This window comes from Pyrgilauda ruficollis, unplaced genomic scaffold (genome assembly GCF_017590135.1).
Source record: "Pyrgilauda ruficollis isolate IOZ18807 unplaced genomic scaffold, ASM1759013v1 scaffold37, whole genome shotgun sequence".
In the NCBI taxonomy this organism is placed as follows: domain Eukaryota; kingdom Metazoa; phylum Chordata; class Aves; order Passeriformes; family Passeridae; genus Pyrgilauda; species Pyrgilauda ruficollis.
In genome coordinates, this window is record NW_024525156.1 from 14,950,427 (window position 1) to 15,069,874 (window position 119,448).

The 119,448-nt window shown below is 39.5% G+C and overlaps 1 protein-coding gene across 2 annotated transcripts; it reads left to right on the forward strand.

Annotated features, from left to right (window-relative positions):
• Positions 1 to 1,690: 1,690 nt before the first annotated feature.
• LOC121358047 (cadherin-6) lies at positions 1,691 to 100,359 on the forward strand. Of its 2 annotated transcripts, XM_041475905.1 has the most exons (12): positions 1,691 to 1,876; positions 53,178 to 53,533; positions 77,068 to 77,362; positions 78,762 to 78,881; positions 80,850 to 81,017; positions 82,553 to 82,740; positions 84,181 to 84,434; positions 90,192 to 90,328; positions 94,771 to 94,892; positions 95,696 to 95,813; positions 95,905 to 96,156; positions 99,859 to 100,359. In XM_041475905.1, exons 2-12 carry the CDS (start codon positions 53,306 to 53,308, stop codon positions 100,347 to 100,349), a joined length of 2,373 nt encoding a protein of 790 aa, XP_041331839.1. In that variant the 5' UTR covers positions 1,691 to 1,876; positions 53,178 to 53,305; the 3' UTR covers positions 100,350 to 100,359. The 2 variants fall into 2 exon arrangements, with proteins under 2 accessions (XP_041331839.1, XP_041331840.1); XM_041475906.1 differs by lacking the exons at positions 1,691 to 1,876; positions 78,762 to 78,881 and having other exon boundaries at positions 53,183 to 53,533; positions 99,859 to 100,349.
• Positions 100,360 to 119,448: the final 19,089 nt, after the last annotated feature.

A 119,448-nucleotide genomic window follows, 5' to 3' on the forward strand; every position in this document is an offset into this window, starting at 1 on the left:
TAGTTTCTTCCTTACCTTGGGACTTCTGCCAGTTGTCCTTGTGGCTCGCAAATTCTGCATTCTTTGTGTCCACTAATGGAACATCCTTCTTCCTAAGCTCTGGTAACCTTCCCCTAGGTCCAAGATCACTGAAGCATGTCCGGTCCTAACCCTTAGCAAGGCAATTCTATCAACAAGTAATTTGTTTTTCTAACACCTGGACACTACTTAGAGCATGCTTGTTAGCTGTGTTTCATGGATTAAATCTCCCTTCTTGTTGACTAGTCTTGAGAGTACACAAAGATCAAACATTAAAGAACATCCTTCCTTAAGAAAAATTTTACATATCCCATATTTTACAACAAGCCCAGCACCAGTTTCAGCTGTGCTGTGAACATGGTGCTGCAGCACTAAGCACAAGCAGCAAGATTGCTACCTGAATTCCTGGTGCTCAGGGTACTTAAATTAAACTAAAAGCCTTGAAATAGTCCAGAAACAGGACACAAAGATGGCTTAGAGCCAGCACAGACTCATCCTTAAGACATATAGCATGTAGAAATTGTGAAAGGTGGATAGGAGCAAGGGAAGAAAAAAGGAAGAGAAAAAGAAAGAAAAACAAGATGACTTTAGATTTACTAGCAGGGGAAAAAATCATAAAGGTCAAACCTAAACAGTGGAGATCTGAGAGGTAAATGGCAGAAAGCTTCACTTCTTGCAACATTTCCTATGAATCTTAAGAAGACACTGTGCAGCTGAATTGGAGTGGACTCTTGTCAGGTAAATAATAAACTGGCTGGCAATTTCCATCTTGTAATTAAAAATATAGATTAAGAAAACGTAAAGCCTTATTTCAGGCTGCATTTAGGCGGTTGGGGGTGTTGGGGGTGGGGGGGAGAGATTGCACAAAATGCATGTGTGCAGAGGGGCTCCATGAGTCCCACAAGCAAAAGCTGAGATTGCAGTCCGTTCTGCATCAAGATTAGTCATAACCTCCTGAATGGGGAGCCCTCTGGGAAGAGAGGGACCAAGCAAAGGCAGGCACCTGGAAAATCCCCATCCGCTGCTTTCCATTCACATAGGAACCGCCACATGCGACCACGAAGTGTCATCTCCATTAATAATTCACCGAAATATCTTGATTCATCAAGTCCAGGAACTTCCTGGGAAGTGTGGGAAAAGACCAGCGGGGCATCTCAGATGTCGAGAGGACTCAAGACCAGCTCAGAGGATGAGAAGCCACACAGCACAAACACACAGTTCACAACAGAGGAGCGTGCCTCTGCCTCCTCTTTATCCCCCCTCCCCCGATTTTATTCCGCTTTAGCTATCGCTACCAAACGATTGGGAAGAAGCTGGCTGCTCTCCACCTCAAGCACGGAGCTGCTCTCTGGGGGGAAGGGGGGCTCGCTGGCACAACCCTCCTCCTCTGCCCTCCCACCGCATTCAGTCGCAAATCCCTGCCCGCCCGGAGGAATCGGCTCCGCGCCCGCTCCGCGCCCCCCCGGCCCCAGTGCGGCAGCTCCGGCAGCCCCGGCAGCCGCAGCGCCGGCGCCAGGGGTGCGGGTGCGCGTATGTGCGGGTGTGTGTGCGCGCCTGCCAGGGAGCCAAGCCGAGAGGGAGGAGTTTGGCTTTATTTTTTTTTTTTTTTTTTCTTCCCCCCCCCCCCCCCTTTTTTTTTTTTTTTTTTTTTATTAATCAGGAGCAGTGAATGGAAACCAATCAGATAGAGAGCCCCCTCGGCTCGGGCTGCCTGCATGCCGGAGTTAAAAAGTGCTGCTGGCCGAGCGGGAGCCCTAGTGCGAGGCGGGGAGGCTGAGCGGCGGGAGAAGGGGCCGGGGAGCTGCGCTGCCGCGCCGCCGACCCGGGCGAGGCTCGGCCGCCTCGTCCCTGCGTGCCGGTAAGGAGATGCGGCTCTGCACCTCTGGAGGGGCAAGTTGTAGCTCTCACCAGCCAGCCGCCTTCTGCTTCCCGCCCTCTCGCCCCCCCTCCTTTTTTTTTCTTATTCTTTCTGCCGTGCTTATTGGGAATGCTAATTAAGGGGGAGGGGGGATGACGGAGGAGGGGGACAGCACTTATTTCGCAAAGTTGGCAGCTGTCTTGCGGAGAGGTCTGCCCCCGCCGCCGTGCCGGGGTGACCCCCCCGGAGCTCCGCGCCCTGCCCGACGCTCAGGGGCGTGCGGGGACCACGTTTGCTGGCGTTGTAAGTCAGGCGAAGGGATGCGGCGTTTTCCTGGGATTGTCATCGCCAGCAAGATACTTCGTGCGAGGAGAGGTGGTGAGAGCGGGAGAAGGGTCGTGTGTGCTTGGAAGGGAATAACAGTAATAATTAGTAATAACAACAGCAAAAGGATGAATAACTAGAACATAATAATTTTTAAAGTCTGTCTCTGTTTCTTGATACTGCCTAGTTGCTTTGAAATGAGTACAGGGCAAAGCCCTTCGCATCATGAGCGAAATCCGAGGCAAAGTGCAGAACTGAATGTAGAGCACAGTTGAAATGAGGCGCTCCCTCAGTGAAAAGAAGGGGGCAGAACGAGCAGATCGGGGGACGTTACAGGAATTGACAAATGTGAAGTCTTTTATTTGATAAAAGAACGGGCTGAGGAGTGCTGGAGGAGGTGGAAGTAAGAGGGTAGGCGTATAGGCATTTTTACAGGAAAGAAGTTTGGTTAATTGCAGAAAGCAAGCACTGAATTTGGTGGTGTAGTAAATGTTTCTAAGGAGCTGGTAACATACTTTCTGTGTCAGCTAGATTGAACTATTTATGTATTCATATGTATTTAACACCTACTTACACGCACGCACCGGGAAAACAGTTTGCATATTACATCTGTGTATTCTTATGCAGAAGGTCGAGTCAAGAGATAAGCAATAGCAGTAGAGGTCAGTGGCTGTGCAAAGGAGTCCTGTCACTGCTGCAATAAAATCCATATTTTACGGAGAGTTAAATGCAGTACTTTTTAAGTGCAAGTGGATGGTCACCTAAGTAACTCCTGATGACATTCAAGGTTGGAGAAGTTTAACGACCGAAATTACTCCCAGCATGATGGCACAGTTACTACTTTTATACAAATTGAGAAGATAGGGCACCTTTTTCCTTTTACTTGTGTGTGTTTTGGGATGTTAAAGTTCTGTTAGCAGTGCATGAGAGATTGAGTAGCACAAATTACTTACAGAGTGTAAGGTCAGTCCTTTCTCCAAATTTACTGTTGTTCTAGCACAGCTGGAATAAAGAGTACAGTTCTTGTCTATTCAAGAATCTCTGAGGATGGAATGTACATCCTACATGTGTATCTCGTGAGCTACATGCATGAACATTTGTGCAAGGAGAACATTACAATCAAGAGCAAGGTTATTTCCATTCCCTTTTGTCACAGGACCGTGTGTAGTAGCATTCTGGAAATGACATAATTTCAAGGGAATAAAATTGCTTGATCGTGCAGACCTCTTTGGTTTTAATCAAAATAGACATAGCTCTCCCAGTCAAGATAAAGGCTTATCTCCTGTATTTGCTGGGCTGAAAATCTCTATTATACAGACAGTTCTTTACAAAAGTACTTGCATGTTACTTAAAACATTCCATAAAATTGATTAACATCTGTTCCTGAGCAATATAATGCTATGGGTAATGGTGCATCCCTGTTCATTTCTTTTTTTTTCTAATTCCTGTTTAAAGGCAATAAGTTTGCATGTCACAGGAGAGTCGGGTAGGGCTCCAAGGCTTGTGATCAAGATTAAGTAGATTCCTTTATCATGGATATATACAGTTTTAAAGGCCTGGCAGCAATGACACAATTGGATAGCTCCTTTAAAGAGCCCAAACATGCTAATAAAGACTGGAAAGCTGAATCTCTTTTTCCTCTCCTCTCAGATGTTATCTGACACAGCACCAGTAAATATATAATCTCATATGCTTCTGGCTTTCAGCTACACTATAATCTTTCTGGATGTATTTCTAGTGGTTTGCAGTTGACTTTTGAGCTGAGGGAGGGAAGAGGAAAGCAGCCAGTCTTTTCAGAATAACATAATCAGAGCAGCAGCAATACCTTTTTTTTTTTTTTTTCCTTTTCTTTTAACCCAGGGAAAATGGCATTGATTCAGTCCTGTTGTAGCTCTCTGCAATTATCCTTTGCAGCCATTTAAGTAACTGGGGTCCCCATAGGGACTTATTAATCCCTCTAGGTATTTTAATTTTCACACCAGTTCACAGCTCTTGCATATCTCCATGCCAGCACTCTAAAGATTATATTTATAGACACGGTCATCATTTTCTAACCAAGTTGTCTGGGTAGAAATGTGCATCTTAACTTCTGACTCTTCTCCCTCCCTTCCTCCCTCCCTTCTTCCCTTGCACAGCTCTTTCATGCAAGCAGTAACCTGCCGCTCAAGGCAGCCTTCCCTTTCATAAAGTTTGCATTTTGCCATCTGCTGTTTCAATAATATTTAGTTGAGAGACTTCCTTCAAAGCAAAACATACACATGTTAAGAAATGTGGGGTTTTTTTCCTGCTCTCTGCAGAAGATCTCAAAACTAATGTGAACTTGATAGAAGTTATGAATGTGCCTGTGCTCTCACCAGCTGAGATTCTTCTCTAAATGAGCAGCCCTCTTCTCAAGAGCATACTGAGTTCCTCTGCACAGGAGCCTCCCTCCAGTCCACTGTCCCCTCAAGTGTGCTACATCATTTTTGCTTTGACTGAAGAAATTTTCAGCATGCTGATATGCTGCTTATTAATAGATTCCTGCAGTATTTTGGGGTTTAGAAGGAACCACTGTTGGGTTTTCTGGTGGTTGCCTGTGTACTGTGTGGTGGTTAAGCAACACTTATCTGTTGTTAAATGAAATGATGGTCGCTATCTCATGCTTAACTGAACTTTTCACTGTGTCACCTGCCCTTTGTTGACTACTTTTAAATTATGTTACCTTTCTAGTGCAATTTTGCAGCATTATGGCTCAAGATGTGCAGGAAATTACTTATGGATCTCCTTGGAAATGGTGGCTAATTACTAAAATGAAAGGTAGCTGAAATCTATAAAAAAGAGTGGGTAGAATGCATTTGAAGCAGCAGGCCCCACTGTGATGGTGCCTCATCTTACATAATGGTTACAATTCCTCTAGTGGCTCTGCTGCAATTATACCAGAATGAAGCAGAATTGGTTTTCAGTATCTTTTGATTATCATAAGCATGTGGGAAAGGCTGTGCCTTGGAAGCTGGGTGTTAGGGAGACTTCTTCATTAACCCCTTGAAGACCTAGTTAGCTGCAGTAACTGCTCCTGTGTCTTAAAAGGCTTTGCATCATTTTCTGTTTCCTATATAATTTCTTGGGTTCAATGCTCTTAGAAACAGGGCTGATAAACTCAGTTGTGGTTATCCTGACTGCCATGGTGGGGTCAAATTCAGGATCTTTTCAATGCATATCTTTAGGTGAGTCCCCCATCCTGAGCACAAAGTGAAGAGTTCTGTGGCACACAGAGCAAATCTCTTCTGCTGACTCGATGCAGGATTCAGTTTGCAGTATAAACACCATTCTCAAGTTTAAATGTGTCCTGGTTGAGATAAAAATCCAGTAGCAGCTGGTTTGCTTATGCTGCATGCTTAGTCATAGCAGACCTTTCCAAGGGGTCTGAAAAATACTATGCTGTGTGAGGAGAAAGGTATGGCATCTTGCCTTGTTTCATTTGGGATGGGGAGAGATGAGATGTAGTGTGAACATTTAGTATTAAATGCAGCTTTTAATTGTCTTCATTGCTTAACAAAAGGTACAGGGCAGATTATTAGTCCTTGTTTTAAAAACACCCTTGAAGAATGCATAATTAATACAAAACATCAGCAGAAAAAATCATCCTCTGGGTTGTGCTGTGAGTGTTGCTGCAGTGGAATTAGGTGGGGAAAGTGCTGGATAAAAGCATTTTTAAAGTTTTAGTGTGAGTTCTTCCTATCCAGTTGTGCTTTCTATGCCATAAATCTCAGCCTAAGTCTCTTTTTGGTTCTTCCCCAATGACTGGCTGATATGTGTTGGGAGTCCATCCAGGTTCAGGTTCCTAAGCTTCTCTAGGGCACTGCTGTGTGTCCTGATCCTGATCACCCATCAACTACTTCCCCGTCCCATTTCAGGCAGGCTTATCCCTCTTTGTACCCGTGACCATCTCCTTAATTCAGGTGGGGCTGGCTGCCACCATAGTCTTCCACTGTATTTTCCTGCTTGTGCATTTGGCACTGAAAGGCCCAAATAAAGACTGTAAATATTTGAGTTTATGCTTTTGTTTGTTTGTAAGCAAGAGCATTCCCAGAAGAAAATAGGATAACTGAATTTCAGGAGCATTGTGAATTAATGTTATTGGCTGGTACATCCAGTCTTGTGGAGCTGCCTGCTCCTTGAGTATTTTTCTCTCTCAAAACAAACCAGAAAGGATAGTTTCCTCTGCAGCTGCAACCCTCTGAGCAGCAGTGAAGATCAATGCTGATGGGGAAGGGTGAGGGGAGCCTGTGAGCCCTGTCAGGATGAAAAGCACTCAACTGGCATGGTGTCCTTCCTGAGTTAGGATGTTGGGTCTCCAAAAAAAATCTTTAAGCAAAGAAGTGATTGCTTAACTGTGATGGTGCCAGAGCACTTGATAGCACCATGCTGAAACATCCAAGATAGAGTGATACTGCATTATCTTTCTTCACACCCAGCCACAAGACACTCTCTCCATACCCTCCTCTTCACCAGGCACATAGACAAAAAGTGCATATACATTTCCATCTGGTCTCATTCAAGAACACTTGCCAGCCTTGCTATGTTTTAAGTAACCTGTTCAATAATGGCTTTATTCTGGCATTGTGGGCAAATATTTTATGGGTTAATTAGCCTGTCTTGTCAGAATATGCATGTATATTTATATATAGTCAGAAAATGCTTTATTCTAGCCAGAGTGTGACTATTACATTTCATTTGCAACATAAATACCCATCATAACCCCTCAGCTCTTCCCTGGTGACACACCACAATGCACAGAAGAGAGCACTTTATGAATGAGATCTGTGCTGTACCAACTGGGTACCGTAATTCCTCTCAGCTAAACTAATTTCATTATCATGCTGTAATGTTTACAGCAGCCTCTGAGATAATAGTGGTGTATCTTTCCAGCATTCCCACTTCTGCATCTAATCGCAGAGTCAGAGCAGGAGGACCTAGGAGAAGGGTCAGCAGGAATTGAAAATTAGCACAAAAATTAAACACTAGTCAAGTTTCCCCAGGTACTGCAGGTTCGTGCCTGTCTGGTGGAAAGCAGAGCTGCCTGTTCCCTCATTACAATTGTCAGCTAATAGCTTCTATAAGCACAAAGGCTGCTTAATCAACACGATCATTACCATGTAGCTCTGCTTTGTTGTGAGGGTAACACCAAACTCAAAGAGAATACTTACCTCTGATGGTAACTCCACTTAGCATTGAAGGTCATGGTGATCCAGACTTGCATGAGAGACCGTGGAATGGTGGGAGAACCACTTGTGCCCGTGGGCCCCAGCTGGGGTGCTGACACTGCGGCACTGGGGCCAGCCTTTGTACTGAGTCTCACTCCAGGGAAAACCCTCTCTCAGAAAGATGTCTCCTCCTCCCTCATCCTCTTAGATCCAATACCATAGCAAAAATAATTAAAAGCACAGTTGCTTTTAGTTTTGCCCTGAGGACTCAGGTGAAATCTGTTTCCTCACTGAATTGATTCTCTTTGAGTGCCTGGTGGTTTGTAACTTTAGGGTGTCATTAGTCTGGCAATCATTATTTGACACAAGTATCTTTGTGGACAAAAAGAAAATTGTATAACTTATCGTAGTCTGCAAACCCCCCCCCCCCCCCACTCCCCTCCAAGAACCCACAGGTAATCTGTGCACATTTGGGAGTCTCACTTCAAGTAAGGAACAAGGTGTAGTTCATTGACGTGAGGCCTTCACTCAAAAGCTGTTCAAGTATTCCAGAATTCCACATCTTCACCACATGGCCCCACTGTGAGGCTGGCCTGTATAATTGGCCATGTTTTACAGCAGGGGAAGCGAATCACCATGAAGGTGGGTGACTTGCCCAAGGTCACAGGAGGAGATCATAACACAGCAGGGATGCTGAACCAGGCTCTTATAGCAAGTACAGCTTACTACAGTCAACCTGCCTGCCTCTCTCCTGCTCTCTTCAGTTGTTGCAGCTGATCAAAGAATGGATGGGGGGGAAAAGTCAGATTTGGGTCTCTTTTTTTCATCCAAAAGAAAGCCAATTATTTTTCTCAAGGACTCCTTGCATCTGCTTTGACACTGTCTCCCCAAAGGATTTTCTGGATGTTTTTTGATTGTTTGTTCAGCCATATTTTCTATGGTGGGGAAGCGGGGGAAGCTGGGTAGCTCCAGAGCTGTCTGAGACAAGACTGAGTATCTTATTCCCAGGAGAAAGTAATCTGAGCTGTCCCCAAGCAAGGTGGCAATGACCTTACTCTCTGCATTGGCCGAGTTGGACTGGCCACAGAGTTTCTTTACCATTCCCTGCCTCATACATTCCCACCTACTTATGCCTGTGGGAGAGAGAGGGATGAAAAAGAAATCTCATAAAAGGCTGCCTATTCTGCATGCCGCTCCCTGTGGTTTGGGGCAGCCAGAGGTCATACCACACTATCTCTTGTTCATGTCCATGCCTGCATGAATTCATTTCAAAGCACCCTTGCTTTGTAAATATCTAAGGCGTAGTATTCCTAGCACATAGATATGAAGGTGAGTCAAAGGGAAGTTACTTGAATAAGGACATGGTGTACACCAATACCCCTGACACAGGTATTGATCTTAGTGTAAATAAAATAGAGGGAGAAGTAGAAAAAGACACATAAAAAAGACGCATTAAATTTAAAAGTTATGCGGCCAGTTTAGATCAAAGCAGTACCGGGTCCTGAGCTCTATGCCACCTACAATGACCTAATGCTTTTGGAGCTGGCCTGACAAACTGATCAAGCTCTACAAGAATTCAAGAGAACCTATTTCCTCACTTTCATAGTGTGAAGAGTGCCCTGGCAGATCACAGAACAGGAATATATAGAGGTAGAATCTCTTTCAGGGAGCAAATTTCTTTTGTGAAATTGGTGCTCAATTTAGCTGTCAGGGCTGAAAGGGAAAAAGATGCAGAAGCAACACTTAAGTCCACCAGCTACATCCCTTTAAGCAATTCATGCTGTGCCAACCAGTTTTATAAAACCCTGTATTTCATCTAAACTCCATTTAAGTCTAAATAATATGAATGCTCTGCTACGGTATTTCCCTTTTCACTGCTGATAATTACCAAGTTATTTCTGCCATAAACAAAGCATGTTCTTCTCTCTGACTTATCATACCTGGTCCCAGAACAGTTTGCTTTTAAAAGTACCAATAAACTACACTGAAGTCTACAAGGTTGTTTGAATACTTGAGTGTTGTTCTGGATCAAGATGTCAGGGTTTGTAATGAAGTGTTTACGACTTGCAATTATTTTCATGGTGACCACAACATGACTGCCAAATGTTTGTATGATTTGTATCCCTAAATAATAGACTACACCAAATGGGGATGGAAAGAAAACCTGTGTAAGGAATAACCATCATTTCCCACTGATGCCAGCAGATGATCCCTGGATCATCTGTACAGCATGGAGAAGGATTCTCTGCAGTCTCTGTCAGCTCCCATCAGCAGTTGCAGAGGGGATAGAGAGGACTGGACTGAGATTTGCATTTCCTGGCTGTTTCTGCTGGCACGTAATGGGAAGATTCTTCCTTTGTGCAAGTGTCACTGTGTGTTGCATCTCTAAAACCAATTCTTAGCTCAGATTCTTCCTCCTGGTGCCTATGTCTTCAGGTCATCTGCACTTAAGAGGAAGCAGAGCATAAGCATCTGAAAAAAAAGCTGGCCTAGTGTATCATATGCATTAATATTTACGGCCATCAGCACAATTCTGCAGACAATCTAATCTCAAGCAGCTTTCAAATTCTGTGCTTTTCAGAGTGGTGTTTCCCATCAGAAACAGAAGTGTACACTCTGATTTATAGGAAGAATTTCTGTTCCTCTTGGAAAAAAAACCAAACACAACAAAACAACACAAGAAGAGGTTCCCACTTTTCTCAGCACATAATTTATATTGCTATTAAATGAAATGCATTACCATATTTTAACATGTAAGGGTCTCTTTTGTAGGATTACTGAAGCAGCTTCTCATTAATCCACCGTAATTCATTTGTCAGATATCTCAAAGCTACTTGATATTGGAGTTACTTTAATGTATGACAGAGTTTTCCTTGGCAGCAGGTTGTAATTTCAACCAGGCTGGTAAATGTGAGGTCAGAGGCTGGTTACTGCAAATCTAGAAGGTTAAAATATGCTGCACATCCTTCTTCCCTGTTGCAATAACATCCTGAGTCCTGGATGAGCAAAAGTAAATACTGGAATTATTCAGGAAAAACAGGATTCATCCTCTTGGAATGGTCACGTAATATCGTGTGTTTTGTGTCTATTGCAGAAGTACTTATATTTGTCAAGCTGGCATTAAAAACAGCCTTCATGAGATGCAGACACCTCAGGCTCAGATTTAGTTTCGAGCCCTGACCCGAGCAAGTATCTGTTACATCTCAGAGGCTGTGGGTCTCTACGGAGGGAGCTGCTGGAGCCATGGTGGTGCCTGGGGGGTTGCAGTGTTAACAACAGGCTTCCTGGCATGGACAGGCAGGTATCCCAGCATTAGCAGCAGCCAGAAAATTTACTTCTAAAGGCTGAACTGAGCAAGGCAAATGGAAAGATGAGCAGGTATGAGCAACTGCAGCTTCAGTAAGTGTTTGACTGGGGCCAGCTTGGTGCAATCCAAAATACCAGAGGTCTTTTGTTAAGTCCCACAGTTAGAGTGCTTTGCTGCTGGTGGTAGAAAGGACCAGATTATGGCAGCAGCAGCAGTTTCCAGCTCTGGGAATGGTGGGGTCAGCATAAGCAGGAGATATTCAACCAGATGGTGTTCAAGTCCTATATTTCACTTCCTTCAAAGATTACATGGTGGAATGTTTGATACTTTTTTATATACACTACTGATGGTAGTGCAGGACTAATGCTTATTGCAGCTTTATTTCCAGGCTATGTTTCTTAAAGGTTAATGAGGACATGCTTTCAGATACCACCCAACTTCCCATATTCTCCTTCCCTTACAGATTTCTCTTCTTCCATGGGAATGTTATATACTCATCTGTTGTTTTATGAGATAATTGTTCTTTGCTCAGCCCTGTGCATGTTCTAATCATGGAATGTTTTAGGTTAGAAAAGACCACTAAGATCATCAAGTCCAAGAGTTAACCCAGCACCGTCAAGTCTGTCACTAAAACGTGTCTCTAAGTGCCATGTTTCCTCAGGAAGGACAAGGCACACCAGGAAGCCAAAAGTTCAAAAGACTTCAGTGTGTTGGAAGTAGGTGTTTGTCATCACATAGTGGGTTCATCACGAGCCTGGATGAGCTCGCTCTTGGGATTGCTGTTTTACCATTGACTCAAAGCTGCCCAAAACAAAGCAGAAACCAAGCAGAATTCATCTGCAAACTGGGATAGGGTGAATTACCACAGAATATTCTGAGCTGGAAGGGATCCACAAGGATCTTGAAGTCCAGCTCTTAAGTGAATGGCCCATACAGGGATTGAACCCACAACCTTGGCATTATTAACACCATGCTCCAACCAAATAATTGAACTGAGCCATTAGAAATAAGTTGCTAATGTAAGCAAGATTAACTTGATATGCTGCCTGAAATGAGATGTTAGAGATGATAGGGAGGAGAGAAAACTGTTCATTTAGAGGGAAACCGGACTGATTAATTAAGCAGTAACGAACAGGGAACCTTGCCTTGAATTGATATGAGGCTTGCAGTGCTAATTTAACACAGAATACAGCTTCCAATTTGTTATTAAATTAAAATGGCTTTTAAAATTGTTTACTTTTTTTTTTCCCTTTTCTGCTTCTGTGTGGCAAAATGATTATTCTGGCTAGTTAGAGAAACCAATCAGAGCAGCAGAAAGTGTAGGTTGAAAGGAAAGATTGTTCTGTTGTGTAATTAAGAAATATACACTAATATCCATGACATCATGAATAAGCACTTCAAAGTAGTAAGTATGCTCTGTGTTGCATATTAAATGAAACAATTAGTATGCTAACAAGCTGCTCTGGACATACACTAAAAAGACATCACATTTCAGGAAATGACTGTTTCTTATTTTTTACTCTAAAGATCTGCTCACCTGACTGACAAATAGTACTAAGAAATAATGAGGAAGAAACATTCTTCCTTTTTGTCCTTTCCCCTTTTCTTGCAATTTTCAAAGCAGTTTTAATTTTGGAGACTTTGTGGTGACTCCACACAAAGGAGCATTTTCTACCCCAATCAAATTATATGGTGGAAGTGTGAGAGATTGTATGTGATAGACAAATCCTATGGAACAAGAGGGAAAACAACCTTGTAGCGACATTGCTTTTTTTAGTCTCAAACAAAATACACTCTTGACAGGAATGATTCCTTGTAATTTATTGTAGGATAGCTGAACAGTAGCAATTTGTCATGCGTAGTTATGTAATTTGATGGGTTCATTTCTTAAATGAATTATGGATTATGGATTACCTCTGTATATCAACAACAGAGCTGTATCTTTTATGTAAATATTCCCTCAACTTTTTCTTCCTCTTCCAATCCATTTTCCGTCATACAGAGATGACTTTTTTCCATCTAATCTTTCAACTAATAAGGTGTTTAATAATTTAGCAACCTAAAAAATGAGCATATTTCAAAGGAGTTAGTATCAATGGTAGTGTAAGAGCCTCAGGCTACGAAAAAGTGGATGAGGTTACCGAAGTTTTAGAGTCAGGATCCCAACTGTCTTTCTGCTTCAGGCAGCTATTTTATTAAAGTTGGTATTAAACAACACTGCCTAAGGTCTGATTAACAATTTATGACTTCCTAAGAAGGATTAACAGAAGCCTATCATTTTTATATTTAAATCTTGATTTGCATCTAAGAGAAACCATACCCAGGTTTATATTTTCATTATTTATTATTTTTATTATTATTATTACTGCCTCTGAAATGTTGCTTTTGTGAATATTCCAGGTGCCAATTTGTTGTACTGATCTGTTGGTACCTCATCCCCATACATGTGTCAGAGGGACAACTTGCTTCTTGCATCCTGTGATGGGCTTGATCCTGCAAAGTGTTGGTTTTTGTCTCATGCTGGGCTCAGCTGCGCTTCACTGAAGTCCATTGTGACAGAGGGTGATCTGCAGTTGGCAGTCAGGCTGAGATCTGCAAGACCAGGAGCTGAATGTTGTCCAGCTAACATTACTTTGGGGAGTAAAATCCAGATGTACAGGATCAAGGCTCGCCTGACATACCTTCCCAGAGGGGAATTTTCCTGTTTGACATTCACTTTGTGCAACCAGTAGCAACTCCTTCCCAGTGTCTCAGTTTTTTATAAGCCTCCCAGTCCTGCTTACGTGGCTGCTTCTGGTCCACCTCTGCTAGGAGAGGAGCAGAGGATGTTTCTGCTGCTATGTTCTGGGGTGCAACAGAGCAGGAGCTCTGTTGTTGCTCTTTGCTCTTAGGGAGGCAGCCCAGAAAGAAGCATGCTACCAGGTGGGAATGGGTTAAGGAGTAGATACCTAAATCTGCTAGCCAAACTTTGTTCACTCTCCTGTACAAGAAAGCAGGCCAAAGACATGCAGCTTAGTGGAGCAGAGTGGAATTTATTCTACTTCTGGCAAAGATTTTTTATTATTATTTTTGTTTTCATGTTCAAATAGAAAATAGTAACAATGTCCTGTTCTGTTAGCTCTTTTCAAACTGCCCTAATTCCCCCACTGACTGTCTTTTCTAAGTTCAGCTGCTTTAGAAAATTGTGTGGTTTTTTTTTTTTTTTTTTTCCTTGTGTATTTCCATTTCTGATACTCTTCAGTGAATTTAACACTCATTTCACCAAGGGCTGGATGTGGTGGTCATAGCGTGTAGAGCTAAGGGAAAAGATTGTCAGCTAGGGGCTATGAGCTCCACTGGCTCACAGCAAGGGAGATATTATTTTGATTATCCTGAGCTTCTCTAGTCAGTAAGACAAAAAAAGGTTCTGAAGAAATGTTGATATTTAAGGCTCTTCATTACATTACTTGAACTCTCAGCATGTCCATGGTTTCCCTTATAACCAGTAGCATGGTTTTTGTTTTGGTCTTAAGGGCTCTTAAGTTTTAAAATACTAGGGCCATAATCTGAAAACTGCTGGTTCTTCAGAGCAGAAACAAGCATTACTACATTCAGAGAAAGATTTCTCATTTTCCTGGCTTTTCAGGATATGCTAAACTGAATTTAAGTTTTAGAGCTGTATTCACATTTCAATAATCTGCTGTTAGAAAGACTCCAAGAAGTATAGTCTGAATATTTTCTTGTGACGCTTGCCTTCGGCCTGTGCTTGTAGGTCATTATTGACAGAGGGATTTAAACAAATGCTCAAAAGATTGGGCTGAATCAGGGAGCAGTACCTGAGAGGAATAAGCCCCTTAGATGCTGGATTAATGACACTCAAGGTTTCTAGCTTATTCTTCAGTTCTGACTAAAATTTTATCTAGTCATATTCTCAGTCAAAAGAGGACAAACTAATATTATTCCATTGACTTCCGAGGAGCTGTAATGATAAATATGAGCTGAAAAACCAGACCAAGGAAGCAGAAGAAAATGCATGAATAAATTATCAACAGTGGACATGCCCAGGAACTTAGAGCAGTCAGGTCTCCCCACTTTCTCTTCTCTCTCTCCTATTAAAAAATCCTCAGCCATGTATCCAGAGAGCAGGAGCAATATCATGGGACTTCTGTGGCCAGAGACACAGAAATCAACAGTGTGAGTGGATAGTCCATACTTAATCTGTGCGGTGAAGTAGTTATCAAATATATTCTACAGCAACACCTATTTATTTGTATGACATTAATGTCCACAGGTCCTAATTGTGGGAAGCAGTGCTCTAACCTAATAGAGTCCCAGATGGCAAATATATTCAGAGAAATCAGTCTTAGCTGCAGGATTATTTGACCAAAATATGGCTAACTTCACAGGAAATCATATTAGAAGAGAGTGGTTATGTGAGTTCTACCTTATAATAGATGTGTGATTTAAACATGTCAGCTACACTTTTGTCCAATTAAAGCATACTTATTTAAAAAGATAGCTGAATACCTGCAGTATTGTGATTCATTCTGTAGCCACTGGAATGGTTTTAAAGTCTTCTGCGCACAGAATTTGCAGGTGAGGTCTGTGATTTTTCACTCACAAAAATGGCTTCATGGTTCCCTTAAATGAATCAGAAATAGAAAAAAATAAAATAACAATGGGTCTGACCATAAGACAGACACAAGAATGTCTTATGTGTAGGAACAGCATGGTATCAGGCATAATACAGAATATCACAGTTCTTTAAAGAAAATAACAGAAAGAAGCAAGAAATAAAAAGTGAGGTCAAAATATTTGCTGGGAGTCACAGAAGACCATACTATGTGACTTCAGTTGTCTTCAGGATAAATTTTGCTCTGAGAATGACACATATTTCCTCTGTATTTGTGGGTAGGATTGTTGCCAGGAAAATGACCTCTTCTCTGCGCTTTGATTTTAATTTTATTCCTATTCTGTAACTACACTCTCGGAACTACATAAGCTGTTCAGCCTAGGTCAATAGCTATTTTGTGGTTATCCCAGGTTACTTTCTGTAGCAAGGTTAACACAGTTTGGAGGGAAAGGTTGTCTCTGTCATCACAGTTTGCAGATACTGATATGGTATATCTGTCAAAAACCAGTCTGTCAGCACCTGGTTTGTAAACACCTCTCAACATCTGCTTTTGGATGCTCCTTACTAGTTGATTTCCACTGCACAACAGTGCTCTAAAATGTTCTCATGTGGACATCATCTCATGTGGATGTCAGCTAGCCGGAATCCAAAGATAAAGCCAAGTACCTTCCTATTTTGAAAGTTTCGCAAATGGTTGCATCTTGACATGACTGAATGAGGGAAATATATAAAGTTGTGATCTCTTAACATCTGCTCCTGCCTTATTTTCTGAATCTCTTCAGAACGAGCAGACACCCAACCCTGCATTCACACACCCGGCTTTAAATGGGTTACTGGTATTCTACACTTTGCTGCTTGAGTCTTCCTGCAGCTTCAACCCAGCTCTGAAATGTGTCCCTCCAGGTTAGCTTGCATAAACATAAAGCCCCAAATTAGCATTGCAAGCAACCATTGCCCTCAAAAACCAGTAGTTTTTCTGTGCTCAGTGCATATTTGCCATCTGCTAATGCATTAAAAAAAGAAAAAAAATCTCGGCCAAGTCCTTAATTTGGAGTAAATCCATGTCTAACGCTAATAACTTTAAGGAACTGTCATTGCCTTTACCAGCTAGAGAACAGGCCTCTGTGACTGCAGAGTAGAGGATGCTTTGGAGCATTTGTGCTGTGCATTGTTTCTGCCTGCCTGAAAGGATGCCAAAAAGACAGAATACGTTTTCACAGAGGCAGCCTTCTGGTTGTTGTCCACTGTGCAGAACGGGGTGCCTACCTATACAGTGCAAGTCTTCTGTACTGCTTGGCTCTAGGCACAGCTCACATACCTATGTGATATAAATACTCAGCTTTGCTTTCTCAGCTCTAACCCTTCCCATGCAAAGTCAGAAGCGTGGACACTGTGCCAAAAATAGGATGCTGAATCCTAGCTCCTTGCAGAAATGAACTCTTTAAAAGCCACAAGCAAAGAGGGAAAATGATCTGGAACCATCTCACACCATAAAGGATATTTTGGTTGTCTAGCAGATTTTTTTCTTCTATCATGGCAAAAGAGGCCCAAACACAATTAAAATAGTAAAGTTATAAGACCAGTGGACACAGGAATCTAGACAAAGGAATGAGCATTTCTTGTTTCTTGTGTTCTTACAGATACAGGAATGAACATTTTACCCAGAGTCGTGCTCAGGACAAGTACTGTGTGACTGTCTGGCTTGTCCTACACCATTACTATTCAGGCCACTGGCACTGGAAAAAAATACACAATGTGAACACAAGAAATATAGAAGGATAAGAATTTGTAGAGGAAATGCCTGTATTTTACATCTAAAATTTTGTCTATTTTCGAAAAGAAAAGGAGGGACTTCTAGAATTTATATTTTTTCCTGCAGTATGATGGATTGATAAATCACTCTGGGGGAGTGATATTTTTGGGCAGAATAAAATACTCTCCAAAAGTTTTTAAAACATGCTGCCTGGACAAGGTAGTTCAGTAAGAGTGTTTTAAAAGGCCTCACAAGAAATTCTGCATCTTTATTTCACAGCTCGCCCTCACTTGCCTGTCTCTTTCAATAAAGTGTTACTCTGCCATTGAGGGTACCTGGCTTGCTGGCTGATGTGACACATGTTTCAGTACGTTGATACCAATGTAGTTGTTATTCCTCAGGGGATTGGCAAGCAAACGAATGTTTGAAAGCCCTCTACCTTCAAGGCCCCTGCTTGAGAACCCCATTTAGAGCAGATGCCAGCAGTCAAAAGCACCATTAGTACCACCTAATGGCTCTTCACAGGACTGTGTAAGCAAAACAAGTATTTTATTCCCTTTCATACAGAAAAGAAAAAAAAAAAAGATAAATAGTATTGGGTTGTACTAATAGCATCATCTGTTGAGAACTTCAGTGGTGTTCACCCATGAACCAGAAGGGGAAGTGGCATGGAGGATGGCACTGCCAAGTGGTCTCTAGGCTCCTTGGTGAGGTGGGCTGAATAAACTCTCATTGCTGCTGTTTATCCATTATCTGTTCTGTGGACAAATAAACCTTCAGCCTCTGAAGCTGACAGTGTTTATACTGCAAGAGCATTGCACCAATAAAAAAATTTAAAAGGGTAAAAGAAAAAGCACATTCTGAGGTAGCTGATTTATCATGGGAAAATGTCCTGTACTTTTGGGCCCCTGAGTTGCTCAAAGAACATGTGGCCTGTGTTTTCTTATATCTGCAGAGAACTACAGGGAAGTCTCTAATCTCAGGATGGAATTCACTTGTCTCACATTCTAGTCATACAGTGAAACAGCTGCAGTATATAAATATGTACCTGATGCATTTAGGCTACATTTTTAAATTTGAGTGTAGAACTTTGAGTTGTGATATCTCCTGTGATGGAGGAGGAATAGGAAAGGAGCACAAAAGATACAGTTTTGCAACCACCCATTAGAAACCCCTTTTTAAAGAAGGAATTGGATAACTCGGGGTTTGAGTGCCAGTGCCCTTCCTTTCATGAGTGATCTCATGCTGAGTTCAATTTTTTTTTTTCCTAAAGTGCATTTTATCACTGCCTTTTAAGGTCTTTCTACCCCAGAACAGATCACTTGCAAGTTTACAATGGAAAATTATTTCATTAAGCTGGTGAATGACTCACTGGAATAGGTATTTGCAGACCTGGACACTGGGGTTTGAAGATTGTCAGAGTGCACAGGCTTTTTAGATATGCCCCCCACCAGAAGCACAGGCATGTAAAAAAAAAGACTATATGGCATGTAATTGTAAGTAGAACTGATTTTTGCCGTTAAACAAATAGATGTATATGCACCTAGAATGCATGTATCTGTTCATCCCACACAGACATCTTTTTCTTCCACTTCAATCTAAGTCACATCTATAACTCAGCCTTAAGTTTCAGTTAATCAGACAAGAACGTCAGTATTCTTCCAAGGAAAAAGAAAAGCCAAATCCAATGAAATTTATAAAAGGACATGATCATGTTTTCTGTCATTTAGATTGTCTGGCCAAATGACAAGACCTACAATCACTGTTAGTTAAATTGAATTATTGGTCCTCCCTCTCCACTGGAGATCCTGGTGAGATTTTCAGTGGACTTCTATGGTTTTGCAAGGTTGAGATTTTAACTCATAGATTTTACGGAAATTGTCAGCTTATGTGACTAGAATTAATGAATATTTAGTATTTTAGGCTTTTGGTGGTGTTTGTTTCTTCTGAAAATTTATTGTGTATGTCACTCCTTGTTGTCCACTCTTAGCCATGATTTTCTTAAAGCTCTGACTTGTTAAGGTAAGGATGCTATTATACATGGATTTTACTAAAAAAGTTAAATCCTTAGCTCTTTCAAGTGAAGAAGGCCCTGAAAACATGAAGTCTACCGAAGGAAAAAAATATAAAAGAACAATATCGAGGTTTTTTTTAAGTCAGTCCAGCTTACAATTAATTTGGAGACTTGGGGTTGGCAATACAGTAAATTTAATTGCAAGCATTTATAATTTCTTGCTAACTAGTTGCTTATTACATTACCAGCATTATTATTATCCAAGTGCTTCATAAGCAGGAACTAATTACAATACATTCATTAATAATGGTACGTTCAAAGAGATGTTAAACTGTGCTCTTCTTGAAATAAACTGCTGTGCTGCGAAAGGAAATCACTAGTTTACAAGATAGAAGGCATCATCTCTAGGATAATCCCTCTGTAGCCTCATGCACCCAGGTCCCTCCCATGATATGGCACACATTCACATTTCCCCACTAACACCTACTCGTGAGAGGTTTGTATCTTGCCCGTGTTGCCTTTGCTTCAGCTTTTTTGGTGCAAAGGGGCTGCAGGGCTACAGGAACTTCTGCCTTTGTCTGTTTGTGATAGGACACAGAAAAAGGGTTGGGAAAACATTTCTTAATGGCCATGGCTTTAAAGAAAGCTGACTAACCCTTAAAGCATTTTCAGTTACATATTGCAGAGCAAGACAAAAAAAAAAATCTCCTTGCTGCTCTGCTGTGCTGCTGTAGCAGAGTCATCCTGTGTTTTCTCCTTGAAGTATGGATGATGTCACCAAAAATTGATTACTTGGGCAAGAAGAAATAGGATTGCAGGGAAAAAACAGATTTGTTATATTAACTTGATTATAGCTTCAGGTAATAGATAACCTTATGCTTTATTTTGTGAGAAAAAAGATAGCTTTTTTAAATACTTAAAAAATTACACATTTTTGAGAAGGTATTTAGAAACAAAGTAAAATGCATCATCTTTTTTTGTTTGTTTGTTTGTTTGTTTTTTGTTTTGTTTTGTTTAGTTTTTTGTTATTTGGGGTTTTTGTTTGTTTGTTTTGCATTTGCTTACTTGTAAAAAGGGACAATTCACATTCCAATATAATCTTTTTTTAACTTTAGCCAATAAGCCTTTCCAGGAATTAAGTCCACTACATGGGAGAGGTGGTGGCAGATACTTTCTAAGAGGTAACTAAATTGTGCATGTCGTGCTTTCTCAGTACTGAACTCCAGGCTCTGTACAGCTGCCCTGGAGCTGCTCCTTGGGAGTGCTAGGACACAGTGATGCAATTGCTGTGGCCCCTCAGAGAACTAAGGCATTTTGGATAAGAGGGAACCTACAAAGTGTTAGGCATTAAATGAACTTTGGAAATGAACAGGAGTTTCTGTTGTCTTGGCCATGCCCCCAGATAATATGTTCATGGCATTCCTGAGCTTGCCCAGCACATGTCACTGCAGGCAATTTTGCCTTTCCTTGTAAGGGATGGTGTGGAGATGAGCTTTGCTATCCATGGATGCTTCAGGCATGGACGTTTTTAAAAAAATATACAGCCGCTAAACAGCAGTGGTGGATATCTTAGTTACTGGAAATGTTCAGGGCTATGGAAGAACACCCACCCCCAACTTCAGTTTCTTGACATTAAAAATTGATCTTGAAATACCAGCCCTGTAAAATCCATTGATCACTCCTTCTAATGCAAGAGATAAGGGATTCCTGAACCTCTTCAGTGTTTATAATATAGATTTAATGAAGGTGGATGTTGCAAGTTTCATGGGTGATAACAGCTTGGGTTGTATTCTTTCTGCTTCTCGTTCTTAAAGCAGCATTGGATGGCAGTTTCCCTGGGCTAAGATGCTGAATGTCTTTTTCTCCTCTCAGCTTTCTAAAAATTAAGTGTAATTCAACTCCTGTGAACGATACCCTGCAGATAATGACCTAGCCAAAATTCTAACTGGAGCTCATTTAAAGAGGTCATTATTCCTTTTAATTAAATAAAAAATAGGAAGTTGGTCCTTTCTTATTGGCAAGGAGTATGAATTCTTTTCACATTGATCTATGTTCAGTAAATCCTGTAACTTAGGTGAATTCTAAAAGCCATTTTTGAAGGTATTACAGCACAATTTTTTCACAAATAACATACATGCTGAAACCTTATCCTTTTTTTTAAATTTTTTCCCCCAAAACCTTCCTAAACCAGCACCTATTTGACCTAAGCTTTCACGGCTATCAAAACACTACAAACATGGAAGTTCTTAGATTATTGGCAGAGCTAGCATAGCTCATGATCTATTTAACTAGAAGAAGTTAATTTTCTAAAATGCTGATTTAAGAAAACAATAGCAAACAGAAGGTGTTTACACTCAGATGAGGGTAACACATTAAAAAGAAAAAAAAAAACCAACAAAACAGGGTCAAAATCAAACGAACAAAAAAATCCCCAGCTACCCAAATAGACTGTGGAAAATGGAAATGATTAAAAAAAAAGTCTCTGATCAAAAAAAAACATCTGCATGCTAATCCTGGTGTTTTCAAGTGGAACAACAGAGTAAGAGGAAAAAACCCACACATTTAAAAAGAAATGTGAGAAGCAAACAAAAATATAATGATGAATGGAAAAATTAGACCAAGTCAGAAAAATTCAGAGAAAGAAACAGATTGGATCTGCGTGTTCTTTCACAATAGAGCTTCTGCTGGTGTGACTGCATATTCAGCAGTGTGAATATTATAATTAAAGAATGTCAGCTCAAGCAAAATGTTTTAAAACCTTCCTATTAATAAGCAGATAAACTGCTTAAAAATACTGATTACATTAGGAAAAAAGGGAAGTGTTTGGGTTTTATGTTTCCATTCCTTTCATCTGCTAGAATACATTTAAATAGCAGATGTCTTTCCCAGGCAGTGTTTGACAGCGGTAGTGTTGATTTTGATGCCGAGGTGATAAGACCATCTTTGTGGAGGGGCTCAGTGCTGTGCTGCAGGTCCCGGCGCTGGCTGGTACCTGTGCAAGCGCCAAGTCCGGCGCCAGGCAGAGATCCCTCAGCAGCAGCAGCAGCAGCCCATCAGCAGGATGGATGAGGTGCTGCTCCGGCAGGTCTGCTGGCAGCGCCGGGGAGAGCTGGAGGCTCTCCTTGGCTGCGCAGCCCTGCGGAGCTGCAGACAAAGAGCACAGCTCCTCGGGATGGCAGGCAGCGAGGGCTGCGCACAGCCTGGTCCCGGGCTGGCTGCGGAGCAGGAATGCGTGACAGCGAGCTCCCTGGAGCCGGGAGGTGTGGATGCCAGGTCAAAGCAAATCTCTCTCATCTCAGGAGTTTGGAATTTTTCTCCAACTGCGTTGCAGTTCAAGTCGCTGCTTCTTTTTGTACTGGCAAGGCAAAGCTATGAAGGTACCAGACAAGTGCAAAAAAAATTTAATTTAAGCTAGATGAGAATTAACTCTGGTGCCCACAAGTTAGCCTAGACAAGCCCAATCTTGCAAATAGTTATGCACATAGATAATTTTAGAGACACAGTCTGAAGCCCTTACATGTATAGCCAGTTGCTTATCATTCAGAAATTGAGGGAAAATCTAATCATTACATGCAATGATCTCAAGGAAGATCATCATGACAGTGTAGCTTAAACCCACACCTTTCATGTCTCTTTAAGATATTGTTCCAACACAAATAATTCAAAGTTGGCTGAACTGTGAAAAAATAGCAGTTGAAAAATAGCTGCTGATGTATATATGCATCCTAGGCTCAAAGGAAAACATTTGTCATTTGGAAAGCCACTTTGAGGTTGCTTTTTTAGCACCCAAAAGTATCAGAGTATCTTAAGATTTTGTCAGGTTCTACATGTGAGGCTGCAGTGCACTTTTTTCCCCATTGTGGCCAAGCTCTGTGTTGTGAGCAAGACAGTTTACCTGGGTGTCATTACAAAGCGTGAGAAAATTGTCATCATAAATCATCAATGTGAAAATAGAGACAGTCTCTGGGGTTGCAGGATTTCTTCCAAATTTTTCTCCTAGCTGTGAAGAGAACTGTAAGCTAGCACTAGGCTTCAGTCTTTTTTCGTTGCTAAAGTGCTGTTCCGCATTTCCAGGTTTCCAGAGAGTCACCATGGCAGTTACACTGTTAACCCAGCCTTGAAGAGCAAACAACAGCACCAGCAACGCCTGGTTATGAGTGTGTAAACATTACCTCATCCATTTCAGAGAAATTTTAACTCCCCACTCCAGACAGTGACATACAAACTGCCCACTCCATTGCCAACTGTTAAGAGAACAAAAACTTTAAATGTTACAAAAACCAATTTAAAAAAAATCCAGAGTAATAAAAATGCACATAATCACAGTCTGGTGACACTGATTAGGCACTTTTTGAGTAAAAGACAAAACTAAATAAATGTTTCTTACCATATATTGTATTTAACTTTCTTTTGTGTGGAAATCTCAACAAAAATGATGGAAGTTTTAAGTTTGGCAGATGAGTAGACAGGAATTCATTCCACTACACATTTGTGTAGCAGAGCTATGTGATGCAATATGATGTACATCTAGATGAACAAAATCTTCACATTTAACAGGTAGAATTTGGAGAGAACAGCATTTAGTAATGTCAGTTCTAAGCGTAATTTTCCCTTCTCATTCTTTCATCCAGTTGTTGCCTTTCCATGCTGTAATAGTTTCATGAGTTTATATCGGAAATTTATTTACCTCTTGTTCACGGCTGGTCTCTCTTCCTTCCACAGTTTGGTCGTCACTGTTTGGGCACTATTTCTTGCTGTGTGCTATTCTGTTTTAGGCTGCTTAATTAGAAATGGTTAATTGGCCCTGGTGTCTTATGTCAGGGAAAATAACAATATTTTAAAAGTATTAAGCTCCCACAAATATTTCAGTTCATGCTAATTTCCCTGCTTCCAGATGAGCTGTTTAAAAAGTTTAAAAAAATAAACCCACACCCTTTTTTGTCACAGTTAAATAGTTTAGTAGGAAATAGTGTAAGGATTAGCTGTTTGTAGTTTAAAATGTGTATCAGTGAAGGAGATAGGGGGGTGTTTGTTTGTTTTGGGTTTGGGATTTTTTTAACACTGGCGACCCTTTCCCTTTTGCTCTTAAATTATTTGCCGATATCCCATCAAAGTACCTATTTAATCCTTTTTTTTTCCAAAGTCTCGGCGGGCCGAGGCTGAGGCCGAGCGGAGTCCCGGGCCGCTGCAAGGCCTGCAGCTCCCCCGCGTGGCGGCCGCGGCCGGAGCGGGGCCGGGAGCGGGGCCGGGAGCGGGGCCGGGCCCCGCACCTCCCGCCTGGGAATGCTGCACGAGTCCGCGGAATTTCAGCCCTGCCATCCAATGCGAACATGCGTAGTTAAAGGTGCACCGAAGCACCGCTTTCAAATTTTTATTTTTTTTTTAATTCGAAAAAACTTCTCTTTTCATCGTTTCTGCTGTGCCTCGTTTTGCAAGGTTTTCTCCCCAGAGCAGTGAGGAAGGAGGGCTAATCCAGAGCCTAGTGCAGCCACTCTTGGGAGGCCTGAGCACCCCCTTGGGCCGTGCCTCCTCTCCAGCCCCGGAGGGCCCGGGTACCACAGCCCGTAGGTGTGATCCAGGGCATGTCAAGTGCCATGGCAATTGTAAGGTCACATCCCCTGACAGAAGAGGAACCTCCATGGAGGGAGAGCTGGTGGGGCAAACACAGCACAGGCAGGTAGTGGGGGCTGAAAATACCCCATCGTCCAAGGCACTCAGCCATGGGACAGCAGAGCACCGTGGAAATGGCTTGAAAGGTTTTTGACACCAGCTGAATGTCGTCATGCTGCTACCAGAAATTGCAATTGAAAGAGCACAATATTAAGTTCGGTGCCTGGACAATCTCAAAGTATTCTCTGCTGACATGTAAATGAAGTGTGCTTTGTGGTCCTGTGCGGACCTGTCTGTGTTCGAGTGTGTGGCCAGCCAAATACTTTTCCATCTGAAGTCCTATACCTGACCTGGTCTGAGCCCTGCAGCAGAGATGCCTCCACCATCTGACTACAGCCCTTGCCTGAGCGAGCTCCTGAGCCTATGTGTTGGGTCAGCCTGTGAGGGTGGGTTGTTTTTTTTTTGTTTGTTTTTTTTTTGTCAGGCACAAACAATAAGCAAGTTAACAAACACAAGTAGTCACAAGAGCTGATACCATCAAAGCCTTCATCAAGTTTTTCAGTGTTGTTTTTTCAATACATTTAACAAGGCAGCATACTTTTTTTACCTGGATGCACTGCTGCTTCTCACATCTTCAATTTACCGCTGCCTAGTGTCATTTCAAAATCCTGGCTTTTGAATCACACATAAAGCTCAGAGCTTAGAGATTTTCCCTCAAACATCCCGCCTTTCTTTACTTTTTACTACCCATAGTGAGACTATGTATTGAAGGAGCACTATATCATGCTCAGTACATTATGTCCATGTTTAGAGTAAAAGTGCAGTAATATGGACACAATTTTGCCTATCCATTTCTATATGATGGTTTCTTTTAACAGCTTGTTAAAGCACTGGTGCAATTGAGTTGCATTAACAGGGACTGTAAATGGGTTAACAGTTTAATGAATAAAAAATTAAATACCAAAAAAAGCCCAGCCTCCAGCCAGCTAAGTCTGAAATATCAATCCTTGGCTTTAAATGATTCTTCTATTGTTATTCTCTTTCCACATTTAGACCCTGTTTGCATTACTGTAGATTTGCACTATTCATCTAGTATAAATCTGCCCTCACTCAGCCCTGGAAAGCTTATTCCAAAATAGGTGAATTCTCAGACTGAGCAGAGCATTCCTAGCAATTTTTGTATTACCTCTCTGCAGAGAGTGTAAGTCAGGACTTCATCTAAAATGTCCTTTATCACCCTGTTGAATCCCTGCTGTGTTTAGCAGCTGGCACAACTTAAAATAGCCTTCAGACTATGCTAAATATTGCTGAATTTCTAGTGTACTTCCTAGTGCTATGTTCTATATTCCCTTAGTTTTAGAAGAAATCATTTGGGACACAGAGTCCAGCTCTTCCATAAGAACAAGTCTCCACGCAATACACATCTAGTTTGTGGGAGAGCACAGTTCACCCTTCACCTCATCCTGTAACCACCTGAGACCTGAAGTATAAGATGCAGAAGCAGTTTGAAAATGGCAGAAACATTGCAGTAAAGGAAAGGAAGTGATCAAGGCTATAATCTGGCAGAAACTGACAGAGAACTAGTCATATATAAGGATGTCATAAAGCCACCTTTAACCTTACCTTTGCTCCCCAAGCTGCTCTCAAGCCACAATTTAGCATGAGTCAGGCTCCCCTATGCTGCTTTTGTGCAGTGTCAACTTTGTAATCCTTTCTAGAAGTCTGAGGCATCTGTGGGACTCATTTTAAAGCCGGAGTGCTTTGCAACCATGTAGGAGTTTGTACACTGTGGTTTCTGCTGAATCATGTAATGTCGTACTGGTGAGCTGAAAAATGCATGATAAAATAGGTTGGCTTGATACTGGCCAAAAGCAAGATCTTCCTCACCATGGTGATGTATGTCCAAGTCTTACATCCCTGTCAAGATACCGCCTTCTGAAATACAGGAAATGCATTGTTCTAAAATCTTTGGCATGACAATAATGACTTATGAATGCATTCCCTCAAACTGTACGTGTACTTTTCCTACTTCCTTGCTACACTTCCACTAAAAAAAAACACCACAGGCATAGTTAATATCTGATTAATTTTTAGGGCCCACTGAGAAGGATTGTGATCCTTTCAGTCATTCTGGTTTCTTTTAATGAATAATTAAATATATGAATGTGAAATGGATTCAGAAATTATTTTCAGGAGCTTGAATTTTACTTGCCAACTTTTCTGCTGCTTATTAGTTCGATTGACAATGACATGTTATTGCTCACCCAATAAACTTCTATGCAATACTGACACAGTGGCAGTGTTTTTTTATTTTTCATTTTTCCCAAGAAAGGAGCAGTGCAGAAGCAATAACAATTTATCTTCTTCAGAAGTCTAGTTGTTTGCAAAAGTCTGGAAAAGTTTATGTCCTCATTTAGCGGTATTCCTACAGCTTTGTGTTGCAGTGGAGCCAAAAGAGGCAAATAGAAAGACATGTTTAAGAGCACTAATAGGAATATGCCCAAAAAATAGTCTCATCAGGGCACACATAGCTGTTAGAATCAGTGATAACAAGGGAAGGATCTTGAAATTTTCTTCTATATGAAATACAGCAACCAGAAGGTCTTGAGGAAGGACTAAAAAAAAAAAAACCTGTTAGCAGTATCTGTAACATGCAGGAATCCTGCCCCCGCTTCCATTTCCTTCTCTCCCTCATGTGCTTGCAATATGTTGTAAGGGTGCAAGTGTGAAAACGAACACATACAGAGTTACTTGTAGGCAGTGCAGAGACACTTGTAGCTTTTCTTGGTGTGTGTATTTATTTTTGATGGCCAAACATCATAATTTGGCCATTTTCATGGAGTTAATTGGGCAATAGTGTTTGCATCTGACATTTTTTTCTTCCCTGAAATCTTGCAAAGGTTTTAGAGTTATGGTCTCATTTGAGGTGGATCACTGGGACCTAATTTTTCCTGTAATCTGAATATACTTTACGCTGAAAGTCCTCCTTATACGCGTACTAATATACTCATATGCTGTCACCATTCACTCGAATAAAACCTTGTAAAAATCAGTTCTATATAAGAATATGGATAATTTCCATATAGATATGGGTTTGTTGACTTTTGTAATAAAGGAAAAGGTCTTTTACTGCTTTGTTTGCTGGACAGAGAGTGAGTAGTACGGTAGGGTTTTGTTTGGAGTGTTCTGACAAGTGCATATTGTTTCACATGTTGTATGGGCTCGGCTTGTCTTGCATGTTTGTGCAACTCTGTGGGATCAGCAGAGACAAGCATTGTTTGTCAGGTATCTGTGTTTCATTGGTTCTCATTCACATTGCTGTTGTAATTCCTGCTGTTTTCTACTCTTACAGCTGCTTTGCAGAACTTTCCACTGCTCTAAGCTTTATGGCCCCATCCCTAACTGTATAAATTCAGAGTATAGGAAATGTGGGTTTTCTCGTCTAACAGGAATATGTACTGCAGGAACTACTGCTACACATAATCCCGCTAAACCCAATTTTGCTAGTGTCCAAAGAGGTGTGTGTGGACAAACAGTAAACTGGGAATGAGAATTCCTCAGGGTCGCCAAAACTGCTTTCAGGAAGTCCGTAATACCTCCGATTTTCGAGCTGAAAGAAGTCTGTAACTCTACCAGATGAGGCTCCCCATGTGGAAAGCAGATTATCCCCATAACAGCCTATTGCTTGGATATTTGACCATTCCTCTAAATGCAGGTCATCCACCAGATCCTGGCCACCTTCTGAGAAGAGGCACCAGAGTCCATCTGCCGTGTACTCATTCTCACACTGCTCCACAGCTCTAGTCCTGTGTTTCATATAGTTTTTTTCAATGCTTCAGGAGTTCAAATTCTAACTCAGGTTGACCTCTGCTACAATAAAATAGCCATGGCCTGCAAGTGTTATGATAATCAATCTTTTAACAAACCAGGTAGAAGAGACAGAAGAGCACAGACGTAGCAAATGCCACTGCACAGTGTGCTCTCCCGTTACCTAGAGGCGTTAGGCTGTGCAGAAGCATAATGTCAGCAAGCACTTGGCTAATTCAGCTCCTCCTCATCCTCAGTACTACCTTGTAAGAGGTATAATAAAGTTCTTATTTCTGTTCTTTTCAGATTTTGTTGCTATGTGTTTTTGTAAAGTCAAACGAATAGGACAACTAATAATAGCATGTGAATATACCACAGAAGAATGCTACTTAGGGACTGCTGTGCCCTTGTTTCTAATTAACCTTAGTGTTCATCATAGATTGCAGCCAGCTGCATCTATCACAGTTACTTGGGTTGGGGGAAAACATACATCATTATTACAGCCACACAGAGATATATATGTTATTTTCCTAAAGCATCATAATCCTCCACTTAACCAAAGAGGGCTGGGATAGCTGGGAGGAAATGAAACTCAATTTTCCCTCACATCTGCTTCAGCCTTTGGTATAATCAGCACCACATGCACTAGGCAAGGTCACAAACTTTGGCAATGTTCATCACAACATGCAATTTCTCCATTCTAGTGCCATTAACTGCTCAGCAACCTCTCTTTCTCCATCCCACTGTTTTTAATCTGCTAGAGCACTTCAGAGCAGGAATAGGAGAGCTTGTCTTGCAGACCTGTTTCCAAGATCACTGCCACACACCACACTTTGAGAAAGAGTCAGCAGTGAACCAGTACCCCACTTGTTTCAGTGGAATAAGGAAAAGAACATCACAGTGGGATGCAATTTTAAGTTTGCTGGCCAGCACCTGAATCTGGAAAGAGATTCTGATGGCACCAGCATTACAGGCATTGTAGTGTCTCCACTAAATAACATCCTGATAGTTTGCAGGGACCTGTAGCTGACACGTAGAGACAATGGGAACAAAAGCATGGGGTTTTTTTCCTTTTATTTTTAAAAGGGTTGACAGTCATTGTTTTTATTGCCCTCTGTTACAAAGCTGGTTATTTGCAGGATGGTGTGGTCAATGATGTACTATTTCTGAAAGCCTCTTTGCTTAACCTGCATTGTTTTAGTTGCATCTTTGTTCAAAGCCTGTAGTTTGTTTGAAGCAGAAATGAAAGCAAAGCATGCATCACTTGAGACAAGGGTAGGAGGTTCTTGTGAATCTTGCCTTACACTATTTCATATGGTGCTTTTTGTGCTGCAATTGCTTCCTTCAAAAAAGCAAACCTTTCCCCAGCTACCTCCCTGTAAAAACAGTGGGTTAAATGCACTCCCATTGGCTTTGCTGACTGCCTCTCTCCCAGACATTGATAGTACTCTCCTTCTATGGGGGGGCCTTTCCTTCCCCACTGCACAGGGCAGCACCTCCACACCACACTGCCTCACTGTCTCTGGGTAAAGGCTTGCTGTGCCCAAGGGTCAGAGCACCCAGACACCAGCCACTTGTTTTGAAGTTGCCCTTGGCTCAAATAGGGGGATGCAACAGTGAGTAGAAGCATTATGAAACAGGCAAGATAGGCCACAGGTGCACAGAAGTAAAAAGATAACCAAGTCCCTGTCTTCCAAGCAGCAACATCAACTCTAAATAGCTCTCTCTGTATGTATCCAGCTGATGAGCTGACAGATACTTCACAGCCCTCTGGCTGAGGATTTGGTTCTTATGCAAACCTATGACTTCAGATTGCATTCATGCAAGAGGATCTGGGATTTTTATAGAACCAGATGCATCTTTTGGCAGGAGGTGTATAAGCGTGTGTGTGGAGGGGGGCACATTCAAATTCAAATTCCCCTCTCCCTTCTCTTTCTCTGTAGGGGAAATTGTTAACCAGGGAAGACATTTATGTTCCCGGAACATTGTTTGCTTTTCCTAGTTTCAGAATGCTACTGTACTTAGCAAATGGTGTGCTGGTCTCCAGCACAGAGGAAAAACAGACATCCTACTCCTGGTTTGCCAACATGTAGAACAAAATGTGTTACTGGAGAAAAACTAAGGCTGCTCTGAACTTGCAGGACAATCAGAAGAGTTCATTCACCTTTGTTCCTACCTGACTCAGAAACAAAATGCCTGTTTGGAAAGAATAAGTTTAAAAAACTTGCTGGAAACATAAAACCATTTGTTTCAATGAGTGAGAGATAAGATGCAGAAATCCATTCCTCACCTGTAATCCCTACTGTTTTTATGTGCACTGAAAAAGTACTTTTATCAGCATGATGCCAGCCCATCATTTCTTAGATAATGATCAACATTTTCTCTGTTATGCTCTCCTTTTTAGGCCCCGATTCAGCAAAGCGTTCAGGTACATCTTTATCTTTAGGTCCTCCAGCAGCCTTCAGTAAAAGCATACAGTTTGAAAGTAAAGTGCTCTGCTAAATTGGGTCTTTCACAGAACTAAAGAGAAAGCTCACACAAGAGCAAAGCAGCTTTGCTTTCCTTCCAGTCACACTTGGTTTATTCACTTGCTCTTGCTGTGTACAGCTGTGGATTGCTGGCAGTGTGCTTGGATGGAATTTGCAGGATTCACAGCTTCAAAAATGAGATGTGCCAGCCTTTAGAACAAGCTTGTATAAACACAGGCAACCAAAGCCTCCATGTAAACAAAGAGAGGTAATACATATATTCACACCTGAGCAAACAGATACACTCGTACATGCAGCAGCAATGCTCCAGCAGGTTCTACAGCATTCACTGTATCAGCAGACACAGCTCTCATTTCTGCTATTGCTTTTCTCTTGGCTTCATGATTAGAGAAGCACTGGGGCCAAGCCTGCTAGTTTTGCAGCACACTATAAAATGTATGAAGAGGTCTCAAAAGCTCTGACAGGGTCTCATCTATACTGAGCTAGCTTTATAGTTGTGCTCAGGGAGTGCAGTATGCTACATTGAATTCCTACCTTATTTTTTGTTGTCCATGTACTTTTTGTGTTTTCTGTAATTTTTTGCCTGTGGGTGTGGATTTGCCAGCTGTCTTGCTGAGATCTTGGAGGGAAGGAGATCTTGCTTTATTTTTGAGGAGACAGTGAAATTCTAAAATATATCCTGTAATTTGAAAGACATGGTTTAGAGACTAAACCACTAAGTGATGTATAACCATAGAGACCAGAAGAAGAAAAAAACTTAGCATCACAAAGATTGAACGTTTTTGAACTTAGGCACAAAAAAGCTCCCAGGTATCTCAAGCTTTCAGAGGAAGCATGTTGCTTTATTGTAGTTTCACTGATTCAGTGCCTTCCCTGCCCTGTCACTACCTACACCAAGAAGCAGCACTACCTTCGTTGCTGGTGTAAGATGAGCTAGATTGTACTTCCTGCTCCATTACAGAGTGGCATGTGCAAGTCACCCCAGAGGTGACTTAGTCTTTTACAGGCTACCCAGGGCCACCCTTAGTACCATGTAAATATTGATCCTGAATGCACAGTAAGAACATGTCTGAGCACACTTGGCCAGCTAGTGTGGCAGGCTTCTGGATTACCCAGGCTGACTGTCATCGCCTTAGAGCTGGATAGTCTGACCTCTTGTACAGCCTCAAGTCCCATTTACTGCAGTGAGAGGTAGAAACATTTCAACTGTAATCACAGTTGGCTCAGACTTGACATACTCTTCTGTATGAGATTTGCAAAGATTTAATGTTACTTCAAGAGACTTGAAAAAGTCCCTGAGGGAGTTCATCCACAGGAATTAGATTCCTTCATGGGATACATTGAAGTCAGATGGGTTTCTTCCCCATTAAGTTGCACAAGTATTTTTATAAGTCCCTCTCGGCACTATTCCCTCTTGGCTTCCCTTCCCTCTTCTCCTTCCCCCTTCAATCTTTTAAATAAAGATATCATAAAGACGTGTTGCAAGGCTCTTCTCAGTGCCTACAAAGTGCTTTTAAACTCTGGCAGAAGTGCCTAAATGTACAGTGTTCAGTGAAACTGAAAACAGTGGGGATTTTTATGGAGGTGATGTGCAAGTTCTGTTCTATCTGATACATTCACCTCAAATTTCCCAGGTGCCAACATCAGAAGGCTGAAAGATGGTGCTGATTCCCCAGGGCTGTCCCTGCCTTTTGGCACTGCAATTAAATCCCCTAAGTCTGATTCCCATTTCATCCATTTCTGCAAAACTGAAGCAGGAGATGTGGTTTTAGCAACAACATAACAGGAGATATTTTAGCTAAAGCTATGTAGCTAAGTCTTGGTTATACTTTGTTGTCTTCAAAGAAAAGACAGATAATATACAACCACCTGCATTACAAACAAAAAACACAGGCAGAAAGTAGGGAAGGGTGGAAGCAGACAATTGACCAGTAATTTGTTAACAGGGAGATGAAATGCAACAACAGATTTATTTATCAGACCATTCTGTTAACCTCTAATGCAACATTTCATCATTTATAATTAAGCTTTCCATTTTGTTATTAGACCTTCTTAATAGCTAAATTGGCATCTTGCAGACTAGGCCAGGAAATACAAGCAAGCACAGGAGTTCAGGCACAATTCAGTCCCTTCATCAGTTCTCCTCAGAAGCTGCATTAGCCCCCATTTTTTGATTTTGCTGAAGTCTTGTTCCTATATCATCTTCTGGCTATGCTGTGCTGGTGAAGGAGACCTCCTCACTCCTCCACCTACAGGCCACCTTCCCAGAACTGTTCACATGGACCCCATCCTGTGACCCCTCCCTGGGACCCCTCCCCACCTCCTCTGTGTCACCTGTTTGCTTTGAGATTTACAAGCTACAATGAGTTTATTTCAACTGAGATTGGTTAAGGCATTGTGCAGCTTAACAGCCTCCTTTCCTGGCAGGGTGTACAGATGAGCATTTGGTGACAAAAACTAAGCCAACGCAGCTGCAGCTGAGAGAGAACATGTGGACAAGACTTTGCTCCTCCATCTGAGCCCATTCAGTTGTGTAAGGTAGAGCTGCAGCACTCTTTATGCTCCATCCATTTAGGCAGGAGCAGGAAAAAGGAAAATAAACAGGAGACAGAACTTGAGCCAAAACTTTCCCTTTGCTACCACGCCAAAGAAGGGCTGGAGAAGGGTCTCAGATGTGGTGGTTATGCAGTCAGATGGGCAGCCTGGGTGCTATAAATATTAGAGTGTGGTACTCAGCTTTAGCACAACCCAGTTGGAAAGGATTTTCCTCTGAGAGCCCCACCAGATCACAGTGGCTGGAGGTGGGAAATGGACTTGCATGCCATTCCAATTTGGTAGACACAGTTTGATGTCCCAGCTGAGGCTCCTGAGGGGAAATAGGAAAATGAGGGTCTAGCTTGTGAATCATGCCAAGTGTTAGCTGCCTGCCACATTGCCTGCCTGCATCAGATTTGCATAATTTTGCCCTTTCTCAATAGCAGAAGTGCACGCACCTGGAGGGCTTTGATGACAGAAGTACAAGTGCCTGGGGAATTCTGGCACTACCAGGGTCAGCTGGCAGCTGAGAAGAGGTTCAAAGGCTCTAAATACTGAGCCTCAGGGTCCAAATTCTCTGTCCAGGAACACTGATCATATTGGCTGTTTCATTTCAATGATTGGACAAGTATTACTTCCATAAACTGAAAGTTGCTTTTGCACTTTGAGGAACCCTCTTTTTTTTTTTTTTTTGAGGAACCCTTGAATGTCACAATCCATTAAAAATCCCACATAATAGCCACTCTTACTCAATTCCTTTATCCCATTCTTCCTGATGGTGTTCATCCTTTTAAAAGTGGAGAAATTATTAAAGCTTGTTCTTAAAACTCTGCCAATTACATAAGTGGCTACTATTGTCAGCCATATTTGGGAGAAAAAAGGCATCAAATTACCTAATGCCAGGGCAGATACTATGTAAAATCAGTGTGTTCCAGCCAATGATTCTATCCAACAAACTAGGTCACTTCATGATCGTCATCCATGGGATTGTGACAGGTTTCATGAGGTAGGGAAGAAAGAAAGTACAATTTGCTAATCGGAAATGGATTCTATCCTACTCCTCTTGAAGTCCATGTAAGAAATCCTATGAATTTAAGTAGGCATAAGAAAAAGGCAAAATCCAATGAGCAATAAAAAAAATTATTTTCTGGCCAGTAAGATGTTTTTATTAAAATATTACTGAGTAGTAAAAAACAAACATGAAAGCCACAGAACTGCACTTGACATGAATGTCTTTTTAAAAATAAACAGACATGTTTGATTATTTGTAATCCAGTATAATCCACTGTGTAATATTAAATATTTTAAGAGAATTTTTCTTCCATTTGTTCTCAGCATGGTTGGCCTGAAGCCAAAATCTTGTTATTTTTAAAGGCAACACACCACTAAGGGTTTTGAATTTCTTTCATGTTGGCTCTTTTTATGGCATTTTGAAATTGATTGTGCATAACAAATTCATAAGAGGGGAAAAAAAATGAAACCCACAAACAAATTATGGCAGCATATTTCTCTCATGTAGGTAAACTCCTAGTCTTATTTCCCAGGTTTCTGCAGCAGGAGAGACTCTACAAAATAGTTGCTAGGAGAAATAAACCTGCAAGTATAAAAGAATGGTAAAAATCCTGCTTCCACAAAGCCAAAATATAACAGTTCCTCCCTGTGCCACTACCAAAGAAGGAGAAGCAGGTGGGTTTCTTAGAACCCTTCAGAGCTGAGAGTGCCAGTGGTGAAAGAACTTGCCTGTGCCTCAGCCAGATACAGAGGTCTGGGGAGAATACTGCTTGGCTATGGACTGAAACCAGGGCCTGGTTCATTTCACACAGTTTTGAATGCACTGTTTAATGGCATTTTGGTGCCAAAAGATCAAGTAAATCCGTCTCTGCAAGCAACTGGATTCTGCAGTAGAAGGCGACACAGCAATTTTTCTCTGATAGCATTTCACTCCCTGGCAGAAAGAGTGCTTTTGCTCTGTCCTGGATGTATACCTAGCAGATCCAGTTTCCTTCAACTGCTCTGCTCCTCCTGGTCACAACAGGTATTTTGCACCCCTACCACATCCTCCTTCCCATGACAGCCTCTTCAATCTGCCGTTCTCAATCTCAGCACGATTCAGGTCTTGAATTTAAACATCCAGAATTAACCATGCCCCGTTTGAAAGTCTGGGGCCCAGCCCCAATGTGTATTAGTTTGGCTTTCCACTCAAGAGGTGTTTTGTCTCAAACAATGAAAACACATTGTACATTCAGATTAGCTTTCATTGCATTTGAGCCCAGCTAGCAGGCTAGGACACAGGTTATATTTCCAAATATTGTTTGGCAAACATCAGACTAGAAACATGCTTTCCTAAAAGAAAATGGAATTTCTCCAACATTAACCCGTCTCCAAGAGCTGGGACTTTAATTAAAATAACAATTACTGCAAGAGTTGTAATGAAATTGCTAGTCTGATCATCTCGCATTCCTGCCCTACTCAGGCTTCTGAGGTGACATCCCTTTCTTCCTAAAACTTTCTGCAATGTAAAAAATGACCTGTATGAGCAGCCCAATTCTCTTGTAAGATATTTGTGTAGGCCTATAACCTCTTTCGGGGATTTCTTCTTAATTTGTATTCATTCGCAACCAGCAGAGAGAATGAAAAGTGTGGCAGGGAGAAACTCATTCCAGCCGTTCTGCAGCACCCTGCAGCTTAGCAAAGGTAATTTGTGTAGTTACAGCTCTGCTTTTATTGAACACATCTGCAGCAGTCATTGGATTGGGATGTTTCCTTTATGCCTCCTTGAGAGCTAGTACATGTCCTGGGTGGAAGGCTGAATTTGAGAAATGTTCATATAGCCTGTGACCAGCTATGAGAATACAAAAGTCAGATTACTTTCATCCTATTAAACCACAGAGGTAGTATAACACACATACATACACACACAGAAAAAGAGAAACAATAGAAAGGACTCATGGGTAAACAGCTATTTATTTGTTATGATCTCACCCTAAAGATTTTCACGTTAAGGCTTAATGTGATTTGGAACAGAGGTGAGCTGGGGCATGGGGTTGGAGATCAAGCCTGTAAATAACAGTAAGTACAAAAAACAGTTCAAAATTTTGTTCAGATCTTTTTCCTTGTCTAAAATAGAATTTATGGATTTTTCCCTTCTATTATTAGGATGAAAAAAAAGTGGGATAAAACAGCCTTAAAATGCAATTAGAAGCAATTCAGGATAAAAAGCTAATCATGACTAGACAAGTGCAGCTGCAGGCAAAAGCGAAAGAGGACTGACCCACAGCCACAAGGTTGATTTTATCCAGCCAAGCGGATTAGGAATAGGGTTAGATACCTGGAGTGTTTGTGGGGTAATGGCCCCTCAGAGTGGGTTAAAGAGATGCAATGGAAGCACACACTCCCTTTCAAACCCAGAAGGAAATTCTGTTTGACCAAAACCAAAGTTGTCTGCCATTCCTTTCCCATCCCTCCCAGGCTCTGAAATGTTCAGAAGCAAAATAGTGACCCGTTCTACTTCTGATTGTCTTCCTGCAGTTTTGAATTTTAGTATAATTCTTGCTACACCTAGCACTACAAGTATTATGTTCACATATATCTGGGGAAAGAAAAAGACATTTAAAAAGTGTAGATTCCACACTACGCTACATAGAAGTCTGTCAAAATTTTTCACAATAGACCAGCTGACAATTAATCTTCCTTTCACCCCCAGCCACAAGCTGTGCTTACATCCCTCCACGTCAGAAAAAGCACATTCATCCATTATCTGTCTCTTTCCCGTCTCACTCACCAAACAGCTGTAATAAAAAATCCCACCTTATAAATTACTTCAGAACACAAAGGGAAATCTCTCCATTTTGTAACAGCTTGGCTAATTTAAAATGGAATGAGGATTCTTTTTCCCTCATGTTTTATGCTAGCAAATACTTTCTAGGACATCATATCTTGTTATCAATTTACAGCAAGTATTCATCCAGATTACTACAGGGTCCTCCAGCAAATGCAGAAACAAATTGACATTAAGAAGCCACACATTTTCTGTAGGAAGTCACCTTCTGCAAACCTTGCCTGCCCATAAGTATGCATAAAAATGTGGCTTCTGGGAAAAAAAAAAGATTGAATTCTTATCTTGGGGGAATGGAGGAGGGAAGTTGTACTATTAATAAATCCAAATGTTAGGCTTAAAAGATTATGCAGAGTTTAAGAAGGAATGATATATTGTACTCCTCCATTTGAGAAGGAATGGCAAGGCAGGCCAGACATTGCCATTTTTTCCTTGAAGACAACAATTCTTTCATATGCTTATTCAGGACTCAAGACTTGAGTGTCTTTTAAGTGGGATTCCCCACAGGAACTGCATCCTGGCCCTTTCCCCACCATGTCAGTTCAATGGGTATGCAACTCCACTGAAGTGAAAGGCTCTCTTTCCCTGTTTAGCTTTCAAGAGCAGTGAGGCATGTTATTTTTTTCTCTTTTTATGACTGAGGAAACCAACTTGTCTGTCACACCTTTTGCTGCAACTGGATATTAATAGGGACCCAGACATCACTCCCAGATTCCCTGTATTTACAAGAGGGTCTGTTTAAGGAGCTAATAAAGGAACTTTAGAAGCCCCAGACACCATCAGGAAGGACACGTTCCCTCAGACTTCACTGCACAGGAACTGAATTTCTGCAGCTCTGGTTACATACTTTATCAGCCATGGGTGCATGTCCAAAGATGGTCTTGAATTTGGAGAAGTGGAGGTTAAATTGCAAAGCCCAGGCTGGTGTGGTGACTACAGAACTCCTCAGGACTGCCTAAGCTTTGTCAGAGGCCACTTCAGGCCTCAGAGCATGGCAGAAAGCAAGGCTGCCTAAAGTCACCCTCATCCACATTTCCCTGAGGCATCCATATGGGCTGCACCTCTGAGATGTGGCTCTGAATTTCAGTCAGCCTTGACTAATGAATTGACGCTGCCTGTTTTGGCATGGAGCTTGTCCCTGCAGTGCAAAACTGCTGAGAATAGGGGCTGCTTCAAGAGCAAAAATTATCTTGTGACCAAGAGAGCAATCACAGCCCTCGTGACACACACAGTGCCCTTCCTTCAATGCTGCTCCGAGAGGATGGCACAGAGGAGGGACACCCACTCAAATCACTTGCTGGGCTGGAACCCAACCCTTGTATTGATGGTTGGCATGTCAAAGTGCTGCTGGCATGAGATTAATATAAATGCATGAAAAGGTACATCTGAGGGGTGTGCCCTGAATCTTCCTTGTCTGGCTGCATCCCAGGATCACAGCTGGATAACCAGCTGTGTCCCAGCTCTGAAGCGCTGCCAAGCTAAAAGCCTCTTCGCTACCACTCCTCTTTCTCCTTGCTGCTACTTATTATTTTCTCTTTTCCCACACTTCTGCTGCATAAAATTTGCCCATCTGACAAAGAATATTACAGTCAAAATCTCGTTATGGGCACAGGAGGACACACCTCTTATGAGGAGCCGACAATTAGAGTTTATTGTTAGTCTAATTATTATTTCAACAGTAAAATCAAAATTAATTAAACAGTTATTCCAAGTCCAGCTACAGTGAGGGTAATATTTATAGTTCATATTATCTAATTTTTGCTAATTCCTATTAACAGTACAACCCAATTTGCTACTCATCAACTTCCTGGTATTTACCTCCTTCTGTTATATCACACTCACCTTTCTTATGAGTAGAAAGAGCAAATAATTAGCATGTTAAAATCTTCACTGAGAGGAATATCTTTAGTCATGCGGCTGCTTGAGTTTTTTATGCAGTCTGTTAATACCACTTTTTTAATTGGTGCCCAGCTTTAGTTACCAGTTACTCACTTAAGAGGTGTTGGAGCAACGTGCGTGCTGTAATTTCTTTAGGGTAAAACCATTATTTTTTACAGAGTGAAGATAACACCAAAAATAAGTTGGATATTAGTCATCTGTTGGGCAATTGCTCATTCAGCCAAAACAAGCTAATGTAAGCTCAGGACCAGGCAAAGACTGAAGTGGCCTGTGTTAAGGTAAAACAAAATCTGCAGTTTTTTAGTAGCAGTGGTAACATCTTGTTTCCTAAGGTGCAGGGCTATAAAAGCTGTGCTCACACTGGTACTGCTGATGCAGTCTTGTACATGCCAATTACATCAATGCTTGTGTCAGTAAAACTCTTCTTACCTGTTCTTTTTCCAGCTACAGCCAAATAAACTTCAGTCAAAGTTCCATGTTATTTCCCCAAACACCTGAGGTTTTCATTCAAGCTGTTCACATGTGATAGAGTCACACTTCCATTTTGAGGAACAGTGGTTTGTCGTTTTAAGCCTCCATCCTGTTCTGGATACTAACATCAAGGAATCACTTGAGCTATTCAGCACTGAAATTAAAGTTCATTTCCTACTGAAAATAGTAGGATTACAATAGCCATTATCAGTTTAGGTAGTAGTGTATAGCACACAGGAACAGGTTTAAGTATATATATATATGTATATATGTAAATACATGCACATGTAAACTCAACACTTGGAATATGGTACTAAGTGACAAGATATCACATTTCTGACAAACTTCAGGCATAGATAAACAGAAAGGAACGAACATCTAAAACCATAGATCTTAGACTGAAGTAGATTGAATCTTGTTTTTCCATAGACAGGCTGAATATTGGGTAATCCCTACTGCTTTACAAGTGCCCATACATGGAAAATAGTCATATTGCCACCTACAAGCTAAAACAGCTTGCAGTAAATCAGAAGAAAGGGGTATTGCTAAGTGATTATGAGAAGGGAGAAAAGGCACATAATTCTGGGAAGAATTCCCCTCACATTACCTGTGTGTACCCAACACCTGTGTGGTGGCTAAGTTGGAAGAGTTTTAAATAAGAGAAAGAATCTAATGTCTTTCAAACAGAAAAATAATGGATTTTTTATGTAACTGAAGAAACAACATTTTGTCACAAGACAATTCCATAGATAATGTGTAGATAGAGATAATAAACTGCTGGTGTAACCTCAATTTTGTTTTTAAACTTGTCTTCAATTCAGCAGGCAAGAAACATCATAAAACTGTAAATGTCTTACAGCTTCTTTAAGAAGAAGTCATTAAAAGTAAAGTTGTCAAGACTTGTGTAGACAAACATTAAATCTTACAGAGTAATTAAAAAGAAACATGTATGTATTTATGAGTTTATCCACATTCAATTTATAATAATTTCTCAGATTTTTTTTGTGCCCGTATTGTCTTCTGTTTCTGAATTAGGTCTAAAATGTCAGGGTATAAGAGGCTTAAATGCCATTGACTTGATTTCAGTATGAGTTAGGTTTTTAAATGCCTTTGAAGCTCTGGTCTTTACCTTCACTTCCTATGTTCAGAAATGGTAGCTTTACAATTCTTACAGAACTACACTGAGAATAAATGCAGCGAAGATTACTAAGTGATCAAACTCCTTTAATAGAGACTCTGTGGGTACCTTAGGTGAATAAACAGTCATGGTTTGCAGGACAATTTGACAATTTTCAGCTTACCTCAGTTTGCCCATAACTAGAGGTGAGCAGGAAACAGGAAAGCAGAAACTGGGAGGACCTTGGGATCAAAGCTAAGTGACCTTGACAGGAAAAAGGCTTTTATCTGTCCAGAAGGAAGCAGCCCAAGATGATGACAGTCAAAATACACTAAAAGTGCATGTAATATTTAAGATACCAAAATGGAACATGTTACAAGTGCAAATAAGTCCAATTTTTAGAAATGTTTGAGATTTAATTAATTGCATTCTTTATTGCAAAAGCATGGATTTCTCTGGATATAGTCAACAAACATTTGGTCATTTCAAATCATATTTAAGTTCCAGTCATTTAAGCTCCTGTCTTAAAAATCAGGCTAACAGAAATTTTGCCATTAAGAGTAACAAAAATTGAAAGAAACAATAGTAGAACTAAGAAACATTTTAAAAAAAAACAGAGTGACTTGCTGGCTCTACTGACACAAAATTCTTAACAGTTTCAACAAGACTGAGGCTGATTGTTCCTGTTCTGCTTTCTGTACTGCTTTCTATACTGCAAGTGTCAGAGAAGTTTAGGTTTGGCTCAAGAAAATACTTGAGACACATGGAGTCTTTCTATTAATGGAAGAATAGATGATTTACCCCTGTCTGATGTGAAGGGAAACATCAGAGATTATACTGGCACCTCAGGTGGTTGCGTTTCTTTTCTTACTGGAAATAATTTTCTTGAGCATTAAGTGCTCAGGGGAATGCCTGATGAAAAGGATTTTCTGAAACAAAAGTCTCTCTTGTACAGATTAGTATCTCCTTGGTTTTTTGTTTGGTTGTTGTTTTTTTTTTTTTTTTTAAACAGGTACATCTGTTTATAGGCATAAAAGGTAAAATTATACAGAAATAATTTCTTTTAATTCTGCTCCGCCCAGACTACTTCTCCAGTGGTTTTGATCTTGGCTATCAATCCTGGCAACTCCATGGAATTAATTCAGAGTCAAAACCAAAAACTCCAGTGAGCAAAGGCCAGTTTTGCTGTCTTCATTGGCTTGCACAGAGCAATGTTCTACTGAATCCTGGACTGAGAACAACCACTTGAATCATATGTTCTGTATTTTTAGGATTAGCTCCTTCAGTTGTCTAAAACATAAAAGCAGAGCTGTCCCAGAAGCTTCTAATCCCCAATTTGCTGCATATGATGATCACATAGTTATTGAGCATTAACAATATAGTTAAGAGTTGGAGGATGGCTCCAGTTCTCTTGCATGGAAAACAATAGAAAAGAGTCTGTCTGGAACAGATTTTAAAAATAAAGCACCATATTCAAGTCTCCATTACACAAGGGGAAGATTTCAGTAATTCCATTATAGACTCCACTTGCAAAAAACCAAGCTCTCTATATCCCAAAGAGATTCCACATATAATTGCAAAGAATTTAGCGATATCAGAAACACCAATTGTTCTTAGTCAGATTGCAGTCTTTCCTGACTTTTGCTGATGTTCTTTTCTCTTTTTTTTCTATGACTAAGAAGAAACATTTTTACAGGGATTTGATCACATACATTTTATTGGTCTCAATGCCCAGAGAAAGCTCCTCACCAGAGAAGTATGCTTTAACAAAACAAGCAAAGGTGTTAGCCACCTGTGTAGTATTTGATTTTCACAATGTATGTATATAAAGGTGTATGAACCAAAAGAAAAAAAATAAAATTGTGCCATTCAAATTTCCTCATTATTTCTAATTAAGCAACTCATTCAGTTTTTTCAAAGAAATATTGATGTAAGTGGCATTATTAAATACTTCAGAAACTATTCAGTCACAAGTAACATTATTCTTCTATACATTTTCATATTCTGAGAAACATAAAATTATTAGCAAAAATATGTTAAAAGGCCCTTCTCAAAGAAGAAATCCACCTCTCAGATTAGTGATTTGAAAAGCAACTATACATGTTTTGTATTCAAGAAACTTAAAGAGTTTCAGAAACATCACTCACTGTTCACAAAACCTCACTTAAATAATGAGTCATCATGGCTGGAAATATACACTGAAGTGGTAAAGTTTATTGCCTCACCTGAAGTCACAGGTTGAGTGTAGCTGCTTCTGCCGTGCACTTGAACAATGAATAAATATCATCCTTCTGGAAATAGAATGTGCTACTTGTCAAATTGCTAGAACATCCCTGCCAGCATAGCATGGTATTTATTCACCCTGAATGAACCACAAGCATGCCTTATTCCCATTTTAATACTCATTATTCAGTCCTGATAACTCTGAAGTCACTCAGAAATGGTCAGTCCCTCTCACTGCTGCAGCTGCTTCCTCCTGCTAGTCCTCCTGGGCTATCGTGGCTGTCTCCACCCTCTGCCATCCAGTCTAGCCCTGCTTGATCAGATCTCCTAGATCCTTAACGAAATCACAAGTAGGATCAAAAGATCTAAGAAGGGAGACCAGTCCATCTTCATTAGCTCTCCTCTCTTTTGCTACAGCTTCTTAAGCTGTGTAATGAATAAGGGTAACATTAGGAAGCTTTTATAGATTCTATAGTGTTTTAGTGTAGCCAGTTACTATCATGATCAAAGAAATAACAGACCTTTTCATCAAAAACTAGGCATGACCTCCTAATCTACAGTTCTTTTAATAGCACATTCATAATGAAATCAGTCTTAATGGGCATCTCTGCATTTTCTGGTTGACTTCTCCCACTGGAGTATATTTGCACAGATGGAGTTTGCTTGCCCACAAAGCTGAGCTGAGCATTGCAGGCATTTCTGATTTGGTAGCACTCTGCACCCATTTCACATTGGTAAATGGCCATGAAAGCGTATGAGAGAGAAGAAAGCTCCTGACAATCAAATGCAAAGTCAAAGTTTAGCTATTTCTATCATGCCCAGGTTCCAGTACCTTATGTCCCACCTCGTTTGTTTTCACCTAACTTCAGAGTGAGAAATTAGCATATGTTTCTGTCAAGAAGTCAGAAAAAATGAACTGAGTACTGAGCCTCTAGCAGAGAGGAAGGTGCAAGCAGCAGCTGGTGAATAGAAAACTGCTTAAGAAAGACAACTGCTTTGCTCTATCACAGATGAAATGGGGCTCACTGGGAGCAGGGTTAGTGAGGAGAGTCCCTGTAGCAAGGAACTGTGAAACACAGGCAGAAAAGATTAGGGTCACTAAAAGAAAAGAAAAAACAAAAAAAGAAAAGGAAAAAAAAAAAAGAGACAGAAACCATCCTATTTGGCATTGTGGCTTTCCTAGAAACGTGAATACAGACAGTTGCAAATTAAAAATATAAAAGAATAATCTCCTTTGTACATAGGAAAAGTGCGTAAGTTCTGAAATGCCTAAATTAGAATTGTGGGAACTCTGCTTACCTGTTTGCCTTCACTTCCTAAAATGGTTCTGTTGTTAGAGTATCGGGGTTTCTTCAGAAGGGAATAAATCAGGATTTTAGCAGTTAATATCATATTTCACAACAATATACACTCTGCCCAAAACACCTTTGTCAAAGAATTTTCTTTTACTTGTGTCTGTTATTGAACTGCCTAATTGCTACTGTACAAAATAGTCAGTCTTTGATGAGATTATATGCCTGTGCCTATTGAAAAAGACTCCTTACCTCCTCCTTTCTTTTATTCCTGGCTATGTATGTGGCAGTATAGCCTCTGCCTTCATTGTCACACTACAATACTTCTGGGAGAACAGCAATGCCACTAAAGCATCTGCAAGCCCAGATTTTTCTCCTGTGTTTGGAGAGTATTGCTGACACTTTGGCTTTGAGTAATTGCTGATCAGCACAGAAAGGATCTGTTGCCTGTGGTTGTGTCTTATTTATGGAAGTTAGTGGATAATTTTCCTCAGATGGCATGAGAGTAGATACGTACTAAATTGTAGGCTGAGTGTGTGTGGAATAAAGCAAAACAGGGTATCTCCTCTAGAGTGAGAGAAACAGCTTTAATGGAGAAGCTGACTATTTTTTCTTTAATGTGTCCAAAGATTTTTAATAGTTTTCTTACCAGATATTTTTGAGTGGTGGCATCCCATACTTTTCCCAGACCAGTGTCTTGTGTAAAATAGCTCTTTTTTTTTTAAATGAAAAACCTAAAATGTCACTGATCACTTCTAAGAGTATGTCTGGGAGATTTCCAAATTCCAGTGTCTAAACAGAAATACAACAACAGATATTCAGATCATGTAGCTTTTTCAGTGGGAGACAAAGAACTTTAAATTACCTACTTGATGGTCACCTAAGAATCTTTCTATTATCTGGATAGGAAGGCTAGGCTCCTTTTCAGACGTCAAATTTCCATGCATAGTATAGACTGAATTACTTTTTGACAACACACCTGTTTTGAAGAGCCTGCTAGTTCTCTGTTCTAACATACCTAAATAAAAAAAAAATAAAAATGGTTAGGGAAAACCACAACCTTATAATTTGATGGTAGCTTACTGCATGTCTGAGAAAAACAGTAACTTGCACAACGAGATGACAACACTACAGACTTACATCAAGAACTGCAACAAGAAATAAGATTTTCCTGAAGCATTTTCATGACTTCAGGGTTACTTTGAGTACTGCTGGAAGCTCTGGCTGTAGTTTCATGCACATCTGCTACTCTCCACCATTAAGGTACTCATCAGGAATTAAAAACATGCATATCAAATATGCATAGCAGTAGGGGCACTACTGATTTGTTCTTCTACTAAACATAGTTGATTGCTTGGCTGTTTTAGTCTTCTATCAAGGAACAACTTAATGTAATTTATAGTATTAGTCTGTACTATCTGCTAGTCACATACCTGTCCCTGGTTTAGATTAGAACTCAGCATTAGCAGGGTGCTTCCTGACGCAGGGGGACATTGAAATGCTGTGGAGGCCTGTCCCCACATCACCTGCAAAAGGCAGAAGAAGCTGGAAGTCTTTTGCAAGACCAGCTCCTGCTCCGTGTTAGTGCCACCCAGAGGCAGCTCATAAAGTGGACAGGATCAGCTAGGGCTGTGTCTGTCCTTCCTCTCCCATATCACTCCTTGCAGAGGTGACCAACCTGTGATACCTACATCAGATTGCTGTTCTTGTTTTCACACCCAGGGAATGCCAGATCCTTTTCCAGGTGCTCCAGGTGCTCCAGCTACAGTGTCCATACACCCTCCAGCTCATATCAATGTCCAGCATTGTGCATCAAAGCTGCTCATGGTGTTTAAAGCACAGATAGGATGACTTGGACTTCCATCAGAAAGGAAGAATAATGTCCTGGTGATTACAATACTGCTGTAAGCCTCAAGAATCTACGTCCAGGTTCCAGCCCTTCCATAGATATTCTTGAATGACCACAGAAATGTCACTTAATGCAGCCATACAATGAAAACTAGATTTCTTTTTTCTGTGTCATTCTTCTGTCTTGTGTGTTGAGACTGTTTCTGCACAGTGGATGAAAGATACATTCCCAGTGCGGCAAACTACAGAGACTGATAGTGGGCATCTCTGGAACAAGAGGACACTAAGGATCTTTCCAAATGCCTGGTGAAAAACAAATCAAAAGCTCTGAGAACAGACAAATACCATCATCAGTTCACACAACAGCTATTGAATAAACTCATACAGTAATCTTTTGCCATGGCCATTCATGAACTTAAGAAGGAGATAGACTTCTCACTTCCTCTCTTTTGTCAGTGTGTGCTTTTGTGAGGCCTGGTGCTCTCACTCGGTCCACTAGGATTAAATCAGTTGTATTGTACAAAACCACCATGTTAATAGTTCCCGGCGCAGGATGGAGGTAGTAGTTATCTTAGCATTTCTACTGCATTTAGTTATTTTTATAGTTCTGCACCTTTTTTCCTGCTGAGAGGACTGAATAAAAAAATGACTTTGAAAGACATTATAATCAACGGCTGCTGGCTGCAATTACATTGTGTACTTGATGTCTTCATAAAGTACCTCTAGTTTAAACCCACAAATCTTTCAGTTTGAATTCTCTCTTGGCTCTGTTCTGCTATTTCAGTGGTGTATTTACAAGAATGATTGCTAGAGTATATGGGTTTATATAACAAAGATATAAAAAAAAGTTATCAGAAGATTAAAATTTCATCAGCTATCTTTACACTGGAAAAGTGACATTTTGTTCCATTTATGACTGATATTTACAAAGGCAAGCCTTGTATTGTGGACAATAAAGAAAAAAAGCATTTGGGTTTCAGTGCTGTAAAAGCTTATTCACACTTGAGAAAATTATTAGATTAAGACTTCCAGATTTAAATGGTCATAAGAGAGACATAATTGTAAAGTAAGCTCAAACTTAACAACGGCTTTTTAAGTCCAAGTCAATTATAGACAAGTCTGCAGTGTTACAGCTTCTGAGCACATGAAACTTAGCTATTACTGAAAATATTACTGAAATTCTTTGCTATATATGAAAATGTATTAATATGATTTATTAAAATACATGGCTATGATACTGAAAAGAAGTGAATATGATAAATTTGGAAGCTTCTGTTTTTTAAAGTTAGCTGGAATACTTTTTTTCTCTGAACAACTAATGTCGCTTTAACCTTTCCCCCTCCATGGTAAGAAAGTAATATTTTTTGCAGATTTTTCTTAAAAAGACTTAATAATTTCCTTGCAGTCTGCCTCCAGACTAGCAGAATCACATTCTTCACATTAGATAGGATGACCCCAAGGACACCCTAGGGTCCTGGCTTCTCTGACTCATTAAATTCTCCTAGGGACGTGGAAATTGCTCCTTTGGCTTTGCAATAAGGTAAAATCCAAGCAACAGATCACCAGATCCTTACCTAGAATGCCTCATTCCATACCCCACACTCCACATTTGACACAGTAAATGCAGAAGTCACTATTTAACAATTTTTCTCCTCCCACATTTCCTCACCTTTGGTTCCTCAGGCTTTGACAATGAGTTGTTGATGTCTTCCCCTGTCGCAGACCTGACAGATTTAGCACTTGCATGTGGTGTTTGAGTCAGGGGAGAGTCCTTCCAGCAAGACTATGTGAGTACAGAGAGTTCCTCTCACTGCAGGGTCTCGCTGGGGGACTAGGAAGTGACTCTCCTGCATAGGGAAGCTGTGAATCCAGAGCCTGCGGTCCAGGTACGGTCACTGCCAGTTGGCTCTGGAGAATTGTCTGGGATTTAAGCAGGCTCAGTTAGCCTGACATACTTAATTGGTGCTGATTGGGTAAGCATCTGGAAAATGATGTCAGAATATTTTTAATGTGTTCTCATGTCATCTACAAAATTAAGTATAAATTAGAACTTTCGGGGTAGGACCCTTCTTTTCTTCCGAAGATACTGCTGGTAAACACTTCATATGATGATGAAGCCAGGGAGTAGTTTGTATCTTTCTAGCAACAACTCTAAATTAGACCTGATTTGGGGGCAGTAAATGTACATATACTTGTGCATTCATAGTGTAATCTGCTAGATTGAGAGACTAGAGTCTATTCTCTGTCTTTGTGCATTTTCTCTAAGAAATTAAGCAAACTCCATAAGGATAGAGGCAATTTGTTTTCTCACATAAATAAATAAATAAATAAATTAACATGCCTCAAGCCCTAAAACATGTCCCATGCTCAGTTTCCTATATGCAATGCCAAAGTGCATATTAACTTTCACCTGCTCATTCGGTTTCTCTGTGAGAATAGCAGTACATTATCAGTTCTTCAAAACAGAGTTGATGTTCTTTCCAATGTACTAATGGACCTTAATCCAAACCTGTGAAGCTTTGTATGTGGCCCTCAAACAGTGAAACTGTACCTTGATGAGCAGGGAATAAAGGCTCTATTAAACTGGCACTTCTGTTTGAATAAAGGTTGTATCAGAAACTTTAGAGACGCCGATGGTAGCTAGCCTATTTAGAAGCTTAAAATCTAATTATCAGCAGCCCATAACATCCAGGCTGTATAAATTCATACAGAAGCATCATTGAATGCATGGGTTCAGAAAATAAATTATCCTAAAGTCCAGACTCTAGTATGCTTTATAAAGAATATTCCTTTGAGGATTTTCTGATGGAGTGACTACTATGGGGTTGAACAGAAAGGAATGAGGAAAAGCTGTTTTCCCTCTCCTTGCTGATGCCTCTCATGGGAAGGCTCTTTGCCAGTCTGGTTTATTTAACAACCAGCTGGGAAGACCATTACAACCCACAGAGCTGAGCAGGAGCAGAGGTGGAAACTCTTTGGGGCTCCTCATATCAGGAATCTGTAACTGATGCCTGTCACTATACCAGAAAGGCACCTCCAGGGCAGGGCTGCCTGATTCATAGGAGTAACTCCAATGGATGCATTTCCTTTTTGATATATAGTTGAAATATTTGGATATTGCTCTGCAAGGATGTAAATTTGCACTGAGTTCTCACATTAAGACATTACATTAATGAAGTGTTCGAGAGGGTGAATAGAAAGGCTGACTATGACTACTATCACCTGGGGGAAATAATTTTGAAATTGATACTTGTAGTGATTAAGCAATTGTCTGAGGTTTAAATTTTTCAAGAAGACATGATCATAAACTTCAGATTTGCAATTTGTCACACTGAAGAAGGTCCTGTGGCTGCAAGTGACATTGCTTTTATCTTAACTATTACCATAGCTAAAGTTAAACTGGGATATTTTTTAAGCTTGGATGTGCACATTCCTTCTTTTCTGGTAAAAAAGCCCAGATTTGCTATACATTAGAGCTGGCAGAGCTAAGCCAGTTGTCTGAGGCTGTTGCACACTAAAATTGTTTTTCACTCTTGACAGTTGATTACACAGCAAGTTTCCCAGCCACCTGACCAACTGATGTTGAGAGAAATGCCATGTTTAAAGTGCCTCTTTTTACCTGACTTTGTACAATGTGAAGAAAAAATTTTAGCCCCCATCCCCAGGTCCCATCAGTTATATTTGCACATCTACACTTAAAGAAAATAAAATCTCCCTGGTGAATGACTTGTTTTCAAAATGAAGAGAGATTGCACAAGAAAAATTATTCCATTGCAGAGACCTCTCTGGAGCTGAGACACTGACTGGGACTGGAGCACAAAATGGCATTTAAGAGCCACGAGAGCTCACTCTACTGAAGGCTCGGCTCAGAGTGTAGTGCTCTGTCCTTTTTATTCACTCTACTAAATTTACCTCTATGACCCATAAAAGAGTAATTGGCACCCATAGCGGAGAGACACCCTGGATTCAGTTGGTACTTACCCCAGTTGCACGCTTAAGCCAGGATCTGTAAAGGTGTGTCTCCTCTCTTGCCACTCACAGGGAAGCTGATGGGGCTTAGTTGCTTTGCTGCATCATGAGGGCTGTGCAGTCAAGAAGGACATTACAGGATCGTGCCCTTATTTCAGCATTTTGGACACATCTCTGCAGGGAAGAGTAAAGGGCTGTATTTCACAGCTATGATATCATTCTTGTAAGCTATAATTCAGCATGAGCCACTATAAAACCTTTCCCATGACATCAGAGCTGTGAAATATAACTGACTTCAAGTGCAGAAAATTCTCCCACAGGAATAATTGTTTCCTGGCAATTGGTGTTTGAAGGACTGATCCTTTAAAAGGCTGGCACAAATCCCATCTAGGTAATGCTGGTCCAGGTAGCACTTCTCTGGAAACGTTATGTGCAGGAGCAGAAGTCTGGAGCCCTACCACAGGATCCGGCCATAGAGGAGCCAGATGATGATTTTCATAGAGGAGAGGTGATGATTTTCACTTTCTCATGCCTCAAAAATCCATGCAGACCTCCCTAATAGCAAAGCAGTAGGTTTGTTCATGTACTGCACTCCCTACATCTTTCGAAACACATCTCTCCAAACACAGATCATCCTGATATGTCCATCCTGATACATGGCAGCTCACCAGGTCTGCCCCTGCTTGGGACAGTACTTAACTCACCTGGGCAGGTCCCAATGTCCCCCCAGAGCAACCTGGCAAGAAAATGGAACTCAAAAATGTTGTGTGAGATGCAATTTCCTCTTCCATACCACATGAAGGAAGATGTCCACTTGAATACAATCCAGTGAGAGCCAGGGTAATAACTGATGTTGGTGGAGTCATAAAGGACAAGTCCTTACATGGGTCAGAAGGGTGCAGAAGGAGGAGAAGAGAGACTATAGACATGGAGAGGGTTAAAGCTGCCTCAGCTCTTCCTATCCTGGTGCCTGAATCTGCCAAATCTGCTGCCTGTGTCCTGCTCTAGCAACCTGCACACTAGCTTGCCACTGCTCCACCAGTTGCACTGAAAGCAATTGTTGAACACATTGTGAAGCTTAGTTATGCCAGCTTTCCCTGTTCATCCTCTGGGAAGGTCTTGTGGTGAATGCAGCTCTGTTCTTGCTGTTCTCTCTGTGTCTGTGGTTACATGTATGTGTGAATAAACCCAGGGGTCTGTGTCTCTCTCACAAACTCTCAAGCTCCCATGACCTGCAGGACAGTTGTCTTTCCTTGGCTAATAAGAAAGCTGACTACAACCCTTCCCTCTTCTCCAGAAGAAATTACACTGTTTCAGAATTAATTGTACTATTTACATTCTTCCTCTTAATGCTAAAAATCTTACGCTTTCTCACACAGAAGTTACCTCTTAACAGTATTTTACCTTTTGAAAAGTAAAATGATAGTGTTTGAACAGTCCTGTTCCATTACTTACTATTCATATAAAATCTAAGTGGTATTTCTTTATATAAAATTATTTACTAACAGGAACTCTGAGAGACTTGAGGTTATTTCATACAATTTATTACCAAGAACAATGACAGCCAGAAGAGTAGCTAACCCGAGGCATTGCAGGTGCTGTAACTCCTTCAGCATAGCTCAAAGGCTAAATTCTGTCTAGTGTACACCTTTAAATAGACAAAAACATACTATAGGTGAAAAAATTGTCTTTGATGTAGAACATGATCCAAGTAGTGTTTCACAAAGCACAATGAAACAAACAAAAATTTTTCCTTCAATTTCGTATAGTCAGATTGTCATTCCACAGTCTTTATTTACAAATACTGAGAGATGCTGTACTGAATCTTGAGCTGGTTCAGAATGATTTATTGGGTTTTGATCAGAATGGTGAAAAAATACCCTAACTTTTTTTTCAAAGAGCATCAGTGAGAAAGAAAATTAAAATTAATCAAATTATCCTTCTCTGAGGTTGTAGATCTGTTTGAACTAAAAATTCAATGAGGTGTTTACAACAAAAATATATGTTGTGGAATGTTTCTGTCAACTAATTCTGATTTCTTCACATTCTAAAATGTACCAAAGCTGTTCATTAGGCATTTTGTATGACTGGTTACCTGAGACACAGTATATTTTCTTCTTTTTGAACAGAAGCTTTCAGCTTTTCCAAAAACAGAAGAGGCGTCCACAGTACTCTGGGTACTCGCAGTATCTGTAGCTTTTTGCATGTTGAAAATTATGTGGTATTCAGAGATAGAGATAATTTTCATAATTATTTTGTAGGTGCACTGATATTTAGTATTGTAAGAGTAGGAAGCAGTAGCTAGTAAAAACCCACAGGTAGCAATGAACTAGCTGTGGTTTGTTTTCGATTTTTAGAAGTTATTAGTGAAAGCAGTTACATACATAACTATGTATTTAAAGATTCAAAACTCTGGCAGTAGATAATGAGAAAACCAAAGTGTCCACTTAATTTCCTATGCAATAACAAGCAGGTCTAATATGTGTGAGATATTGATAAATGCACACATTTATTTCACTAACTTCTTAAGCTGGGTTGACTCCTTTCTAAATGGAGTCAAAGGCAAAACTCCCTAAATGTGAGGGAAAAATCCTGAAGTCCAGTCTCTTCAGTCCATAACTGTAGCAACAGAATGTCTCCTGCGAAGACAGTGTGCAGGTTTGCTAGCACTTCTTTAATGTAATATGGTAACCTCATCAAGATCTCCAGTCAGAAAGTAATCAGTTACATCCCGAAGTTCAGGCAGTAAAAAGAGAAATATCTGGCTTGCCTTTATTGATGAAGGGAAGCAAATGGGGTTAAAGGGGACCCACACACACCCTGAATCCAAACATCATGACTCCTTCCCCATACTCGATATGGATCCACTCAGATAATTTGCAACATTTTGAATCAGAAACAGCCCAGGTTTTCATCAATCATTATTACTCGTCTGCTTTGCGGAATTATTGCTGCAGTGATGACAGTTAAGTACCTTTGGAAATGCTAAAAGAGTTGTTATTTTTCTTTTCAGAGATCCTTTGAGACTGCAGAGACTATTTAAAGAAGGAAGACGGCATGAGATTGGATTTAGTGCAGTAAAGTAGGTTAATTTGAGGACAAGACAAAAAATCATTATTTAGACCTACTTGTGTTGCCGTGATGAGAACTTACCACTGCTTCTGGCTGCTGTTTTGGGCTGGTCAGCCCCACCAAAGTTTCTTAACTCCGTTATCCAAAAGGACTAGTGGCTTTCCAGACAAGGAAAAGGTTTTGGTGTTGTCTGGAAACAGCAGGCAAGACCTCCATCGTTCCAAAAGGAGCTGGATGTGGAATCAGTTCTTTTTATTGGAGGAATACACAGGAACTGACTACCAATATGTTGGCAAGGTAAGTTTCTTTCGTATGCATCTATGTTTTGATTTTAGAAGCACTGGAAAGCCAGCAGTAGCAAGTAGGGAAGAACAATGCCTGCTACAACTTTTAGTTCGTGATCCTGTGTGCCCAGCTTCTGCTGAGGAGTAATTCACTGGAAAGGTTAGTGCACTTCAGCTTCAGAATGTAATCAACAAGTCTTCATTTAACCAGGAAGTCCCATGGCAAATCACTGGCAATTCTATTAAAGATTTTGCATTTTATTCTGTGTCTGGAAATAATGCAGCTTAATTATAGGCTAGATTTTTAGCTTTAAACTGGGATATGTGTTTTCCCTTGTGCTCTCTAATTTTGCTGCAGTCAAACTATATAAACCAGGAGAGGTTTTAGAGCTAAGTTAGCTTTCACAGTACCTACATTTTTGGTGAGGAATCTCTCTACCCAGAGAAAGGTAATTATTTCCCTTTTTATTACCCACTGCACACAACAATGCTACAGCCACTTTCTGATGAGGTTTCGTGGTGCCACTGAGGACTGTGTGATATGATCTTCACACCACCAGCAATGCTACTACTAAGCATGGTTGAAGCACATTGTGCATATACACTAAGAAGCACAGGCAGCTGAAAATTCCTAGAATTGACAGCATGATGTCAGTTGGGAAAGGGTAAAAAAAAAAAATCAAAACAAAAAGTCACAGCTTAACTCTGAGAACATCTGCCTCCCTGAGCAGCAGACCCCCCTGTAGGTAACAGATTTTATGTGAGCTGTAGAGCTAATGCACCTGTGTTAAGAGCCTAAAGAGAGTCTATACTGCCCAAGGTGCCATAGTCTATAGGAATATGTCTTGCAGAATGTAGAAATTGTGCTACTGATGATGACATTCAAAGCAGAAACAATACAGCTTGGTTTTCCAAACAAAAATGGGGTTGTATCTGATCTAGTTTGATCTCTCAAGCCTCTTAGCAAAGGCTGCATATCACGGTGGTTTGACATTTTATCTCCCTCTGCAAGCTTCTGATCATTCCCATGAGAGATGGTGGCTGCTTTTCTTGCCTGCCAGTCAGCTGTCAGTCAAAGTTGGATGCAACATTCCTTTCCTGCTAAATGGCTGCAAGGCATGATTCAAATGAAGAGCTACTCAGCTGGTGTAATACTCATAGAACTCCAGCCAATATAATCAGCATGCATGAAAGGTACCAATGAGCCCAATCTACAGGAAAAGGCCAAAGGCAGAGGGTCCTCAGAGACGAGAAGTAGAGAAGGAAGATAAGAGGGTAAGGAAAGATACCAAAACAGAAGAGAGTAAGAGAAAGAACTAGAAAGACAGAGATAGAAGGAACGGAAACTTACAAAGAGGAATCAAGATGGAAAGGAGGGGGAAATGACATTAAATGGAAGTAGAGGATAAGAATTGGGAGAAAATTTACCTAAAGAGAGCAAAAGCAAAAACAGAAGATGAGACAGTGAAGGGGAAAAAAACCCCAAAAAACAAACAGGTATGAAACATGGAGTCAAGGATGAAAAAAAGACAACAAATTGAAAGACAGCAGTCCTCCACACACTGTCCTCTTTCACAGTCTGCTGGGGGTGGTCAGGGTAATGGGGATCTTTTTGTTCAAAGATAAAGCATATGATCCTGAGGTGATCCTACAGTCTCTCGTTGTCACTGTGAATTTTGACATTAAACTTCATAAGCCCCCCATTTTTTCTACTGCAGAGTTAGAGTACCAGCTGTTGACTTCAGAGGGACTGATGGGGAAATTAATATTCCTGTAGGACAAGTTTGCTGAGAGACAGTTAAAAAATGGTCTAGTTGGACCAGAAATGGTCTAGTTGGACAGTTCCAACAGGAGTCAGAAAGATAAAAAATGTACATTATTTTTTAAAGTTGTTCTTCCACCTATTTGTCCTTTATTACACTTTCTGTTGTAAAGCATAGAAACAACACATAATGTATAAATGTCATTGATTTTGCGTTCCTAAGCCATTCACAAGTGGCCTTTCACACATCTTTCAAATGCCAGAACTGCTCACACTCTTTTAACTGAACAATTAGCCAAGAGGCATGAAAGAGCAGCCTTTTATTATTAAAGTTGAGGATTGGTGTGAGGGGAAATGATAGAAACGTCTAAATGTCTCTAAATTGAGGTAACTAGGCAATTTAACTGAGCAATTAAACTTGATTGATGTGGGCAAATGAGGATTATGAACACTTTTATGAAGCATATTTTTTTTTCCTCAGAGGACTAAATGTTAACCTTAAATATGGACTTAAAAATGGTAGGAATATAAAGAGGAAATGTGAACAGCAAAATCTTTTAAAACAATAGCAATATATGTATATAAAGGGGAATTGTGCTTATGCCTTACTGTATAAACAGGCAGACATGAATCTTTTGGGGTTTTTGTGTTTAGTGGTTAAAGCTAGGTGGGCGTTAACATCATAACCATAAAAAAGAAAAGATTCTACATGAGCTCCCAAAAAAAATATATTTTAGTCATGCTGGTTTCACTTTTGCCTCTTCATTTTTTAAACATCTGTTTAATCCAAACATCTACATTTGAGATGTAAGTCTGTTGTGAAAGATTCTAAAAAACATCATTATTTGTATGAGATGCCCAAATTACAGTTGTAAAATCCTGTAACTGTTTAAATTACAAAAAACAGATTTGCATCATAGTAGTTTTAGAGTGTAGGGAAAAAAAAGTGAAAGGGGACGCATTCAGGTTTGGGATAATAAAAGAGAAAAGTAGCATCTCTGAAGACAGAGCTCAAGGCAGTACTGAAGACAATGCTGTAACATCATCTGAGTCACAGACCAGAGCACTGTTGTTGTCTATACCCTGCATACTCTTTATTCATTGAACCCAGAGCTTTCCATCTTTTAGGAGTTAATTGTCCAAGCATATACGAAACCTTTTTTTTTGGTAGCTGTGGGTATTGTCAGCTATTAAAATTTTGTATGCCTCACACTTCATTGTCAGCCCAAACCTGTAGCTGTATCTCACTGGACAAGGTGTGCAGCTGCCAACGAGACGCTCACAGTGTTAGAAACACAAGTTGATGTTTGCTGTGGTGCTGACACCAGATCGATTGCTTTATTGCCCATCCTTGTATTCCTGAATTTCATTACTGTATATTTGTGAAATAAAGTCTTTTTAAAAGGAGATGAAATTCATGCCCCCAGTCACTCTAGTCTCAGACCTCAAGGAACTTGAAGGAAAGTTCTAGACTGGATTTATTCATTTCACTGCTGAATAACTTGTGAACTATGGCTATGCATTGAAGTGTGACTGATGGGCACAGTGACATTTTAACCTGAAGATATCTTTTCTTCTGGTTCAGAAATTGTAGCACTTGGCAGGGACTCAATCAAAAAATGAAATAAAAGAATTACATGAGCATCAAAGTAGAGACGTGTCTAGAAGTACTACCTAACCAAAATTTGCAACATCTGAGTTGGGTTTTAAAAGAGATATAGTTGTACACATGGCTGCTTAGTATAATTTGAAAGGGCTGAGGTGAATGCAGCTTTAAATTTTATATCACAGATAAACAATGAAGTGGTAGTGCAACTATATATAAAAATATATGCTGTGTTTCCTAGAGATCTTCAGATACTCCAGGGGTAAAAAAAAAAAAAAAAAAAAAAGAAAAAAAAAAAAGAAAAAGAAAATATCTGCCCTGTTCCAAGATCATACTCATAGGTATAGTTACTCTTTGTATGCACTTGACAGCTTTGACATGGCAGTCCCACTGGCTACATAAAATCCATGTACTGGCATCCATCACTGAGTTTGGAGCACAAACCTAGAATCATTGTTACATAAAGGGATAGGATTGCACTTTCTTTAAGACTAAAGAAAGATCTGAACAAGTCTTAAATCTTACTCGTTAACCCAAGAGCAGCTTTTGGCAGTCTGCAACGGAAAGGACCAACCTGCTTTCCTGGTAACAAGAGGCACAGCTGTGGAATGGTTTTGTAACACTGGCTGGCTGGCACTAAAAGGAAACTTCCAGACATACTTTTCATTTTTGCTGTGTCTTATTGATGTTCATATAGTTCAAGCAGTATGCTCGCCTGGAAGCTATCTGATGTTACTACCTGTACAACCCATCATAAACAATCAACCTCTGCTGACAACTCCATTTTTCAAGGAAGATAAAGTCAAACTCCTGCTGGTATGTGGCTTGGCAAAGCAAAAAGGATACTGTCTTACTGTAGGCAGACCCAGAATCTTTTTCTTTGGTGTTGAAAGAACCTCTTGGAAAGATGAATTCCCCTCTGTCAAGGAATGATTTAAGGTACTTTTGACCCTGCTTTTGAGGAGGGGATGAACTAAATTTTATCACAGTACAGTTTCATCAGTGGTTTTTTTGGGGTTTTTTTGGGTTTGTTTTTTTTGGTTTTTTTTGTTTTTTTTGGTTTTTTTTGTCTCATTTTACTTCTGGCTACAACTATTCTGAAGGCAAGCACAGCAGTGTATTTCAGCACAAGGCAATGAAACAAAAGGCAGAATCTCTTCCAAGCCATTGCAAGTAGAGGGACTAAGCAACATACTGAGGCAAAATTATCTGGCTGTGAGCACACACAAGGGGCTATTTAAACAAAGAAAATTACTGTCATGTAATACAGTCCATGCCTTTTCAGCATGTTAGGAAGGAATGAGTAACATTACTCCAATGGTTAAAAGGTATCATATCTTAATTGAATGGCATGATAACTAGCAAGAGAAATCTTCACTTTCTCTCAGATTTTAGTGCACTAGTGTTCTGTACTTACCTATAAAATTTTTTGTACTGCAGAAAAGCAAGATGTGAAAAGTCAAACTAAAATGACCCCTCCATCTGCACTTTTAACATCCTTTATGCAGCTTTATTGGCAGACACTTGTTCAGTGTCTTGCCTTGTAACTTACACTATGATATATATTTGATGCCTTCAGTTTCCTGTTACAAGCACAGTGATTATTTGTTATTTTTACAATGCCTAAAGTTAAAAGTTACCTTTGTAACTTCTGTTTATTCAGAGAGTATCACAAATGAATTTTCCATTCATTTTTGATTATTAGAATAGGCTCTCTCAGGGTCTAGATTTTGCATTCTGCATCCAGAGGAACTGTTAGCATTAAGACCAGCCTTTTGCGTGTGACAAAACTGATGTACAGGGAGGTTAAGTGGCCTTCTGCACAGATGAAAGTCAGAAATTTCACAGCAGAGATTGGAAAACAAAAAAAAATCAAAGTTCTTAGCTCCTTCCCCCCCCCGCCACCCCCCCGCCCCCCCCCAGTTTCTATGATTGGGTCACCTGCCTCCCTCTTCAGTAGGCCTAGTACTTGTCATTCTCTTAAAACACAGAACAAATGCTGTGGCACATCTGCGCTTCCATTATTCCTCATCCATCAGTCATATTTTATGTTCCAGCACTTGACTTTCCCAAGTGCCCTTCATTTCTGTATTGCATTGCACACACATACACACACTTGTCTTGTATTCCTCTTTGAAAGATTTACGGGCGCTGGTAGAAGTTCTCTGTGCTGTCGGTCCCTGCGGAACAGAGATAACTCCGTAATGAGGGACAGTGGAGAGGTTAGAGGCCCACGACGACAATGCAGAAACAGCTTGCAGGTTTTAAACCATCACACGGGGGCTAAGAAAGGAGACAATGAGCAGTGGGTGGGATGGGCAAGGATATTATTCAGAAAATGAAAAGGCAGGAAATACAGCATGGTTAATGTTTACGATCATCATAATTGTGAATCTACTTGGCATCATCCTTGTATCTAAATATATTACACAATATAAGAGCCTTACAACCATCTGTTTCAAACAAACCGCATTTCCTACATTATGGCACATGATGGTACTTACAGTGTAACAATACAGAACCTCCTCCCCTTCTTCCCATTCTGCCTACAGAAAAGAGCGAATCCTGGGACCCTCAACGCAATATTTCTGTTAATTCTTGTTTTTCATTTTTGTGTCCCAAACAAAACAATTTTGTTTTCCACATGCTAATCAGTGCTTACATTTTGGATCACGTCTTTTCACAGATTATCCTGTTCTACTCTTGTTAGCAGTCTGTACATAGTCCTGAACTGTGTGTCCCTAGACTTCCAGCTATAGAAAAACAGCTGAACATATTAATCTCCCTCTCTAGGGAGAGACTACATGTGAAGTTCATGCTTGATTATGGATTATTTAGATTGCTGTTATTTGGAGCTGCATTACTACTTTCTTATTTGTTTGTATAGCACAATAGCATTCCTACTATGAAGCTGCAACATCATGAATATAAATTTTGAAGGCTTGGGACAGCTGAAAAATAAAGTCCCGCTTTCAGGTCTAAGACAACTATTGTTACTCCTGCATTTGTTATTTACAGTTGGATTACCAAATATAGTAAACCATAAAGCTTAGAGAAATCTCTTTATTAAATTAAATATATTGTCTGTGCCTCCCTTTCCTTTGCTGCCATTTCCCTCGTTGGTGAACATCAGTTCACAGTAGGGCAGCAGCAGGTTGAGAGCTGTGGCCAGTCAGTGTAACATTTCAAAACACAAACTGAAAATGTGTTGTGATGTGAATGCCTACTGTTGATCTGTATGCACTAATGCAGACTGTGGCTTGCTTTCACCATTAATGGGGTGAAAGAAAACTCAGCATGCACTTGCAAGTACTTCAGGATGCAGTGAAGCTTGTGGTTGTCATGAAAGTCTGAGGTGGCAGATGAAGGAAAGGAAAGAATCACCCTCTGGAAGGAAAATAGAAGGAAAAAATATCAGTCCTTTCTCTCCTGTCTTCAAATTTTATAAAAAAAAACCCACCTCAAAATAGAAAAACAAAGGTTGTAAAGAAATAAAATACTGAGTGAGCTGGAAGTTAAAAATTTTACATTAAAGGACAAGGGGCAGACATTAGCAAAGTTTTGTGTTAGAATTCTAATTTCCACTGTTTTCTCAACAGAGTTGTTTATTTTGGAGTCGTATCTGATGAAGATTACAATCCTTCTATCCCCAGCTTGCTTAGCCATGTGGTACAGGGCAGGGCTACTGGAGAGATCAGCTGAAATGGCCTCTATAGGAATATCATCCCTCTGACTTTATTTCATACTTTGTGTCTTTGTGAAGCATTAAGTGATATTTCACATTAGATGTCTGCTGGAACAAAGCAGGTTTTAATGCATTGTACAGGCTTACATAATGATCATTTAGTCATCTTTAGCATATTGGTCATCTCCGCCCATTCTGTATCTTCTTGTTGGAAGGCAATATCAACTTCAGTCAAGTAATTTGTATAATTTTTGTGTTTAGCATCATTTTGTCATTACTTGAAGGTTCTCCCCAAAAGACAGAACCAAACAACATATGTGTGTGTATCTCTGGTCCTTTGACATACTTCCTTGTGCCTAACAGCCCTTGCAATCAAGCTGATCAGGGCACTTGCAGAGGATTTAAAGGACATGCAAACTGAGGTGTCAGAGCATTCCTTCATTGTTCCTTTCCACTTAGTGTAGTTTTACACATTTCAGGTCAGTTGCTTAAAACACAGTTAATGCTGCTTACAACGGCTAAAATTGCTCACAGAACAGGAATAACATAATTCCCGCATCTTGGGAATGACAGCTGCCAAGGGGGTTGCAGGCAAAGGGTTAATGCCTGTGGAAGAACACTCTTGTATGTATATTTGTGGTATTTGTAAACTCAGGTGAGCTTGACCCTCATGCTACTTGCAGGTAGATCCTGTCAGGATCTGCCTGTACACCATTCACCTTATAAATATCTGTTATTTTACCTACAGAAATATTTTATGAACAATTTCCTTTGGAATTTTTAGACTGATAGTATCACAGCAATTATATGTGCTTCAGAGAGAATTCTTTTCTTTCATGAATACTAGATATTATATAATTAGGAGAGCACAGACACAAGTATTCTCACCAAAGGAATTCCAGGTTCGCTGGTTAAAATTAATATGTGTTCCTAGATAGGCTATCCTGGATCTTGAATTGGTGTGACTTTCCCTATTTTCAGAACTTAAGAGCCTTCCCCAAAGACTATGGCTTTTCAGACATTATAGAAACATTTCATCACTGTCACTGTCCTTAGATCCATCCAATTTTTTATTATTTTTTTTTTTAATGGAACTGTGTCCAATTTACTTAAAAGGCTCCTGATTTATTGGTTTTTCTCTGCTGTGGATAATGCTTCACTCTACCAGAATTTTCTGCCTGACTCAAGGCTCTTTGGGGCCTGTGGGCAAAGTGCCGTTCCATATCCCTGAGCAGTTCTCCTTTATTCATGACGAATGGGGCCAGCATAACACACCCTCTGGTCAACTCATTAATCACCTGGGTGAAGAAGTTGTCTTAGGACATTCTGCAGAAACCTGAGTTGCTTGCACAGAGACATATTGCCCTTCCAGCAAACATAAGAATGATTAAAGTCCCCCAAGAGTACAGGGTTTCCTCCATCTGTCTGAAGAAGGCTGCATCTGCTTCATCTCTTTGAGCAGATAGTCTGGGGCAGATACCTAATGTGATGTCTTGTGTTGGCTTGTCCTCTTATCTTCAAGATCTCGACTGATTTGTCATCTGTTTCAAAGCAAAGCTCCACCTACATGTGCTGATTATTTGCTAATCCACCTCCTTGCCTTCCTGACCTGGCCTCTGTAAGGATCCACATTCTGCTGCAGCATTCAGGTCACTTGAGCTGTCCCTTCACAGCCTCACTAATGGCACTTTGAGGAATACTTATTTGAAAGAAGAATCTACTCAATGCCAGATTTGCCTAACATTTCCCGTAAACATTTTTCTAGGTTGAGGACTCTTCCTCAAAAGGGTCCTGTTGAGAGATAAATGTGTGGCCCTTTGTGTTGCATCTGCTGTCTCACAAACCCTTTATTATCTGGTTATGTAACACCAACTTCTGTTTAGAAACAAAGTTGGAGAACACAACAGAATGGAAATATTTCTCATTTTCCCAGCTTCTGACCTATAGAACTAAATGACAGAAGCATGAAAACAGATTAAAGACTCAATTAAACTTGTGGATATGAGTTAGTATCCTTTTTGTTCATTCTTCATTTAAATTAGAATGTCGGTTCTCATTTGTTTTAGTGTTTGTCTGTATCCTCCCTTCTCCATGCCGCTTCTTCCTCCCTGACACACACACTTTTATACAGCATATAAAATTCATACACACATTTCAGGGTTTGATTGTCAGCATCAAGCACTCAGAATATCAAAGGGTCACCCTTGTCAGTAAGCAAAGGATGAGCATTTGCTTTCAAGCGCATCCATCAGGGAGTAGTCAGAAGCTGTTACTTGCTGAAGAAGCCTGATGTTTTATTCAACTGTATCCCAGTAAAAACATTTCTGGATATTAGGCAAAGGTTTTGTTTTGTTTTTTTTTATTTTTTTTATTTTGTTTTGCTGTTCATCTTTCAGATAGATTCTCCCGTACCGCCACAGGAGAATAGAGGTTTTCACAGAATGAGAAATGTGTGTGCTCGTATACCTTAATTAAAGTGCTATATTTGCTTGCAGTTTAATTATGAGGAATCTTTGAAAGTTCATGATTCCAAAGAAAATATTTTGTCAGTGATTAAACAGATAATTCTGACCACTGATAAAGAATAATCAACTGTCCCTGGGTAAATCCCAGAGAAATCAAAAAGAAATAAATCTGGACACATAATACAGACCTGTTTCACTAACTATACACATCACATAATTTAAAGGCTAAAGCACGTACACTAAAATTATTATTGAAGTGCACGTTTGCTGAATGTACTCTTTTAAAAAATATTTTCTACTAATCTCAACAGAATACCTGCTGCCATCTTCTACTACATGAATTCCCTTTTCTAATTGACTAATGCAGTACAGGACAGAAGTCCCATTATAGTCAGTGGAAGGATATCAGAATATTGGACTTAATTTCCTCTGACTTGGAAAAAAAGCTGTAAAGAAATTTGGTGCTCTTGAATTGTAGGCACAGTTCTCATTGAAGAATGGGGTTTAGGCATGCATCCTTTATGAACTCTTTGTATTGCCATTGAATGTTATTACAAGTCAGGCACTTAATTTTCTTTAACTTCCCATATGACAGCACACATATTCATTTTCAAGGAATTTTTAAGATACCTTAAACTGCTACTTTAGCTAATATAGTCCACCTTGTAATTCAGAAACCCTCCTACCTACCCATCCAAACCTGTGGTGATGGTGACCTGGGGATAATAACAAAAACCTGAGAACAATTAGATTTTCTACCATTGCAGCTGCATTAAGGAGAGGCCATCTGCCCCACCCTCTAATACAGTAAGCTGTGGCAAAGCCACAATATTGCTATTCTTGATTTCAGTTAAATGATACCCAGTCTTTCCATAAACACAGAACAAATTATACCCAAGGTTCTCAAATTATTACATACGTAACTGGACATTGTTAACATTTTACTGCAGGGAGAATGTAGAAGGATCAAATAGCAATCTAAGATCAGACAGGAAGACTGTGACAAAAGCCATATTAAAACTTGAAGCCAATGTCTAACTATTCAGTTAGTGTGGTAGATTTGCAATGCTAGCAACGTCTGTCTCCTAAAATGACTCATACATTCCTGATCAATGATTTGAATACACTAGATAAAATATTTTTTTAATATATTCTGCTCAGCTCTTCAAGAGAGTTTTCCTACTACCTGAGCTAGTTGTGAGAAGTCTGGAGTTGGGTAAGCCATTTATACTTTTTAGTAAGTTAGTGCTGATGTCTCAACTAAAGCAAATCCTCATGTTTACCCGGTCCTTTTGCTACCCCACAGTTTGAAAACACTGGCAAGAAGAAATAATTCTTGCTTTGAAAAAGAAATCCAGATGTCTAAATAGATGGACCAAAAGCATAAAATAGGGATTTTAAACTGCCTTGGCCTGCCTTGAGAGAAGAACAAGATCTTCACGCTTTTGTGAGGGTAATTGCAGAAGTCTGTATAATGCTCTATTGTTACCATCACTACTGTTTAGCTGAAGAAAACTCTTTGATCTTTGAAAGGCATAATGAAACCCAACTGCTCTAAGTAAAACTGCAAAAATTCAGTATATAACCATGGATTTTTTTTTTTAAGTAAGAGGTCAGTTATTACTCAGAGTCAGAATTGTTTTGAGTTCCTTATAGTCTGAAAGGAAGACTGCTTCTTTCTAGTGTTATACAGTAGTTCAAAGAAGTTTGATAAAAGGACATGAAACTCAAGAGCCCATACATATAGAAATGAGACTTGACACTATAGTCTCTTGTTCCTTACAAATTAAAGACCTATTTGTCTTTTTAAGGGCAAACTTTGTAAATTCCTGCTATAATTTGACTTAGAGATAATAGGAAGAGGAGCAAATAAAGTGCATTACCACAGAAGTGCTTAGCAGCACGCATCTCAAGAGAACAGGAAGATACCTTTACCTAGTTTGCAGCTTTGCCAGATATTCATTAAGATCTGATAATCAGTTGCCCCTAGAGACAAGGGCTGTCAGAATAAGGTACCTTGCTAGTTTGGTGTACTGCAGCGCAGGACAAAAGCTCTTGTGCCACTGTCCCTGTTTAATCACAGCAAAGAGCAAAAGCAGCTGGAGAACCCAAGAGGGAGAAGCCTCGAGAGGTCCCAGGCAATGTTGAAAGGATTGACATATTCCAGTTGATTTTTTGCAAAGCTGATTAGCTGTGGCTGCATGTTTGCACTTCAGGTTAGAAAACCCATTTGTGATTTTGAAGGGTGTGTAATAAAGGTGTGAGTCACCAGAGCATGGATGTTTAATCTTAGCTCCATACATTTAAAACAGAACAGGTTCCCAATTATACTTTGGGCAGCCTATTCCTTAAACCAAGGATCCCAACATCAGCCAAACTGTAGTCCCTGTCTGTCTCAGGCCGTGGGCCTCCCATATGGCCTTCGCAGAAGGAGACTTCCAGCCTGCCTGGACCTTCCAGCCTGCCTGAAGGGTGTGAGCCTGAGGTTCCAAAGTGAGAGAACACCTTACATCTTGTCTCTGATCTAATGACAAATTCTTATTCCTCTGCCCTTTATATTTCTTATTATTTTTATTTTTTTCACTCCAGCACCCTCTATTCTTATCATAGTGACTTTTCTGTGTTGTATTTGTTTTGAAATCAAATGCCACCATCTTTTATACTCAGTTTGCCTTTTGAATACCTGGTTGCTTCTGAATCTTAAAATATGCTTAGTGCTTTTTGATCTGTTCCTTTTCTGACTTTGTTCATCTCTATGAAACTGGTTTTAGGCTTTCTTGGTGTCATTCATTTACAGGGAACAAATTGTCACTGCTACTTTTGCGAATGAATGAGAAAGTTCACTGACATTTTGCTACTCTCAAGAAGCAGAAAGACAGCATCACCGTGTTATTTTTTTTAAATTCTCCTGAAATTCTTAATATCAGGACAATATGTTTTGCAGATGATAGTGCTGTTACAGAATGCTTGTAGCTTTTTTTGCTGTTTGCAGTGGGTGCAATTTTAGCTTTCTTGTTGTTGTTCTTGAATCTCATAGCTGGGGTTTTTTTTGTTTTGTTTTCTTTTAAAAAGCCAGTACTGAAGTTAAAGGTTACCCTTAGAGGATATTTTTGTTTTACTCTTTGCATATTCTGTACCAAGGTTGTTATCTTAATAAAGCATCTGACTTTTGTTTAATAGTTCAAATATTGAATCCTTATGTCCTTTAACATTTTTTCTTATTATTATTTCAATATCAATTTTTCTGCTAATTTGTCTCTTTGAATGCAAACCAATATACTTTTTATAAACAAGGTATTTTGCAGATGTGTTCTTTCTATAAAAACAGAGCCTGCTATGTATTATTATATTAATAGGATTCCACAGCTGAATGAGACAGATTTTCAGGTATTCTTAGATTTGCTATATTAACTCTTATGGGTCAAAAATGTAAGCACAATCAAATAGGCATAGTATATTTTTCAATAACTCCAAAGAAAACAACACACTAAAATGCAGAAACCTCCTATACCCTCAGTAATTCTTCAGTGCTCTATTTCATTAATTTTTTATAGATTTAATGTTTTCAATCAGGATTTGGACTACTTGATGATCCTGTTAAATCCCTTCCAACTCAACATATTCAGTAATTCGATGATTCTTGATTTCATCTTACCCTTTATTATGAGAATATACTACAGTAGAAAAAGAGACCTATTAAAAATGGAAGGAAGAGAAACAGGAAAAATGCAATGTTCATGAAATACAAGTCATTAAGAAAAATAATCCAATAGACAATGTATGGTCATAAAATGGAAGGAGAAAGAACAGAAGAAGGGGAAAAAAACCTGAGTGTTTTAGTCTAGAAGTTTGATATAGCAATGAAAACAGCAAATCTTTGTACTCATTTCTAATGCAGGTAGGAAAATATTAACATTCCAAAATCTATGTCCATTTGTACAGAAGAAAGGCCAATTGAAATGCAGCAATTACAGAAAACCAGCTAGGAACATCAGCCCTCCATATCTGGCCTTTTCTTCACTGGCTCTTTTTGGAATCCACTTGACTTGAAAACAAGATACTGAGGTTGTAAACAGGTTTTCAGCTGAGGACTCAGAAGTGCCTATTTTGCAAGCAAAAGCTGTGTATAGGCTGGGAGTCTAGCAAAAGAAAAAAAAAAAAACCACCAAAACAAAACAAAAGCAACAAAACAAACCAAAAAACCAAAAACATATGGAGTTATTATCTGTAAATGCAGGATGAGGAAGAATGTATGTCTCTGGGAGGAAGCTCTTAAAAACAGAAACATAATGCTGGCACAAGAACAACACATCTAGTTTGGGAAACAAGATCTTTTCTACTCTTCAGAGCAGCTATTTCTTTGAACAGGAACTGTGAACGTCTTACTGCTTTTTCTTTGCTAGATACAGTGAGAGCCAGGTGAGATAAAACTACATTAATAAATTCAAACACTCAGGAATCAGTCACACTGAACCATTTTCAGGTTTACTGTATTGACTATGGTATAGGAAATGTGCTTACCGTACTAAACCAATCACTTACTGTAGTTAACCCATTCAGTGGTTATTCCATAAACTGTGGCATCTGTATGGGCAAGAAAGTCATTAAAAATTAAGACTACTGATGGCTTAGGACAGCAGATCTCAGGTTAGTGAGGAGACACAAAAGGGTGTGAAACTACTTTAAGTACCTGTGGTAACAGTTTAAACACAGCCCCTGTGTGAAAGCATTGTTCCTGACAGCTGTACATGAGGCGTCATGGTGCTGTGATTGGCTAGCACAGGTCTATTTGCCTTTTTTTCCAATCTTGTCAATTTTTTTTTTTTTATTGCTTTATTTTCTTTGAAAATGGCAGTGTTTGAACCTTACTTCAAAGTCTGTCTCTTGATTTTTGATGCTATAGAATACAAATCTTATTATAATCTTCAAATTGCTTTATATAAGAATGGAAAGGAACCATCTCTTCTAGTTTCTGTAAGCACCAAGAAGATTTGGAATCGCTGTAGCATCTTTCTCCCATTGTCTTCAAAATTATTTTTAAGCATCTAGCCATCTAATAATCAGTTTCAGCAGTCTAGCCTCTATCTCTGCTCATTGGCCTCCTCTAAATACCTTTTTGTCCATTAACTTATTGGGATTTCATTTTGTAGAGGAATAAAGGTGCCAAAATCATTAATTTCATGAACGTTTTGAAGAACAGTAGCTACATCAGGCAAACAAACCCACTTTCAGCCTTGACTGGCTGGTCAGCTGGCTTTTCCATAGATATACAAATAAACCACCAACCACTGTGAACCATGGTGGTTCTTCTGCAGAAAGTCTGTAAGGAACATGAGAAGTAACACCATTTTGCAGTTTCTAGAGGACTTAAGGATGAGGGCCAGAGCAGGAAGTATCCAGAAACATGCAGTGATGTGAGTGATATGAGGAAAACAGGAGGCTTTGGCTTAGGGATGAGTTAGATAGGTTATGTGGTATATGGAAGGATCCAGAGCTTAGCATGATTGAGACAAAAAAAATGTGGCACACACATCCATGGGAAATCTGGCATTTCTGGCAATGCTGGATCTCTTCATGGACCTTCTGAAATATCTTCTGGAAGAAAGCATCTCTTATGTCTCGAAATAAATTACTTGTGTAGGTGTTTGCCCTGATGATATGTGATATATTTTGTGTATATGGAGATATAAGGAACCCATATGTAGTGTTTTGGGGTTATTTTTTGTGAGTTAAAAAGAAATGTGTGCTTAAACTTCACCAAAATACATATAAATACTTATTACCTAATGTGCAGAGCCAGTGACATTTTCCTTTTAACACAGAGTCACTAAGTAGAGTGAAAAGTTTGGTGCTGATTATTTGATGATACTAAAGGAGTTTGTTATAATAGGTGCTGTAGGGGTAAAGAGCATCAGGAGAGTCCAGGAAGAGTACAAGGTTGTTATTGCTTTTACTGTTACAGCATTAGCAGTTTCTTCTTGCATGCTTTGTTTTTTCTAAAACAGTATTGCACTGTGTAACCTCAAGCAATACATTTAGTTGAATTTGTTGATTTCTATACTGTATTTTGGTGTTTGGATATAGTAAATTTGGAGCAAAATCATGTGCTATGAATATTTCCAGGAGTAAAACTGTGATTCCCTTCATTAGCTACCTACCAACTGCTTGCTTACTATTTTAATAGTTGATCTCTATTTCATTAATGTGTTAGGAGACAAAAATGGGACCACACCAACCCCAGAATATCAAGTCACTCTTAAAAACACAAACAAATAATAAGATGCAACAGGCAGCTTATTTGTGCATAATTGTAGGTTGATAGTTCAGTGTATACATCCCAAGGTCAATTGACTTTGATCTTTGCAGAGATTCAGTAACTGCTCTGAAATTCAGCAACAGGCATGTAATATTCACAAAAGGGAAAGGAACTTGGTCTGCAGGGTGAATAGATAACCATTTTACCTACGGAATTGCCAGGTATCCTAACCAGCAATATGACATTAGTGGGAGCTAAGCTGCAATTTACAGCTGTCTTTCATAACCTAAAGCCACTTCACAAATGAGATTAACTATGCTGTTTAAATCAGTGTTACAGAATGAGGTAGAGGAGGGGTGTTATTTAACTCTGGAGAATAGTCACGGCCTGCAATTTCAATTTTTTGAAATTTAATTACTACAGCTGTAAAAGTACATTTTCAGTACAACCTTGTTACAAATATCCATGCTAGAAAGCTGCCTCTCTCTGGTGTATTCCATTTCAACACAAAAAATAAGTTAGTGGTTAGTCTTAACCTGTTAAAACATATGGGATTTCACATTGATTATTCAGTTTGGTTCTGATGTTTCATAAAGTTTCATATCAAGGTGAATTTAGCATGTTGAGAAAGGGGCCCTAAGTTCACTGCCCAGGCCTGATTGTCCCTGTCCTCCTGCCCAGAGCCCAGGTCAGCCACAGGGCCCTGCCCCAGAAACACCACAGCAGGGCCAGTCTCCAGCTCCCGACAGCCCTGCCCAGCCATCACCATTCCCAGGAGGTTCCCAGTACCCAGCAGCAGGGCTGTCCTGTGGCTGCCCTGCTCCTGCCTGGCAGGCTGGGACAGGCCATGGCTACCAGGCCCTGCCATTGCCCACCTGGGGAGATGCTATTCCCTGCACCACAGCCGTTTATAGTCCTACTGCAAAAGCACTTGGAAGATGCCTTTAAATTCTTCCCATATGCTTTGCTAAAGGAATTCCTGAGTGTGTAGAATGGATCCAGCTTAATTCTTAAAATCCTGGTAAAATTTTCCTGGAGTATTACTTCAAAATGAAGCAATGCTATCTGTTGATATGATGTGAGGTGAACACAAATGCTGTCAATATATTCAGTCTATAAATAAATGAAAAATAAAATGCTTGAGTAAAAATACTTTGAGCAGAGATTTCACTTCCCTTTTCTTTGATGTTATGTCAAAGACAGTGCATTGTGGATAGATAGAATGTAAGAGAATAGAGATAGTGGTGAAGGTAATCTCACCCCTAAGGAGTTACAGCTGGCGCTAATTATCAAGAATTAGGAACAGGCCTGCCCTTAATAGGCCACAGCTGGATCCAATTAGGAGGGGTATTGTAAAAGAGTAGGTTGGCTGGTCCAGAAGGTTGGATGGAGTTTGTTGGCTGTGCTGAGAAGAAGGAGTCAGTGCTGTGAGGAGCTGCCCATGAGAAATCACCAAGAAGGTACAAAACCTTTGCAACAAGATAACAACAATTGGTGATCCCAACGTGATCGAGGACTCAGGATGGGGCTGGATTCCTCCTGAATGGCAGTGTGTGCAGCAGGACACAAGATGTGTGACAGAAGTGGCAAATGGTCTGGCCACAGCAGCAGCTGGTGCCTTAGCAATAGTGTGGCTCCCAAGGAGTACGGGGGGAAGTTTGCTAAGTTGCTGCTATGTGAGCACTGGAACAAAAGCAACGTGGAGCTCGGAGAGGCAGAGTCAGAGCTGCACAGACAACATGTAAGAGAAGCCCTCTAAAATTGTATAGTGGCCATCTCCACAGTAACCCGACGTGATTGGGAGTGGGTTGTAGGGTGAGGTGCAGCTGGAGATGGAGCCCAGCGTAGCATTGAGAGCAGCAGGGGAAGCTGCCTGGTCCGGACCTGACAGATTTTGACACATGAGGTACAGGTGAGCCGCTGGGGACACAATGGGAAATAACATATTGGGTGCAGATTGTTTTATATACATGGAAAGAAGTTAAAAAAAGACTGTGAAATATAGTATCAAAAAGGGGGCAAGGCAGCTGCAGATTTGGCTGCCACCTGGAAATCACTCTATAAGACTTGAAAAGAATGGCAAGTAGAGCAAGACAAGAGAGCCTTGCAGTGATCAACTAATACAACAAAAACTGTAGAAAGAAGAAGAGAATTATTATAACAGCAGTGGGGGCTGGGGAAAGAGTAACTCTAGTATGGTGTATTTGTTTGCTGGTGAAAAGTGCATTTTGTTTGTGAATTGCAACTATGAATCTTTGATTAGGCATAAGTGTAGAAGTTTATATTCCATGAGCATAAGTACACTTGACAGATGCTGGATCAATGTTGTTCAAAGTTCTATAGCTGTTGAGGAACTTACGTGGCTGTTGATTTGTTGCTGTTTTAATATATAGCCTTTAAGTTATTCTTGTGAGTTACCTTATAAAGTTGTACAGCTGTTGATATTGTCAATATTATAGAGATATAAATATAAAGGTTTCTGATTAGATGTAATGTAAGTTTGGATAAATATTTTAGAAGTATAAGTGTAAAGGTTTCTGATGATATGTAATGTAAGTCTGGGTAATGAATCAGTATAAGAGTTTCTGATGATATGTAATGTAAGTTTGGGTAACGAATCAAAGTCGGCACAAACGCATTCAAAGTTAAATAGAAATTACACAAAAGATGATTATACTGGGTTTACTATCTTTTGCAAAGGGCCCTGCAAAAGATAGTAAACACAACTTTAGTTTAACTCATTCTTGTGAGTTAATCTTTGATTAGGTAATTAGGCACGGATCTAAAGATTTTAATGATAAGTACTCTGTGAATTTAGAGAATGAATCAAGTCTATACTGTGAAAAAGCAAAACTGAATTAGAATTTAGAAACATATACTTTCACTGTGATATAGAAGTCTAAGTACAAGAGTTTTTAGTGATGAGCCTTAGGTTGATGTTCTAAATTGTGAAAAGCAAAACTAAATCAGAACTTAGAAACACATGCTCTTACTGTGATATGTTACCTGAACATTCATATAACTGTTAGTCCTAAGTAATATATCTGAATATGTTATAATTTCAATTTACTTGAACATAACTTTCTAGAGATACTGCAACTTTATAATTAAAAGAAAAGGGGGAATTGTGGATAGATAGAATGTAAGAGAATAGAGATGGTGAAGGTAATCTCACCCCTAAGGAGTTACCGCTGGTGCTAATTATCAAGAATTAGGAACAGGCCTGCCCTTAATAGGCCACAGCTGGATCCAATTAGAATGGATATTGTAAAAGAGTAGGTTGGCTAGTCAAGAAGGATGGATGGAGTTTGTTAGCTGTGCTGAGAAGGAGGAGTCAGTGCTGTGAGGAGCTGCCCATGAGAAATCACCAAGAAGGTATAAAGCCTTTGCAACAAGATGACAACAGTGCATTGCTACTACCCTTGGAGATTTTGGAGGGCTCTGCCAGAGATACTGTGGAGAACAAAGCTACTTAGATTGTGGCTAATTTTAAGGGAAAAAGAACCAGAAAACAAACAGCTCTCACTTTAAAATTATGCAGATGATAACAAGCAGAATGTCGAATCCAGGGAGCTGTTGCTCCAGCCCTGAGTGCACTTTAAACACCTCTTCCTTCAGGAGGAATGCAGCCTTCCCCATGTCCAGGCAAATGTATTTGAATGGTTCAGGCCAGGACATTTTGGAGGAACAGAAGGTAGAGGCTGGAGAGTTTTTATCTGGCTGTAAGTCGTTAAAACCAAACCGGATGGTTTGCTTTACAGTGGTATTAAAGTAAAATGAGTAAAAGTATACTTAGGGCATAGTAAAATCTTTAATTTGTCATTCATCCTGAGCCTTAGCTAGTGATTGATGGACAATGTCAGAAGAGTGTCCAGATTAGATTCTGAGTGAATCAATTTATTATAATATTAATACAGTGCAATTGCTGATGCATTTATTTTTTATTGCATAGACTTAGCTCTTGACCATTTTGCTTATCTTTGGGGTATTGCTCAGTTCAGCCACCAACTGAAATGAATGCCAGTGAGTAATGCTGAGATCCAACAGAAGTAAAAAAATCTGTCCTAAAGTGGAGTACTTAAAAAATTGGCTGCACTAACTTTGTCTTGAGGAATAGTTATATGGTACAGCCCAGATTACATGAGGGCTGTATCAAACATTTTATTCTATCCCATGGCTATCTGCCATGGCCCTTTTATTTGACTAATTTTATGCAGAGGATAATGGACACCTTTTTGCAATACAAATGAGTAAAGAGACTGAAGCTATAATAACTTGTATTGGCTAGTGACAGTCCTGCTAAAAGCATCTGCGTTATAATTTATGCACATATTTCATTACAGAAAACTTTCTTCACAATGAGATGTCCGGGTAGTGAAAAATAGCTTCAACTTAAAAAGAAAATGGGGTTGTTATTACCATTCATTTCACCCTCATAACCTCAAAATGGCGTTAAGTTTTATACACAAAACCCATCAACTGTATTTTTAAGTACGTCTCACCTCCAGGCCTTTCTTCAGGACTCAATTTGCACCTTTTTTTTGTTGTTGTTGTTTAATGTTATTTGCAAATTTATTTTTTTAACCTGGTAGTAGTAGCAATTTCTCTCTTCATATATGTCACACAAACAAAATATTACTTCCAAGATAAACTGACACTTAAAAAAATAAAAAAGAATATTGTCTTTGCCTGGTTAGATTTTTTCTACCAAACAAACTGTCAAGGACAGATAAAGTAATCTAAAATAATTAATTTTTTTTTATAATGTTTTTTTTTTTTTCTCACAAGGGAATGTTGCAAATTTTTCATCTGTGAGAAACTTCTAGAGATTTGCTTGGCTTTTTAATTTTTTTAATATAAATAACCATTTTTGGTTTGTTTTTTTTCTAGAAGGGAACAAAATCCAAACTATTTTGATAATATAGTTATCGTCCCAGCAATTAACCAGTTGGTGTGATACAGGTCTATCCCACAAAAACCTTATAGTGAGACCTATCCTCCTTTACTGAAATCAAATAGATTTCAGTCATACTTTGAGACCCTTTGTGAACCAGGTTGATGAGGCCAGACGTGATGATATGCTCTACATTCATTGTTGAAGAGCAAGTATTCAGCCAGCCTCAGCTTTCTGTAATACACATGTAGGACACGACCTCCCGCACGTCAGACTCTCACAGAAAATAATCCACACACATCCTGGCTAGCTGAGCTCTTAGTTTGTTCTGTTGTGTCTTAGGAAAGTTGTAAAACTCATTTGAAAGGATTTTATCTGAGGGAGATTTTTTTTTTTAAAAATATAATGATTTAGACTGAGTTCTAAAGATTGAACCATGGATGAGGACCACTTCATTCTCACTGTTGATGGCACCAAGATGTACTTTGTCTTGTTATCCAGAGTCACAGTGGGTCTTATGCAAGTGGGTTAATTTTGGAGGAGAAGTGGAAATTTAATAAACAATTGATAGGAAAAAAACATGCAAGTTTCCATTTTCAGTTCTTTAAGTAGTCTGGGCTAGTTAAAGAATATTACGGAAAACTATCCCCAGTTGTTCCAACACCTTTTCTATCTTGACTTTTTTTTGCTACTTTGTTCGTTGAAACCAAGTTTAATTAAAATGATGATAAAAATGAGCTTGAGATTTCAGCCTTTACCAAGTCTCAAAACAGCACTATTCCATGACTCATACGAATTAATGATAGTCTGTTACTGAGGGCTGTTTTTGTCCCATTCTGATACAAAGTTAAACAGGCTTTCAAACAGAAGCTGAATTTTTGATGTGAAACAATCATAAAAATACACAATTTTAAAATTATTTTCATGCCTTTTCTGTTGCAGGTTGCCTTTGAGGAAAGTTCTATTCAAATAACCAATTGAAATTACTTCCTGCAGTAGACTTCTGGTCTGACTTTTTAACAAGCTGGTCTGATAGATGTTTTTTAGAGTCTGAACTTATGTCTAGTAAATAATGTAATTCCTCTAGGCTCCCTGGCCAAGGAAATTGGCCAACTGAATGGGACTCAAGAGACCTCAATTCTATTCCAAATTTCTAAACTAGCCTTCTGGGAAACTTTGTTATCCAAAAAACAAAGCAAATGGTATTGACTGGTTTCGTGAAGGGATGTGAAAACTGTTTAGGAAAAATTCTGCACAGAACCTACTTATTGCTATTCTTATTATCAAGAGAAAGGGCTCCGTGCAAAATTATACAGAATGGCCATTTTCTCCCTGAAGGAGAAAATTAAGAAGAGTGCTTCAGCATGTGTGCTAATGATTAACCGTGCCACAGTTATGATATTTTGTATTATTGGACAGTCTTGGAATGTGTGGTTTTCAGACATTTCAGACAGAGTTTTTCCCTTAAAGGCAGACTTTTTGCATGGAACATGCTTTCTCTAGGGATCATTGGCATAAGCACACACAGTGGAGCACTGTGCCACCAAGTGTGTTGTCTGGGGATTTCGGATTTCAGCAGAAACTTGGAGGAAGCCCAAAACATTGACCATATGGTCATGCTGTAGGCTGCCCTTCCAGCATGGTAGGGGCATAGCCAGGAACAGCTGGAGTCTATGCCAAGATTCTTTAAATCTACAAATTTTACTGTTCTCTGCACGCTATCCAGCAATGCTAAGCACACTGCAAAACACTCGGCCAGGGTTTTTTCCCCTAAATCTTACTCAGGAGAAGATAAGCAAAGAGATGATTGAGAAAATCCAGCTCTCCTGAGTCATAAGAAGATTTTCTCTATGAAAGAAACAATTTCCAGGAATCTGCTACCTAAAAGATTTTTTCGCCATTGTCTTCATTACCTATGCTCTCACATTGGAAGCCGTTTTAATGTTTCATTTTATTTCATTTTTATTTTTGCTAATGTAACAATAAAATAAGTTGTAGTTGAGTAGCCTGGATTTTAAGGCCAGGGGAATAAATAAGGCTTTTTTAAGGAATACCCATAAGGATATTATTTAATCAGTTACACCTTTTGAGTCACTCAACCGAATTCCAAGAGATGTGGAAATAATCTGGGGAAATAAGAGATGATGGTTCAGGTAGCACATGTTTTGTGTGCTAATTACCATCATTCTTTTCTTTCCCTTTCCACCACCATGTTTCAGCTTCATCTATGCTCCTTTGATTAAGGCAACTAATCTCTTCACTTCCAGTGCTGTAATGGTCTGGTACACCTGCCTGGCTCTGGCCTTAGTTTGCCAGATCTGTGAATGCATGTATTTATCTGCTGTTTGTGTATGTATTTGGTAGTTATTTTATTGTGCATTATATGATATATTACATAATGTCTATGGGGCATAAGAGCAAAGCACCCAGAATTTCAACTTTAGAAGTGGCTTGACTGGCCATTGCTTACTGCAATTCCTAAATTGCTTACTGCAATTCCCAAACACTCTGTTTTTTCACTGTAGGGTATCATTGCCCTATATGTTCTTAGGATTCCACCTAAGTCACCAGAATTTGGATTTGATTGATGTATATTTAGCTTGGGAAAGTGGTCTGTAGCTGCAGTTTATGGTTATCCTCAGGCAACTTCTTATAATATTGCCGACCATTTCAATTCTGACATTGAGACACAACTCAATCTATTCACTGCTTCTACTGTAGTATCAACTCATTTCCCAAAAGCAGTGTGCAGCCTTCTGGCTGAGTATTACTGATAGGAAAGCATGTATCATGGTATAGGTTAGAGTATCTAGAATTGTGTTCCAATTATTTATTTATTTTCCTTTCTTTTTATTTTTTTATTCCCATTTCACCACCAGCTGCATTCAGACCAGGATAAAGGAGATGGATCACTTAAATACATCCTTTCTGGAGATGGAGCAGGAGACCTCTTCATTATCAATGAAAACACTGGTGACATCCAGGCCACAAAGAGACTAGACAGGGAAGAAAAGCCTGTATACATACTCCGTGCTCAGGCTATAAACAGAAGGACTGGAAGACCAGTGGAACCAGAATCTGAGTTCATCATTAAGATCCATGACATCAATGACAATGAGCCAATGTTTACAAAGGATGTTTACAACGCCAGCATTCCCGAAATGTCAGATGTTGGTAGGTGCTAACTAATAACTGGTTTCAGTGTCTGGTCTGGCTTCTTTCCATGGAGTTATTGAAGGGCCCAGACTTTACAGGTGTTGAATAAAGACATCTGCTGTTTGAGTCTGGACTAAAAGTACCTGAGACATTAAAAAAAAATTAAAATCCAGGAAAATAGTGGCAACAGTTTGCTGGAATCAGAGGTGTCAGCTGGGTGAAACATGCTCCCTCTGTTGTACCACAAAAAAATGCAAGTTAATACCATCTGGTTTAACGTCAATGAAATTAAGTTGAGCTCTTTTACATGAATACCTGAGTTTAATATATGTTAGTAATACGATATTTCATGATTGTCTGTGTCAATACCACTCTTAGATCTGTTCAGCAACCTTATTTAGTTCAGGAAGTAAACAAAATGGAAAAGGGGGTACAGAAGGGGTTGTACACATTTCTGTCACCCATTCGTTCTGAGACATGCCATTAACTTCCTATGACCTTTGTTCTTTCCATGCAAAAGAAAAGAATGCCAAAGTCCCTTGAAGTCCACTGAAATCTTTCTATTGATTTAAAATATGTTGAGCTGTAAAAATCAATCAAGACAAGAAAAAATAAAAACTCCTTTGGAAAATTATTTTAAGATGAGATCTTTTCCTGAGAAGTTTACAGGATTTGATTCTTTGATTCTTAGGGAGGTCATTTTGATTTCTTTGTCAGAGAGCAATGGATGGTTGAATTCCAAGAAGCACATTTCTAATTTGAGATAATGTCCAGGGAGAGAAGCATTAATTAATCATGATCAAGAGTGAGATTAAAATAAAGCTCAAGCAATATGAAAATAAAGACTTTGGGGCATACGCTCTCCCCTCATTCATGAGACTTGTCACATGGATGAAAACTCATCTGATGAAGTAAGAACCTAATAGTCACATTTTAATATGTGAACACTTTATTCACAAATGGTTTTTAATGCCAAAATCTAAGCTAGTTTTTTATGTTTCTTAACACATTGCCTAAGATTCAACACAATTTTTTTCTCTAGAAAACACGTGAAGAACCATATTTACATTCTTATGTCAAATACTTTAAGAGTATGAGTAGATTTGCAAAAGTATAATCATGACCTAGATTCAAGTTCTGAATGCTTACAATATCTGGAGAGGGGTGCATTACTGTTTCCTTCAGGACAGAAGGATCCACATACCTAATCAATAACCGTGTTTGAATGAGTTGAGAATAACACTGGTATCATTTTGAGTTTGTCCTTCATGAGCAGAAAAAATTCTACAAAATAAGAACATTTCTAACATCCTGCCACAAGTCTGACCTGAACATGAATTATTTTTTTCTCTACATCATAAACTGTTTGGCCGTGAAAAAAACCTATTATTTTTTTTTCTTTAATTTTTCATTGCAGGTACCTTTGTTGTGCAAGTCACTGCAACTGATGCTGATGATCCTACATATGGGAACAGTGCTAAAGTTGTCTACAGCATTCTCCAGGGACAACCATATTTCTCCGTCGAATCTGAGACAGGTCAGGGGACCTTATCTGTCATTCTGTGACAATGTCTGTAATTCAAAATGACACGCTAAGCCGAGCTAGGATAGATTACTAAAAAAACTTTGAAGAGATTACATCTTACTCAGTGCAAAATCTGACAAATTTAATAGAGCAATACATCTGTAAACATGACACCTACATTATTTTAATCTTACCAGCAAAGTCTAATAAATACAATTAGTACTAGTTGTGAACAAGTTTTCAATCATTTTTAACAAGCAGTGGGTACAGAAACTGCAGTGGATGCTTAAATTAAACCAAATAGGTTGGCTTTTAGATGAAAGAGAGAAACAGGTGGGTGTGGAAAAAAGTGCTTCATCCTCATAGATCTTCATAATAGCTAAATTAAGACTGAGGGTTTGTTCAGGTGAGTTTTCTTTCTCCGTCTGCTTCTTCAAAACTTGTTTAAAGTAATTATAATTTCTTGCATCTGCAGCATATCACTTTAATGCTAATTTTATGAAAGAAATCTTAATTAAGAGTAATGATAGAAGTGGTAAAATTGACTGTTGCGCTAAAGTAGAAGATCACAAATAGAATCCCAAAGTTCTGAGTTCTGTTTTTGGAAGATGTTTAAATTATACACAGTGACTGGAATTTTTGATGGTCTAACTAACAAACAGCTTTGGAACCTGTGCATATATATTTTGTCTGGCTGAATCTGACTGAATTGACTACCAGACGACATAGAGTCTCTTCCCAAGCTTTTTGACTAAGTTTTCCAAGAAGAAACAAACCATCTCAAGAAACTCCTTGGAGTGTAAAAACTGCAGTGGAAACATCCACTGTGTTATGTTGCTGGAAGCTAGGGAAATCGGTTCTCCTCAGGATCCTTACAGGAAAGAAATAGATTATCCCAGACAATTAATCAGGTTCAGGATTATTTCTTAGATAAATCTTAGAGACTCATGAAGGGAAAAAGGAGAGACTATATGTCTCAAAGTGAAACCTGAGTTGAAAGTGTGCACACAATTCTGAGAAGAGGGAGAGCCAAGATCAAAGGGAGCTTCCCTTCAAGGATAAGGTATTAGATAACAGAAGCCAGGATTTTTGCACTGATGCACTCTTTCTGACATGGACAGTACAGTGTGTACTCCTCTAGAGTTATAATAAGGATAAAGTAGCTGGGAGTTCACCAGTAATAAACTTCTTTCAACAGGTTTTGTGTGGGGGACGGGAAGCTAAGTAAACCACAGTCTTGATCTTCCAGCCATGGAAATCAATTGCAGAACTCTTAGAGTGAAACATGTCTCTTTCAAAGCGCTTTGAATTTTGTCATGGGTTTCAGTACTTGAATTTCACCCCATTTGCCTACAAAGGAGTCAGTTCTTACCTTGAGAGACCCAGTGAGAATGCAAACACTTTGCTTCATGGTAAATCTGAATGATTGAATTTCAGTAGTAGTTGGCCTTATAACTAGTATTTGTGCCTTTGAAGAAGGAAGTAACTGGCAAATCGTTTCAATCAATGTATAAATAGAAGTATATATACTTGGGCATGTTTGAATGCTCATAATTTTCTTAATTAATTTCTTTTCTTTCATTTAATGTTGCTGCACTCTTCAAGGATGTCTTGCTGAAGTTAGCTTTTCTCTTTTTTTTACCACATCTGTCAAAATAATGAACAAACATCCTTTTTCCAGTTCAGTGAGAGATTTTAGCATGGAACTGAAAGAGGGTAAATAGTTATGTAAAATAACATGGCTCACAAATAAGTAGAACATTTTTCTGTGGGCACCACTTATACTTGTGTCTGTCATACAGGCAGGAGCCTAAGATGTGACATGACAAGTCTGTAATTTAATGAACCATCTCATAACAGTAAATATTTGTACTGGGCAAAGTTTACTTACTGCACAGAGATTTTTTTGTTTCTTTAATAAGAATTTCCATCAAAGTCACTACCTGTGAACTCCCCACTCTTTAATTTTCATGTTTACAGGCATTATTAAAACTGCTTTACTGAACATGGATCGTGAAAACAGGGAGCAATACCAAGTGGTCATCCAGGCTAAAGACATGGGAGGCCAGATGGGAGGACTATCGGGGACCACCACCGTGAACATCACACTGACTGATGTCAACGACAATCCACCTCGCTTCCCCCAGAGTATGGAATATTTGTATTCTGTGTTCTAACACTAAAATGGGCAAAAATGGTTCTTGTTTTGTTTTTCGCTCACCTTAGATATTGTTTCTTCTATTGTGAATTTACTGAGTATCAAACTTCCTTTAGGAAAGAAAAAGAGACCATATAACTAAGCAATATCATGCCAAGATTAATTGCAATAACTGGGATATGAATGTATAATATTTTTACTCCAGTTACAATTGACAGTCTGAGAGGTGAATTAATGTGCAGAAACAACTTCTATTTTTCCTACTTTTTAAATAACTGATCAATGTAATCTGTATTTCTTGTTCACTACTATTTCTTTCAGACTTCGTGATTGATTGCATTTTAAAGTATCTGTTGCAATCTAATATATTGAAGTTTTGGAATAAATTTATTTAAGTTTGTAAAAATATACCAAGAACAATTCTATAGAAAGGAGTATTTATAACAAGAAAGCATTTGCTACAATGAACTTTCCTATATTCTTTGCATACAGAACCAAAAGCATGTACATAAATATACCAGGTGTTTCTGCCTATTCACTTCCCCTCTCTCAAATAATTCAGTAGGTATCTATGTGATGCTTATGGGAATCAATTGCACAAGCTCTCTTAGAAAGTAATTCCTATTAATGACCATTCATTGCCGTAAGGGATTCAAAGTGATTCAGCTTTCATCCTCTTCCCTGTCCCTCTCTCTTTACTTCCTTCTTTCTCTATTTTTTTTTCCTTTTTTACTTTGTCTAACCACTGCTGTCTGTATGATGTGTGTGTATCGCAGTGTCAGTGTGTGTCAAAGTCAAGAGCAGCTGTTACAGAAAATAATTGCAGATACTATCAGACAAATCAGTGAGCTTTGGCAGTTAAGTCACTGGGAAAGTTATTGGAAGCAACTTGTCATTTAGGTTCAAAGTCTGTTCTTAGCTGTGGGCAAAGAGTTTCCATTTAAATTAGGGCAACTTAAGAAGAAATATAACACTATCAACCCAATGAGTTAATTATACATCTCTGGACATAAGTGTCTTCAATGTAAAAAGCAAAGATACAGCTTCATAATGTCAACACTCCAAAAGCAGAGGGTTTTTTTTTTTTTCTGACAAAAATTCGATGTAGTACATTTTTAACAGGTATTTCAGCTGAATTCAGTTTTAGTGTTACTAAGCTGCACTAGCTTCTGACAATTCTTAATATTTGCCCTTTGGCCTCAAGACATTTTTCATACACACTTCTGATACAGCCATCAGAGACCATGAGAGTATCCAGAAAGGGACATCTGTTGCTAAAGTTGCATGTTGTTAGCAAAGCAAAATGCCCATTCTCTGTACGAGAAGACAGGTAGAAAAAAACAGGTAGGAAAATAAGTAACTTTTACCCACATGAAAGTATGGCAGAAGCTGAAGGCTTTTGGCCCAGGAAGACCCAGCGACTTCCTAACTCACCTGCACACGCCCAGCGTGGAGAGTGGACTGGGAATGGTGTCCAAAGCACCTTGAGACTGACTAAGCAGATTTCCCTCTCTGTCTGCTGCAGGCACATACCAGTTCAGAGCTCCTGAGTCGACGCCGCTCGACTCCCCAGTCGGCAGGATAAAAGCTAATGATGCTGACGTGGATGAAAATGCAGAGATTGAATACAGCATCACTGAGGGGGATGGATATGACATGTTTGGAATTACCACGGACAAGGACACGCAGGAAGGAATTATAACTGTGAAAAAGGTACACATCTTAACACAATCCCAGCCTCTGAAACACCAGTCAGACCTTTGTCTAGCACATATTTGTTTTTCCTTTTAGTGCAACATGTATGTTTTGTTAATTTGAATTCTATCTTTTGGGAATCTCTACATTTAGTAAAGTTTATTTTATGCAAGCAATTGGTATCCTTCCTCTTATACCTTCTTTACTAAACCAATGCACAAACTTTGGAGGACCTGAGAGAGTAAATTACCTAAAGCGTGGGGTGCAACTGAGAAAAAATTCTGCAGCCTGAATATACTCACAGAAAAACTAAAGGAAGCTTCACCATCCAACTGTGATTTTCCCTCTATGATGCTTACAGGTTTTGCTCACTTAGTAGAAGATACTGTGTTAAGACAACAGAAATAATTAGCATCACATTGCCTATTTTTCCTTATAAAAGGCTGTTGATTCTGCAGCTGTAATATATTAAAGTACATAGATAAATTTCTTTTGACTCACATTTTGTAAAAATGTAATATATCTATCAGCATGCTTTTGCTTTAAAAAAAAATCAGTGCCTTGCGAGATCACAGTGGACATCATCTACTAGGTTGCACATTGGTTGTCAGAAAAGGTTTGAGAAATATTGTTCACAGTGGGTTATCAGGCAAACTTGATAAGGTTACAGATATCATCCTTCATCAACTCAAGTTCAGTCATCACTAGATAGACATTGTGTAGATTTTCCAAACATGCACTTGCTTGTTGATATCAGTACGACACCTGTCATTACTTGTTTTTTTAGGAGATGCCTTCCAGGGTCTGATTATGATATCAGTCTAACTCTGTTTGTATTTCTGTCTGTTGCTGACAGAAGCTGTGAATTTTCTACAATGTAATGGAAAAATGGGGTGACTACTCTGTCCCCACATTTCTCCAATTAGTAACAAAGAGTCTCTAAAAGCTGTTTCTTTGTAGTTTTAAGGGTGTGTGCTGTAGTCTTAGCCTATCATAAAATCATGTTTGGCTTTGTGAGTGGTCCTGGAGATCCAGACACTAGGTGCCACTGTGTTTCATTTCTGTGATGGAATGCCAGCATCTAAACAAGCAACACCTAGGAAATCTTCCCTCCTTTAGTATGTGATACCTAAGGACAGGAAATAGATAATAAATCATCAAAATGCCAAAAAACGACAGAATAACCAGCATGAAGAGTTAAAGCTGTATGAGAAAACTGCTTGGTGTTTAGGAGTTCCAGGCATAGAATTCCTTGAAAAAAATGGTTTTCTTCCTAATGTATTATCTGGGCCCATAGCCCTTTCTCCTTTCTGTTGGCATTTCAATTCCAGTTCAGGCTCCCATTATCTAGCACAGGCCTCTCCATGACTTCCCACCATTCATCCTGCTAATCTGGCTGAGAACCTGAGAACTCCAGCAATCTCCACAGACTTCCTAAACTTTTTTTTTTTTCCCCAGGCACTGGATTTTGAAAGCAAAAACTTGTATATTCTCAAAGTGGAAGCTACCAACACTCATGTGGACCCTCGTTTCCTGTACTTGGGGCCATTCAAGGACTCAGCTACAGTCAGAATTCAGGTGGAGGATGTAGATGAACCCCCCATGTTCAGCAGACCAGCATACATAATGGAAGTCAAAGAAGATGTTCCGTTAAACAGTGTAATAGGAACAGTAACTGCTCAGGATCCAGATGCTGCCAAGAATCCTGTCAAGTAAGCATATACTACTTCAGCTTGCCTGTAAATTTTTTACAGCCTTGATTTTGCTTTTATCATGTCAGCACATACAAAAAAATCCTCACTTGTAACAATGTGAATTGTAGGGCATGCTTGAATATGGAGTATTGTACATGGTAAATGATCTCTCACACTTGAACATATTTAGGTATGTGTGAATGTGTTTGCATGGCCTTTGCATCTTGAATTATATCCTAATCTCTTTAGTAACTAATGTATGTGGTTATTTCTACTGTGAAAAAATTGACGGCAAAAAGGCCACTGAGAAAATCTTAGTGTTTTCCTTCCACATCCCTTTAACATCCTTTCCTTCCACATCCTTTAACATTTTCCAGTGCAGCACAGTGCATCCTCTTGGCTATATGACAGAGGGATGATTCACCAGCCTTTTCTTCTTCTGTCCAGACCTGCCTAACAGAGGCCACATTCATCTTTTCTAAATCACAAGTAGAAATGCCTCAAAATCAGCTCATGTGCACACCCAGGCTCTGATCTCACCTGTATCAGTGCAAGGTTTGTAAGACAAGTAAGCTCGGTCTCATGAGCTTCATAAATTAAACTTGCCAAGAATCAATAAACTGTTCTTAGAGGAAGTGGAGAAAATGTTAAGGTTGGAGTAGCTATAACTGTCTTCTTTTTTTGTGAATTGTGTATTGTTTCAGTGAATACTGGAGTACTTAAGTCATACTGGATAGAGTATTAAAGAACTTTTAAATATTTGTGTTCTTTAATTAAAGTTCATTTCTACTGACAAGGCAGCAAGAGGAGGAATCGAAAAGTGCAGCAATATTAAATCCAGGTCAATTTTCAGCAGGTTTCTGAGTTGGGCACCTTGGAAATTCAATAGTAGCCTTTGATCAAAACAGAACAGTGCAGGTTTAATAAAAATCTAGCCCATCAATACTTTACACTTGTGCAAACAATTATCTTTCATCAAGATTTCTTACAGTAATGAGTAAGTTTTAAGCTCTTAGCTTATCTTGTGAGAGCAGTAAATATTTTAATGTTAATTTCCTAGATGAACAAGCTAAATCTAAAATGTTTCTGGCAGAAACTATCTTCAGTTTGTGTAGCATGCCCTCTACATGAATTCTTCTTCAAGACTAAGCCTTCTAACTTTACTTAAAGTTTTCTTAAATTTCTATCATGACATGCAGCCATTCTCTGGCATTCTGGGCCAGCAGAGCATAGTCACTTAAAGAGCAGCATAATGTTTTGCTGACTTTGGTGAAGCCCCAGGACAGAATGAACATCTTCTGTAGGACTTTTTCATGGGCATGGGCATGCTAGCATGAAGATGAAAAATTGGTTGGGGTGACACCCAGACCCCTTGCAGTCTTCACAGGAACCTGCTTTTTTATATCTAATGGCACTGGAGAGTAAGGGGAGTGCTTCCCTCCTTCCCTGTGGTGATAACTACAGCCATTTGCATTTCACACCAGCACCAGCTCCTAATTATAAGTGATTTACAGTGGATAGGGACTATGCTGTTCATTGTTGAGCACTGCCTACCGGCTCTTTGCTGTTAATTGAATGTGTGTGCTAAAACTTACCTAACTTTCAAAGGGCACTTCTTTAATACCGTAGAAGTACTTTGCATATTTTAGTATCAGATAGTTATTGAGCAAAATTTAGCAGAAGTGTCAAAACTGATGCAGTGCAGCAGAAAGCTTGTCTACTTTTTACCTTAATAACATGCAACAGCCAAGTGCAAGGAGAAGAAAACTAAAAATCAGAAAGAGTAATTAATCATATTAGAGTAATAGAAATAAACATAGCAAGAAAAACATGAAAATCAGTAAGAGAGAAAGGAAATCAGCAGAGAGCAGTAGCCTGAGAGATGTTAACTTGCAATAAATGTAATTTTGTGGTGCTAATATCTTGGGTATCTGCTAGAATTTAGGGGCATGGGTTGAGTCTGCATCTTTTTGACAGGGTAATTTTTTTTTTTTTCTATCATGCAATAGAGATGCTACATCTGATTTTCACTCTGAGCTTTGGGGAAGATGCAATTAGACAGTATATATATGACTTGTCACTTGCTTGTCAATTTTTCTTGACAGTTAAAAATAAAATCTTTAGACACTTGATATTACAATGAAAACCTTCCATTTTCTCCTCTACTCGAGTGAAGATTTCTCTTCTTAAACAAACTGAGCCCTAACTCTGTTAGATGAAAGCCCCTTTGATCTTCCATTAAAGGAAACCTTCACAATATCATTATGAAAATGCATTATGAAAAATTCACACACACATTCCTTCCTGACCCACAAATCTTCCTGACTTGTGGTTGCATTAGACAGCAAGCTGCTGAGCATCAGAAGACAATGAAGAAATAGCAAAATATGAAGCGGATATCTGCCCTTGTTGTAAGGCTGCAGAACCATTTGTGACCTGTGTATAGGCAGAGCTAAATTGCATCAGTCTAAGTCTTCTAAGTTTTCCCTGATATGACATTGAGAAAATACAAAAATACACCAGTACATGTTTGGCTGTATTTGAATATGTGTCCCAGTGTAGTAACATTAAGATACTCCCAAGTAGCATCTACAGTCCAGAGGTGTTATAAAAAAATTTTGCATTCTACTTGTGTTTGATCTACACATAAATAATATGAACCTCTGCATACTGATAAAAAAACAATGCTGAAACTGGCACTGCTGTATTGTGCATCAGATCTTTTTAAATTGCTAGCTGAGTTTTTTTGCTATAGTAACTCCTCAGAGGCATAATGAAGTTCATCAGTCACTGGAACTGTCTTCCTGCTGTGATTTGATTTACTAAAGTACCCCAGATGAGAATGATCTGCAAACAAATGTAAGGCTAAATTTTGTTTGTGTATTTTACTGACAACATATTTGCATGTGTTGGATTCTCTCTTTTACCCTTCCCTTCTTCCTGTTACTTACAAGGAGCGACTGGAGTCTACATGGATACTTTTTAACTTCCTAGCTTGTCAATTCCTCAGAGCTTGAAAGAGATGAAGTCCTGAAGTCTGACAAATACGCACCCGTAATTTCATTAAATAAATGTAAAAATTAGTTTGATGTTGTCTACTTAATTCTTACTAGGTTGTGATCCAGAAGTCAGAATCAGCACCAATTCAACATAATTAAAAATCCTTGATCAAAAGAGACTGGATTATGCAAACTGAGAAACAGAAGTGACGGTCTAGCTTATTAAAATCATCCTTCTAGAGGAGATTTAATGGTATAATTGGAATATACTTTAAATGCACTGACCTTGTATGTATTTTCTTTGGGATATGAAGAAATAAAATTCACATTCCATTAAGAAACTGTCTCTGCTGGGTTTTTTTATGAGTTTGAGTTTCAACTTTACAAATGACCGAATATACATATGGCTTTACAAATACTTGTACTTTAAAATCCTAAATATCTTGAAGAAGGAGAAGCCCTCAGTGTTACAGCCCTGATAATCTTAGAAAAAGTCCAGAACTGGTTTTTTTTCTTCCAGATACTGTACCACAGATTGAATTTGGGAAGTCTTTCAAAGATAATGATTGCAATATACTGAGGCATTAAAATGTGCTAAGACAGTAAGATATTTCAAGTGCATTCAAAATAGGAAGATGGAGTGAAAGTAAAATTGAAGCAAAAACCCCCAATGAACAGACAGCTCATGCCTAAAGCTAGTTGCTTATTTAAATGTCTTGCTGAATAAGAGTTTGAAACATAGTATTACAGTTAGCTGGAACAGCTAAACTGTGGAAAATCTTGATATTTCATTTCAAAGAAGAATACAGAATCTAGATTAAACTGCAAAATGGAAATACCAAAGTATTTCAGCTGAAAGGTGTGGAAATGAGCTACAGAATATCTGAAAATAATTGAATTCACAAGATACCAACATAATATCATATAAAAGCCAGAATGAATGAAAGTTAAAATGAAATGTTTACCATATCAAATACTTAGTCAAAATATAAAAGAGTCAGACCAGTTTGTATAAACTTATTCCCATTGAACATTTCAGCCAAGTCAACAATTTCACATGTGCTGTTTAGATTTAGACAAAGCAGCATTTTTCAAGCTGATGGTACTGTCACAATGCTACATAAAGGAACTAAGTTAGTGACACCACAGCTGACTTCCTGCAGCCAAAATTGCAGTACTGTCAGTGAAGTGACAGCAATGAATGAGAACTAAATCTGAACTCCTAAAGAATTAGCAAAGTTTGCCCATGGAAGTCCTACCAAAATTGTTAGCTTTTTGTGCTAGTACCTGAATGTCATTTGGGTGCTTCCCTAGGAATTACCACTGAAAAAGAAAAACAGTTTAGTGCAAATAATTAATTCTTGCCATTGTTTTGTTTAGAAAGGTAGGCTTCACTTAAATTCTTATTTTGGAATAAGACCTAATAAGTCTAATTTGCTATAGGCATTATATCCCACATTTTATTTGCAAAGAAAAAAGTTACAAGATAATTAACCAGTTAGTTCATTTTAAAATTTTGGCAGGACCACTTTTCAACTAGTTTCTTCTATTCCTTCCTTCTTTCATGTAAGGTGTTTCTCAGAATTTAAGAGACACTGCACAAGCACTAGGAAATCTGTGCAGAATGAAGGACGTGTCTGGCAGCTGCTTCTAGGGCAGAGGAGGGGAGAGAAATTTTTCTTCAGCCTCTGCATTCCCCTGAATTCTGTGGTGGCAGTGAACTCTGCCAGCCATTCTCCTGGCCCAGTTTTCGTCTGACTGCTTACCAGCTCAGCTGTTGTCTTTACCCTTGTGTGGACACAAGGGACAGCAGTGGCTGCCTTGTCTCCGTCAACGTGGTGTGCAAGGAGACCAAGGGAGCACACTGGGCTTCCGAAGGATCTGTCCTGCGTTGTACATGAGCACACAGTTGGACTGGAAACAAGAGCAGAATAATGCAATTGCATTCTTGCTTTGGCAACATCAGAGACATATTTCTGTCAAAAACCTCCATATTTTATGCAAGAATTTTCCCTTCAGGAGAGATGAAACCAAGTCACAGCATTTGGATCAAGGTGGTAGCGCTCTCTCCCGGGAATTGGAGAGTTCTGCTTTTAAACTTGGATTTAGTTCAGCTGAAAAAGCAAAAGATCAGATTGAAAATTTGAATCTGTATTTAGACTCTGAGCTCATCCAGAGCTTGTTAGCATTCCTTTTCACATATAGATACCACCAAGCAGGGCTGAGAATGTTAGTTTTAATGAGTTACAACAAACCTTTTTGTGATATGTGGAACAATGAATCTTTGTTCTGTACTGACTTGGTTTGGGAGGGCAACCTTTTTAAATGCTGAGAAGAGAAAAGTACAAATGCACCCCAGCTGTCACATTTTGTATCAGAAATTATTCAGAACAGTTGAGATATCAATCCATAAAAAGAGGGTTTTATAAAGGAAAATCCAACTCAGCCTTAAAATAAACTTCGTATCTTTCAGGACACAGACTTCACATTTTTCACTAAAAGCAAAGCTTTGATGATTCTCAGAGGTATGTAAATTCTGCAGCAATTCATTTATTCAGTGACAATACTCCACCTTCTAAATCAAACCTCCAATGTGTCATTATCCAGTAGCTCAGAACTAGCTCTTTGTGTGACTACATAAAGACTCTGAAGCCTGTGCTGAAAACAAAAGGAAACCCCATTTACTAGCTGTTTGATGTCTAGTCTTAGAAAATTGTTTTAGAACACAGACATTAAAAAGAAAGCATTCCTCTAACCCCTGTCTCTGTATTTGCAGGTACTCTGTAGATCGCCACACTGATATGGATAGAGTATTCAACATCAATTCAGGAAATGGTTCGATATTCACTTCAAAACCCCTTGACCGGGAAACACTGCTGTGGCACAACATTACAGTAATAGCAGCAGAGATCAGTAAGTTAAACCTAAATATGACTCCTGTCCCTGATGTAATGAATTTAGCCTTCTAGCTGAGTGTGTGGAAAAGCGCAGCTGGGCACATGTCAGGTTTATGGATAGCCCACTCAATACTAATGAAGAAGCAGTAACTCTGCAAGAGGTCGTCTGCAGTTTTGTGTTTATTAGGGACACAGTTCATGAGGAGGTAACGTAGCGGGGAGAACAGGTGGCAGTTCTGTGTTCTCTGATCAGTTATAGCCACTTTAAATTTTTGAACGTGGTCATTGAATTCTGAAACTGGTATACAGCAAAACAGGTGATTTAAAGCCAAACTGCATTCCTTGCCTGAATTCAGGCTCATTCAGACTGGATGTTTTCAAATAAGGCTAAAATGGCTGGGCTGAGCTGGGTGCCCAGATCTTAGTCAGTTTTATGCATCTTCGTTTTTCCTTTGTATGCATCTTTTGAAATTACAAGCCGCAGCTACAAATCAGTCTGTCACTTAGTTTAGGATTGTTAAAAGCAGTAATCTTGTGATAACACTAGACATGCTGATTTTAGAGGTCGAAATGCCAGGGGTCTAAGATAAGGACATATGTTCGAGATGGCCTTAATAAACAATCCATTTTGTTTTAATACATTATCTATAAGTACATCACATGCTCGAATATCAGGGAATGCAATTCTATTTGCTTTTGCAGAGTCACAGTGCCTATGTTTATGATGGAATAAGTGGATAAGTTTAATATAAACACCAGTTCTGTGACTGTCACCATGTCTCTCTGCAACTCAGAGGGCAAAAAGCTTTTGATTTTTCTGAGACAATGTAAGCTCTACTTTCATTTTTTGTATGTGTATATGGCTTGATTACCTGCTTAACAGTGAGAAGAGTGTAAAAAGCTCAAAATTACTTGACTCAACTTTCTTCATTGTGTAAGGCTTGTTTAAAACTGACAACCAATGTAAAACAATGTTACTGAGGCAAGCAGATGGGGTTTTATGAAGGAGGAGTTGGTATGAGCCTATAGGAATGACAAGACGTTAATAATTTTCTCCCTCTCCTGAAAGTTTGCACCTTTTAATGCTAGGTATGGGATTTCAGCACACCAAACACTAAATGTTAGTCATGTGGCTGTGTTTCTGTTAAGGTCTTGAAGGTGGGTTCTAGGGTCAAAAATTGTACACTATAGGCAGCTCCTGGGTAGAGCAGAAGGCAAAAATAAATGCCTGAAAAGGAAAGAATAGCAAGAACATTTAACATTGACAATAGCAAGAACACTTGCATTGACCCCAGCTGGGCTGAAATAACATGCAGTTATTTCAAAAACCAGCTTAGCATCTATAGGAAGTACTCATTTGGCTTCTTGCTTACTCTCTTAAGAGTAAGAAGAGTACTCACAGACCTTCTACTGCCCAAACCTTCTCAGCTTAACCTCGTGTCTGACACAGGCTTCTGTCTTAATTACCATTCCTCTTCAGTCTGAATTCTTTCAGGCTGCAACAAACCTGCTTCCCAGGGTGTGCTTTACTAAGCCTAGACAAAATTTGGAATAACTAGGGTATATGTCTTCCAAAGGCAATTTTTTTTTTTTTTTTGGTTGAAATGTGCTTTTCTGATCCAGGACACATCACTAATTTTAGTCTCAAGAGACTAGACTGGAAAGTACCACTGGTTATTGTTCCTGGCAAACCCAGAAATTTCTAGCAAGGCTACTTAAAGTCCCATTCCACTAAATTCCACAGAATCACTTATTACTCGCAGTGACATTATCTCATCAAGCTCCAAGTATATTTCACTGAAGTAATCTAAAAAAATATCTAGTCGGGTTACAGGCACGATATGCTTTCAAATGGGTGGGTTCTCCCTTTGATATAGGAAAAAAATAATTAGAAAGTCATAAAGAGAAACACCTTTCAGTGATGACTGCTCTTGATTTGATTTTACAGTTAAAAAAAAATACAGAAGTTGTTTTGCCTTTGTCTAGAATTGTCAGTAAGTGTAGATTGCTCCAGTTCTAAATGTTCTTCTTTTTCACCGGTATGAGCTGCAATTGCTCAGCAGCCCAGAGAATCAATCACGCTGTGACTGCTGCACATAAATAGTTGGTGAAACCCTGGGTCAGTACATCTGCCACAGCCAGACAGCAAACTGGCATTGAAACAGGGGACACAGGGCTAGTGAGTCACAGCTGCAGAATTACAGCTGATTTACCAAAGACAGCTCCCAGAGTGTTTTTAAATATTTCCTACTTAACACTTATGGGTAAGTCAAACATTGGCAGGACTATCAGGCTGTATTCTGGAAATAAAACACCTCTGTAAGAGTTTTATTGCTGGCTCAGCAGAAAACATATCCTTATACAAAGAAATAGATTTAAGCAGTTTGTTGAGTCTATGGAGATAGAGCCCAGCAGTAATTAAGGAATAATGCTAACAAATGAACCTACGTGAATTAATTTGCACAAATAATTTGACAGATGATGACACAAAATATCAAAAAAAAAAAGACTTGAAGATGTATATTGATTTCCATTAAATCAGAGAAGAGGCCTATGTTCACAGAGCCTAGAGTTTATATCAAGCTTCTGTTTATTATAGTAAGATTTTAAATTGTGAGAACCTTAAGCACCTAGAAGTAAAATGAAAATATGTAGGTTTAGGTTTAAAAAGCAGGAAAGAAAACAATTCTTCTTCTTTAGAGAAGAAGAAACATGTTTGTCAATATATTTGAATGTATTTGCTTGAAAAGTATGCCCTACAACATAGTCTTGCCAATAGTCCTGTGACTTCAAATGAATGTCTTTGATTTCTGCCTGTTATAAAAATTCAACTCTTTTATTGATGTATTTTAGCAAAGAATTCAGCTCACTCCATGTTATACATAAACTGTTATTTTATACATCGAATGAATTTAGCCCAATGGCTGATATTAGAAAGAGGTTTATGCCTAATGGAATCATATCAACTTCAATGGGACTGTGGAGCCTTAAAGCACAATATTTTGTCCAAATGACTGAGCTCCGTAATACAAATAAGCAATGCCAATTTCACATTTGTGAAAGGATGATAAACACATTAATAGGACTTTTATTAAAGTCAACAAGCTACTATAATGAATAAATAGAAGCTGCTATAATGAATAAATATAATAACAAAACCAGCAAGCTACTATAATGAATGCTTGTAGAAGAATATAGAGTCTTAGATCTGCTATATTTTATTGCACTCTTTTTTCACTTGAATGATAGGTTAAAATGCATTGATAAACCATATGAACGTGGGTAGGAGATTAACATAGGAAGCTCAGTGTGAACCCTTATGTAGGAGATGGCAAGGTATTTATTTTAAAAGAAATTATCTCAATCACACTCTTTTTCTCATATTTCTCTCTCTCACATTTCCATACCCACATAATCCTGGGTGGATATTTTGTGATATGCAGCACAAAGGAGACAGATCAATGGCAAATCTTGAATTTGTTTCAATTAGTGCTGACAAATTTCTTTGGGACCAGATCTTGTCCATTTTAGGAGTCAGTGGTTGTTAGGGTGTGACTTTTTGCCTCAGAATTTTGCTTATTTCACCATGCATGGCTCTGGGCAAGGTCACTGCCACTGCTTTTCTTCCTTATTCTCTGTATCATTTTGACTAAAGCCGTCTCCTCCCAGCAGGAAAAGGAATGGTCTGTACAGTATGGTATGCTTCCAGATGTTTTTATTTTTATCCAGAAAGATGACAGTATTTTCACTAATATTCTGTGCTCAGGAATATCTTTGTCAATTTCAGTCTCTTGGTACTATGCAGTCCTTATAGGTTAAAAAAAGTTTATTTACATAGGGGGATCTGCATGTTCTATATAGAGTTTATGTTTTGCAGCTGATACGCTTCAATATTTACTCTAGAACATCAGACAAAACAATTCACAACAGGTTAGAAAGCATCTGTGATCACAGCCTGCTGTTACTATTTTTACAAAATAATGATAATCATGGTAGCTTAAGGAACTGTGCCACAAGATTTGTAGGGCACAGAGTATTGTATTTAACAAGTGGAGGAGAAAAAACTACTAAATCTCATCCTCATGACTCTTCCTGTTAGAGAGCTAAGGAAGAGAATATGTTCTAGATACTTCCCTGCCACTAGACAGTATCAGTCAGGCTAATAGATTTAATTTAGTTCCAGTATTATATTTATCACACATACATTCATAATCACACTTGGAATGATCAAAGGAATTTATAAATCCTGGACTCCTACTCCATCATAATTCTGTAGTTTACACAGAATTAGAGTAATGCTACTACATTCATCCCATAACACACCCACCAGAAATCAACAGAATGTAAGTGAAGTGCTCTGAGTGAGAGGAATTGAGCCACCAAGTCTTCCTTTTCTTCCACTGCACTGAGTCAGCAACTGGGCTAAATAAAATCTCCATTCTGGTTTTGTCATTTCAGACAACCCAAAACAAAGCAGCCGTGTCCCCGTGTTCATTAAGGTCTTGGATGTAAATGACAACGCTCCAGAGTTTGCCATGTTTTACGAGACCTTCGTCTGTGAAAACGCAAAGGCAGAACAGGTGTGTTGCCTGCTCGTACTAAGAAAATATTCCAAATTAAATGAGTTTTGCTGCTACTCTTGCATTACCTCATCAAGCAATGTACTTTGCATTGCATCAAACTTAATTGCAAAATTAAACAGTGGCTGCACAGTATCTGATTTCACTCAGTATTCTTCCAGCTGACATGATGGTATGCTTTTGAATGTTATTTTCTGTACTGCACCTTGTTACCCCTGACTTATTTTCATTCTTTCATCCTTTGCTTTATTCAGGCACCTCCACTGTCTCCTTCAAAAACAATTTCTTGTCTGTAAATGTTACAGGTCCTGTCTGTGATACAACTATATCCTGCTAGATAGCTCTCAGTCTACCACTCCTATTGTGAAGTAGTTCGAAGTTGTAGGTGATTTGGAAGATTCAGCCAAACAATTTCTGTGACATGAGATTTGGGTAGATAAATATAAATTCAGCTTGGACTGTCTCACCTTTCATCTCTATGCCTTGTCACATGCAAAGGTTTCCTACCCATCTGCAGTGGCATTAACCCAGGCCTTCTGGTGAAATCAACATGATTTTCCTGCCAGCTTTGAAATTCATTATGTCACTCCCTTATGGTATAGGATATAATAATATGGTGACCCCAAACAGCGTCAGCAGCATGTGGATGACTTTTCTTGAGCTCACCATAGCAATATCATCTGCCTTGAAGCAGAAGAAAAAAAAATTAATACAAAAGATTGCTTTTACAGTTTTATTTTAGAGCACGTAAATAAATATAAAGTTCACTGACTTAGGGGATAATTTTGTTCTTATTGTTTCAGCTGATACAAACATTAAGTGCTGTTGATAAAGATGACTCTTACAATGGACATCAGTTTTCATTCTCCTTAGCTCCTGAGGCAGCCAGCAGCTCAAACTTTACACTACAGGACAACAGAGGTGAATTTCTAGGAAGACTTTTCTTTATTATCTTATCCTTGCTTGCTCTCAGTCTTCAGATGAAGATTTAATGCATGCTTTGTGTTTCCAGACAACACAGCAGGGATTTTCACACGAAAAACCAGATATAACCGGCACGAAACAAGTACCTACTTCTTGCCAGTGGTAATATCAGACAATGATTACCCCATCCAGAGCAGCACTGAAACGGTGACTATCCGAGTGTGTGCTTGTGACCATCGAGGAAAGATGCTGTCCTGTAATGCAGAAGCCTTGATTCATCCTACTGGTCTTAGCACTGGGGCTCTTATTGCCATTCTTCTCTGCATCATTATATTACTTGGTAAGTAACTCAGGTACATTTTGCTCCTTTCACGGTCATTTTGCATTGCTGTAATGATTATTCCAAGACTAGGACAAAGGAAGAGTAAAGTCTTATGCTGTACATATATTATTGTATTTCTTCTTCTAAGGGCTGCTACAGATGGGGTGTATAGGGCACAACCAATCTAACCTTAGTTATCTAAAAGTTAGCAATATATGAGGGAGAGGAGACAGCTGGGCCCCCCACTCTGTTCAATGGAAAGAGATAACTGTAGAGAGAGACATTCATCCCATCCCATCCCATCCCATCCCATCCCATCCTTTTTTGATATCTGAGGAGGACCAGACACATTACTCATAACCCTCTGCACATGTCCATCCCTTTCTGTTGCCCCTACAAAGAGGGCAGATGACTTAGTTTTGAAGAATTAACTTTCCTTTTCTAAACTGAGGAGAAAAAAATCTCAGAGCTTTTTTTCTGTTGGAAAAGGATGTTGAATGATACTGAGGGACTCTCTTAAAGGCTGCAGGGTCCTCCATTTCAGCCACCATTAGAAAAAGAATTGGATCCTAAGTGTGGAGAATGTGCAGAGGGCTCTGGCTATGGCACTTAAGGTGGTCAATGTTATATATATATATATAAGGACAGTTTGCAACACCTCTCACATACCTGTCAGGTTCCTCCCGTCTTGTACTGCAAACAGAGATAGTTGGTCACTCAGCCAGTATCTGTATACCTGTACCTGTTCATCTGGAGATAACTGTACAATACAACATAGGCTGTTCACTGGGAGATGACATTAGGATCTTAGGAGAAAAGGAGGGAGTCAGCTTAATTTTTTATAGCAGTAGGGTCAGGCAGGGGACAAAATGTTTCCTTCATGATTCTACTTCTTTTTACCATACTCCTATCTTCCTTGGACATGCTTCTCACCACTGCAGAGTCGTCATGATCTTTTCTTTTAACAAAATTTCCCTCTCCAGTAATGAGTCAAAGATGAGGTTGTGGTTCTCAGGCTCTAACAATATAGTCATGGCTTGCTCAAATAAGCTGTATCCCATTTTCAGAAAAGATTCCCACAATAGCAATCTGATCTTTAATTCACCATTAAATTCATTTTTCAAAACATGGTATCATTGCCCCTAAGGGCTGAGCTCACTTTGTATTAAGTCCTTACCAGAAAAAGTAATGTAATGCTGCAGGTAGTCTTGCACTCGTTAGTACAACTGTGCTCATTAATATCAATCTGACATTAAACGATTTCCTGTTTTATGTCAATCGAAAATAATTGATTCCGTGTGCTAAGCAGCACTTTATGTCAATTACTGCTCATGCCACCATGCACCATAAGCAGATTTTCAATTAACTCAGCTATATAATTTTCTATTTTCAGGTTGGTTGCAGGGTTTGAATGTGCAACCACTACTGAGTGAAAAACAATACTCTGGGCAGACCTGAACTGCAACTCAAAGTTTAGCTGCAACAAAAAGTGCCTGTAAATTGCTAGGTTTATATGCAGTTTGAGTAAGTTTAGCATCTTATCAGGAGGTTTCAGATACTGCTGAATGCAGACATGCAAATAAAGGTGATGTACTTCAACATGTAGCTTATGATGGGGTCTTTTTCCCTCAAGTTCAGCACAAAGCAGTAAAATCCATGTATCAGATATGTGATGTATTTATCAAAGCCTCATCCTTGCATGTTCTGTGTAACACTGTTTTTGTAATGAGATACTTCAGCAACTCTTTGATATAAAATTTATCATTCCTATGTTTTCTCAGACCATTCTACCAGTCACTGTTCCAAAAGCCCATTCCAAACTGACATTGTGTTTTTCAAGTTCTCCAAAATGTTCTCCAGATATCTCTCTTCTTTCATACACACCTTTTACCAGTCCTTCCGCACAGTGCCACAGCTTTTTGCTCCTTAGGATTACAGTTGTCCCTCACTGCATTTTTGCACAGCAGCACAAAGAAGCATCACTCAAACCAGGACCCTTCTGTGATGCCATAAGTAAATCCTCATCATTAGGCTGCAGTCCTAATGCAATCTGAACCACCTCTCCTAGTCCTTCAACTTCACCATCCGTTTCCTTTCAACTCATATTGACAGATGTTCCTCCTTATTCACAGTATTACTGTGGTAAAACACAGCATTTTCCTACTTTATCCTGTCTTTATGGTGACCTTCCATAATCAACTTACAAGATGCTCGGGCACACCTACAGACAGTATTTTGCTCTAAGCAATCCTGCAGGGGAACTCATTATTAAAATAAACAAGCAACCAAATCAAACAAAAAAAAAACCAAAACCAAACCCAAAACAAACAAACAAAAAAAAACCCACCAAAAATCCAGCCAAAACAAACAAAAACAAAAAAAAACAACCATCACCCCTGATCAAAAGAAAAAACCCACCAGAACTTGTCTGTCAAAGGAAACTAAGAATTATAAGGTTCAATGGAATAAAGTTTTGGGCTGGGGACACCCTTAGTCCTTGATGTTTGCCTTAAAAGGTAACAACTGAGGAAAGGACTGAAAAAAAATTCTTTAACAGTTACTGTGCTTTACTCACACGCCATTTTAGAAGCAAAGCTGACATGAAAGATCATTGTGATCCACCTTATCATCTCACATCAATGAGTTTAGGCATTTCTGCTTTGCTTTGCTATGGAAAAAACTGTAAAGGCAGCAAGATGTGTCCTTCCTTGGAGTTTGCACAGCAGAGCTGAAATGCTGGGCACTGCAGACCTCAGACTACCAAAGCAACACTGGCAGCAGAAATACATCCCTGCTCCTTGCTACTGTTAATTTGTCAATATTCAGCCATTTACATCTTAATGTAGGATACAGCTTAGAAATTTGAAACTAGCTTCTACAGGAAAGTGTTGGCCATATCCTTTTCCACGCTTTGTGTCCACTTCTCCATCACTACTGAAAATTATTATTGAGTAAAAATATTAAAATTTGCATCAGGATCATGGAAAGAATTCATTCCCTCCAAATAAATGAAAAATATGTGTATGCAAACACACACTTTAAAATGAAGGACATAAAATATCTTCTAGAAATCTGCCTTTGTCACATTAAAAAATACTTTTATTGTATCTCATCAGTCCATTATTTAATTTGTGTACTTTTCAAGGTGATGTACATTGTAAAAACATTCCAGGGAATTTAATAAAACTCAGACTTTGTGCTGGCTTAAAATCTGCTCCATATTCCAAGCTTTTTTCCCAGAGGAGCATAGATTTACTTATCTTGAAATTCTGCTTTGCTAAGATCAGTACATACCATCCTTGTCCATAGCAGAAGTTGCATATTGTCCAAGGGGTTCAACATAAATAACTTCTGATGTTACTTATTCTGGAGAAAGTGTTTCTTCCTTCCTAGCTATCATGAAACTAGTTCTGTTCTCAACGTGACAAAATTAGGATATGGCTCTGGGTAACAAAGTGCCTACCAGCAAAAAGACACTCTGCTTGGCTTCCTACAAGCTTGACATCTCCTTTCTTCTGTGCATCCATGCCATTTCATCTCCCAAGGAACTCACAGGCAGAGCAAGTGCAGCTTGAAAATCTGATGTGCGCATTTTCAGTTTTTCAAAACATCGTCTCAAACTTCAAGCTCAAGCAGAGGCGCAGCATTTCTTCTGGGCTTTAGTGGAGTTGGGGATTAACCTTCTTTCCCTTTCTCTTTCACTGTTGTTTTTGTTTGCAGTTACTGTGGTGCTGTTTGCAGCACTGAGACGGCAGCGGAAAAAAGAGCCTTTGATAATTTCCAAAGAAGACATCAGAGACAACATTGTCAGTTATAATGATGAAGGTGGTGGAGAGGAAGACACCCAGGCGTTTGATATTGGCACGCTGAGAAATCCCGAAGCCATAGATGATAATAAATTACGCAGAGACATTGTGCCAGAAACGCTTTTTCTGCCGCGGCGGACTGCAACAGCGCGAGATAACACGGATGTCAGAGATTTCATTAACCAAAGGTTAAAGGAAAATGATACAGATCCAACAGCACCCCCGTATGACTCATTAGCAACCTACGCGTACGAAGGTAATGGTTCTGTGGCCGAGTCCCTCAGCTCCTTGGAGTCGGTGACTACGGACGGAGATCAGGACTACGATTACCTCAGTGACTGGGGACCTCGGTTTAAAAAGCTGGCAGATATGTATGGCTCAATGGACAGTGACAAAGACTCTTAATATGTTGTCTTTTTTTTTTTCTCTCTCTTTTTTTTTTTTCTGTTCCTTATTCCCAGAAACAGCATTGGGATATGTGAAGTGGCTATTTCTTTCTGTTTCTCCACAGCTGTTTGAAAGGGTTCTCTATTCTACCCATTTGAATTGTCTAATGACTGCAGTCTGTGTGGATTAGCCATCAGAAAACTTTCTCTATTATCATTTTATGAGCTTCCAAGAGGCAAAATCCTTATTTTTTGAGTGCATCCAGTTTACCAAGCCAATCTGACAGGCACAGCAGTAGTGGAGGGAAAAAAAGGATCAGATGGGGAGCAATATTTTTACTTGTTCTGCTTATATTGTAAATTGGAGTATATTACTGTTTAAGCTCACTTGCTTTTTACTTGTATTCAGACTATTCAGCTCAGACAACTGCTCTGTCGATTGTGTATTGCACATCCCAATGTAATGAGGTACCCTAGTTTACCCTATGTATTATAGTCAAAAGTAGTGGTGATGGAATGAAGGTTTATTATACAAGTAGAGTAAGCTGAGAAAAGAACATCGAACATGCATTTTACTCATGAGCAGGGTAGAGAGGCTTAATGGTCATTTAAACCTGAGTGTTTCTCTAGAACTCATCATTTCCCCATTGCACTGAATCATACTAACACACACATATATATAGTTCATTGACTGCTCTGTATATATTCTTTGGACCTAGCATTGCTGGAGAGATGTGTGTGTGTGCACGTGTGTGTGGTCAGTAGCCCCAGTATATAATTCTTAGATGGTTTCCTCATTCTAACCCAGGCTTGCTTTGTGATACAGGGAAAGTCATCAAATCCAGCTCCAGATTAGGTCATGACTTGGAGGAAGGAACAGATCATAACTGGGCTTTTGCTTGCACTTCCTCAGTCGGCCTCCACTTGCACATCAGTTCAGTGGTGCCCACTGTCCTGGAGATGTTGTAGTCAGGGTGTTCATATCCACCTACTCCTGCCTGTTCTCATGTGCAGGTGGGGAGGAGTGACCTCAAGGTGACTGCAACCCTCTGGGGCAAAAGGAGCAACTGCAGAGGAGAAGAGTGCTTTTTTTTTGTCCTGACCTTCTCTGCCTAGATGTCGGGGGTGGATTCCTGACTGACTCTCTGCCCAGTTTTGCTATCTGTAATATGGGGAAATAATGCCTACCTCATCAGGATGTTGCAAGAACTATGTAAGACATTTGGAAAATGCTTTAGAAATGGAAAAGACCGGCATTCTGCCAGAGGAAGTAACTTTTCATGCTTTTGGGTAGTTGTTTCCTTTTTTTTCTTCCAGACTCAAGCCCTGAACAAACAAACGGTGGTCATTCCAGTGGCCTGAAAGGAGCTATAATTATAACTCATTTTTTAAAATAAACTACTCAGTCAGGGTTGTTAAAGACTTTAATGAAAGGTAAAATTTTAACCACAAGTTTCTCTGTGTTTATCCGCTTTGCCAAGCTGAGTAATTTTTGTCCAGGTGTGGAGTGGGAAAGTTGCCATAATCTTGGGCCAAAACAGTTTTCTTTATAGCTTGCACACCACTCAGTATTTCAGTTGGTTTTTCAAGCATGTAGTGGCTGCTCTTCAAACCCAGACATCTAGGAGAGGTTCTCTGGAGAAAACCCTAAGGGTCTTCCATGAGGCATAACCAATTCCGAAGTTAAATGCCACCCTGTGTCCCAAAGTAGGGAACCAGCCCATGGCACTGTGCCAAGGAAAGAAGGAATTACTATTTTTTAAATACCTCATGTGTAACTATTCTAATTTATTTCATGAAACAGTATTTAATACCAGAATTACAGGATATATTTCCTCCTCCCCCAGATTTTAAGTGAATCATTTTGAAAATTGAACAGCTCCAATTTACTCCAGAAATAAAGAGAGGTGAGAAAAAAAAGTTAATAAACAGAAAACTAAGAGCAGTTCAAAATGAATCCCTGGAATTCATTACTCCTTGTGAGTTAACGAGAGCAGTAAGAGTCCCAAGTATTAGACTTCTTTTACAACCACACTAACAGAATTTTAGATTTTGTGGACCAGCTCAGAGCAAAGAGGATGAGCCAGCCATGCTGTGGCCCTGGCTGGGCAGGAAAGGCCTTGTTGAGCATGCACACCTGTAGGGCACAGCAGCTAAAGGCTTGCAGATGCCCAGCACTATAGATTGGATGCTTTCAGAGCAGAGGGGGCCAGAGTTTCCAAGGGTCCAGAGCCCTAGGCCTCCCTGGTGGAAACCTCTCAGAGTGTTTAAGTCCAACACAATGGGGTTCCCAATTCCATCACTTGGTGGGTGCTGAGCTGTTGCAGCCATCATAATGGCAATGGCATGGCTAGAGCCTTATTATGTCCTCTTCAGGGCCCTTAAGTAATTTAAGATGCTACAAGCCTAGCTCTTCATGGCTTCCTTGAAATTCGAACTTCTAGGAAGCAATCTGTCCAAAAGCTCGCTCTGGCAGATAGGAGAGACCATCTGAATTTCAGATATGTGGAGCAGCAGCAGATGCTCAGCAACACCTGCCATAGGTCCTCACTTTGGGCTGCTCCCCTCACACCGTGTTAGTGGGGCCAGCACATCCCCTCCAGGGGCTCTCCCCCGTGGCTTCCTAACACATCCCTCTCTCACCTTCACTCTGGGGTTGCATCCAGTAAATGGTTCCAAGCTCAGAATCCAGCTGGATGCCCAAAGTGAGCCAGTGAACTGTCCCTTCCCTTCCTTAAGCCTCAAGGAAACAGACTGGTGTGTGGAGGGGATGGCAGAGCTGGATGTGATGCTGTTCAGCCCTGCGAGCCAGCTCCAGCTCACTGGGAAGAGGGAGTCGGTGGCGCTTGGCTGAAGACAGCCCCGGTGCCCTGAAGGGGCTGGGCCACTCTGCAAGTCAGCAGCCTGCATTAGTCACTTCTTGGGTGGGATAATGAGACAGCAGATCAGTGAACTCCTTGTAACTATTTTCCTATGTTTGTACAGTGATTTACTGATTGTTAGTAGCAGTCCAAGTGCAAGTTTTACCTTGGTTTGGGGTTTTTTTCCTTTTAATTCAAAGCTGGTTTTATCTTGTCCATTGAGTGACACAGTAAATAATAGAGAGTGGCTACTGGTGCCTGTTATGTAAATATATTATATATATAAAATTATGTTATGTCACCACAAATATGGTGCCTGAATAGCAAATGCATTCTTCTAAGAAAATTTGAGGCAAACTTGCATCCAAGTTATTATTTATGCATCTAGGTTTTAAGGTCTATTTTTTTCCTGCAAATTAAACTGATTTAGCATCTCTCACACAGCAAGGAGAGTTCAATTCTTTCTTTTCTTCTTGCTTGGCAGTACCACAAAGTGCAATTTATAAAATCAGTACTGCATTCTAAATATTGAAAGTGCCATATTGCAGTGAATACAAACCTTTGCAGTAGTATTTCTTTGCACTTTGTTGCATGGTGGCGTGCTAGATGATAGAAATGAGTATTTAACAATGCTTTCACACAGTGCTACAATTGTCATTTGTAGATAACCAGTTGTTGGACTATGGGTTATGAAGTAGCTTTCAAGGCTGCTTTAAGCCTGCTCTTCTTACAACTACACCTACTTCAGAAGAAGAAATATTATTAGGCAGTTTTGCTAAGCCAGGTAGAGAGATTAAAAATGCAGTTGGCTTTTAATTTGGGAAAGCATCTGACCTAACAACAGGAAACATTTAAAAGACACCAAGGAATTCAGTGGAGTCAACATGAAACAGGGACCTGGTAGGCTATGCCAGCTATGCTACTGCAGAACAATAACATCTCTACACTTGAAATGGAATAAGGTTTCTACAGTAACTATTTCATCTCAGCTCCCAAGAAACTCACTTTACCCCAGAAAACTGGTGGGGAGTTGTTTTTGTCTTGGGTTGGCTGGGGTGTTTTTTACGCAGGAGAACTACTTCAGGTTAAACCCAATTCTATCCCACAGCAGCACCAGTGTAGGGAGACGCAGCAGCCCGCGCCTCCAGTGCAGCTGTTTCAGGACATCTCTCTGTGCAGAAAGTGCTTGGAAGAGAGCTGAGGCAAAGACTTGCAGAGAGCTCTGCACAAGGCTCTACCAGCAGTATCACAGGACTGAGATGTGTTCCCAAACCTGACAGAGATGGAGTTGTGTCTAACCATGAGAAAACCAAATTGTCTGTATTTTTCAGTTATATCTGTTAAAAATCTGCTGGAAAAGATGGGTAGTAGAAGAAAATGTCACCTGTACCAATAGAAATGTTTTCTAAATTTTTCCTAAAAACATATTTGTCTGGTCTTGCTTCAGGTGTTTCTTCACTGTTAAATGTGAATGGAAGAGGCAACCTTCAAATAATCCACTTTAGGAAGTAGCAGTCTACATTACAAGTTACAGCTTCTCCATTTCTCTGTTATGAAAACAAAAGAAAAAAAATCCCACAAAACCAAGAGAATGAACATCTGCAGTACTATAAAACCCAGAGCAGTCATAGAGAAGTATAGCAGAGAGAAATTGCTTTAGAAAGGTATGTCTACATAGGTACAGTTTGAAAACCAGAATTATCCATGTTGAGCAGAACCAGCAGTGGACTTCCAACACTTTCAGAGTTCCTGACACACCAGAGGGAGATCTGTGTGGATAGGGAGAAAGACATCTCTTTTACACCAAGCAACTTAATCTTGCAATCTCTTTTACACCAGGCTGTTTCCATGTAGATCTCTCAGAAAGAAAGGCACGTGCTAAATTTCTGCAGCAGAACTATCTTGGTGGTCTTATGCAGGGTGATTCCTGACAATGGTTTTGAGCAGGTAACTCTCTGCAAGCACCACTGGGTTAGTTCGACCTATCTGTTAGAAAGGTCTCTCCATGTTTCCTTTGGCTATGAGAAGCATTGAAGTGTTTCAGAAGACCACTGTCCCAAATGAATGCTGCTGTCCGTCCCCTGCCCATTTGCATTTCAATTAACTCTGCAGTCTGAGCTGCCTCATCAAATGAGAGCTGACAAAGAGTCATTATGCTGCTTCCAGTGAGTATGAAATGTCATAAGCTGTGAAAGGCAGGATTTTTCCAACCCATCTACACCTCTGAAACAGCAGCCTCATCCAATAAACGTCAAAGCCACAATATTTTTTGCTTTCAGTTCAGTCTTTAAAAAGAGTTCTTTTCTCAGAGATGTTTCTGTACTTAAAGAAGAACGAAAGCATATTTAATGTCTACAGACTCATGCGTTGCTCCAGAAAGGGAGAAAAACAGAACTCCAACACAATGCTTTAATACCAGTCTCTGCCCTCAGCAGTTTTATTTAAGCCAGCTGAAACAATCTTGATCCTGCCCATCATTTTGCAATATTACACTTTTGAGCCCAGACTTGTGTTTGTCATACACTAAAACACTTTCCTGAACAGTTCATAAAATTCAGCAGTAGGTATCCAAGAGCTGTGGCTGGGGTTGTAGGAAGTACAAGTGTCAGAGAACTGAACAATTCAGGAAGAAGAGCAGGAGGTGAATTGCATGGGGGGTGAGGGGAGATAGTCAGTCATATGCAAGAAGGCCCATGGCACTTAAAAGCCACAAAGCTATAATCTTGTGCATAGAGTTATTGGATTTCAAAGGAGTTTTTACAGAACCTGCCCTTATCCTTTTATCTTCATGTATCTTTGGCTTTCTTTAAAAATAAATTTTAAAAGAAAAGAAAAAAAAAGAAAAAAATAAAAAGGAGCTGCTATGTTTAAATTTCTCCTACCACAAAGTCGATTTGACAAATAAGGCATAAGTCCAGCATATAGAGAAATCCTTTCCATTCCCATGGGCTTTTGACTTTTCCTATGAGACTGCACTATTTATGTAAATATACTTGGAGACACTTTCTATAAGCTTTTAGTTTTCTATGAATCTATTACTTTAGTGTTTATTAAAGATACAAACTTATAGAACTATTAAGCATTCAGGTGAACACAACAAAGAAAGAACACTGCAAACACAAAATCATTCTGGATTTTGACACATAAAAAACTCTTCAGAATCACTGTACTGTTTTAATTCTGTGATTATTTTCATTGCTTTGAAAAAATTAAACTTTAAAGAAAGGCCTTATAATAAATGCTATGTGCATCTTAACTGTGTTACTGAGCGAAATCAATCTGGCAAACTCCTATTGCAATTTGTGATTTTTTTTTTAAACCCTTTAAAATAAATGCTTTTTAGTATTGATTTTTTTTTTAATTAAAAATACTTCCAAGCATAAATTGAAAATGATGCCTCCACCTGGGAAGATTCACTTGCTGGCATGCTCCAGCCACACAGTCTCTCATGATGTCATCCCCTGGTTGTGCCAAGGGAGCCTCAGCATTGGATGGATCTGTCACTGCTCAGCAGAGAGCAATGAGACATTTGTGGGTGACAGTTTTGTCACCCAAGAAGTTTACACCTAGAACTTCCCTGTGTTGCAGAGGGACCCATGGCTGGAATGATTATCTCTTCTGCAGCGTGGATGGGTAATTTGTTTTTGTCAGATGGAAAGTGTGCACTCTCTCCCTTATATTTCCTGTTCACTGTACTGGCTTCTTTTTTTGGGGTTGGGGGGGCAGGGGGAAATGAAATTTAAGGATTTGATGAGAAACCAATTTGAACAACAATTTCTCACAGACAGAGTGAATTTGCCTTTTCGCAAATTGATTTTTGTAACAAGTTATTTATATGATATTACTTAATAAATTGTTTTTTCTAACTTGTTTTTTTTTCTAATTCTCTCAATCTATGTTATGTATTTACAACACTATCATAAAGATAAACCTTTGAAAAGATTCTCCAATCGCTTTAAGACAAAGGGCGAAATTGACTCAGTCTTTGAAATTCCATTCTAAAGTGTCTGGTGTGCACCATACTATAAAAGCAGTAGGATCACTATTCTGTGATCATTGAGGCCTCCCCAGGGTGGTAATTCCAGAAGAAATCATTCACCAGGAGGATATTAGTCTGTGATCACAAGCCTAATTTAGGCTAGCCAAGGTTTCCCAGGAGGGGAGCAGAAGCTTTGTCAAGGTAAAGCATGCAAAATGCCTTTATTTAAGCATATAAAGATCACATAATTTATAATAGCACTGTTCAGTTATTATTTGTCTTTCATCATGTGAGGTTAAAAAAAAAATTTAGTCTCATTGCAGTTATGGAGAGTCCAAATGTCATTTACAGTATCTTTTTACACAAGAAGAACAACCTCCAGAGAAAATTCTTCATTTTAATACTCCCTTAGTAAAAGAGCTGTCTATATCTTCAGAAATTCCATCATATTTAAAGGACAAGGACAAAGAAAGAGTGGGAAAGGTCACAGCAGCAAAGTAATATTTCATTAAAAGCATTAGAGTGAACCACAAAATCAAACAGTTTAGCACTGAAACCCATATAGGGTTTATGAAAAGACTAAGTTCTGTAACTGATGAGAAATTAGCCCAAATATCCACCTGCAATCTTTGTTGAAGCTCCAGAAGAAAACGTCTGTATGAATAGCCAAAAAACCCCCAACTCTTAAAAGCAATAGGAGACAGGATATAAATGCAAAAGCCTACTCAGTTTTTATTTGCCTCACTATGTGAACACCAAGCCAAGGAAACTGAGCACGGCCCTGTACAGGAGGATGCATCTACTGCCCACCCACTCCCTTCAGCAGGGGCACACACACACTTGCAGGTGCAAGCACAGAGAGGCTGCAGCGACCCCATCTCTCGTCTCTGTGACTTTGTGCATCAGAGCAGCCCTACAGGATTCACAAAACATCAGACTGAGCTTTTCATCTTCTAAATAATGGCAGTAACAGCTGAAGAGATTCTGGTAGTCCACCTGCTGAAAGGTGGTCCAGAGTCTGCAACCCTCCACATGTGCTGAAAGCAGAACCACTTTTATTTACATGACAGAGGAATCTATCATATTTCTTGTATTCTTATTTGATTTACTATATCAAAGACCACTTCAGTCATAAAGAAAATTCAACTAAAGGGTAGCATTTCAGCCAGAAAAAATGTATTTGGTTTTCCAGCATTAATTTACCAGGTTTATCTATGTAAAATTACTCGCCCCCAACAAGCAGCACACCATCCACAACCCCCTGCAAATATTCATCTTTCATTAATACTACCAAAGTCATCACAGAGATAAGTCAGCTAGACAAGCCATTAAAGCCAACAGCCTTTTACTTTTTTAAAGTTCTTGTTGACTGTGTCTCCTCCTCCTCTGCCTCTCTGCTCCAGTCTTGTGAGACCCCATCTGGAGTGCTGCATCCACCTCTGGGATCGCCAGCACAGGAAGGACATTGACCTGTTGGAGTGAGTTCAGAGAAGGGACACCAAGATGACCAGAGGGATGAACTTCCTCTCCTGGGAGGAAAGGCTGAGAGAATTGGGATTGTTCAGCCTGGAGCAGAGAAGACGTGACCTAATTGCTGCCTTCCAGTACCTGAAGGGAGCTGGAAGGACAGGAAAGATGAAAACTGATTTTTACAAGAGCAGGTGGTGACAGGGCAAGGGGGAATGGCTTCAAACTGAAAGTAGGTTTAGGTTAGATGTTAGGAAGAATTTCTTTACTGTGAGGATGGTGAGGGACTGGCACTGGTGTCCCAGAGAAGTTGTGATGCCCCTTCCGTGGAAGTGTTCAAGGCCAGGTTGGATGGAGCTCTGAGAACCTGGTCTCATGCAAGGTGTCCCTCCTGCCCATGGCAAGGGGGTTGGAACTAGATAGTCTTTAAGGACCTTCCAATCCAAGCTATTCTGTGATTCTATGAATTTCAAGGACAGCTTGAACAAGAGAACCAATAAAAAGAGTAAACATTTAAGATGCTTTAATTCTTGCATAAAAATTGCAGGAATCATCACTTAAATGAACAGCCAAGTGAATTCAATTCAGTGCTGGTTCTTCCAATCTTACTGTCACATAACATTCCTTTTGATGCTGTAAAGGAAATTTGAGTTTGTTGGACAAAGTACAAATTAAAAAAAAAAAAAAACATATTCTTATCCAAAATCTTAGAAGCTTTTCTTCTTTCTTGCCAACACTAGTACATCTTTCCCTGATTGCAGTACAGTTAGTAGCAAATACCACTCTCTGTGCTTTTCTCCAAACTGACTGCTACAACTAACAGTTTTTCAGCAGCTCTCTCTCCACATCAAATCCTCAAGCACCTCTGTCCCTCCAATCAGAAAAGCTGATTCTACTTTCTTTATTCTCCACATAGAAGCAAACATGAGCAGCGTCAGAATCATGACACATTTTTTGACCTTGGGAAACCACAGAGTGCACAAAACATTAGCTGTGGAGACACTCATGGCCTGATAGGAACTTATCATCATATCCTACTTTATTTAAGCAAAAGAGAAACAAACTTACCATGGTCAAGAGAACAGTCAGGAAGACTGTATGCGAGGGGACATCCTAATCTGAAAATTCCAAAAATCTTTGCAGCTGCTCCTCTACAGAAGGGAAAAAAAAAACCCCAAACAAACAACCCCCCCCCCCCCCAAAAAAAAAAAAAAAAAGCAAAGCCCCAAAACAAACCCAAGCCAACACTATTTCCACCCCCAAACAAACAAACAAACAAAAAACCTAAAACTCCAAGAATCTCCTAAATACAGCTTTCCCTGTACCCCTTCTTGGAATTTTGCCTTTCTTAACTCAGAACTTCGGCTGGCTGGCTGCTCATGCATGCATCTTAATTAATAACCAAATGTATAAATCCCCTCCTGATTGCTTTTACATGTTTTTCTAAACATCTGCTTCTACCTTCATTGTTAGCAAAGCTGCTCTCTTCTACAGCTCAGCTCAGCTGGGGAACTTATTTCTCTCTCTCTCAGAGTGCAATTGGGTATTTCATGTCAATTATCTTAATTGGAAGCAAGCTTAACCCATTTCCCAATTACAGCTCCAGCTTATTAGAACAAACAAACTCTCAAACCTCCTCTAATAAAATAAACCCAAAAATGCCCCCAAAGAACAAACTTAAACTTTGGTAACAAAACATTGAAGAGAAGACTGAATAAAAGAGCTCTGATAAGCAAAAAGTGAGTAAGCTGGTACAGGAGTGTAAGGAGACTGTGTGTCTGACTGGCTTGGTCTCTGACACAGCATTTCCCTAAGTCTGTTCTCTGCAAGCTCACAGAGGGAGCACCCCTCAGCCTGGCACTGCTTCAGGTACTTTTATCCCCACATACCAAGGTGGAGCTTTCAGAACAAAAAGTAGAGGCAGTTGCATCTTTGTTTTGCCACTGCTGGGCATTGTGATGGCCTAGCTTTTTTGAGCTGTTCGAGTACAGAGCCAGGTTCTCTCTGCCTCCTCCTTCTCACACTGCTCCCAGACTTTATCACTCGTGTTCAAACAGACATCGACTTAATGACTGGTGCCAAAGACAAGCAGCCTAAAGACAAAAGTCATCCAGAGATGAGAGGGCCAAGCCACCTGCTCCTGCTATGAGTTATGGCTTGGTTAGCCATGGCTCTTCATACGGCCTTCACTCTCTTACTTGCCCATTTTTTTGTTCCAGTGTCAAATGCGCACCAGACATATCCTTTATTACACATCTGTGAAGACCACAGATTAAAACCATTCTATTTGGCTTCCCAGGGATGTCATTTTTGAGTGGCACCCACCTTTTATGCACACACTGGATACTAAGAAGTAATACACACTAGAAGTCATGTGTAGAAACTATTCTACATGTTATACTATTTATTTGCACAGGATAAATGAGCCAAACATTTAGACCATGAAGTTGTAATATTCTTGCCCACCTGCAGCATCCGCCAGGTACCGATTCAATGATGAGTGTTTCCCCCTTGCCAAGATTGCCCGTTCAGAGATATTGATTATGATGCTATTTTGATTTTGTTGTATTCTGGTATTGTCAACATTTCTCTAAATAATTTCTACAGTTGTTTTTGAGAAACAAGGAAAAGTCAAAAATATACTTTTGAGATTCACTGCTCTAGTATCTTGGTATTTAATCAACCTGTAATATAATATTGATTACAAACACCATGGAGACAAGATATTGGTGCTTGTCTTTAGAGTACTTTGTGTACCTCTTTATTGCAAAAGGAGCCTTTCCAATGTTCTCCTACCAAATATCCATCTGGCCCATGGGCTCTCTCACTTTCACAGTCAAAATTTTATCATTGATCCTTGCAGAAGGGAGATGGGACTCCTGAAAGGCAATGCAGATTAACTGTTTGATGACCAGCACAAAGTGCAGCAAAGAACAAAAAGGGACTCAGATCACACATGTTGCTCCTGAGGACTATGAAATAAAAGAAACATGCATGAACAAGGCTCTCAGGCACAAAAGTCATGACATTGTGCCACACATTCAAAATTCCATGTTACTGCCCATTAACCATTACCTTGCAAAACCAAAACAAAACTCTCATTGTATGTCAGCTGAAACATCATTAAATCCTGTCATCTGTCTGCTTTCTCTCTCTGAATTCTTCTCCACTGGAAGGTCATGTCTTTCCTGCAGGCAATGCTTGATTTGTGCCAGCTCTAGTCACCCCTGCTGCATACCCACCTTCGAGACCAACTGGACCAAAGCCGAACTTCAAACTTCTATTTCACTGAGCTCCTGTTCTTGCATCTCCTTTCTTTTATCCTCTGGGTAACCTACATACTTCCACAAACATTTACTCTATATATATATATATATATATATATATATATGTGTTATGCTAATGATTGCACAGTCTTATCTTACTTTCTACTGTCTTTTGAAATCCCGACAGCTGCTTTGCCCACACTCTGCAAGTGTGAATAGACTATTCACATTTCATTCATGCAGATAGTTCTGGGCACTCATTAAGTACATTTTAATAACTGGTAAACTCCAAAAACCCTTTTCTATATGTCCAGTACTGTCAGCACGAGTTACTCCTGTCACTGCTGGAGCTAATGTTGTGATGAAGTGAGAAATTGCGAACACTGGAAGATGTTTTGATTACTCAAGGGAAAAAAAACACTTCCCCATTTAGGCTGGCTTCCCACTGCCCAATCCCTTTGGGACAGCAGTGAGTTAGAGGCCACCAGAACACTTTATATGCTCCTTGGCAAATAAGGCACTTTTTTTTTTTTTGGTGTAAGGGGTATTGAGTTTAGGAAATAAAGACACAAATATCATTCTTCTAACACTGAAAGGAAGACCCAAAAAGTAGCTATATGAAAACCCTTTTCCTATGCACGCAGCAGCCAGCTAGTGTTCTCTTCCTACCCTTCCATTCCCTTACTATCAGCCATGGAAGAGGGAGACGAGTCTGTTTGTCTCACCTAAGTATAAAGAGGGTTGCCACTGAAGGAAAATTAAAGGAGTGTTGAGGGGCAGCTAGGCACTGTTCCTGACAGAAATAAAACTTGGACTGTCATAAAGTGTTAGTGGCCATATTTACATCTCTCCCACAAACCCAAACCATTAGTATCAGGAGAAGTGGGGATCAAGGGGAGCTCAGAGATTTAAATACTGCCCAAAAAAACATGATGTGTGGCTTCTATAACCTGCAGGCTCAGAAACTGACTTCCAATTTCTTTGCATATGATGATTATTTAGTCTGTCTGTTCAGGGAAACTAAAGGCACTAGTCATGGTGCATAAAGTGAGAAACGTACATCGATCTGGGCAAGATTCATGCACTGTTTTCTTCAAGTCTGGAACATGGAATCAAACTCTAATCAGTCTGTCACTTTTAAAAACACTTCCAGATTGGTGAAGATATGCTGATATGATTCAGGTATGAGAGTTGTACTTGTGACTAAATGTAGACTTGTAATAAATGTACTGTTAGACATTGCTGATTTCAGGCTTCAGAAACCCTGCTGCTTTACTGCATCAGACTTCTCATCTGTTTGCTGTAGCAACTTCAAGTCATTTACTATAAAGTCAGAATAAGAATACCTAGAGCAAGAAGGTTTGGAGAGAACTCACAAATGTGAATCTGCTCTAGGACACAACAGGAAATTAAGCAGAACATAATTTTGTCATTTATTGCAGAGGGGTACATCAGTACTTTTGTATTAAGCCAATTTCAATGAAATGAGCCCTGTAGCTGTCCCCTCCAATGGAGCAAGTTTGTAAATATGGCATTAATTGCTATTACTGTCCTGGGATTAATGCAGTACCCTCCTTTAGTGCCAATGGTTCTGCACTTGTAGGAGGATGCTTGTCTAATCAGATGTTGTTTGCCATGTCATGGCTTTATGAAGTTAGCTTTGTTCTGATGTACAGTAATTATATTCAAGTTGCACAAGGCTGCACAGTTTAAATGAATAAATGACACTTTGGCACATCCTGTCTGTAAAAGTTCTTGGAGTTAGTTTATTTAGAAGAAAATAGAAGGAAATTAAGTCCTCAGTCTCCTATTAGAGTATGTGCACAGATCACTACATCTGTGCAGAACAACAGAGCAAGCCAAGGAATAATTTACTATGCTCTCAAAGAGGAAAAAAAAAAAAAAAGTTGATTTTACCAAATATTTAGTATTACTGAAATATTTATAGCCCTTTCATGCAATCTATTCTGTACCTGAACAGCCAAAAACTCACATACCTCTAGGTGTTCAGGTTCTTTCTGTGTTACAGATAATTCAAACTCAAGAGTGACTTCTTTAAAAAAAGTAGTTTTGCCAAGTTAAAAAAAGGTCAAACTTCTTGTGTTTTCTCATATTCACTTGTATATATGTTAGAAAAAATTAGTCTGACAGGCATAAAGACACACTTTATGTCTCAGACATATTGATAATGCTATTGAGACTTAATGTACATTTGTATTTTGGGCTTATTTAGCGCTGGCTGAGTTGAAAGATTTGATCCTTAATTTAAAGTGGTTATTTATTTTTAAATCATTTTAGTCACTCTAAAGAAGACTTCCATAAGGGAAGCACTATCAGTCTTTTTAACTAAAGTGGCACAAATAGTATATTTTTAATGTGGTTCCTATTGTACTTAAGGCTTGAGCTACAATAAGCACAATGCTCTTTCTAATTCCCCATCTAAAAGAAAAGTGATTTTCTTTATTCAAACCTCTTGATCCAAGAAAGAAAGGGAGAGGAGATAAATACAGCTCTTTGTAGTACTGCTTAGAAGTAAAGGTTAATCATGAAGTGCAGAGCTGTTTTTAGATGTTTCAAAATGTAAAACAGATGAATTCACACCTTCCTCATAAATGGGCCACTCTAGTTAAAACTTTGAGAAATGAATTCCTGGCTCTGCTTCTTTTTACAGAGAAAAATAACATAGTGGCCTTCTGGGGCAAGATCTTTAAAGATTTTCGATGAGATTTATGTGGCAGAAAGAGCTCTCAGAGACAAATCGATATAACTAAGTACAGCGCTCTCATACAATCACGCTGATCAGGAAAACTGGCTGCATCATCACAGGGCTGTCATTTTCTCACTTGCACTGTGTGAGATTGCCTAAGGTTTCTTACAACGTTGAAATCAAACCCTCCAGTTGACAGCAGCCACTGACAGCAGGGGGTTCAGGGCAAAGGAACTGTATCTTCTTGAGCTTGTGCCTTGTTAAACACATTTCTTTTTCTGACAGACTCGAGATTCCCATTCCTTGGCACCATATTACCTGCACAGACACATTCTCAGGTTGCATGTCTCTATTAGATAATTTTTATAAACAAATGTGAGGCCAAAGATTTCAAGGAAAAAAGTACATTCTTACACTTTTTATACATCCAACACCTTTCTCTGTTTGTGCTATTTTTAATCAGTCTGTTTGCAAAGAACAGAAAGACAGTGCCTCATCTAGACGTGCTAAGATATTTCTGATCCTCATTTCTTCACTCCCTCATCATCAGATGAACCTGTTCTGTGGTGTGTTTTTACTTAGCTCCTTGTAGTTCATGCTAATTCCCACTGCACGTACCCTGGGCACTGCTCTGGTTTTGTTTTGCTGCTGTTAGGTACAGTCACCTTGGTGCTGCTGAGGAACTGGTTACAGCAGGGCTCTACTGTTCTCTGCACGGAGAGGCATGGAGAGAATGGCACTTCCCACCCAGCAAACTATAGGTAGCACACATATGAAGGAATTCAGGTATAAACCAGTAAAAACGGGAAATGAGGAGCTCAGCCTGCCTAGTCACTTCTGAAAATCCTGTTAGATATCTACATGCCAGTCTTATATACACTTACATACTGTAAGTATGCAAACCTGTAAACCTGGACTGGCATCCCAGAAGCATCTGAAGGAGGACTCTCCCACGGAATGCCATTCCAGTCTTTCCTAGCTGAGCACAGACTCCGCTTGTTCAAACACATGCACTGGTCTCACATATGTACACGAGTTATGCAGAACCTGAGCAGGTCCGGGCAGTTTGAATATAAGATATGCACCAGTGAGCTGTTAAAGAAATGGGAATAGAAAGTCCTACTAGCAAAAAATGAAGGCTACAGATATTTGTTTTTGTATGTGTGTGTGACTGTGGCTTAGCAATTCAAGCTTGCTGCTGATGGACAATAAAAGCATGAAGCAGTGTGAAAAAGTCACACTATCCAGTATGGAAATGTCCCTCACAGGTTTTTAAGGTCAGTTCTGCTACTTAGCTATTAATCTTAAATACATGAAAAAAAAAAATTCACATGAAAAATTAGTCAAAATGTTAGCTGTATTGGTAATAAGAGGTGGAGAGCATAAAAATTAGGGAGAGAGAAGGAAGAAGAAAGGAACTGAAGGGATCGACACAGGGGAAAAGAGAAACCTCAAGAAGAAAATGAACATTCCCTGTAAATATCTTCAAGGTAACAATGTAAATGAAGGAAGGAAATTACACCAAGTCTCAGAAGACAACAGAAAAAGAAGTAATGGCCATAAGCAAAGAAGGAAAAAGTTCAGCCTAAACATGAGCAAAACTCTAAGAGTAATTAGGCTAGTGAAAAATTCAAAGGTAGCTGAGGTGCAATTAATGCACATATTCAAGAAGACTGGACTAAAAATAAAAAGATGAAGAGAACACATTCGTTAAAGTTGAGAGGAAATAAAGAAAGTGTTCTCTGGCACCCTGTGGGTGATTTTTCTCCTCAATGACCTGGTAAACTTCAGATTGGCACAGTGATTAAATTGTGTTGCTTGCTACACACCTGTTTGCTCATAGTGCCTTCTTCTTCATGGTGGTGGTTTGTTTTGTTTTGTTTTGTTTTGTTGAGCTAACATCAATGTTATTCTTTTTTTTTTTTTCTTATTTGACTTCTCAGCAGTTTTAATTCAGCCATGGCATCTCCTCTCATCATTTTGTTCCCTTTCCATCCAGCTCCTTCAATGATTCTAGAGACATGGATGCTGCTTTTTCAGTGAGCACTGATTTGGATGCATGCACCTTCAGTTGCACTTGCCTCAAACGTTTCGAATTCTGCCTTGTTCTGAGAGAGCCTGTAGCTGCACAGGTCTAGGTGCCTGTTAAAAGCTGTGCAAATGGATGACCCTAGTTCAACACAGGCCTGGTTTTCAACAGGCATTTTCCTTCTAGAGACATCTGTGTTTCACTAAGTGCATTATGATTTAGTACGTAGCATAGATGTTGTTTCATCAGCATGATGTTTTGACATACTGTAAATTCATGCTTTTAAAATCTCAGTTGCCTGGATGCCAAGGTTTCATTTCAAGGTTTGACTTTCAGCTCAATATAGATGCTCATTAAAGTCAAGGGAAGGACCCTACTGACACAGATGAGTTAAGAAAGAGTTCTTATACTTCTATTCAAGCTTAACTAACCCTGAACATAAATTTGCCATTTGGATCCTTCACTGTGCAGTCAGTACAACAGCTTCCACTTCTGCTGTCACAGATGGTATTCCAATTCCATGGTCTGTTTTAAGTCCCCACACAACTCTCCATACTTTTGTATGCGAGTGCTCAAAAACCCATAATAGACTTACCCTTCCAATTTCCAAAGTCAAGAAGTTCTTCTTTCTGCCTTTCCAGATGGGTGATAGACTCTCATTTAAAAAAAGGAGTTGGGCAGCTATATAACTAGGGTGACCTGTGCCAAAAGAACTTTGTGGTGTCCTAGAAGCTCTTGAGTTTTTCCTGGAAAAAGCACTTGAACCAGAGTTTCCTACAGTGTGGCTGTAACAAAGAGAAAGAAGGATAGAGCCATAGCCCTGCTATGGACGCAAGGGCAGGTTGGCTAGGCAGTAAGGAGCTTGTGCCTGCCCAGGGACACACAGGAGACAAAGGGGAGAGAAAGGAAAGACAAAGTTCATAATCTCTTAACATTTTTCTCCTCATTTTGCCATTCTAAAGTTGCCCTTGCTGGGGTTAATTAACAACTATGAATGCCAGTGCTACAGGAACAAAGTAGATTGCAGTTTTTACCCCTCTCCCACATTTTCCATCGCTGTGACTGGACCTCAGGATGTGACCTCTGTAAATGCTCTCTCATTACTTTCCTACTAATTAGTCTCATTTCATTTATGAGTTATATTAGCTGGGGATTTTATATCGTTTAACACATTAAAAAATAAAGCTTCTTGACATTTGAAAATACTCTCACTTTGGAGAAACTGTCAGTCCTCTTCACATCTGCACATAAGGGGATGGTTGAAAGAGTCATCTGGGGATAAAGAAGCGTTCTCCTCACAGCAATGGCTATGCAAAGTGTTAAGGAGGCCATGCCATGCTGGCTTAATGTGAGCACTTGTGTCTTATAGCTATATGCCACAAATGTTTAAAACCTAGATTCAACTCATATAACTATGGGCGTTAGACTGTTCAGAAAGATAAAAGAGGTGTCACCCTTTGCTTCTCAGACAAGAGGGGGTGATTCATCCTGCCTAAGCCATGAACTAGTCTCTGGAGACGTGGCTTTCTCTCTCCACTTATCACAGCAGGGGCCTAGGGGGGGCCATAGCTATGACTTCAGTGTCTGCTGCTTGGTAGGATGTGATTCAGCCTCAGAGTTTAGCATGATAAAAGAACTTTCTAGGAGTTCTTGTTTTCAGAGTATTCTGTTTTTTCTACAGGTGCAACTGACTGCAAGTTCTAGCTACAAACATGGCCTCTAACAGCTGGTTGTGCTCTCCGCCACTCTGTGAGCATAAGCTGAAGGAAAATGTCACTGAAAATTCATCTTAGAGCAGCAGAAGCCAAATCAGCACATTTCCTCCCCTATGTTGGCTAAAGCACTTAAAAAACCAGAGGCCATTCTGAAGAGCCAGGGACACTCACAGCTTGCTGGTATTCATTCACCTTTAGCAGAATAACAGCCTTCCATCTGTTCTCCAATATCACCGCCTCGGAAATTTGACTGGGATTAAGAGGCTTAAACTTCTGATAGTGCCATGCCAGAAGTCTAAAGAGGAGCTTTGTCTCTGTTCACTGGAACCTCTTCTGAAGGGGTGTTACCTTCAGACTTGCCTTCTCTACACATGCCTCCTTGTACGGAAAAATTGCTGAACAAAAGAAACTGAGTTAAGGTGAACAACTTCAGTTGTATTACAAGTTTTAAGACACAAGGATGTGATCTATTCTGAAAGTCCCTGATGATTTATTTAGTGGGAATATTTCTACATTGTTTCCTTTAACATCAGAGAAAATGTGCCTTTGGAGAGGCACAGCTTTTATCTCATCCCTTTTAAAATCACACCACTGATCTCAAAAGAAAGGCTATGCCATGTCAGAATTTAAAACATTCACCTTATGGCTGTCACCCAAAGTAGATGAAATATATGCCATTGAGTTTTAAATGACTGCTTATGCTGCCAGTCACAGTCAGATCCTGAACAGAATGATGTAAATTCCCTCTATTTCACTGAAAGTGATGAAGCTGAATCTTTTTATACCAGAAAAGGACCTGGCCCTTAAGTTTCAGTGTCTTCCAAATCCAAAGTAATTTTATCCACTTGAATAATTTATCATTATAACCTATTTTTCATTAATTTGACTATGCTCCCGTTCCTCTCGGGCTTGGTACTTACAGCATAGCTCTACTGTGAAAAACAACGATGTGAAATTAGCACTTTCTTACTCAGCAGATCCTTTTCCTGTGAGAAGTCAGAAAGAGTGCTGCTTAACTTACCATGAAAAGTACTAAAATCTCTTTTGCCCCTTCCCTGCTTTCCTCCCAAAAGTACCAGTGGAGCACGGGGGAA

Excerpts from the sequence above, each read along its gene's own strand:
- LOC121358047 (XM_041475905.1), top strand. The coding sequence starts at position 53,306 with ATGAGAACTTACCACTGCTTCTGGCTGCTGTTTTGGGCTGGTCAGCCC. Across the intron at positions 82,741-84,180 it reads GAATTATAACTGTGAAAAAG|GCACTGGATTTTGAAAGCAA; the intron begins GTACACATCTTA and ends TTTTTTCCCCAG. Across the intron at positions 95,814-95,904 it reads TACACTACAGGACAACAGAG|ACAACACAGCAGGGATTTTC; the intron begins GTGAATTTCTAG and ends TTGTGTTTCCAG.